A 144,179-nucleotide genomic window follows, 5' to 3' on the forward strand; every position below is an offset into this window, starting at 1 on the left:
TCCATTTGACACATAACATGCTATCTAACACCCTAATAGTCTGGGAATCATCTGCACTGTCTGCTGTTCCTCGTTGTTGAACCCAGGGTCATGCATCACTCAACACACAGGGAGATAGAGATAAATATTTCTTTCAGCTCTGTCACTAACTCAGCTTCCTGTTGTACCATAAAGGCTTCCTACACAGGGAAATTCTGAGTTTTAATATAACTCATGGGAATGTAAAAATGGACCCGCAAGGGACACGTATAAGGGTCCACCTTTACATGATTTTGCCCTGTACTGTACTGACAGGAGACTGTCCTTGGCTCATGGCACCGCATGCGCACACACAAATGCACGCACGCACGCACGCACGCACGCACGCAAGCACGCACGCACGCACGCACGCACGCACGCACACACACACACACACACACACACACACACACACACACACCACAGCCTGCCCCTGTGTCTGCCTCTGGGTTTAGCCAGGCAGGAGCATTGTCAGATCCATGCATCATTGGTAAGGAAATCTCTCTGCCACCCCTCACCCCCCTCTCCCTGCGGCAGACCTGAAAAGATCCTTTTGTCCCCCATCACCCGCCTGCTCCCTCTTTACCCCCCCCCCCCAACACACACACACACACACACACACACACACACACACACACACACACACAGCCTGTGGTTATGGATACCTGGGATTGTCTGACACAAGGCTCCCATGTGGGGTAAGGTACCTGCAGGCACCAGACCCAAGAAAAGCAGTCCGTGGCCGAGTCACTTTTCTTTTCGTACAATGGTTCTGGTTCTGAGTATAGCTATACCGAGAAGTGTTCAAAGAAAAACACTGTCCCGTCTCTGGGAGACTGTGCAGTAGTGTGATGCAGGCTGTACTCTCAGCGAGTTTATTTGCACATGTCAAGGGCCTTCCTGCTATTGATTTAAAGCCAGTGCCACTTACATCTATGACAAATGAAAAGCCCCCTTTTGATGACTCTGTTTGCCATCAGCAGCTGTTGTTCCAGGCAGCCGTGACCTCACGGCGAGGCTGACGTTATACCTCCAGCTTTTGTCAGGTAGCCTATATATAGGATGACGACTGCAGTATCTAGGCCTACTACTACTACTACGACCAGATTCACCAACTGCACAGGGAAACCCTCCGTGTTCATTTATATCTAAGTCCATTTGGTTTCATTTTCACACACACATGTTACAAAAAGTTACAAATGGATGAATTATTATCACATCCAAAAGGACTCTATGGGTCCATGTCCTGTGCTGGATTCGGATGTGTGGGATTCAAACACGATTAAAAGCCCTGTCTGAGTTTCCGCAGTGGATTGATTATTAGAGTCCCTTGCGCATCCTGAAGGTGACTTTGACATCCTCTCTTTCGTGTGGCACAGAGCCCATAATCCAGGCTGCATCCGTACTCTGCTGGACATGTTGTCCTTTGATTTAACAGGTATGAATATCAACTTCAGGGTGGCTTTGTGATCACCTGTTTGCTAATGTGTGACAATTTGAGTGCAATGTGTGCCAATAATATATGGGACATATGGTCCAGAAATAGGCCATAATATTCTGAGAATCACAATATGTGTTAATAGTGAATTTAGTTCTCCTCTGGCATGTAGAGAAATATATTTTAGTTGTTTGATGTTTAAATAAAATCACACCCGTGTGAACTGAGTGGTGCAACTACACATTTATTGTTATAGTAATGTATGTATGTATGTATGTATGTATGTATGTGATGTCAGTGACGTCACATACTAACCATAGCAACCATGCTCACCCGTACAGGCACAAACACACACGGGTACTAACAAAGCCAGTTGTTGGAGTGGTTTGCACCACTCAAAAACTATATACCTGCATGTATGTATACACACACACACACACACACACACACACACACACACACACACACATATATATAGTACAAATAGTCAAAGTGAAGACGTGTATATATATATATATATATATATATATTCTCAAGCATGATTTTTTTTAAAGAGTTGTTAATTGCTCAATATTTCATCAAATGTGTCTGATAATTTCACCTAAAATGTGATCATTTTAGAAGTCAAATGTCTTATTGTAAGTTATACATATAGCCCATGGTCCATTTTACATTCCTACCAGCAGTGGTTTTTACTTGGGCAGGTCTCACATTCTTCAAGTGGCGGATATTTCATTTTGGATTGAGACTCTCCAAGCTTCAAATTGAAATGCTGCCTTAGAATGAGTGTATGCGTCGGTAAAAACCCTGCTGTATGTCAAGAGCCTATGGTTACTTTGCTTTTAAGCCTGTTCATCAAAACAGAGAGATCATTTATAAGGAGTGTATGGAAAAGCTATGGAGGTGAAAGATGGGGAAACTTATCCCTGGAGTGTTTGGTGGACCTAATAGATTGAGAAAGGCCTCCGGGATTCAGACTGCCCTAGGGTCCCTCCTCTATACACCCAGGCAGAGCCCCTGCAGTCCTGCAATCTTCGCAATCAGCCAGTAATGCTAGCAGCGACTGTTTCACATTATGCTCAGGAAATCCTCAGTGCTCTCTGCTCAAAACAATTTACCCTGACATGAGCCGAAGGACCTGGAGGGTGGAGGGGATAGAAGACTTGTCTAATACCACATTCTTTTATGGAGACATGTCATTTTTGTCTTTCCCCACCGAAAATGTTCATTCTGTAGTTTGTTGTGTGTTTTATTTTTAACTTTAAAACTTTAAAACTGATATATAAATTATTAGTACTATATAATTATTAAGATTATGCTATTTTCTGCAGTTTGTCCCACAGTAGGCCTATTTTGTATTAAGTATTTTTTATGTCACAAACAGCTGCTGTTAGTTGTTGTTGTTTACGACAACAGGGGGTGAATGGTTGAATAGGGGGGGGGGGGTAAATGTGGACTCTGGGGATATTATTGTGACATAACAGTTTTATGATTAAACATTGCATTTTCCTTTGTCGTTAATAGCTTAAGATATGTTTTATGTCTAAGCCTATATTTTAACATTCGTCGTGTTGTAGCCTATTAAATCGACAACTAAAAGGATGTTGGATTGCCCGTTGAATCAATGTACTTAATTAAAAGTTAGTAGGCCCTGTATAACCTTTCGGTCAAATTAATGTGTGCCATATTTGTTATTAGCCGCCCCAAAGATGATGGCCGCAGCGGCAGCATCGAGGCATCGGTGCCGACGGTGCATGCATGCGCCATCCGCAGATGGTGACGCTTTTCCATGGCCCAGAACCGACAGAACAAACTCTGGGAGAGAGCAAAGTAAACACGGCAACACAGACCTAATGATCCACAGCGGTCGTGAAAGAGAGGCAAGAATGTCTCTCCTATACTCACATAACGTGTTTTCTTTCATAATAGGCCTACTCTGTGTATATAGGCTATACAGGCTACATCAGACGAAATGATGATTTATGTATATAGGCCTATGGCCGGGTAGCCTAACATCCCCCGTAGGCTATACCTCGTGTTATTAGGCCTATCAGGCATCCATAAATGTAGGCCTACTTTATTAAATTATTTATTTAAACTATTCTTCATTAGGCCTATATGTTTCTCAAGAATTAAAGAGCTCGCGGATAGCGTATAGGTCAGCATTGTATTTGATTTGTGTGTGTGTGTGTGTGTGTGTGTGTGTGTCAGTGTGTGATCTGTGATGGATTACGATATAGCCTGCCCTAAACCATAGGCCGCCCTATACCATAACCTGTCTAATTATTTTATATGCATTAAGTCTAAGCAATTAAACAGCAAATCAAAGAGAAGACCAATAAGTGAGCCTATACAATTCTGTCAATCGAAATATTTCCGTTTCTCCCAGAGTTGGGTTTATGAATAGGCCTAATTCATAATTAGCGATGGTGATTGTAATAAATATCCCGTGGACCCGACGCCGTGATATTTCCTTTTTCTTTTCTTTTTTCCGTTTAGTTTGTAGGTCTGGTGGGCAGGGCTTGAAGCCTACATTCATAAATCTGCTTTATTCTCTCCTCAGTAAATGGATAGCCTATACAAATAACACACGTAAGACAAATGTATAGCTTTTGTTTTATTGGAAACTGTTTATAATGACTCTAAAGTAAACCTTGCCTCTTAGTTTCCATAGCCGGAAGTTGCTATAAATTTTTTATCTTAACAAAATATCATAAATTAAGCAAATGGGCAGTCCAGTTAAGTGTTTCGTTGAGTTCAGAGTTTCATAAGGGAAGGGGGGCGGTTGTATTTTCACGGGAAGGAAGGTGGGTCAGAGTGAACCTCCTATAGACAGCTATAGGATAGGTTAAGCGCTTAAAAAGAAATTGTGTTATAATTTCTATCCAAATTTAACGACAGACAAGTCAGTCTATAATAAGGTACCATAGTGTTATTTCATATATGTAGTCAATCTGATACAGTTATCAGTCTCTGGGGGGGTGGTGGGGGGTATAACCGAGAAGCCTTTAAGAACCTAGATCCACAAGACTGGATGTTAGAGGTCCCAGCAACGAGTCCTGCAGTTGGTGCGGGTGTCCATGCATTCCGTGCACCGACTGTGGGGCGCCCAGGCCCGACATGGGGTAAGACGAGGCGCCGGGGTGACTCATGTTTCCCTGGAGCAAAAGCACAGAGTTCTGATCGGGACTTTGCGGAGGGGAGAACTCGTCCTCCGAGCTTGACATGAGCGACTTGCCTCCGTCGAGGGGAGACAACTGGTTCTGTTTGTTGTTGCCAGAGTTGTTGTTTTCGCTGTTCTCCCTGGCGATGGGAAACGATTATAGAAACAACAAACAATTAGATAAACGTTTAAACCTTTAAATGTCCCCCCCATACATCAGTGAATTCGAAATAGGCCTACATGAAACATTTTAAATGTAACAAAAAACAACATAAAGATAATCATATTGTATAATAACAAGCGAGCGTGCTCTTGTATAATAATAATAACAAATATAATGAGATATTATTCCTTAAAGATATTCCTACAATTCGTAAAATGTGTCATTTTATAAAGGAGTTGTGGATCACACAGCCTTTATTAAATCCGTTGCGTTCAGAGAATTAATTGTGACCCGGCCATGATGTTATTATTGCTTCCAATGTAACCTAATTTAACCTTTAATATTATAGGCCTATACGTAACATGTCAATCTATTCAGCCTGCAGTGTCATGAAATTGATATGGCCAATGGCCAAATTGTGGCTACATGGATTAGGCTAGAAATTAAACATTTTAAGTGATTGATTTACTTTTAAGATGCTATATATGCTTTTTGTCTGCATACATTTTGAATTAGCTTATAGCTAATTCAGCTTAGGTAAAGGCTGATCAGAAATCCTTTAGCAATTTGTCAACAGTATGATAGTGGTGTTTACGGTTTATTAGAAGACCTTTTTTAGGGATATAATTCCATCATTATTAAATAATATCGATTTCACAATTTACACGATAAGCCTGTCTGATTTGAGATCACTTAGAAACAATCATTTGACACACACATATAGCCTACCTCTCTTTAGCTTCTGCGGCTCTGTCTCTCTGGCGTCTGTTTTTGAACCAGTTGCTGACCTGCGTAGTGGTCAATCCCGTGGCCTCGGCTAGCTCTCTCTTTTCCCGTGGGGATGGATATGGATTGTGCGTGTACCATTCTCTCAGAACACCCCTGGACTTCTCCTTAAAGCAGTAGCTGGTCTCCTCGCCGTCCCATATCGTGCGAGGCAACGGGAATTTCCTCCGTACCCTGTATTTCCCCACGGCTCCAAGTGGCCGGCCGCGCAGTTTCTCGGCTTCCACGTAGTGCGCCTTCAGCCACAGCTGTTGGAGCTTCGGGTGGTTGTGCGGCGAAAACTGGTGACTCTCCAGTATCTTGTAGAGCTCTCTGAAGTTCCCCCGGTGGAAGGCCACCACCGCCTTGGCTTTGAGGACGCTTTCGTTCTTGTGAAGGTGGTCGCACGCCGGCAGTGACCACAGGAAGCGGCCGAGTCTCTCCAGGTTTCCTCCCTGTTGCAGCACCTCGCAAACGCAGGCCACTTGCTCCTGAGTAAACCCGAACGACGGCAGTATGGACATGATGTATGATCTCACTCCTCCGCCCCGGCGATGGTATCCCAAATGATGCCTGATGGACTTTCTCGAATCTTCACGGGGTTTGTTGTTGTGCTCCGGGACACGGCGCAATCCGTCCGTGCAATATCCACTCCACCCCTGATGCGCACGGGAGATTCGGATGTTGATTGTTGGGACAATTTGTTCCTGTTGGAGATATGTCAGGCTTAAAGGGAGCCTGTGCGATTCGTTGATTGGCTCTCCCTCTGCCCTATACCCTGGCAGCCGAGCACAACTGAGTTTGCAGCTCCGTTTCCTCCCTAGAGGGAGTACGTCAGGGGCTGAAATAGGAGCGCTCCCACCCCCAAACCCTCTCCACGTAGCCGGGGGTGCAGAGGAACACCTACATGCTAATCAATTATTACAGAACTCTTAAAGGCTTTTTTTTAATTGTTTTTAGCGTATGCCTATTCTGATATTTAAATAAATGTCCAATAGTAGACTACCATTCACGGCTGTCTGTATCTCCATACATTATCAATTATCATCGTCAACGCCCACAGTGTTAATCACATGCAGATTGCATGGCTATAGGTGTATCTCTCATTTCATAGACTATTAATTATGAAGTAGTTTACTTTATGAGGTGTTATAATTTAATTACTTCCTATAACGGTTAGGCCTACACGTGCCATTCAGGGTTCCATTAGGAAGGACTTATACCTGCCTGAAAAATGCTATGGGCCAAATCCAGTAGAACGTACCTAGAGAGAGAGAGAGAGAGAGAGAGAGAGAGAGAGAGAGAGAGAGAGAGAGAGAGAGAGAGAGAGAGAGAGAGAGAATATGTATTTGTACATACATGGTTTTATCTTGATTGTTTTGTTCCACTTTTGCTTTGGCAATGTAAACGTATAGGCCTATATATATGTTTTCTCATGCCAATAAAGATCCTTTGAATTGAATTGAGAGAGAGAGAGAGAGAGAGAGGGAGAGAGAGAGAGAGAGAGAGAGCGCGCGTGTGTGTGTGTGTGTGTGTGTGTGTGTGTGCGTGCGTGCGTGCGTGCGTGCGCGTGCCATGTCTTGATATCTGCTGGTTGGAAATGGCCTATTATTTCGGCTATATATTCGGAGCAGTCTATATAAGTATAATATAAATATTCCGCTATGTTCTTCCCATCATTTACACTGTGTCTATTGCACCATTTGTGTATTAGCAAAATAAGCATTATGTCCAAATGTATAAGCTCAGCTGTATAGGCGAATTATTTTTGCACATTTTGCACATCCACATCCATATTTTCCTCGTTCGAACCCGTTAGTCTATAAGGAAATTAATAATAAAAAATGTAGGAATAGCTCATTAATAACATAGAACACGGTGTGTGCCACTCCATGCACAGTAGCCTATACAATCCTCAAATGATTGAGCTCTGAGTGTAACCATGGTCCCAAAATGGGCATGTCCGTTTGGGTCCATTAGGCCTATATGCACTCGGAGACCTGTGCACTGTTTATTTTATATGTATACCTGCTGTTTTGTTTATTTTATATGTATACCTGCGGGTTTGTTTATTTTATATACCCATCACCAATTAGACATCAGAAGTTTAGAATTCACGTGGACGGTGGCCCTATAGCCTACATTTATATTTCAGGGCACTCGCGGCTTAGATGGGCACCGTACTGTCTCGAATGTTTTGTGTGGGTGAAACACAAAACCAATCCATTAGTAAATGAGTTGTGTGTGTCAGTGGTTCTTGGGCGTCGAGTTGTGTTTTGAGGCATAGATCACGTTTCCTTATCTTCACCAGGATTTGCAACTCGATTCCCATGCAATATGTAAAGGAACGGTTAAGCCCAGAAAATATTATTTACTGAAAATTCTCTGAAAGCGTTTTAATGGTTGACCTGCATGCAGCCTATATGCTATTTTGATTTTTTTTCACGGGTTATGATGTTCAATGGAGCACTGGTTATTTCTAACCGCCGTTTTGTGACTTCAGACACCTGTAAAAACAAAGAGTTGGCTATATTCAAGTTGAAATCAGAGTCACCTCTGGACAATTCTGATATGTGCGCGCGCGCGCGTGTGTGTGTGTGTGTGTGTGTGTGTGTGTGTGTGTGTGTGTGTGTGTGTGTGTGTAGGCCTATATTTGTTATTTAGTCTATACCAGGAAAAAGGAGGGAGGCCTAGCCCAAGTAAAAAGGAAATAGATAAAAATCTCGTAAAATATCAGTAAAGCAACAAAAAAAAAACTGGATGATGTTTTCAATTGAGTTTATAATAAGTCAGGGAAAATTAAATCATTTAAAGTGGCCATTCCTTAGCGTTTCACCATTATTTCATGTTTGGGAATCTATTTGGCAGCTAAGCTGTGTGACTTCATGGAGTCACATTTGCATAAGAATTTATGGAGCTGCTTTTTACATAAATATTACAGACTATAGTCTATAGCGGCTACCCTATAGGCCTATATACGCATTTCTGCTTAAATTGATTGACTGCGGTTCGCTATGCGTATAATGTGCATGCTCACATAAATGTTATAGTCAATATAAGCTGTATTTCGGCAGAAGTATGCCTCGGCTACATCGTTTATTTGAATGTATTGGTATTTGGTGGACACTATTCACACGAACTGCGCTTCTATGGCCAACATCTCTCTCTCTCTCTCTCTCTCTCTCTCTCTCTCTCTCTCTCTCTCTCTCCCTCCCTCTCTCGGTTCTCTAAACCTCAATGTTTCAGCAAATGAGCTGTCTGATGAGCGGGTCTCGGGTTTCTCTAATATCTCTACCACATTGCACTGCGCCTCCTCCTTTAACCCGAGAAGCCAGGGGACGTGGCTGGAGCTCAGGTCGTGATTATTTCAAGATGTTGGTCTCCCCTTCACTCTGCCCCCGGGCAACGATGACGAGTGGCGTGGCGACAACGTCTCTGCAACTGCACACAACTCGCAGAGAGGGGGGGGGGGGGGGGGGAGAGAAAGAGAAAAGATAGACTCAAAAACACCTGAAAACACTTCATAAAAATGTCACCATCGAAAAGACTATGTTTGCCATTGGTGGGTTAGGGTTTACTTAAAAAGAAGAAGGGAAGAAAAAAGAAAGAAGAAAAAAAAGAAATTAGAGAAAATATATGTGAAAGTCAACCAAGGGTGGGCCGGCTGGAACTTGGCTATAGCAGATGGTTTTCGCTATATCTAAATCAAAAGTGCTATTTCAGCTGTGCGCTGAAACAATGCCGATACTGTTTAAATTGACAAAAAAATGTCCCGCGGCTTTCCTTTGGATTTCTGGACTTTGGCGAAACTCATGCTAATAATGTTACCAAGGACAAAATAATAAAGAGGTAACTGAGAAACAATTTGAATAAATAAATTAGATAATTAATTTCTGTTAGTTAGGCTATATTAATTGATTTTTATTACTTGTTATATCAATGTCCAAAATGGTTGATAGCCTGCAGGCTATATAGCTTAATTACCTATACACATTACTTAACTGATATTAATAATTGTCAGTCACTCACATATATGATAGGGCCTACCCTTTTGCCTAATTTTAATTGCCTATCCGAAAGGTGCTTTTAATGTAGGCGGGAGTAAAAAGGGGTTTAGGTCTTGTCCTATAGCTACCGGCAAAAAGCCACTGAAAAACTCTTCTCCTTCTCTCAAAACAAAACACAACTGTTGACATGAGTGAGTTAAATGAAATTGGAGCTGCAATTATCAGCTTAACAGAGTTTCCTGTCATGTTGGAAAATTAGGCCTCGTACAAGTGCGCTGGGGTCACCCCCCATCAAAATCATTACGCATTTCCTCAGAGGACCACCTCTACACATATGCAATTATGGCCTCGGTTTTTACAGTTGTCTTTTTTTGTAAACATGCCTGAGGCGCATGGAACTATTTATAGTATAGGAAAATTATTTTTGCTTTGTGGCCGAAATAAGTAAACAACCCCAAGCCACCAAACAATTTAATAAACAAAAACAAATCCTATACAGCCTACAGGCTTCTCCTTGTGTGCCTGTCGGCAGGGAGGGGGCGCCAGGATATTAGTATTAGCATTAGCAACGTCATGATGTCATGAAAATATGATGAGCCGCAGCAAAACACAGCCTGCCTAACATGAAGTAAAACTCGTGAAATTATAGCCCACGTGTAGGTTTATTATACCATACTTTTAATCGAAGGGGAAGTTCGACATAATTAAATTAACCTTCGTGTTGATGGCAGTGGAACTATAAGCTTTTGTTTTCAATGGTCATCATATGTTATGAGCTGTAGGCCTATAGGCCGCATTGCTCCTGTTACAAAGTGGTGTGTTTCTCCCTGGGAAATACCATTTGACCAGTGCGGTGTGGACATGATGCAGCCTTCCAGCTGGTGCCTCTCTCTCTCCTATCCCATTTCATGTGTGTGTGTGTGTATGTGTGTGTGTGTGTGTGTGTGTGTGTGCGTGCGCATGCACACACGTGCACACAAACAGTAAAACATGCATAGAGGGTAGCTCCAGTCCAACATGGGCTTAGAACATTATCCCACATATGGTAAACGTTGTCCTTATTGTCCAGAACCAAGTAGTGAATCGCAGTGGGTCACACCTTATACCCTTCCCATCCTAGATGATGGACTGGACATGTGCAGCACAGTAGATTTTTCCTGCCCAACAACAACTCAATTATCTGAGGTGGAAAGGAAAAAAAAATGTATATTTCTGAAACCGCTATACAAATCACGTGAATTTCTATTTTTACTATTCAAAGTTAAATCCATTTGTAACTCTGCAGTGTACAAATATAACCAGTTGCATTTGTACTCTCAAAGTTAAAGGAACACTGAGGATTTTACTATTGACACTGAGAATGCCTCACCCTGCATGTGTATTATGGGGCGACTAGTGGTGGGTCTATGTGAGCCACTCGGTACCCGACGACCCCTGCCCTCTCATTAGTGGGACGTGGAGCAACGGAGTACCGTGCTCCCCAGGTCATGTTACATATGGCTTGCAGTCTGCTGCGCCACATTAAATGTCAGCTTTGAAACCATCCAAAAGATCAGAGGTCAGCGTTTTTAATAAGGCCCGGGTTCTGGGTGGGGGTTCCCTCATTTTTACTGCCTGCCCTGCACGTATGTTTTACGTTGCACGTTTGAAATTGTGGACGAAATGATACATCTACTTGTTCCACTGTTTGGATATGGAAAGACAGCCTTGTTATGTTTTCTTTTCTTTTTTTTCAACCCTTCCCCCCAATTTTGCGATTTGCACAATTTACTTTAAATTCAGATGAATGCAGCATACGGTACATAAACCCTAACAGATACATTTTAATTCATATACCATGAATAATATTTCTAATAAAACATATATATACCGCATAAAAGCAACTTCTGCTTCCTCCACTCCCCCCACACATCTAATTTATGGGCACAATACACAGGTGGAATTTGGGGGTTTCTGTGCATGGGCCCCTCCCCGTGAGACCAACAGTATATGGGCTCCTGTTGCGAAAGGGACATTGTTCTGGGTTCCAACAAAGCTGTTTTCACCCTCTTCAATATTACAGGAGAAGTTATCCGATACCTAACAATCAGCTAATCCAATGCCCATGGCGACGAGGTCACCTGTGCACAGGTAACTCTATCCTGGTTGCCTGCCTCTCCTGCTAGTCTCTCCCATTTTTTTCTTCTTTCTGTCCTGCACAGTGAGCACAGACAAACACTCTCTGTTTATTTAGGTCACCGTTGGATCACGTAAGGCCTCCGGCCAGGATTCACTTAGAGGGCAACTCTTATACCCCAGTGCAGAGATATTGTTGTGTATGAAATCCCCTGCTGTTCTGCCATTTGTCCAGCTCGCTTCTCCATCTTATATGTCCTTCCTGGTTTACTTGTTGGGGGGGCTTTAGAGGGAGCCAATATTGGATGGAAATTCATGGACAGTCATAAGTCATTGAGTCAGAAGACTCCGAAAAAGAGTGCACTTAGTAAAATACTGTGTTAATGTAAAAAGTGTAAGTGTAAGTGAGAATTTTGTGTTAAAAATGGACCCAAATGGAGGGGTCAATTTTTACACTCTCAGAGTTGAATTAACACAGACAATTTTACTGTGCAGGTTCTTTCCAGACAGAGACCTGGTGTCTGTGAGTGACAGTGCTTCAGATTCATTCTTCCACATGCTGGAACGGGGAGTCGAGGGAGGACTTGTTCAGCATTAGCCCAGGGAAAAGGCCCTTGGACTGGGGCTGTGGAGAGATGCAGACCCCCCACCCTTAAGAGCTCTACCTCTGGAAATCTCATTGCTGTTTATTTGAATTACAGGGGCTGAGATGAGAAAAGGAGGGCTAATGAACTCCAGGTTTCCAGGCATGTGCAAACGATCACTAGATTTCTGCAGAGAGCAGTTCTAGGCTTGCTGGATTACTGCATGCCGGGTTTTCCCCCATCCTTGCACAGTTTGGCTGCATAAGCCTCTTAAATGTTGGGAAGACGTACAGTATACTTTCATGAATTTAGATGCATTTAAGACATATTGTATGACTAGAGACTGAATGGATTAAGATGTCATTGTGCAGTTTTATCATAGCCAGGCACCATGTGTGGAGAGAAACTTGGGTTGGAGAAGGAATGAAATATGCCAGTTTTATGTTTTTATAAATATAAACTTTTATTGCATGTAGATTTAGAAAAATACATTCACATCATTTCAGATAACAAATGTTCAGTTCAAACTAAGATAAAAAACAAAAACAAAAAAACAAAAACATAAACCATCAACAACAATATGTTTTACTATTTGCCCATGGCTCATTTTTGGTATGATATCTGAGCTGAAGATATTTTCCAATGTTATGTTCATCCTATTCAATAACAAGGGAGGTCATGAAAACTGTTGAGGGAGAAAATAAATGCTACCATGTAGACCTGTGTTGCACTGAAAAACTTGTGTATGTGTATTTCTTGGACATGAGGTCAAAATGCACTATTATTGTCATGTCAGTGTAGTTTTCAAACTTCTATTGTAAGAAGCACCAAATGCATATAGACAAATAGGCTTGGTGTTCTCTTGTCTGTCTCTCATCCGACAACTAACAACTGTGCCATTGGTGCCTTTGAAATTGTTATGTGACTGCCAACACAAATCCAAGAGCAATGACAGAACTTACATTCAAGTTATAATTTAGAACTAAAGTACAAGGCACTAGGTTCCAGAACATTGTGATGTCATGCACAGGGACATTGCTGGAATCCCCTCTGTTTATAGGACCATGAAGTACACACACACACACACACACACACACACACGCACACACGTACACACACACAGTCACACACACAGTCACACACACACACACGCACATGTGTGCATGTGTGTGCGTGCGTGCGTGAGTGAGCACTTGTGTTTTCACTGTGAGCTCACTTCTATCCCTGTTACCCCATATGTTTGCATCTGACATTGTATAAAAATATCCTGTGTGTTCATGGGCGTTTCGACAAACACGTGAAAATGAAACATGATCTACTGTAGCATTGTCACATACTGTGATACTATGAGCTGCAGCAGGATTATAAGCAATGTAGGATGAATGTGTGAAAAGACTTTGTTCATTTCCCTCGGTCTCACTACTTCCTAGTTATATATCAGCTCAAATTTCATCAAGTGAAATAGTGTACATTTGTGGAGGTTTGCCCCCCTGCTAGCCCTGTCAAAATCAACGCTGTTTGAAACAATTTAATGTTGTAATATTGTTATTGGTAGTGCAAACACCAATTCAGAGAATTGCCATCTGACATTCTATAGTACATAGCAGAAAGGCACGTTCATTTAAACCCAAAGTCCCATTAACAGTACCCAATCTATAGCTCATTTGATAGTGTGGATAGAGGGTTTAGTAATGACTTGAGAAGCATTCAGAGAATTGTGCCTGCTGCTGACGGACAGCTTTTGCATAAATCAGCAACCTTCTATGTCTAATGAGAGAGCGATTGCTGTATGTGTGTGCAGTCCTGCAATAAAGCTATAGTGGTTTAAGTGGCCATTTTCACAGCCACACGTTCCATCTTCCCCCTGCTGAATGACCTTTTTGGTTCGACCCAGATGACGCATTTAGTTTGGAGGAACATCCTGGTCACATGACATGGGGCATTCCAACACCTGCCTCTGTGGATCAAATCCACTCAACAGGAAGTAGCAGGTGTTGTCTATAAAAATGCACATTTAAACATGGCTCAAATGCATACAGGGACCTCTTCTATTTGCACTTAACAGTTGTAAATGTTTTAAGTAGAATTTGGTTTATGACAAATTGATAGCGACAAGCAAAAAAATAAAGACTTGTATCTGGACAGAGTGCATTGTAAAGGTCAAATGAACACAACGTTTGCAAATAATTTAACATTTAGAAGAAATGAATGGTAAAAAAAACACAACAACACACACACGCACACACACACACACACACGCACACACACACACACACACAAGTAAAAATATTCACCATATCGCTGCTTAGGACATGAGTGCTTGTAAAAGTAGATTAGTCTCAGGTTAAAGATCAGCCATGTCCTCGTCCATCTGCACTGTCTGTAGTTTGGCCAGCTCCTTTCCTTCTACAACCTCCATCTCCCCACACATCGCCCGCACCATCTCATTCACCCCACCCGAGCTAGAGCCATCCACCTTGTCCACTGACATGCTCAGGTAGCTGCTGTTCATACTGGGACCCAGTAGGTGTGCGGAGGAGGCTGACTGGGCCTCGTGGCCACTGAGATACTCTGTGGACTGGATACGATGGCCGTTTGGGTCCGTGTGGGCCATCAGGGGCGTGCTGACAGTGAGGGTGGTGTAGACTTCCGGCTCGGGGCTAGACGAGCTGATGGTAGCCACGTCGGAACCAGAGGCGGGGCCATGGCTGGAGGGGACCTCTTCTGAGCTGGAGGTGTAGCTGATGTGGCTGCCGGGGTCCAGGTGGAGCCCGTGATGATATGAGTAGATGCCCCCATCCATGGGCTCCTTCTTGACACTCCCCATGCTGTAGAGGACTGTGCTGTGGTGCATCGCCATCTTGTCCTGCTGCTGGAACGAGCTGACGTTGTTTAATGGCATGGTACCTGAGAGAACAAAACAACAGGGTGAGTCAAAATGTACATCTCAAACTCAATTCACATCCCTGTAGTGTATACAATTTATTTTATTAACACATTGACTCCCATGGGAATCGATAAACATTGTTTCCCTGCCGCAGTTTTTCACTAACGGTCACGTGATCCAAACGCGTGACGTCACGGGGTTGTCCGACGGAAACCATGTATGTCTTAAAAGTGATAAAAAAACGCCGAATTAAACATAAAACAAAAGTCGGGTTTAGCATGTTCCGCATGGAGAGACAATGGGAAAAAAGTTGGGTTTAGCGTGTTCCGCAGAGAAAGTGTTAACTTCTAGCAGTGCTGCACAGCTACCTAGAATAGAAGGGTCCAATTTCTTACACCTTCAGAGTTAAATTAATGCTCAGGAGTTTACCCCACACGTGCTCCAAGTACAGCAGAATCTCTGCTATGTGTCTCATACACTTCATGCTTTTTTAGGCCTGGCCCTGAGACTGATGTAAAGGGGGAAAAAAGCAAGCTTATTTTCTTTTTTCTGTTTTCCCTTATTATTCATCCTGGTGTAGATTTTCTGCTTCATGTCAGAGTAAGTGGTGTAATGGCTCCTTTCTTGTTAGTGCATTTCTTGGCTCTCTGATTGCCTGAAACGTATTCCCTCTCTTCCCTGCTGTGGAGATCAAGAGTGTAATGATGATGAGTGATGCTGACTTCAGAACCTGTGCTCTATTCATCTCTTGAGTTTGCAGAGGACCACAAAATTGTATGTGTGTGTGTGCGTGTGTGTGTTCGTGTGTGTGTGTGTGTGTGTGTGTGTGTGTGTGTGTGTGTGTGTGTGTGTGAGAGAGACGTGTATGTGTGCGTGTGTGTGTGTTCGTGCATGCAGTGTGCACACTGTGCATGCATACATGCATGTGTATGCATGTCTGCGTATAGCCTTTTATTTCTCTGTGTTATGTGCAGTATCACTCCTCAAACACAGACATTTTACAGGGGTACAGGTCACTGGTATTCTAAATGTATCGTTAAAGTAGCCGCATAAACCATAATAAAAAATGTGGCGACAAACTGTTCAATCTTACAACATGCAGCAAAGAAAATGGGGCCAGGACAACACAGAGGAAGAAATCGATTAACTTCCGGGTTCCTGTTTAGCAAAACTAGCATCTTGGTGAACCTATACCGTACCTTGTGTTGACGAAGAGGAGGCAGAGAGCTGCAGGGAAGGCAGACCCACATTGTTGCCGAGTAGTGAGCTCCCATCACCATCGGAAACTCCACTGGGTACCTGGACCAGGCTATAGCCGCCCAGCTGCAGCGTCCCCGACGGCGAGCTGAACGTCAGCACAGAGGAGCCGCCATTTTGCCCAGCAATGCTGTGCACCCCCTCCAACTTCACCTCCGCCCCATTCACACAGCCAGAGTAGTACTGCAGGCCTGAGTCCTCAGCAGAACTGCCCAGTCCCTTCTCCTGTCCTTGATGCATCATGTCCACCCCAGAGCCCCCCAGCAGGATTCCCCCTGATGACCTCAGAGGGTTAAAGGACAGGGGCTGGATGCCCAAATTCAACCCGTTGAAGAGGATGTTGCTAGGGGCCTGAAGGTACGACGAGCCACCGTTGTGGAAGACAGTTGAGGAGGTGTTACTGGTCACTAGGCTTCCATTGTAGAGCCCACCGCCGTTGGATCCAGGAGGCATCTTGATGTCCCCGATCTGCTGGATGACCACCCCACTGTCCAGATGCCCCGTCTGATGAGGGAGGCTCCCATGGGTTATCGTCCCATCAGAGGAGTTGGAGAGGGGACGAGGAGACAACTCCTCCTGCCCTTTGCTAGACTCATCCTCTGTACTGTGGTTCCCATCTGATTCACTGTGAAAATCAATTTGACAGAATGTGAGATGCTGTGAAATAGAACAAGTAGCCCACACACTAGCCTTTGTGATTATGTCATATTCTGAAAGCAGAGGTCAAATATTGCGTGTAATTAGATAGGCTACCATAAATCACATTTCTTCCAAATCGTTCCTTTAATAATTAAATGTATTTTCAACAAATTAAAGATTGAATTATGTCCCCAAATTGTGAAAATAAACGCTGGTGAATCTGCTATAAAACTTTTTTTCCTCCTTTTTACATCAGGTGTGCGTTATTCCACAGCATGGCTAGCAGTAGTTTGTGTATGTGTTGACCTGTTACCCCATGCAGAGCCCTCCCTCTGTTCATGGGAGGCCGCACTGAAAACAACCGGCCAACAACAGCGGACGAGCGACCATTTGGCGCAATAAATTCCGGCTGGCGTGACAAATGCCAGCAGTGCTGGTGTGACAACTGACAACGCAAATGGCCAAAACACGTTTTCCTGTGCGAATTAATACAGTATAGTTTAAAACTATATTTGTCTTAGGCTATTATAGGCTACTATAAAAGCTGTAAATGCATTAAACTACGAGCGATGAACGTCGACAGCTAACCCTCGGTTTCGAGAGTGATTCAAACAGCTGCATTTGCCCCTTTCTTCAGCCCTCTCGTGTAGGAATAGAAAATAAACCCTGCATGGGTTGAAGCTACTAGACAAACATATTAGCCTACTCCAGTTGTCTTTTTTCTTCTCCTCTTTCTTTCTTTTTTCATTTCTTTTAAAGACAATCGTAGTTCATCATTCTTTAGTCAAAGCAATAGGCCTAAGCGTTTCGGACAAATAATGTGTTTTTGTTTGTGTGAGGAGAGAGAGAGAGAGAGAGAGAGGTCACCTCCACCAGGTGCACGTGAGCTTTGTTCACAAAGAAGGAAACATGAAAGGAGACAATGATTATCAAATGCACCTCTGAAAGGGGCTTTTGAAATCCTTCATTGGATCTAACACAAAAAAGGTCTGGACTATAGATGATTTATGTGCTGCGCACAACACACACACACACACACACACACACACACACACACACACACACACACACACACACACACACACACACACACACACACACACACACACACACACACACACACACACACACACACACACACACACACACACACACACACACACACTAGACGACGCACGCGCGCACATACTGTACAGCTAGGCCTAATCAAATAACAAGACTGGGATTGTTTAATGTTTAATAATACTATAATTGCTCAAATCAGTTTTCGTGAGAAATAAATCACAATAATGTGCATATTACACTGTAGGCATAGGTTATTTTGTTTGGTTTCCATGCCCTTAGGACTAACGCACTTGAAACCCGATCTGAATGGCAACCGCTTCATATTTCAAAACATTAAAAGCGTGCTCCTAAGCCTTTTTACGCACACCTTTAATTCAAATATTATCAACTGTTAATCATTAACGCTGTCAAGTCACATTTCAAGTAGGCTAACTCGACGGGATATTATGAAATAAGCATAGTGGCAGAGTAGAGCCATTTACTACCTAACCAAACCAGCTTAATGCAAAATCGTTCAAACGATTCCTGGCAAAAATGCAAATAAATAATAATAATAATAAGACGAACGCTGCATTTCAATGCGCCTTTTACGCACACAAATCCAAGGAGGAAAGTTTAAGTTGCGACCCTCTCGCCTCACCTTTTAGATTGAGCTTCGGACGGGTTTCTGTCCCTCTGTCTCCGGTTTTTAAACCAGTTGCTGACCTGGGTCAATGAGAGTCCTGTGATCTTAGCGAGGTTTCTTTTCTCAGCCGGCGAGGGGTATCTATTATTTTTGTACAGATCCTTCAGCGCGTTCCGGGACCTCTCTTTGAAACAATACACCGTCTCCTCGCCGTCCCAGATAGTCCGCGGGAGAGGGTACTTTCTCCGCAGTCGGTACTTGTCCACGGCGCCCAGGGGTCTCCCCCGCGCCTTTTCCGCCTCGGTGTAGCGCGCCTTGTACCACAGCTCCTGTAGCGACGGGTGGTTGGACGGACTGAAGCTGTGGTTCTCCAGAATACTGTACAGCTCCTGATATCGAGCCTGGTGGTAAGCCACCAGAGCCTGGGCTTTCAGGATGCTTTCGTTGCCTCGTAGAAGGTCACTTTGTGGCAAGGACCATAAAAACCTGGCCAACCGGTCCACATTGCCTCCCTGCTGCAGCGCCTCGCAGACGCACGCCACTTGCTCCGGGGAGAATGCCAGCGAGGAGGTCGCGCTCACCAGTAGCTCAGTGTGGACCGCGTCGGAAGTTGCGCGCTCCATAGACGACAACTCCGCGGTGTCCAGCGCCAGAAGCCTGCTGATGCACTCCCTCTTGTCCGTCTTCACATTTTCCTTCTTGATGCCTATTGCTGTTGTGACTTCTCCAGAACGAGCAGAAGACATTTTTTCAAGCCTTCCTGGTAAGTCACTCCTCCCTGGTTTCGGCAAGCCTTTTGGCCGATCAGGTTACCCCCTCGCCATGCGAACGCGATCGAATATCTGACAGCAGCTGTAAGTAGATAGCTCTCCCCTTTCGTTCCAACGTGACTTTTACTCTGCGGGAAGGGAACTGTGGCACGGAGACACTGGGGTCTGTCTGCAGGAGAGCTACGCCATTGGCCGCGGAGGCTCCACATGGGAGGAGCAAGCTCGATTCTGTTTGGCTTCCAGCTGTCAATCATATAACCTGCCGTATATTTTATTGGCTCACCTGTGCAAGGTGAGTGCTTTTAGGATCCTGGGAACGGGATATCCTTATTGTCCAGGAGCTCAGCCAAAAGTGACACATATATGTGTATGCAACAATGCATGAGTTTTTAGGGGGAAATCAGTCAATGTAAAAAAACAAATTCATTCGCCAGATTTAAAAAAAAAAAATCCTGACAACTTGTAATTTAACCATTGAATTCAATTCAGGAGGTCATAGTCATTCCTTTGATGTTGTCGGCGGCGGAACACAGAAGCCATGAAGGAGCCGTTTAATGTGAAACCCCTCCCCCTTAACACTCACTACTTTCCTATTATAGCTCATACTTGCTACAAACGTCAACCTCTACTCCTTTTCAGCTTCTTGATCTCTATACGGTTACAATGATATTAAAAATGACCCTGAGAAATGACCCTTTGCCTTTATTTTGACCACTCACAATCACAGCAAGTTTTAGAATAGTCCATTGAATCAAACAATTCCGATTAATTGAATACACAGGACAATGGACACAATTAAGCCCCTAGGGGCTATTTATGTTATCATTTTCGCATGCATCATTGTCGTACCACGTATAGCCTACTGTAGGACTACTATTAGCAAAATCACACCCGTGTGAAGTCAGGGGCGCTCTCATCATCGTACATCATCATACATTCTCATTTCGGCCAATCACAATTTGCGTCCTCACTTTCATCATCTATGTTTGTGTTACGCAATGTTTGTGTTTACACACAAACACTCAAAACTCGAGTGTTTGGCACTTGTCAATTGCATTTTAATGTTTGTGTAGGACAGAGTTTGTGCACACACACCAAAAGCTGGACATAGGAGGGCCTAGCTAACGCCCCTCAAAAAAGCAATCTGTTACAATTTCTCACAACCTAAATGTCAAATCAAATCACCTCCCTATAGATTCATAAACCAAACAAGATTGAATGCTTAAAAGTGTAAACAGCCCACCAAAATCTTCTTCAACAAAACGTAAATTGATCAAGCTTTCATTGAATTTTAATTATACAGCATATTTAGCCTACCCCCCCCCCCCCCCCCCCCCCCCCCCCACACACACACACACACACACACACACACACACACACACACACACACACACACACACACACACATTCGTGGATATAATTAATTACCGTAATTATGAATGTAGGCTATTCATAATTCATAATTATGCACAATCTTCGTTGAATTATATAAAACAAACATAGACACACACAAAGACAAAATAAGGGAGCCGGCCATAACTTCAGATGCTCAAGATCAACTCAGAATATTATTGGTTTGAACTGGAATTTAGGAATGGATACAAATGAGCCTAAACGCAACATGATGGAAAAAGTAATTGGAATAACAACGGAGAGAGTGGATACTAGTGTTAGAAAAACAAACAAACAAACAAACAAACAAACAAAAAACAACATCATTTAATTTACTGTGGACCTGCCACCGGGACCTCCACATTTTATCACATTTTGAGCGTTGCTGCATTAGCGGAACCAATTAACTAGGAACAATTCTCATCAGCAGCGTTTTCCTTCGGACCTTATTCAGTGTAACGCAGTAGCTTATCGCTTGCTTGGAAACTGTCAATAAGAACCTGACTGTTGATGTTTTTGTGCAGCTTTTTATTTATATTGTAGATGCAGAGATGGATGACCAAGGATGTCCAAGATGCAAAACAACCAAATACAGGAATCCGTCCCTGAAACTAATGGTGAACGTCTGCGGGCACACGCTGTAAGTACACAACACACATTTATGACAACTCAGGAAGTCTAAAGAAGTTATCTTCTTGCGTCTGCCGATTGCCGACTGGGTTGATATTCAGGTCATACGCCAACTAGTTATACATTATATTATATATATATATATATTCATATCTTTCCTACTACGACTAGAAAATGTACATTTGTTTCGGTGAACTGTTTGTGCGTCACACAGCACAGAAAACAACCTGTCCTCAACCCTGATGTTCGTTTGCATCACACTTTTTTTTGTGGGAAGAGCATGTGAAACTATGCTAAGCAGCACTGAGCAGCTAAAATGAGCATTTCAAGCCAAGGACCCCCAGGTTGATATGCATTAGACCAGTTGTTTTCAACCTCTTTCATTTCGAGGATCATTATTTAGTTGGCATTTGAGGCTTGAGCCACGGACCACACCATTTGATGAGATTTAGCCTCTCAGACCCAAAATCTAGAGAATATTTTGTTGTCGTTTCTGTATTGATGTTGTTACCATAGAAAGGTCCATTTGGTTTCATTTTTTGTTATTGTTGGATTAGATTTAGTCCACAATTCCATGCTGTGTTGTTATTGGTACCATAGGAGGGAGCATTGGTTTCATTTTGACAAACATCAGTTATCTATAAGGGTCCATTTGGTTCCCTAACTATCCATCTTTTAGCTGGGGACCACTTAGAACTCCCTCAAAGACCACTGGTTGAAAACCACTGCATTAGGACATGGACCCTTATTTGATACGATTAAAAAAAAAAAAAAAAAATCATTCAAATTCAATATAATCCCCATGTGTTACTTTAACCCTGAGGGTGTACAAAGGCTATACCGTCTATTTGTCATTTGTACAAATGGACCTTATTTGTAAAGAGTTACAGTTGTGTAATTTGGTTCCTAATTCTTAGTCATTGAACCGGGGACCCCTGGAACCTTATTTATAGGTAGCCCTGAAACATGACTGTCATGAGCGTCATTATGAACCATGGCTATTTTATAGGTAGTCATCAAATCATGGCCCACTAGCACTTTCATTTTAGACAGTTCTTATAAAATTCATTGATATACAGTGAATGAATACACTTTAAGTGTGTACCTTTTTATGTGCCACTTATCCTGTGGGCCTTACATCGACAGGATTTCATTTGTAGGCCCCTATTTATTGATTTAGGCTTAAGAAATTAAATCATATTATACATAGTTTCTATTTTCACCACCTTTACTAGATTAGCATGTTATCTATCCCAATAAAACAAGTTGTGTTTACGGCAGTGGTTCTCAAAGTGGTGTCTGGGGACCCCCAGGGTCCCTGAGGGGGTTCCAGCAAAATTTGTGAATATATTTTAACCCCTTTATCCATGTTTTATATGTTGGATATTCAAAATTGCATATTCAAGCTCACTTTGTTTTGTCTTTTCTTTTTTCTTTTTTGTAATTATTATTTACATAAATCTTCTCTTCTGAGGGTCCCTGGCAGTTGGCACAGAACATATTCAGAATGTAGGTCCGTGGCCAAATACACATTCATTTTCAGCGTCCTTGGCATGAAAACGTTTGGCATTTGCCACAGTTTAACATTGGAAACACGAAAATAGCCGATTGAACATGTAGATCTGTTATTTTTGACGCATGACAGCAGTGTACGATGAAGAATGAATCGGGCTATAGAGGGGGGGACGAGTCCGTGATGAGAGCATACGGAATGTTTGACCCTGTCCATTTATTGACTGTATCATCAGGAAGTGGCTGTGCTTTGTCATCAGGTCAGCATGCTCATAACTCACTGTCTCTGTCGTGATGTGGGGGCACATGCGGAGAAAATTAAAATGATTTTGCAATGAAGCAATTTAGAGAGATGCCCTACTAGAGGAGGTCACCTTGGTGTTGATTCTTCTCAGAGCCCGTCTGTGAATAAATCTGTGGATCTATTTTTTTGGCAACTGCTGCCCTCAGATTGTATATTGCAACCTTCTCACTGACATCTTTTTAGCTTTTAGCTCTTTGTATGCAGCAAGTGAGGCTGTTTACTTTGAACATTTTATGGATATGTTTATATTATGCTCTAAGTTCATTTCCCATTTGGTGCAATCAATAGCACTATGCAAGTAATTGTTTTCCGTGTGTCTCCCATCCTTCCCGTTTCTGAGCTTTGTTGCTGTTTGATGTTATTAGCCACTTTGTATTTGTTAAAACCACTATTAGGCCTTCTGTGCACTGACCCAGTGTCTTGCTGACAGCTGATGACACTTAACTGAGTAGCCATTCTAGTCTGGGGCTGAGTAGGCTCCCCTGCCCGGGCAATGCAATGCAATATGGGACAGCTCCACCTCCGGTCTGGAACTCTGGATCTAAATTTAAACCTCACCACAGCACATTTTGTCACCATCCCTGTCACCGGGGATGTTTGCTTTCCGTTATTTATTACACGCGCACAATGACGCAGGACTCCTGTCCTTTGGCATTTGACACAGGCCTCAGTGAGCACAATTCTGAATTGACAGTATGCTGCTGAGCACAGGCTTGCAAGGAGGAGTTTGATATATACGAGTTGATTGACTACGTATACATTATTAAGTTGAAGCAAATCTTCCAATTTGTCATAACAGCTGGGCCATGTTTTCCAGTGATAATACAGTTTCATTACTGCCAGACTTTTTTATTCAACAACATAGATGGTCATGGTGTAGCTTAACTCCACCTTGCATATACAGTAGCTTCCTCTGCATTACAATTAACAACATGTTATTGTAAAGTATGCATGTAACTGTAAGTATGAGATTCAAGGAATGAACTTGCATTGACAACCCACTATAATTAATTACCGTTAACCACTCAACTCCTATTTTATACTTTGTGGTACGGCTGAGCCATGTTGCACAGTGAAATAGTAAATTTACAACCTCACAATGCGTTGCGATGCACATGTAGATCTATCTTCACTATTTTTGAAGATGTTTTTTTTATTTTTTACCTATAGTGTGTTCACATGGGTGGCTGCAAAGACGAATGGGAGTATCATTTGGAGCAGCTACATGCGTCTTTGCATCGTCATGTCGCTGGCTTCCATTGACAATGAATGGTAGACTGCGTCGTTGCGTCTGCCCGCGTGAACGCAACATAATGAATTGCCCAAAATAGGAATTCCAGGTTGAAAGTGGTTAATTAATTAGTGCGTGGCGACACTTACTGCACAAAGTAAAAGGGAACTAAGGACTTGCAGAGTAGCCTACATTACTGTGCAGTTTGTAAAGTTTGTCAGTTTACCTGGCTGTGCTGTTGCTAAAGCTAAATGGGTCACATGACAGCAGGACACAGTCACTGCAGCAGGTTAGCAGTTGACACAAAGGCCGTTCCTGTCTCTCTGTGCTCAGGTGTGACTGTAGGAGAGCAGCGAAGAAGGCAAAGGGCTTTATGGGAGAAACAGGTGAATCCAGACCCAATATGCGCTATTGTTCCTGCTTTCTCTTGCATAGGGAGAAGGAGGCAAAGCTGAAGGCAATGTCATGGAAAGGGGAGGGGGTTGGAGGGCGGAGGGGTTCTTTGCTGAGCCAGGCCCCTGTTTACCCTTCCTCTGCTCTGCCACCCCCTTCCCTGACCTGCTGACAGCTGCAGATGGGAGAGATATGAGCTAGGAGCTCTGGGCAGGACAGGTGAGGGAGAGGGGGAGCGGGATAGCGAAGGAGGGGTCAGGAGGGCTCATTTCATTCACCACCCTACTGCAGAGACAGCAGCAGCCTTGGCAGAGATAGCAAGTTTAGAAGAGCTTAGTTAGGAAGACACTGTCACTGTTATATGTAAGACATTCACCTCCCCCATTCAGAGAGCTATATCGTGCAGAAGGCACACTCAAGAAGAAAGGTGGCAAGTTCACTCTCAGAGTCTCCTCCTTCCCAGTCCATTTTTGTAGTTCACCTCCATGCTCTAGAATTACACAGGATTTCCCCCCATGGAGTGTTCTGTTGTGTGGTCCATTTATGGGCCAGGGGGCAAGCTACGCCCCTATCCTAGCCCTGCGTTGATGAATGAGGAGCTTTGTGGGCCTGTGGAAACAAGCTGAATCCCCCCATACACCTCCATATGGTCAGGCCTATACATCTCCTGTAGCCTGGGGCCAGAGTGAACATCTGCCCCTTCTAGGGTGCACTTGAGCAGGCACTCGTCTCGCTCCCAGGAACCAACTGGACAGCGCAGATGTTTTGTCTCGGATTCAGATTTCATGTCGTCAAATCAAGGCGCAGTGTGTGTGTGTGTGTGTGTGTGTGTGTGTGTGTGTGTGTGTGTGTGTGTGTGTGTGTGTGTGTGTGTGTGTGTGTGTGTGTGTGTGTGTGTGTGTGTGTGTGTGTGTGTGTGTGTGTGTGTGTGTGTGTGTGTGTGTGTGTGTGTGTGTGTGTGTGTGTGTGTGTGTGTGTGTGTGTGTGTGTGTGTGTGTGTGTGTGTGTGTGTGTGTGTGTGTCGCTGTAGGTGTTTGTGTTCATAGTCTTTGGCAGGTTGTACTTGTTTGACCCATATCTGAGACCCTAAGCATAAACAGCCAAAGTCCACGACTCTGCAGTTTCTCTCAGATCTGCTTTTCTTCTTTTCTTGAAACCTGCTGATTCAGTGAAAGTCTTCCTTGATGTCCCTTTCATTATATAGTTCTAATAGGCTTCCATCTATCCCATGAGGGCAATTGACTTCATAACATTGTCTCAGGTCCAGGCCTTGACATTGGAAATAAAATGATTCAACCATTCCTGCCAAATGACACGGTACTGAGACGAAGAAGAAAAACAAAACCCTGCAACATTTTTATAATGTCATATAAAAAAAAGTATGCAAAACCAGATTGTGACATTTGGAAACCAGATGTTGTTCTGTCTTGCGAAGGTGGTCAAGGGCAGGAATCCCACTAAAGGTGAATTCCTGTGGAATAAAGCTCCACAGAGACTTAATTAAAAGAGTGGACTGTGTAAACGTTTATCCAGGCCCACCTCCCCTCCAGTGTGCCTACTTAGGGGGAGATTTAAGTCTGTTCCCATTGTCTTCAGCGCTCACTCCACATTCGAGTGTGACTGATGGGTAAACGCTTACACAGTAAAATCCTCAGTATTTACGGGTCTATTGGTTCCATTTGTACACTCTTCTGAGTTAAATGAACACCATACCTGCTTAAAGGTAATTGATAGGGGTGGGCTGACTGGGCTCTGCTTGATTCTATGCCAGATGTTGAGTGGAATATACCTCGTTATTTGAACCATCTCTGTCTTCCTGTTCTGAGCCTGTTGGTCACTGATGATGATGGAAGCTCCTTGCTCTCCTGTGATTCATATTTGCCTATTTTCAAGGTTCTCTGAAAAAGTCATCTTTGATTTCCAATTTTCCATGCAATGCTGCTGAGCATTTTTTATCATGGCATAGCCTATTTTTCCATTACGTACTGTACCTGAAGTACTTATTTTTGATTCATTGTCTCTGAAAATATACTTTAAATTAGTGGTTCTCAATGTGGGGTTTGGGGACCCACAGGGGTCTTTGTGGGGTTTCTAGGGGCCCCCCAGCAAGATTAGGAACTGTTCAACCACTTAAGCCCTATTTCAAAAAATGGCACACATAGCCGATCTACAAGCTCACGACACGTTGTGAGCTTGTGGGTCGGGTGCAGTACGTTGTTCAGACTAGTCATTGGTCCGACAAATGACAACCCACCTCATCTCCTAACCTAACCATAACCGCAAGCATGGTCGGACTAATGCCCTGTCTGAATTACATGCGGTCCCCTGTGGGTCTGCTATGTTTTGCCTATTACATGCCCCAAAATTGGGACGGCTCATTGAAACTAAAAGTGGTTTAATTCAATATCATTTTTCCAGAAGGTAGTCCCAATGAGAGAGGTTTCAATATGATCTGACTAAATGTGTGCAAGGACTTCCTTTGCCTAATGGCAGCGTGCAAAATAAATAAATGAAATAAAAATAAATGAAATAATGTTTTGTTTTGCGAGATTCAACCTGGACACACACCCCCTCCCCCCTCCCACCCACCCACACACACCACCCTCTTCTAGACAGCTAGCCTCCTACAGAGCCACGCTGTAGAAACGATACGTTGGCCTCATAGCACCGTTTTATGATGATAGATTACGTGAGGAATTATTGAAATAGATTTTAGTATGCGACGTGGCAGATTCACTGTATGAGTCCTTGTGAAATGAGAGGAAAAAGAGTTTTTCCAGTGCTGACAGACACTCCACGGCAGGGTTTGTCAGAGTAATTTCCTCTTGTCTCTGAGTGTGGGAGTTTGCCTAATCGTCATTCCATTCATAATTCAAACCCACTTTTGCCGTTTTGAGGAGATATTTATGGCCCATTATCACCTACTGGGCTCGATGATAACTCAGTCTCACAGACATGTAAAACACAGACTGTTCTCGCTGTGAGGGGAAAATGTTATTTCGGCATGTTCCTTCTTAACGGGGAAATTTGCTGGTTCTCAACATGGGGCCTGGGGACCCCCTGCGGTCCTTTGGGGAGTGGCAGGGGGTCCCCAGCTAAATTATGGATAGTTCGGAACCAAGGACCCTTACGGATCGATAACTCTGAGTCAAGTGTAGGTTACAGTGTAGATTAAAAAAAAATCACACCCGTGTGAAGTGAGGGGCGCTCTTATCGTCGTACATCATACATCATCTAATTCCGGCCAATTACAAATTGCGTCCTCACCTTCGTCATCAATGTTTGTTACGCAATGTTTGTTTACACAAACACTCAAAATTGTCCATTCATTGTCAATGGCATTTAATGTTTGTGTTGGGACAAAAATTGGGTTACATACACCAAAAGCTGGACATAGGTCGCCCCTCAGAAATCACACGTGTGAAGTGACGGGTGCTCTTATCATCATACATCACATTCCGTGCTCAGCCAATCAAATAATTTCCATGGTATACAGACACACAAAGCTGGGCATAGGAGGGGCTAGAACCCCTCAAAAATTGTATAAAATTGCCTAACTCATCTCAAACTCTTGGGGGTCCTTGCAATTTATTATTTATTTTAAGGTTGAGAATCACTTCAGGGCCCTGTAGAAAGAGAGGGCTTTTTATACTGTAAAGCAATGACTTACTAGTGGTGTGACTCAAGTTATTCTCATACCCCCCCCCCCCCCCCCCCCCAGATGTGAGAACTGCGTGGACATGCTGTTCGTTCGCGGCTCAGGCAACTGTGTGCAGTGTGACACGCCCCTGAGGAAGAGCAACTTCCGTGTGCAGCTCTTCGAAGATCCTGCCGTAGACAAGGAGGTCGAGATCCGCAAGAAGGTGCTCAGAGCGTGAGTATCAAAGTGTGTGTGTGTGTGTGTGTGTGTGTGGAGGGGGGGGTTAGGAGGGGTGTGACTCTGTGTGTTTATGTGTGCTCACACATGTCTCCTCCCACTTCTTAAGCAGTCTTTGTCTCTGTCATTACCGTGTTTGTTTTGTAGACAATGAATCTCCATGGGGAGGTGGGGGGTGAGGGGGTTGAAATGTGAACGCTCTTTATTTTTTTTGTATTTTTTCCTCAGCCCCTCCCCGCCAGCCAGCGCCCTCCAGCCCTCTCATTTGTTCCCTGAATAGGTTCATAACGGGCATCTAATATTATGTGTACTGTATCTCTTACAACATGTTAAGATGGTATAACTACAGTATAATGGAATATTTTAGGGTCCGATCCCGATTTAGTCCTAGCCCAACAATTACTGATGTTTTGTCCGATATTCTGTCAAATGGTGCAACATAGAGTGTGATGTGCTTCCTTTCACAGATATAACAAGAGAGAACGCGACTTCTCCACCTTGAAAGAATACAATGACTACCTGGAGAAAGTGGAGGATATAGGTGAGGCAGGCCTGACTCTGAGGCCAGGTCAGGAGAGGGGTGGATGCTTACTCCCAGTATATTGATTTCTTCCTTGGCCCTGGATGCACAGGCGGGAAGGTTTCTCCCAGTCATCGGTGCCAGCCAGGGTCACAGATCAAGAAGACCTGCCAACACTTGCACACACATCTTTCTTTTCAAAATCTTTGTATTCAGTTTTGTAACAAGCCCAGGGGAAAGTATTAAACAGACATATAAAATATGAAAATTGCACACACATCTATAAGGTGTACACACTGGGGGTGTTTTTTGTCTTTGCCAGGCCGAAGGCGTAGCCGAGAGCATGTTTTTCCTCCAGTCCGTCCGTCAGTCTGTCTGTGAACAGCTAATCTCTGGCACCATTGATCGACATGAAATTTCTACTTAAATGGTAAATGGTGCATTTATATAGCGCCTTTATCCAAGGCGCTTTACATAGATTGTGCATTACATTCACCCATTCATACACTGATGGCAGAGGAAACCATGCAAGGGACCAACTAGCACATCGGGAGCAATTAGGGGTTCAGTGTCTTGCTCAAGGACACTTCGACAGTAACTCTGGGGGAGCCCGGGTTCGAACTGGAAACCTTGCGGTTCCCATCCAGGCACTCTACCCCTGAGCCACCGCCGCCCTACTACTTCTTATGCCAGAGCCAAATGTTTTACATCGGCCTGTTATAGCGCCACCAGGAGGCCAACATTACGGCGGGGCTCCACTGGACGCGTGCGTGCGTCAAAAAACAAACCGGGGCAATTTTAAAGCAGTCACCGAACGCAGCGCAACGCAGGCAGTGGAGCCACCCTTCATTGATTAAAAAGGGAACATTCCCTGACGGTGACGGAGACACAACGCTGATGCGTCCAGTGGAGCCCCGGCGTTATGCAGACTACTGATTTTGTCCCGTCATCGAGGCAAATCGGTACACAGTAATATCGTCATGTAATCAAGACAGATCTGTCCGACCTTTCATATTCCATCCTGATTGGCAAAAAAGTTGGCCAAAGTTTGCAGCAGTAGTCCGTTTTGAACAAAATGCCTCAAATCATGAACGCAGCATGCGTTTGCCGTGAAAGTTTGCATGCATATTCTCACTAGGCCATGGAAGAAATGCCACCCCACATTTTCCAAATCAGCCTCATGGTGGCGCTTTAAAGCCCATGGTGGATGAGCATAGCCTGGCTCCAGCCCTGAATCACTAGCCACGCCCATTAAGAAAATATGTTCTGGCGATCCAGGTCTGGTGACTCTGCCTACGGCGGCGTTAGTGTCGTTCGAAAATCCGATCACAGCAGCTGATTGGCCATCAGCACCGTCACTCGACAGCGTCAGACAACAAACATGGCTGCCCCCACTGCGGTGACTCACGACCGGATCAATCTGGCTATTAAATCGGCGTATGATAAATAGTTTCTTTACAGAAACGACAGGTTTTATAAACATCCAACATATTTTACCGCTTTTGTTTACATGCTAGTAGCGCTCGTTGGCTGTGGTTTGTTTGGTTAGCAAACGTGTTAGCCATAGCCTCATGATTGACAACAACGTCATCTGCTTTCCTACTATTCTGATTGGTTGGTATGAACCAATCACCGAAGACTGCCGCTTTGACAACGCCCATCCCATAAACTGCTGCCGTGGGGAGGGCTTAATAATGAAGTGAAACTAAATGAAAATTCAGACTGTCAGGCTAGGATGAGCTCTCATGCTCGCCGCTTCTGTGAAACGCGTCTGGTGGAATCCGCAAAGCATTGTCTAGATTCCAGAGCGATTAGGTGCAGCTGCCTCGTCAAGGCCAAAATTCGACGCTACTGCGCCAGGTGGAATCTGAAGTTTTCACGAATCTCAGTGGGCCCAGATTCAATCTGGCTGGGCCTGAGCCCACCTGTAGATCCACCCCTGGTGTGATAGAGTATACATTTGGCATTTCTCTCACTCATTGCCGCAGGTTTGCATCTTCACAATGGGCTGGTGTAACATTCTCTGGCCGTGCATCTAGGGCTAGGCATACCTTGAATTTTCAGAAATCATATTCTGTGTAGTGTTCAAGGTTGAGATCCTGTGCCAAGCAGTATGTTTGTGTGTGTTTGTTTTGCAGTGTATAATTTGACCAACAATGTGGACGTGGAGAGCACCAAACAGCTAATGGAACAGTACCAGCGCGAGAATAAAGAGCTCATTCAGAAGAACAAGGCTAAGTTGGTACGTGTTCATTTACCCTTGTATGTATTTTTAAGATTATTTTCTTTAAGCGTTTATAAAATTGAGACTGGACAGTGTAGAACTGTAGATTTAGCAAGGGCAGAGAGGGAAAGAACATGGGTCTCCAGACAGAATCAAACTGGAGACGTCACGTTGCCGCATCAATGCATCAAGCCGAGCCACGCTCGGGAATCATTTGTAGTTGATCTAACCCCCCAAACCAACCAAAATCCCAAATTAAACCAATCAGAGTGCTGGCTCCCATTACATTTAAAAAGCAGGTGTGCCAGCTCCATGCCCGTTGCTATTTAAATGATGGATTCAGCATTGGGAGGAATAACAAACACATTTCTGCTGAGGGAAAGTGCAGTTGACCATTTGCATGAGCAGCATCAATAATGTGCTATAATGATGTCAGGAGAAATAATAGCTCCGTGTCCACCGAAACATCATATGGAGAATTACGCCTTCCTCCTGTAGGTCCCAAGTTCTCCCAACCTTAATGAACTGTGGGCTGTGTCCGGTGTCCTCAGAAAAACAGCATTTTAGCACTTACACTTATAATAAATAAATAATACCCAATTATCATTATTTAGGAGGAAATGGGACCGTGGCACTTTCTCTTTAACCATTTAGACTTGGAACCCCATTACGTAACTATACCTTTCAAGCCGGGAACTCCTTTTGGGGTTCTTGTTGCTATGTACTACTATGTACAGTAGTATAGTATAGCATTCACATAGCATATCATTTTGCTTCAGAAAACATTGGTCAGGAAGACTACAGTATATAGCTTATGAGAGCTTGGACCTCATTGTTACGCAATATTCCTGTGGTTTTCTCCATATGTTGATATACAAATATTCCTTCTTCTAAAACGCTAACTAACTAGTCAGTCAATGATACAACATTTTGATAGTCCTTCCCACAACGAGAACTGGACCTGTGAATGTGAAAGCCCAGTAAAGTGTCACAAGGTCCGGTAACTGTTGCAGACCCTGTGCAGGTTGTGAACGAAGCCGTGCAAATCACAACACGGTGTCCAGTGAGGACGTACTAAACAGGCTGATTTCCTTAGTGTGGTGAAGGTTTGCGCTGCCTCATTTGACCAAATTTAAGTACTAACAAAAGTGCTACCCTAGAACAATGTTTAATTAAGAGATTCAGCAAATGTATTTTTGTTTTGTTTTCATACATTTTCACCTACAAGCCAACTTTGAGGGGTTCACCTTTACTTCACCAGGCGTTTAAAGCTTTCATGGCCAAAGGTGATCCTGTTTCATGATGTTACTCACAAAGTTGCACATTGGTGTTATGTTTGAGGACAGACAGATTTATACTTAGTTGTGTGCTGTGCTGGTGTCACGCGTACTAGTAGGCCATAAGCCTACTAGTACGTGCAAATAGGCACTCGACAGAGTGCAGTTCTAGTTGGTACTGTAATGTATCCTCTTCTCTTCGCTTCCTCATCAGACGCGAGAGCAGGAGGAGTTGGAGGAGCTGCTGTTGCAGGAGCAGCAGGGCAATGAGCAGAGACGCCTGAATTTACTGCAGGAAGAACAGAGGCAGCTGCAGGCCAAGAGGAAGAATAAGCAGGCTCTACTGGACGATCTGGTGAGACAAACTAATCCGCTGTTCATTAACACATTTACTGTGTACCGGCAGCATCACAGATGACCATGTTCACACGGTGGCCATTTTGATCTAATTGACTGTACGTCACCAACAAAATCCTACTACATGCATAACTGATCACGACATCACTTTGGAGCAAGACCAAGTGATGATACAGAATTGTATGTGTGTTGCGCACACACACACACACACACACACAGCCACACACAGCTCCTGGGCCCACGACTGGGAGATCATTAAGAGCTTATTAGGAGTCATTGCACTTCAGGGTACATTGTTGTCACTCTGCGATTCCAAAAGCCTCCTGGCTCCATTGTGTTGAGCTGCGGGGCTTTGGAAGTGATTGTCCCTGCGGAGCGACCTGCTGTAGGACCATCACAGATAGCAGGCTAAGCTGTGTGTTTGTTTGTTTAAGGCACAGGGCCTGTTGACTGTAGGCAGATGAGATCCGCTCTTACCCCCTGGGGGCAGGTTGGGGGCGGGGGGGGGGGGGGGGGGGGGTTCTCTCCTGAGCTTTGACATCTGTAGAGATGTGTGGGTAGAGAGAGCTCACTGTTCTCACAGGCAGACACTTAAGCCTGATTTATACTTTGTTGTGCTTGTAGATCTGCTATTTTCACGGCGCGACACCGGCACGCAACAAAGCAGGTCATATTCATGCACACACAGGTGGCAGTGCTTTGTTGCCGTTTCCCAAAACGGTGATTAGCAATTGAATAAAAAAGACCTTCAGTTAATCCAGCACTGGAAACCCCTGAGGTCACTAAATACATTGAGTTGTTTACATTCAACAAATAAAAAAACTAACTCAGTTCAATGTATTTGAACTTCAAGGACTTGAACATATTACCATAATATTTTGTGTATTCTTCTGGAGTACACATTCTGTGTATTCTGTAGAACCACATAATACTGTAGGTCAAGGTTGAGTTGATTTATTTAAAAAAAAAAGAGTTTGACCAGATGAAGAGCCTTGGCTTGAAACGTCGTCAATAAAGTATAACTTTTGGAGCAGATGAGTGTGCGGGTTCTTTTCTTTTCTCTTTTTCTGGTGCTACTTTTGAACCAAGCACCTCTACCAAGTGATGTGTGTATTCTATTAGTTTTTGTATGAGTTGATTTATAAAACACATTTAAAAACAAGACGTAGTAAAAACAGTCATCCATTGACCACGTGTGAGCATATATCCTATATGTGTGCATGTCGTACAGGGAACGATGATCGTATGCCCTCCGAAAAAAAACTAGAACACACCACTGAGTTACTGGGGGGAAAAACCAAATAAAAAGTGATAAACCAAAGTCTTGGGGCAGTATTGAAGCACAATCTCCATAGATAAGTCATAGGATCTATGAAGCCTGGAGGTGGAACAGGGGCAGGGGATGTCAGAAACATATTGTGGTTCCAATCCACATTGCGCTTGAAAATCAAATAATAAAACCTTAAACTGGATTCTGCATTTGACAGACAGCCATTGACCAGAGTCAAGTATAGGAGAGATACAGTATGGTCCCTCTTAAAGGAGAATTCCATGCTAGAAGGCTTTCTTACCTTTCTTTGTAGTCGTTACGTCCCCACCAAAGAGGTCCAGGTGTTTTTTTGTGCAAAAACTCCTTATTGGCTATTTCCCCTACCATAAGCCCTCAATGAATTGCATTGAATTGAATGGGAATTGAATGGGGCTATGGGGTGTTGTGCTAATTCGCTTATTTCCATCAAAATAAGTAGTAAAGTGTGCCGCTTGGGATATTATTTACATTATGAAGAGAGGATATATACAAAAAAATAATAATTTTGAGCGATGGAAATAAGCGAATTAGCACAACACCCCATAGCCCCATTCAATTCCCATTCCATTCAATGCAATTCATTTAGGGCTTATGGTAGGGGAAATAGCCAATAAGGAGCTTTTGCACAAAATAACATCTGTACCTCTTTGGTGGGGACGTAACAACTACAAAGAAATGTAAGAAAGCCTTTTAGTATGGAATTCTCCTTTAATAATAATGCCAGTCAGGAGTCTAGCAGTCCCATGTAAAGGGACTTTAAAAATAATCAAGTACAGACTTTTAGGAGTGATCATCAAGTTTCAGTGGAAGTGTAACAGTGGTAGGAAATACAGTGCTTACTACAAAAGAATCACACCTGTGTGAAGTGAGGGGCGCTTATCATTATACATCATCTCATGAACAACTGAATTTATGTGATTGGTTAACCGATTTGCTCGTCTACATATGACGTAAATTTCCCCTTCATTGTCAATGGCATTTAATGTTTGTGTTCCCCCAATTTACGTCATATTTGGCGGACATTTGACCTAATTTCTCCTTTCAATGTCAATGGCAAATATTGAGACGTGTGGACAAAAGCTGTATATAGGAGGGGCTAGCGCCCCTCAAAAATAGATTATCCGCTTTAGACTATGCTTAATTAATGGGACCTACTTGATGTGCTCTTTTTCTGCCCTGATCTACAAGCTCACAACGGGGCGAAACACGGCAGCTTTTTTTTGTATTAACCTAATTGTTGATTTATTTGAGCCCCACTGAAACGGCAAGACCGCGTAACTGAACACAATCAAAGTTGAATCAGACTATATACAGTATAAGAAAATTTGGTATAGTTTGGTAACTCCAAAATCTTCATTTTTCAGGAAATGGAAAATGAAGAAAACCTTTTTTTAAACAAAGCAATACTGCCTCATCAAAGTTGGTATTGTGACTTTGTATTGTGACTTTGTATATTACCAGATACTTTCATGTGTCATTATATTATCTCCACTTTACCTGAATACAGCTCAAGTGGAGTTAGGTGGTTTTCTCCGTCATTGATAGTTCTTATCAATGACAGAGAACCTCCTAACTCCACTGGCAATGAGGTATAGCTCATAGTACATAAATATCACTTTTATTTTAACTTGAATTGTAAACATCCATGATCTAACCGTTACCACTGTTGTTCTACAGTTTACTGCTAGCATGCGTGCATGCGTGTCTTAGTGCTTTGTCATAAAAGCTGTGAATGTCTTTTGGAATGATCTCCTTGAGCTCTTGGAGATGTTTGTATTTCATCGGCTTGATCTTCTGCTTGATCTTCTGCGAGAGAGACTCAGAGTAGAACCGCTGCTCCTTCGCCTAGAAAGAAGCCAGTTTAGGTGGTTCGGGCATCTGGTTAGAATGCCTCTCGGGCGTCTCCCTAGGGAGGTCCTCAACGCACGTCCCACTGGGAGGAGACCCTGGGGCAGACCATGGCGTAGTTGGAGGAAATACATCGACTCACTGGCCGTGGAACATCTCGGATCCCCCAGGAGGAAGTCGCCAATGTTGCTCTGGAGAGGGAAGTCTGGAGCACTCTGGTGGAGCTGTTGCCCCCGTGACCCGACTACGGATAAGCGGTTGAAGATGGATGGATGGATGGATGATCTTCTGCCTGTCTGTACAGGGGTGTGACTGCGTGTCGTGTCTGAGGTGGGGTGTCGATGCTTTGAAAATGCAGTCCAGTTATCAGAGTGGTGGATCTTGAAGTCCATCGTCCCATCAATGTTGTACCTGATAACATACGTCATACAAAACGAAAACTATTCAGTTAGTTAGTTAGTCCGTCACCCATGGTCATTCCTCGTGACATCACGTGACATCATCAGGGATGGAGATCCCTGATGTCATTGATTGATTGATTGAAAATGTTATTAACAGTTTGCAGAATTACAGTACATTTCAAGCACAAACTCAATACAAAGGCTGTTAACTGTGAGTGGACGACCCAATTAAGCATTACACTTGTTTACAACAGGGTCCACCATGTTCAATTCATCAAAACATTTAGAGACGTACAAATAGACATTTCTATATAGACAAAGAACAGTACAGGAAATTCATCATAATGGAGGTAAAAAGGGAAAAGAAACATATACAGTGAGGGGAAAAGGGGGGGGGGGGGTTATCAATATTGGCCAGCAACTCTACATCTGACCTCAAACCCTTAGATCTCCATATATGGAGCTGACCTGTTCTGGGCATTCCATATGTTGATTCTTCTCCGGCATCCATCCTTCCTCTTCGATGGTTCCAAACGGTTCCAAACAGTCAAATCCTTCTCGGCTCCGTTTCGGACCGGATCCAAAACCTTTGCGGCCAATTAGAATGTTTCTTGGATCCGTAGCCGTTCGGTTCAGATATCACCGGTCCCGTTTCTAATCTCCATATGGGCATATATGTAGTCGTGATCCTCCACAGAGCCGACCAGTGCCTTGGAAAATGCATCACTGGACCTAGCGTTGTCGCGATTCTGCAACTTCTCCGTAACCTCCTTGAGTGTCTCAGAAGGGGGCTCGTGGTTGGTGCAGTACGTCAGGTACTGGATCATGGCATGGTGGCTCGTGACCGGCCTGATGTCCATGTTGGTGCGCCAGCACAGGAAGCATCTGTCTCGCATCGGGTAGTTGTTCATTTCACGCTGGGACATGGACTACATCGCCAGGGTCACTTCCCCATATACAGTATGGGAATGTCAATATATGGCCATATTGTGACAGTCTCGTAAAACCAGTGTGGTTGCCGCAACGTGAGTCAAGTTAACATTAATCAAGTTTGCACAACACATGGATCTCCATATGTGGAGCTGACTATCATCACCTGTATCTCCATATATGAAGATCACGACACTGACCTCATCAAACCCTGGATAGCCATACATACTAAATCGGCATACTGTATATGGAGCCGGCCAGCAACTCTACATCTGACCTCACTGACACCAGATTTATAGTTTAACTCCTGCTTCTCAACTGTGCACTATTAACACATTATGTGCCCTTTCATTCTTTCAAAAATAGCGACGTGGGGTGCCCACATTTAGACCCACATTTTGACATTTGAAGTCCTGGGCACTAGATGCGGTAGTTCCTAGGACGTCTGTAGACATCTTGGGCATATATTGTGTTAACACTTATTGTGCCCAGGAACGTGTCCACACATCTTCATAATTACACCCGTAGGAGGCCCAGGATGTCTTTAGGTCCTTTTTTTCCAACAATGTATTTATTGATTTTCCTTTTTCCACACAAATGACAATACAAATATACAAAAAACAACAATGAACATTACAAGACAATTACTCGTATAAAGAAAGCAAAACAACAATAACCAAAAAAAGCTGGGCATTCTAGTGGCTTTATTTTGAAACATTCCGGGGCATAAAATGTGCTAAAGCTTACCTTAGAGTTAGACGAATTCAGACGGGGCAAAAACTGTCGTCTTTTGTTTATAATATCTTCCGCTCAGTACTGGGTTTGGTGATGTTCTATATTGTCTGATTGAAATTTGTTTGTGTTCATTTATGTGCTAAAAGAGTAACTTTGAGAGCTGTTTCAGTGTACAATGTAAGTCAATAAGAACGAAGCATATTTTGAATTATCAATTTCGATAAAGCAATTGTTTTTCTTGTCCACCTTTTGGAGTTACATCATGGCATGGTAACTATACAACTCAAACCACAAAAACGTGGTCTTGCCCTTTAACCCACCCTCTCCCTCAAGAGGCCTTGCTGTCCTGCTTTGCCTGGTTAAATAAAAAAAATCTAATAAAGGGTTGTGAGCTTGTAGATCTGCTATTTTTGCCAAATGTTCCCCCAGAATAGGGATTATTGGTGGTGGGGGGGAGAGCATATACAGAGAAATTTAAATATAACCTGAAGTTACCCAGCTTAACAAACTATTTAATAATTGAATTAGGATTCAAAGAAAAATACTGTAGATTAATTTCCATTAGATGTTATTCAGTTTCTTTTGCTATGCTAAGTCATGGCTCCATGCTGTTCTACTATGGACGTGCATCCCATCAAAAACGTCCTGTTTCTAGTATGAATGTCAAGCCTGTGTTTGTGTTTCTTCACCTCTACACTTGGCAACTGTCCAGCAGAGAAATTGAAATGTCCAACCTTGTCTTTTAATGAAAGTGAAGACAATGCAATGACCTTGAAACACTATCCACCCCACACTGCCAGTCGGACACACCATGTTAACATGACTTGCATCATTAATATGGTGCCTCAGTGAATCCCATTCTGACAAGATATTGTTTTGGACAGAGTTCAATCAAGTGGCTTGTGTTCTCAAATCAAATTGGACTACAGTCATATATGCAAATGTAAAAATCTAAATAAATTGTGCAACTCCCGCATCAATGTACTCAAAAATAGAAGAAATTGAAAAACATATTCAGTGAAATAATTTAAACTTAATATTGCTTAATGTTAAAGCAAGATGGTACACAGAACAGATGTAGCAGCTTTAACTTCATCAACGTACGCAGTGCATTGTAGCCAAGGGGCCAGTGAGGCTATTCAACGTTGAAGCTCTGGGCCCTAGTGGTAGGAGGAGGGACTACAGGCGGACCCGTGGATTCATGACCGGGAAACCCCGTGTAGCTGGGCTTTAACATTGTGTCGTGACATAGGACCATCACTCCAACGTCACCCCGGACCTCAAATTTGAGGTCCGGAGGAGGGACTTCCGGCAGTCTTCCGGGTGCTTCAAAACGCCACTGAGCAACTTCCACTGACATGAATAGCTGGGGGGGCGGAGCTTTGCGCCAGTTCAGTCTCTATCCTTTTATATACTCTATGATTGTAACGTGTGATACAACTTATGTTTCCCCAGGAGCGCTCGCAGGTTCCTGCTGCCCTCTTATTGGCCCAACACAAGGACCGTGCTGCCCAGCTGGAATGTGAGATTGAGAAGCAGAAGCAGACAGTCAAGCCGGCCACTCTATTTTCTACTGGCATCCTTATGGTGAGTACAGCAGTACCAGGCATCTGGCCGAGGTAGCTGTTTGAATCAGCAATTCTCAGCACCTGAGCTGTATTGTTTTGGAGCTCTTTAAGAGCAAGTTCTGTGTCTGTGAAAATCATATAGCACTGACGAAGGTCCTAGGACCGAAACGTTTGCTTTTTAATTGCACTTTGAGCACGAGCACTTTATGAGCATGTTAAAATAAAGAAAAAATATTTTTCTAAGTCTCAGTTTAAGGAGTTTTACTTCTATTTTCTATACGGTGAGCGAGTCTTTTCCTGTCAAAGTTTCCCCGAGGTAGCTGTTTAAAAGCTTCTGTATAGTTGCCATTCAGTCTTCATTCATGAATATGAGCTCAAACTCAAAAGTTAGATTACCAGCATTTTTTCTGCCCAATCGTCAGACTGGACTTAAATCATGTGTAAGCATTGTGAATACTTAACACAAGCGCTTGCTTGCACCATTTGCAGCACATGGCTAGCATGCTTAGTTAACCTATGTAGGTTAGCAGGTTGGCTGACTTCTGGGCGGGCCTGTGCAATTTTTTAAAGTGAATTACACCTTTAAGGGACATACTGAATGCATTTTATTTTCACATGTGAAGAAAATGTTGAATAGAGGATTGCATGTGTCCCTCACACCGTAAAGCGGGAGGAGCTAAGACACGTGCCTCCTGCACCCTCACCTAAAGACCAAACCAGTAGGTGAGACACGTCTGACACGGACAATCTCCTCTCGTGTGCTACATGTGTGGAAGGGCAACGCCGGACAATGTTTCGACCTGGTTCTCTGGACACTATCCAGAGTTCATATATGAAAACCGCTTTAATGTTGGCTGCTTGTTGACGTTAGGCCGATGCTAATGCTTCTGAGCTTCAAAGGGAGGACGTTCCTTAGTGTCTATTTAGTGCTCCTTTTGTACAGGCCCTCATCCTTCTCAGTCATGTCATCACATTCCTCCAGGCAGCCATCGGGGCCCACAGAGGCTGTATGAGGGCTGAAGGTTCTGCCAGGTCCCTGTGTCGGCTTTGTGCTCATGGTGTCTGTTTTTCATTCGTTTATTTTCATTTTAGTGTGATGAGATAGTCTCGTGTCATCACCCCCTACCCCTGAAAACACACTCATTTTTGCACATACATGCATGCACACGCGCACACGCATATGCATGCATGCATGCACGCACGCACACACACACACACACACACACACACACACACACACACACACACACACACACACACACACACACACACACACACACACACACAAAACAACCCTCATGGGGCGTAGCTGCCTTCCCACGGTGAAGTGTTGCGTTGGAGAGATCTCTGCTATAGTGCTTACTTAGGTTTGACTTGGAGCCACAAACTCAAGGTTTTGACACACTTACTGTAAATTGGCCTACTGTACTTGAAGCTACTGAAGCTTTCACTCTCCCCATTGTCACTGAATCATCCAGGTAATTTGATTTCAGATACGAGATATTGAAGTGATATAAACACTTCTAACGAAGTTGTAAAATGAAAGTTCTCTTGATGTAATTTTTTATCGACGTTAACTATTTTTTATTACAAGATGTCTGCCTGACGGAAACAATTATTACATGACCGCACTCTACTGCAAAGCGCTACAGAGGTTGGTGCGGACGGCGCCATACAGCGGTGTCCAAGATGAACCCCAGACACACAGACAGACCCTCTCCTAAGACAGTCTTATTTTTTTACCATCTACTGCTACCAGGTAGCACGTAGCATATTTGACTATATATTGTGAAATGAAGGGGATTGGCCCATGCTTGCCGAAGTGAAATTTGCCCCAAAATTCAACTTCAAGGCAAGGCACAGGACACAAAGTTGCTTCGCAACCGAAAGATCCACCCCTTCACTTGCACAGAATGGCAGTGAAAGGGACACAAATATTGAATTAGAGCATGTGTGATGTATTCTTCTTACTCCTCCAAAAGTGGAAAAGAATCAAGTCCAGATACTCTCGATCCAATGGAGGATATTTTCTTCTCCTTCTCTGCCCTTGATATGCAGCGTGAAGTTAAACTTGCTGATGGAGAGAGAATCAGTATGATGGTGTTGCTCTTGGCTACAACTAGGCCTCATTTTTCCTCACCCCCACCACCCCCCGTCCTTTTTCTCTTCATCTTCCCAGCTCTAGCTGCTCATGGTGGGGTACAGCTCTCACCATGTGTGTGTCTGTCTGCCGGGCTTCGCAGCGAGACTTGGGTCGGTGGGGAACGTGCGGTTTTGGATTTCCCTCCACCTCTGTCGGTTCCATGAGACTAACTGTTGTTTGACTTGGTGGGGATTCAGCCCAGAGTGGTGGATTCCTGCAGAACCCTGGAATTCATTTATTTATCTGTTAGTTTGTGGTCTTCTGTTCCAAGTAGGGCTTCAGTTTTTCATCAGCAGAAATTAAAGGGAGAGAAGGGAAAAAACACATTCTTAAAAGTCTGGGCTGTGTTTCCATGAGATGTGTTTGTTCAGGGATTAAGCTGATTTTGTTCTTCAGTGGCCATCGTAGTGTCAATATACTGCTGTCTTCTGAAGGACAAGTGCAAAAGCGAAACGGAGGGAATATGATGAAGATTAATGTTTGGAAGTGTGACTGATTCATGACCTCTCTGCCTTTCATTTCGATGTGCTGCTGGTTATGTAAGCTCACCAGTTGCAGAAATCCCCCCCGCACACATACACACACACACACACACACACACACACACACACACACACACACACACACACGTCCCCTTTGACGGCTCCAAGGTGAGCCGTCACAGGGGAAAAGACAGATGTGTGTGTGTGTGTGTGTTGTTTTTTTAACCATCCACTCCGTGGAACGTGAGGATGCTGGCTGCCTATCGCACCTCCAGCTTGGGCCTTTAAGTAAAATAAGATCTAATGGACGGTGCACCTAGCTGTGCCATGGTGTTTACTGGCCCTGCAGCAGACATCGTAGCCTCAGCAGTGATTGGCTTTTACGGGGTGATCCCCTGACATCTCTGTGTTGTAGAAATGGTGGTATATGTAGTGACATGTATGTTGGACTTGTTAAGGTGACTCCACACCAAGCAAACTTGTTCAGACTAGTCAAAGACTGCTTAAAACTGTCAGATTGCAACAGACTAGCATTTCTTAATCGGCACAAAACCAGTCGCCCGACGAAACATTTTTCCCCATGCAAATTGCAAAATGAAGCCTGCAGCGCAGTTTGCAGTGTTGCCAGTTCTGCTTATTATAAGTGACTTTGGGCTAGTTTTTCTGTAACATAGCTTAATATTCATAGTTGCCCGTTGCTTTAGTTTGGGTTTATTTCTGAAGTGTAGTTGCTTATTGTCTCCACCAGGCCGAAGGCATGGGGAGAGAGTATGTTTTGCACTCCGTCCGTCCGTGTGTCCGTGTGTGTGTCCGTCCGTCCGTCCTTCCGTCTGTGAACAGCTAATCTCCGGCACCGTTAACCCGGTCGATGCCAAATTTTGCACACAATTTCCAGAACGGCCTGTTATAGCGCCACCAGGAGGCCGCTTTGTGCAAAACAAGTTTTTGGACAGTACACCTACAGATTTTGTCCAAACTTCACGCAAATTGGTACACAGTCTCTCTAGAGCCATTCAACGAAACGGGTCTTTCAGATTTCTCAGACTCCATCCTGATTGGCTAAGATTGGCTTCCAAAGTTTGCAGGAGTGCTCGGTTTCAAACAAAATGCTGCAAATCATGAACACATCGTGTGATTTCCGTGAAATTGTGCACGCACATTCCCACTAGGCCGAGGAAGAAATGCCACATGAACATTTTCAACTCAGCCTCATGGTGGCGCTATAACTGGCCGAAAAGTGTTTTTACCTCTAACTGCACGGATCTGTGGATAACTTTGTATGCCAACTCCCTACTCAACGCAGCGTCCGATTGTGGTGAAACTGTGCATGCATATAGGCTTTAAGGCTGTACCTTAGCCCTTTTTTTAGGACTCTAACTTCGGCAGGAATTTTCGAGCGAACATCCGGACCATTTGTTTCTAATTAATTAAAAAAAATAACCTTTGAGATATCCGTCTCGATCAGAGCGCAGCGCGTCTCCCCTGCTCTTTATTAATCTCTCTCGTCTCTCCCAACACACACACACACACACACACACACCGTCAAGTGGCTCCGCGAAAACAGCTGATCTGCAAGCTCATGTGAGCTAAAACAGCGTATATTGCTCGTTATTTGTCCCACCTGTGTATTCTCAGAAGCGCATTGAAGTGCTTAACAATGATCAGAGTTCCCTGCTTTTTGTGATGTGATGCTAGAGAGCATATGCTAATATATCATGGCTAAGAACGGTTCCCCCTGTCAGCGATCGTGTGTGTGTGTGTGTGTGTGTGTGTGTGTGTGTGTGTGTGTGTGTGTGTGTGTGTGTGTGTGTGTGTGTGTGTGTGTGTGTGTGTGTGTGTGTGTGTGTGTGTGTGTGTGTGTGTGTGTGTGTGTGTGTGTGTGTGTGTGTGTGTGTGTGTGTGTGTGTGTGTGTGTGTGTGTGTGTGTGTGTGTGTGTGTGTGTGTGTGTGTGTGTGTGTGTGTGTGTGAGAGAGTGAGAGACGTCAGACATTCCATTCAATGGAACTCTTTTGTTCTCACAGAACAAGGTGAGAAAGGTCAATCAACTCAGCTGCAGGCCAATCACCAAATTAAGAGATGCACGGGAGATGGGACAGCAGAACTACGAGATATTTCTTTAAAAAATCATAACTTCTGACAGGAATGCACTAGAAACTTACTTTTTTTTACATGCTCATATCGCATTCTCGCCGAGATATATTTTCGAGTTAATAAAAAAATAAAAAAATAAACGAATGGTTCAAGTTCATTAATTAAGATTCGAGTGCCAACCCTAACGAGCGAACATTCGAACCTTGAATGTTTGGGGACAGCCTTAATAGGCTTTGGAAGAAATGCTACTTGACAGTTTTCAAATCAGCCTCATGGTGGCGCTACAACAGGCCAAGCCGCGTCACACACACACACACACACACACACACACACACACACACACACACACACACACACACACATATTGCTAAACATTTTGCCAAACATCACACACACACTCCTATCCTCCTGGTGGAGACCTGTGCCCAGAAGGGCACTTTTTCTAGTTTGGGCTTGCTTTTGTGTGTTTTTTTTAAATTGTGGATGTAATAGGGCTCAAGTGGTGAAACTGGTTGCTTTTTTGGCTTGTTTTCATAGACCTGGTCACTTGATTCACTCACAGAATCTGGCAAGCTAGCTTGTCACCAAACTGGAGCCTCTGCAAAGCATCCCGCACCCGCAACAAAACAAAACACACAACATTTTTTTCGCTAGCTTTGCTTTGGAGTTTATCAATTGGTATATGAATTGGGAGTTGACATTGAGAATAATTATGGTATCTAGTTCACACTGCACAAGTAGTTGGCACTGAAACATGACGAGTCAGACGAGCAGACAGTAGAGAACCACTCTACAGTGTTTTTACCCCCTTATCACTACAACGTGGATAGCGTCGGCTACCAAGGGTCGCCAGCCGACCGAACATGTTCGGTTCTTCATCAACTGGTTCCGATGTGTCGGCAAGACGATATGGATGGCAAATGACGGGAGCTTGTCGTCGGGAGTCTCCTGCTGACAAGCTGCCGACGCAAAATCGTGAACGAATCTGTGCAATGTGGAGTTGGCTTTAGTCAGCAGCATGCAGAGGCCCTCAGATTTTGAGATACCCCTCCCCGAGTTAGAACAAAACACAACCATGTTTTTTCTTATCTTTAGGGTCTCCCATTAATTACATGGATTGTTGTGAACTTTTATTTTGGGGCAAAAGTTTTTAAATTGACAATCTCTGAACAAAGCCAAGCCAGTCTGAATAGGGCAAATGTGACTAAAAAGCCTATAACTTGACAATGCGATCTCTATCTCTATCTTAAATTGGCTGAGGTATGAACCAGGTGTTTACGCTACATCACCAAAGAGTTAGAATGTAATTTACCTAAATAAATACCAAATAATATTCCTTTAAACATATCTTTAGTTTAGGTGTAAATTGTACTGCGTTCACACCACCCTCTGCAGCCATAGGTTATATACTGTATAAACTAGAGAACAGCCGCCACTATTCATTTAAATGGAAGTTGCTCAGTGGCGTTTCAAGGACCCGAAAGAACGCTCTACTTCCGCATTTTTTCGATTTGGACACCATTTGGTGTTCTAACGAGTGCTCCGTGTTAAACCCCAGCTGCGTGGGGTTTACTCGTGCTAAATGCCCGGGCAAAAACCGCCCGCCTGCAGTTCCAGCTTTGGCCAGTAGAGTTTGGTGGCTTTAACGTTGGCCAGCCACTCTGGGGGCTTGTCTGTAGCCCATTGCAGTCGAGGGCGGTCATGTAATTGTTTCTGTAAGGGCAGAAACCTTGTATCTCCATCTTTAAACGTATTATGTTTTTTTTTCCTCCATACATTTCATACATTGATGCCCTACAGTGTAACACACAACAATTGTGAAAATAGATCAGCTTTAATAATAATAAAAAAGGAACATTCTTTGGGTTTCCATCTGACAGCAATGCAAAAACGGTTACTTTTAGGTCAGCTCCTTTTTCTACTTTTTTCCTACTTTTCCCCCCAAAAAGATTTGTTAAATATGTTTACAATTATATAAAATATGTTTTCAATAATATTTGTATAGATTTTGATATTTCATGACAAAGACAAAACAAACAGACAGCTCAGACACGTTGCAATACAAAGTATACAGATACTGTACATGCATACACATACTTACATCGAATAAAACAGTTTTTAAAATCTTTCAATCCCTTGAACTTCATAATACAACCTTGAACCTTCCCGTGGATGAGCTTTGTTTTCCCTAAACAGAGAAATAAAAAGATAATCTCTCTGTGTTGTCTGGGAGATTCTTCCGTGCATTTCCCCACTTCACTTGTTTTCCATCCTCAGACAGGATGAGACGGGGACCAGGGTTACATCCACTGCATACTGCGGATCTTCCTCACAGTGTGGCAGCGGTGGCCGAACGGATAGCGGCGCGGTCTAGATACCGGAAGGTTCCCAGTTCGAACCAGCCGTCCGACACGTTAAAATTACCACCGCTGAAATGCCCTTGAACAAGGCATCAACCACTACGATGAAATGTGTTCTATGAGCAGGGCCTGGCTGGAAACAAGTTCTTGAGCTTAGCCCAGATACCCTGGGTAAATATAGATTTCATTTCATTTCATTTCATTTCATCAGCATCACACATCTTCTCCATCTCCTGTCTGAGTGTCTTCTCCAGCTGAGCCCTAGTTTTTTAGTACTCTACTCTACTCTCTTACACTGACACCAAATGTAAAAATCACACCAGTGTGAAGCGAGGGGCGCTCTTATCATCATACAATTGCATACATCATCTCATTCCGGCCAATCACAATTTGGGTCCACACTTTTGTCTTCAATGTTTGTGTTTACACAAACCCTAAAAAGCTGGACATAGGAGGGGCTAGTGTCTCGGTTTTATAATAGAGAAGTCAATGGCTTGTCTGAATATGGAGTCATACGTCATAGACTGACCACATGTTATTAGACCCTTTAAAGCTGTGTTTCGGAGGGCACGGTGGCACAGTTGGTAGTGCTGTCTCCTCACAACTAGAAGGTCCTGGGTTCGATTCCCGCTCGGGACGCGGTGGGTGCTGGCGGCTTGTTTCCTCCTCCACGTCATCAGTGCCCATACCCGAGGCGGGGTTGGCAAAAGGGCCTTTCTGTGTGGAGTTTGCATGTTCTCCCCGTGTCCCCTAGGGTAGGTACCCTCACAAAAAACATGCAGTAATCCTGTTCTCTAAACTGCCTCCCCCTGGCCAGCCGGGGCGCCTGATGGAGGGGAAAGGAACTGGTTGGAATAACGTGTTCCTTCCACGTGCTACGTCCAACCAGGGAAACTCCCCCCTGTCAGGTGTAAAGGAGCAACTTGGACACTCAGGCATGAAGGAAGCATGAGTTCAAGTCCGTTGCTCTCCCCATGTCCCCATATATGGGGACTAGGTTGGCGGAGGGTGTGTAGAGCCCAGGATCACATTAGATAATTGACACAGGGGTTAAAAATGGGTTACAAAATCGTGGATAAAAATTATAGTAAAAATAAATAAATAAAAATCACACCGTGTGAACTGAGTGGTGTAAGGTTTTATATAGCATGATCAGCTGTGGTCTGACGTAATGTCTGACGTAATGAAATCACACCCGGATGTGATTTCACAACTGGCTTTTTTTGTGCAGAGAAAATGACCATGGTTGCTACGGTCATCCAGTTCACCCGGGTGTGATTTAATTACGTCAGAAATTATTTTGAACATAGCAACCATGCTCATTTTTTTTTCTGCACACAAAAGCCAGTTGTAGGAGTGGTTTACACCACTCAAAAATAAAGCTGTGTTTCTCAAGCTATGGGTTGGGACCCATATTTGGTTCATGGATGCATTTTTATGGGTCATGAGTAACATGGGCCTATTGTTTTCGCGTAGACGCTCGACAAAGCCGAATGCACCACGGCAGATTCAAACCCACAACCTCTGCGGTGTATGTTTATTTGTCATATCTGTTCGATTTAAATGTTCCAATGTTCAATCCCCAAAACACAATTAAATCGTTAAAAAGCAATTATTTGTATGACAGTTAATCATAACTGAAATGACATGATCGTGACTGCCCAAATGCGAATTAGCCTTCAGTTTGCTGATGATTGTAATATAGTAATATTGTCTGGTCTCCTGAAATGCTTGAGGCTTGGCTCTCTCCTGAGGGAAAGTAATCTAGGTCCAGGTGTGATGTGAAGAGAGGTGGGATGGGCCTGGTCTTGCCTCAGGAATGGTCTGGAATCACTCAGAATAATCCTTCACTTTGTAGGCACTCTGTGGAACAAAGGCACATGCACAAATGTGTGTGTGTGTACACACACACACACACACACACACACACACACACACACACACACACACACACACACACACTTTGCCCAGCCTGGTGCAAACACCTTTGAAGACCAAAGTGTCTTTTTGAAATAGACGTCCGCTGAAATCAAAAGATGGCGTGTCTATGTGGAGGGAGGCAGAGCATCACTACTGAAACAACAAGCTGCCTGTTGTTGTCTGAAACACACAGGATTGAACCCGAGTGCCAAAGCGTTGTGAAAAACGCACGTCTTCATTTACTTCCTCGTTGCGGCATGAAAAAAAATAAATGTTGACATGAGTCGGGTTGCCGCATGTATTAGCATGTAAACCACGCAGATTAGCATGAAAGCCACACGTTGGTCTAATGGTTATGTGAACGTTACATGAAGTGCACCGTACGCTGCCTTTGCTTCCGTCATCCTGTCTGTTTGCCAACCATGTTGTTTATTATAGTTCTCCGGTCTGTGGGTCTCTCTGTATGAGCTTGTGAATGACACACAGCTGCCACTGTGTCCCGTGCCTGAACAGCAGCTGACCGCTGGGGAATCTGTCCACCTTGGAACGGCTTTCAGCGCTACCTTTAAATAAAAGTACCCCCCCCCCCCCCCCCCCCAGCTGACAGACCTGACAAGACTGGCATCGGCAACTAATGAAAGAAAGATGCACACAAACACTCGCACATAAACAGAGGAAGAAATAACACACACACACGCGCGCGCACACGGACACAGTGGCGTGCGCACACACACACACACACTCACTGTATTCTGCCAGGTGCGGGTGAAAGTTTATCCCCAAACATAGATGCGTAGCTGGCTGAAATAAGCCCTGGGTTCTCTTTGGCTTGTTTCCCTTCTGCACTTAGGGAATGGAATTTAAGTACAATAGAAATATCAAATGCACGCACACACGCATACACGCACGGTGTGAGCGTGTTTGCTCAGGCCTGTTTTGCTTGGTTGAGCTGTCCTCTACGGTGACCTACGTTCGGTAGGCAGGCATTTCCGTCACTGCAGGCTAAAGCTTTGCTCAACTCTGGCAGACTGGCCCAACCTGTTCTGCATGGGAGGTTGTTCACTGCATACAGCCTACCCCCCCCCCCCCCCCCCCCCCTCCTCCTCCCATTCATTCTTTCTCTCCGTCTCTTGCTTCCCTGTCCGTCGTCTCCATACTTCTGTCTCCACTCTCTTGACTCAATTGCTGTCTCAAATTATGTCATACGTCATTACTGGTGCCAGAGATGAAGATTCGTAGTCTAGTGCTAAGATACATTCTTAGATGTGTGGTGTGGGTGTGTTTCCATTTACATCCAAAACATTGATTGACATTCATTCTGACTTAAATGTCATTCGTTGATGGTTCAAGGGGTTGTTTTATGTGGGAGAGAGCATGACCCTTGCCCTTTGGCCCTTGCTCTTTTATTGGCCTGTTGGCATGCAGGTCGACGGCTGCAGGGGCCTGGCGCTGGGGAGGGGGGGGGGGTCAACTGAACTCAGCGGGGTAAAGGAGAGCCCCCGGACCTGATTGGCACTAGCATGTGTGGGCATTCACACCTCTGCCCCTGGCCTGGCCCTGTTTATGTCGGCCACCCGGCTCCCTTTGCCCGCAACTAGTCTGGCCCGGCCCGGTTCAACGGAAAAAGGAGTTGTCAGCTTTAGGCGGCTTTGTGCCGGGGCAGCTGCCACCGGTCAGATGGTTATATTTAAACTTGTGAGGGAAGAGGAGGCACTGCGTGGGCAGAGGCGTTTACACTTGCTACTTGCTGATCAGTGGGCCAGTGGGGGCACAAAGCTCTTTATCCACACAGAAGCACGGGCAGTGCCAGGGCAGGGGTTGTGAGAGGGTGTGGTATGGGGGTTGAGGATGGGATGGCACTAGACTGGCTCCCTGACTGTGCTCATTAGATTTATCCCCGATACAATTAATGATCACTGTGCACCGCTGTAATTATCACTCACATAGTAATGGGAGCCCATCCACTCTACTTCCTCTATGGCTCTGACTGGAATAACTGTCGACCCAGCTACTGTACTCGGTGTGTGTCTGTGTGTGTGTGTGTGTATGTTTGTGCCCCCGTGACACTGTTGATATTTTACCAGAGGTGCTGATCGCAGGTTCGTCTCTCATGACCTTGAGATGTCCTACAGAGCTGCAGAGTCAGGAGTGCGACAGGGACGGCCTCTGGAATGTCAGAAAACAATCTGTCCTGTGTGTGTGTGTGTGTGTGTGTGTGTGGGTGTGCATACTGTGTAGCACGTGTACCTGCCGGTAGTAAATTCCCTTGGACACTGTGCCAGAGATCAAACCCCACAGCTGTTGATCCATGCTGGTCCTTTGAACAGTGGTTAAGACAACCCCTTGTTTGACTAATACACTCTTTAATGCGCACGCACGCACAAACACACACCCTCAGCGCCCCCCATGGTGTGCGGATGGATGCAATGTTTAGCATTGCATGCCCTTGGGAGTCACTGGTATCCCACACCGTAAAATTCAGAGTGTTAATTAACTCTGAAGGTGTACCAAATGCACTACGTAAATTTAACTAAGAGTTAAACTAACAGTCTGGATTTTGTTCTGCACAACTGTGATACTAAATATAAACATTTTCTCATTTGGGCCCAGAATCCCAGAATAGCCTTGTACAAACGACTGCCCAATACACAGCTGTTGGACGGCCTCAACCCCATCACTTATACTCAGACAATCCAGTGAAGACGAACAGGAGATTCGAGAGGATCTCCATGGCATCTCGTGAGACGAATGCGGACAAATGCGATCACAGAAAGCATTCAAACGAATTCCCTGGCGAGCGCCGCGGCAGCAGTCCTATTTGCCACCGTGGCACCCTGCCGCGCTGTGCTCGGAACTGGAAACACATGGAGCCGGTGTTAGACGGTGAGCGTTACGCTAACCTTATGAGGACCCGAGGTGCAGGAATACTCCCTCTGGTTCGTTGTGATTTCCTCAAGTTTTCCTCCCCCGCGGTTTTATGAAGATGGATAGTCCCCAGAGTTTGGTTTTAGTGTCACAGGGGGCATTATCAGGGTCTTAAAAACCAGCAACACACACTCAGAAGCATGAGTACACACACACACACACACACACACACACACACACACACACACACACACACACACACACACACACACACACACACACACACACACACACACACACACACACATTATATTCCATAGGTAGTGAGATGGGCCTCTGCGATGTTGAAAGCAGATGTTTATGTTGGCTCCTTTTTAGCAGTAGAGCACCAATGGCCCCCAAAGTCCCACATGCCTCTGCTCTGCTGGACTAAGCTGGGGTCCCCCTCCCCCCCCACTATTTCACTCTGTTTAACCGGAGCATTTGGACAACAACAACACCACCACATATCCAGTGATCCACGCTGGCTTTTAATAGAAGGCGATGAGTTCATGATTTAGAGTTTCAACACCTCCAGTGTGAGTTGGGGAGTGGGCCGCTGCTCCCTCTCATGTTGAACCGCAGCAGGCAGACCAACTGTTCCAATATGACAGACGGACGGGGCCATTTTCAGAGGTGTCTCTGGATGGCTGTAAAGATTACTTTTTACTGTTCATTAATTGTCAAACATGACACGAAGTTATTAAAAATGTCCTTTTTAATCATGAACAGAAGGTTGTCGCTTGAGTGTGTGTGTTTGCGTTGATATTTGTGCCAATTTTCAAGGTGACCTTAGAGTAGAATGCAACAGAATCGCCTCTAGGGTGGTGGCTGGCTCAACTGTGCTCTGTTGTTTTAACATTGATTTATTATTGTCTCTTAACTTCTTGCTTTGTCTTTCAACTCTCTAAACTCAAACCTTCTCTCCTCTCCTCTTTCCCAGTCTGCCTCTTGGACTGTCGTAGTGTTGGTGGTTATACAGTGCTGAAAGTTTGAAAGAAGACGGATGGAGGAGGGAGAGTGACTTGTCTGGGTTTCATTATGGCTGATTTATACTTGGTTGCACGCCGGTGTCTTGCACTGAGCATAGCCGATCTATAAGCTCACATCGCACCGCAGTGTGACACGTTGTGAGCTTGTAGATCAGCTATTTTTGTTATGTGTGACACGTGCAGAACTAAGTATAAATCAAGCTTGTGCATGTCAGCAGGGCTCAGCTGAGTCAGACGTACAGATCGGACGGGGCAGAGGGGCATCGGCAACAGAGGATTTTTTTTTTATTTATTTTTTACTCTTTTAAAAATATATATATATTTTCACACACAATAGTTAACGTGCATGTATCCGCTTGGGTGACGGCAGACTGCTGGGCGAGCACTGGCGCTCCACATATGGTAATCGATGTGTTGTACCAACTTGGTTCATTTGCAAGTGTGACTCGCGTCGCGGCAACCACACTAGTTATCTTGAGACTGTCACAGTATGACCATATAGACGGCCAATAACTGATTTAATACATTATTCCCACGGTGCTAAATACGTTTTAACGTGTTATTTAGCGTTTTTTTTTATGATAAAGCTATAATGTTGGCTTACCGCATGTAAAAGCTCTCGGTCGATCTGCAGCTCCGTGTTCTATTGGCTTTCCCTTCAGGCTCAATGCATGGAAAAACAGAAAGGTGGGGGCTGAGGCTTTTCTAGTCCTTTTTATTAGTATTCCAGCTCAGATCGCGGTGGATGAACAAAGCGACCGTGTTTAGTGGCTCAATAGCAACTCCCGGTGACCGTGCGTCTAAAATATGAATGCCTCTAGTCTAAAGACGCTTCTGTAGTTAATAGTTCCATCCATGCGAGCACCTCGAGAGGCGGGCTTCTTCTATGACGTAATGGAATGGAATTGAATGGTGGCGTGTGCTGAACTATCGCTAGATGGCGCTGGTGATCTATGAGTTAATATTGATGACAAACCAAGGATCTCCATATATGGGCATACCAGGGATTGTATTAGGGCATCGTCTATGAATGCCCATATATGGACCTTTTTATTTTTGTATTGACGTTTTCAGGCCTGAAACAACAATATGGTCATATATTGACATTCCCACATATGGGGTTAATATTGGTGACATCAGGGATCTCCATATATGGGCATAACAGGGATTGTATTAGGGCATCCCATATATGCCTATACAGTATATGGACCTATTTTCTTTTCTTTTGGCCATGGCCAGGGTTCATGGCCATATAGATCGTGTCTTGAGTGTAGAGGGTTTGATGATGTGAGAATAGCCTCAGCTGCTGCCACCCTGTCTCCGTAGCAGCTCAGTTCTCATCGTCGCTGTCGTCGGGGCTGATGAGGCTGTATGTGGGTGAAGTCGGGCTGTAGCCAGGGGGAGGTGGAGCAGGACTGGTGGGCGAGAATGTGGTGGAAGTGGGCGAGTACCTGGGCGAGGTGGGGGAGTAGGTGGGCGATGTGGGGGAGTATTTGGGGCTGGTCGGGGTGTAGGTAGTGGTCATGGGGGGGTAAGTGGGTGAACTGTACTTTGGAGTCGTGGGTGAGTAGGTTGGAGAGGTGGGCGAGTACTTGGGTGATGTCGGGGAATACTTGAGGGAAGTGGGGCAGTACTTGGGCGACGTTGGGGTATACTCCGGGGAGCTTGGGCTGTAGGAGATGGGGGTGTATTTGGGAGAGCTAGGGGAATAGGAGGGCGAGCTGGGGCTGTATGAGGCGGAGCGCGGCGTATAGGTGGGTGACTGGGGGGTGTAACATGGACTGGAGGGGGAGTAGGATGGAGAGGTGGGAGAGTAGCAGGGGGATGTAGGGGAGTATCTTGGGGAGGTGGGAGTGTAGTTGGGCGAAGTGGGACTGTAGCTCGGGCTAGTAGGAGAGTAGGAGGGGGATGTGGGAGAATAGGATGGTGACGTGGGGGAGTAGGAGGGGGATGTAGGAGAGTAGGAGGGGGATGTGGGAGAATAGGACGGTGACGTGGGGGAGTAGGAGGGGGATGTAGGAGAGTAGGAGGGGGATGTGGGAGAATAGGACGGTGACGTGGGGGAGTAAGAGGTGGATGTAGGAGAGTAGGAGGGAGATGTGGGAGAATAGGACGGTGACGTGGGGGAGTAAGAGGGGGATGTAGGAGAGTAGAAGGGAGATGTGCGCGAGTAGCTGGGCGACGTCGAGCTGTAGCTCGGCGACGTAGGACTGTAACGGGGAGAGGTGGAAGAGTACGACGGGGATGTAGGCGAGTAAGATGGCGACGTGGGCGAGGGGGAAGTGGCCGAGTAACTGGGAGAGGTGGGAGAGTAGGAGGGAGATGTGGGGCTGTAGTTGGGGCTGGTGGAGGAGTAAGAGGGGGAGGTCGGCAAGTAGGAAGGCGACGTCGGGGAGTAACCTGGGCTCTGCGGAGTGTAGCCGCCAGGAGAACGAGGCTCGTATGCCGGGGAGGTGGGCGAGTAGTTGGGGGACATGGCTCCACCTGGAGAGGGGATGTATGGGCTGGCTGAGCCAGGTGACCCAGGGGTAGGGGACCATGCTGGTGAGTAGCCTGGAAAGAAGCCAGTCACATCGGATGCTGCGCTGGGTGAAAAGCCTGCTGCTCCCGGAGTCATGCCGCTTGCAACGCTAGGGGACCATGGACCGTATGCTGGGGTCGCTCCCGTGTTCCATGGGGTCATGGCAGGTGACATGCCACTCATGGGGCTGGGTACCGAACCAAAGAACCCTCCGGTGGGTCCTGCCACACTGATGCTGGGGATGTTTGTAGGGATCTCCATGCCATATTTACACTTCTCGGCATCCAGCAACAGGTCGAAGCATCCTGTCCCAGCTGGAGCCAGCTGACCAAGCATGATGTTCTCGGACACACCCTTCATTGGGTCACTCTCTCCGTGGAATGACGCTTCCATCAGAACGTTCACCGTCTCCTCAAAGGAGCACTTCAAGAGAGGCCCTGTGCCTTGCCGGTTGATGCCGTGACGTGTGATGGCCATCAGATGTCCTCTGCATGTCATGGTGTCACAAAGTAGGGCCAAGTGACGATAGTTGACGTAGGAACCGTCAAATGAGATGACATGGTTCAACTCACGCTCCAGAGCCTTGCGCACAGCCTCGATACCCAGCACCGTGAAGATCTCCACAATGTCGTTGGAGGTGGTCCTGACGGGGTCCACGTCCTTCTCGCTGAGGACCCTCATGAGGCCCACTCCGTCCGTTTCAAGGATCCATTCCTGCAGGGCCTTGAACTCGCCTTCCTCCGTGATGATGATCTTTTTTTTCTTATCCGTCTGGGGCAAGTGCATGTACACCTTGCTGATCTGCTCGATGCCCTTCAGTGTCATGTGTGTCAGCATGTTGGATTCAATGTATCTCAGGAAAACATCATCATCCATCTTGTCCTTCACCACCTCCTCGTCCTCCTGGAACTTGTTCTTGTCACTGTTCATGATACGGATTCGCAGAACCAGCTTCTCTGCATTATCGTCATTGAAGATGCAATTGAGGTCCTCACCGAAACCGGCATTTATCTTCTCAGCGATCTGCTCCATGGTGAGCTTGCGGTCTGTCATGTGCTTGCGGTCCAGTTCGATACGCAGCAGCCAGGGAGAGATGCGCGTCACGTCGAAGTCAGGCATCTCATAGTAGACGTTCACCCATTCTTGGTCCTCATTCACGACTGTGTTCTGGGGGTTGGGGTCATAGTAGATGGCAGTATTGGCCGTCACCTTGCGCAAGGTGGCGTGCTCCAGATGACACAAGACGTCCTTGGCCCTCTCTGCATCACGTGCCGCCTGGCCCAAGAGGAAGACCGTCAGCGAGGGGGTCTTGGGCCTCTTGGAGATGTTAATCAGCTCCTTGAGACGCGGCACGCCCAGCGTGACGTTCTTGGCCGACACACCAGCGTAATGGAAGGTGTTGAGCGTCATCTGGGTGGCGGGCTCTCCCAGCGACTGGGCAGCCAAGACCCCCACCATCTCACCTGGGTGGGTAATGGACAGGTTAAACTTTGTTTCAATCTCTCCTAGGAGCCACTCAAAGGCTTCTGTGGAGAGGCGGAACTCCTCTGTCATGCGTCTGGAGCAGAGGGTGGAGCGCAGGTGGATGTTGAAGAGGAGTGTGGCGTTCTGCTGCGCCTGTTTGCTCAGTGGGTCTTCACCGTTCACAATCACCAGCTTCTTACTCAGCTCCTCAACACCTTTGACCACTCGAAAAGGATTGAGATCTGTGGGGGTGCGGATGTTAATTCTGAAGATCTTCTGGGCATTCCAGATCATTCTGGCCAGGTTGCATGGCAGCACCACCTTGCTATCACCAGTGGGGAAGATGTCCCTGAGGATCTTTCTGTCTACCATCATCTTATCAAATTCCTTCTCCAAGGAGCCCTGTACATGAGCATTTGTCATCACATCTTTCACCACATCCTCCTGCAGGGTGCGCCTCAGTGCCCGGATATTAGTGTAGTCAAACTTAAACTTCTTTTCGAAGGCCTTGTTTGAGGGTTTGAGCGTGGCCATGTTTTGGAACTCCACAGCTTCTCCGGCCAGGCCATCCTCACCGTAGCGCAGCTGGACCACCTGGTTTATGGAGTTACGCACCGTGGCGTCATACTTCACCATCACCGACTCCATGGATTTGACCAGGCGGCGCTGGATATAACCAGTCTCAGCAGTCTTAACAGCTGTGTCGATCAGACCCTCTCTGCCTGCCATGGCATGGAAATAGAACTCTGTGGGCGTTAAGCCGGCCAGGTAGGAGTTCTCTACGAAGCCTCTGCTCTCAGGGCCATAATCATCCTTAACGAAGTGGGGCAACGTGCGATGCTTGAAGCCAAAAGGGATTCGCTTACCCTCAACGTTCTGCTGCCCCACCACTGCAATAACCTGTGATATGTTGATCTTGGATCCCTTGGACCCGGCCACCACCATGGACTTAAAGTTGTTGTATTCAGACAGGGACGTCTGAGCAGAGGATCCTGTCTTGTCACGGGCGTCATTGAGGATACGGTTGACCCGGTTCTCAAAGGCCTGCCTCAGCGTGTTACCTGGGGTCAGCTCCAACTCGTCGTTGTGGGCTTTCTCGATAACTTCTATCACATCCTTTTTAGCTTTCTTGATGGTATTCTGGATGTCAAGGTAAGTCTTTGCATCAGCAATAGAGTCACCAATACCGATGGAGTGACCCTCAATGAGCAGCCAGTTGTTAACCACAGTCTGAATGTTGGAGTAGAAGAGTCTGGTGATGTCGTGGCCCATCTCCAAGTAGGAGATGTGGACCAGGGAGCCAGCTGATGTTCCAAGAGACTTCTTACACAAGATGCCCATGATCAGCTCACCATTCTCCACTATGACCTTGGTGTCTCCTGGGGAGATGTGTTTGTAAGGTCCACTGTCCTCCTCGTCGGGATGGGTGCTGTGCGTTCGTATGACATTGATTTTTCCGGGAATGATGAGGCTGAATATCTGCTTGCCTGTCCATAGGGGGCGGGGCTTGAGAATAGCTGGCTGCGGCACCTTCCCGTCCCACGTGGAGAGGAACATGAGCAGGTTCATCATCTCACCCCTGTCTAAGAAAACGTCCCTTTTGGTGAATTTGCGGACAGCTGTGAGCGTATCCTGCACAATTCCCATGACAGGCCTGTTGGACTGGGGTGTAACAATCATGCGTGGCACCATGGCCAACTCCTGGATTTCTGCCTTTGTCTCGAGGGACTGGGGCAGATGCAGGTTCATCTCGTCGCCATCGAAGTCTGCATTGTACGGGGTGGTCACACTGAGATTAAGTCGGAAGGTGGACCACGGAAGGATCCGAACTCTGTGCCCCATCATGGACATTTTGTGTAGTGTGGGCTGTCGGTTGAAGACGATAATGTCTCCGTCGTACATGTGTCTTTCCACCTTGTAGCCAATCTGTAGATTAAGATCACCTGGTTTGGGGTGGAATCGCAGATCAATTCTGTCCCCATTATCACAGATAATATATTTGGCTCCTGGGTACTGGCTGTTGCCTCGCCGTACCAACTCTTGTAACCTGTCAATATTAAATGGTGTGACTATTTCTGGGAAGGTCATGTTGGCTGCGATGGATCGTGGAACGCCCACTTCGTCAATTTGCAGATTGGGGTCGGGGGTGATGACAGTTCGAGCTGAGAAGTCCACACGCTTCCCCATCAGGTTACCACGGACACGCCCTTCCTTCCCCTTTAGACGCTGTTTGAGGGATTTGAGTTCGCGGCCAGACTTTTGCAATGCCCTGGGCAGGCCTGGCAGCTCATTGTCTATCAGTGTGGCTACATGGAACTGAAGGAGCTTGACGTCCTCGGCGATAACGTGAGCCGCAGCACCACTCTGCTCATTTCTTCTCAGTTGTTTGTTAATCTTGACTATATCAGCCAGTTTGTAGGTCAAGTCATCCTGGTTGCGGGAGCCCTGCATGACTACAGCTGGCCTGATGGCCAGTGGAGGCACTGGCAAAACAGTGACAATCATCCACTCTGGCCGGGCGAACTTGGGGTCCATGCCCAGAATATTGTCTTCCTCGTCCGAGATGCGTTTGAAGATTTCATGCACACGGCCAGGGCTCAACAGGATCTTCTTCTCCTGGGAGTCCTCATTGACGTGCTTCCACTCGGCATACAGCTCCAGGCCAGAGCGGTGGATATGTGGCTGGTAGCGTCCGCAGCCACCATGGCCCTCCTCCTTAGTTATGTCTTCCGAGTCTGCCTCCTGCTGCTCTACTCCAAATTTGTTGTCCATCTCCTCTCCTCCTTCACAGATATGTTTGCCTTTGCACAACTCGTATATATATGTCAAGCGCTTTCTGGGCTGCCCTTTAGATTTGCACAGGATGTCTTTGATCTTTGGATTATTCGAATCCACTAACAGCTTGGAGCAAAAGAAGCACACACATCGGAGAACCTTCATGATCTTTGGTATGAAGCCCACATGGAAGACTGGCATTGCCAGCTCTATATGTCCAAAATGTCCTGGACATTCTGCCATGTTACCTGCACATGTTTGACACCTTCCAGATCGTTCGATAACGCCTTGCCTTGGGTCCATAAGGCCACCAAGTTTCAGACGCCCTCCTGTGGTTTCGGGGTATTTGATTCCCCCTTCTGTGACAGACATCCGTTTAAGCTCATCTGGGCCGATTATTCCGAATTGTACTCCCTTGATGAGGCGCAGTGGGCATGCGTTGTCGTTGGAGAGCATCCTGTCTATTCAAAGAGACGCGTCCTCCCTCGGCACGCAGCTTTGTGAGAAAGGAACAACCTTGAAAACTGTCACCAGGGCTCTGGCCAGGCTGCCGACGGTGACCAGAATCTCTCCGAAGGCAGCGATATCCCAAGACCCTAGTTGTTTGTTGCCCCTAACGACCAAATTATTTACGTTTTATTTCCACCTGGCTAACGGCTGTTCCCCCTCCCTCTTTATGTTCTACACTGTAGCGCTCTCTAAGTGCTAATCACTTAATATAAAATAATGATTTTCTGTGTTCCAAGATCTTTCTTTTAAAAGTGCATCTGTTCTAAGATGTCTTTACTCCCATTTTCCGTAGGAAAGGAGCTGGCCAATTTTACTTTTCCTATCCTATATATTAAAATGTCCTTGTGGGTAGATGTTCGGTTAAATTACCGTATATGGTGAATATTATACGTGCCGGAAGTTATATAAACCATGCTGATGTCACTAATGATGACTCACACTGACATCACACGTTTTGGAAAGCATATATTAAAATTGTCTACTGGGAGGGACACCGCCACGTCACTCACTGACTCAGATATAACCATATAGGTTCCCAATGCAGCTATGCCCAAATATGGAGTGTGTTGTCTAACTTCAGTGTGTCGTCATGGCACCAGGCGCAATCAAATCAGTCAGTTCCACAAAAGGGGGCATGCCCATGTACAGTATGGGCATGTACTGATAACATCAGTGATCTGCATATATGGGCATATTGGTCGCTATATGGAGCTGTCCTGTTTTTACATCATTCTGACAAATGCATAGACTCCGTATTTGGGCATGCCTAACAAAGAACTCCATATATGGGCATAAAAGGGACACAGACATAATAACTGGATGGGGCATGCATTTCCAACTTGCATCGTTCCATGTAGGTCAGTGCCCAATGGGTACCGCTCTGGACAGGGCCCCTGCCCAGCCGATTGATCACACCTGATCACCCGTAGATCTCCATATATGGAGCTGGCCTGTTCTGACATCACAATGAGGTTCTGACATCTGCATAGACTCCGTATTTGGGCATGCCTGATAAAGAACTCCATATATGGGTATAAAAGGCACACAGACATAACTGTGGTGGGGCATGCATTTCCAAGTAGGCCAGTGCCCAACGGGCACCGCTCTATAGTGGATATAATAGTGACACATGATACAGAGATCTCCATATATACGAATGTCATACTACAGAATAACCGTGTGAGGAAAGAATTCCCTACTTGCATCGCTCCTGACTTGCGTGGTCCCAGAGTAGGCCGGTGACCACTTTTGTTGTTGATATAGGCCGTTATGAGGCCGTATTTTTGAGTGGTGTAAACCACTCCTACAACTGGCTTTTGTGTGCAGAAAAAATGAGCATGGTTGCTATGTTCAAAATAATTTCTGACGTAATTAAATCACACCCGGGTGAACTGGATGACCGTAGCAACCATGCTCATTTTTTCTGCACAAAAAAAGCCAGTTGTGAAATCACATCCGGGTGTGATTTCATTACGTCAGACATTACGTCAGACCACAGCTGATCATGCTATATAAAACCTTACACCACTCAGTTCACACGGGTGTGATTTTTTACTGTTCATTTCAAGTTTGTGTGCAGCATTGGCTGCTGGGTCCTATTTTTTGGTTGCCCAGCTTTAGTTGTTTTTTATTGTGCTTATGTATGCTTGTAAGGGCACAGAGCATGTGTGAGGGCAGGCAGTCGCTGCGGGGCACATGTTACTCGTTTAGTTGGTTTTCATCAGCTCCCCTCTGCGTTCTCTCTCTCTGTTGCTCGCTCTCTATCCCATTCCCTGCTGCTCTCTTTATCTCCTCTCTGTCTCTCAGTTCACTCTTCTGCTCTCTCAAATAGTCTGCATTTGTTTAGACCTCAGCCTCTTTAATTTCGGGTTCATTTCATTGTCATCGAGACTCCAGCAGGTCCGTCCGATTGCTTCAATGTGGGAGAGAACACAGTCGCCTGAACCGGTGTGTGGACCACCCCCCCAACCCCCACCCCCCAGCCTTTTTATCTGCACGGCCTCAAATTGAACAGTCCTACAGCGTCCAGAACAAGTATCGCGTTTCTCACTCAATAGCCACGGTCAAGGGCATGAGAAACTGGAGTCTGTATTTCCACCGAAAGGCAGACAGATTGAAATCTCAGCCTTTATTAATAACTATGGATTGGAGGAGAGTAAAAAAAAAAAAAGAAAAGTACAGTAGTAGCTTCTGTACTGGCAAGTCTGACAGTGTCATACCCTCGATGCATATAATGAACAGCCAGAGCAGAGCTGAGATGACATAGTTTTAGGTGTAATGTGTGTAGGCCTCAACACACCTGCTTACAGTCTTTAATAATTTCTTATTTTAATTTGTAATTTTTCCACATACATTCGTTTTTATTTTCTTTAAATGTTTTTTTTAATTATACCATACCTTGTTTCTTAAATCTCTTATTTGTAACGTGTGTTTGAGTTTACTCAAATGTACTTATTTGACGTAATATTGGGTTAGAGATCATTCAATTTAGGTATGGGATTAGTGTGGCTGTGGTTGGTGTAAGGATCTGGGGCCTGTTAGCCAGCATTTGGCCAATGAGATATTGTGACCTCAAACTCCCAGATGTGGAGGTTGTAGAAACTGGGAACTGATCCCAAATTTTATAAAATTACTTTTATAAAATTACTTTTATACAATTATTAACCTCAGTATAACCATGGATGAAAGTGAACCGTAACACTCATACATGCATGAAATGATGCTGTTATGCTTATCGCGACCAGTAGATGGGCTTTTTTCTGCGAGCATGGAAGCGTACATGAGGCAGGCTTTAGTTTCCCACTAAACCTGTGCACGGAACACAATCAAGAGACACCACACTCTGATTGGCCAATCTCTGGTGTTGTTAATCAACATGGGACTTATGATTACTCTGGCTATATTCTTCATTCACGCATCATTACACTACTTACCCAGTCTTTTTGAGTTTTCACAATGTGTGTTTGTAGCTATGTTTTGGTTTTCGAGCACCACAGGATTGTTCTTTTTCATATTTGTATTTCATCGTTTGCAGGGCCGGTGGGCTTTCCACACCGCAACCCAAATTTCAACAGCACGTTCTTCAAATAAAAAAACAAAAAAAGAGATTTCCATCTAAGAATCCTTGCAGCAGTTGATAAGTCAGCCAACACTGTGTATTGAACCACGACCAACATGCTCACTCACTGTTCTAGTCATGACTCTTCCCAAAACCGACTTCGCTGGAACTGAAAAATGTTGTCCGACTAAAGTCTCATTTCCAAACCAGTCAGTCAAGAACTGGTGGTTGTTACCTCTCTGTTATGATTGACACTAAGCCCTGTGTCTTCCAAATGGTTTTTCCGTTGCTTTGTCATGCTGATTGCGCATTAGGCCATAGTTTCCAATACTTAACAGCATGCTAAACAGAGACAATGAAGATTATTGTGTTAACGTTTTCTCTCTGCTGTGGTTTCTGCAGGGTCAGACGGTGTCTCTCCAGCCTGTGGCCAGGATAGCAGAGACTCTCTATCAATACCAGCCCCTTCACATCGAAACGTATGGGCCGCTGGTACCACAACTGGATCTACTCGATAGACATGGGTATGAAGTCCTGCACACACTTTATCTACACACTTGACTACACACTTCCGCTGCGGACATGGGGATGGGGTCATTTATCCGCTTCTTCAATACCACAAGAATATTATAGAGGTTTCAGTTCGCGTTCTGAGACAGAAGCACAGCGATCAGGTTCACTGCTCAAACAATAAACTGAAATCATGGGACTGATGGAATTTCAAATGGAGTTGGCTTCGAGCTCTTGTCTGTTGTTGAGCGCATTGCAGAAGCAGAGCAGACGCTCATCTGGGAAGCCTGGCTCCTCTCACTGAAGTCTCCCCTGATTAGCTGGGAGGGTGGAAGCAGGGTATGGGTGGTAGACAGAGAGAGAGAGAGAGAGAGGGAGAGGGAAACAACCGGTATTGCACTGCCAGAAGCCACTACAGTGCCTCTGCAGGAGTGTCCATTAACACACACAGGAAGTGCTTTCCCCCCCGACAGCCCCCATGGGCCAATCAATCCACGACGCCATTGGTCCAGTCCTCACCAAACACAGGCCATCCATCAGACGGTTCAGCACCCTGCCGTCTGCACTGCAACTGGCTGGCACTAAAGCCTGCCCACACGCTGGTAAAAGCCTGCTTTTATTGGGTGAGAGAGGCACATTTAGATTATTTTTTTCCTTTTCTTTCATTTTAGACATTGATTGGTGGAAACCTTCTGGGGTGTTTCAGCCTTACTGTAACTGCCATGTTGCTGAGATATGCACATTTGAACAAGTTTAATTTCATTTCTTCAAATTAATCTGATGCATTCCAAACTATTTAAAAGCATTTATTTTACATGGCGTAATATGCTAAAATATGCCCAGTATGGTTATGGAACCCTTTAAGAGCACCCAAATATATATTTATTGGACACAAGCTGTAATGCCTTCCAGACTATACATGTTTCCTATATTTTAAGCTCTGTTGAGACTTTGCTAATTTTGTGGCACTTTTTTGTGTCACATAGTATTAATTCTGCACAAAGAATGCCACTATTGAATTTTGTTTCATTTTGTTTGCATTTACCTAATTACTATGAAGAGGCACCTAATTATGGTGGCTGTTTTCCACATAACGGATTGGAGGACTTTAGGTAGAATAACTGGCACTTCTTTACATTATGTAAAGAAGTATCTCCACCAGAACAACCTCCTGGACTCCAACCAGTCTGGTTTCAAAGTGGGTCACTCGACAGAGACTGCCCTGCTGGCAGTGACGGAGTCGCTCCATGCCGCTAGAGCGAACTCTCTCTCCTCCGTCCTGATACTCCTGGACCTGTCTGCAGCGTTCGACACGGTGAACCATCAGATCCTCCTCTCCACCCTCGAGGGGATGGGTGTCTCAGGCTCTGCACTCTCCCTGTTTGCATCCTACCTGACGGGTCGCTCCTACCAGGTGATGCTGAGAGGGTCTGTGTCAGAACCACACAGGCTCACAACTGGGGTTCCCCAAGGCTCGGTTCTGGGTCCTCTTCTTTTCTCTCTCTACACTACATCTCTGGGTGCTGTCATCCACTCCCATGGCTTTTCCTACCACTGCTATGCCGATGACACCCAGCTGATCCTCTCATTCCCCCCCTCTGATACCCAAGTGGAGGCACGCATTGCTGCTTGTCTGGCTGACATCTCGGCGTGGATGTCGACAAACCACCTGAAGCTCAACCTGGACAAGACCGAGCTGATGTTCCTCCCGGGGAAGGGCTGTCCGCACCGAGACATGGCCATCACCATTGATAATGCTGTGGTGACCTCAACTCGGACTGCGAAAAATCTGGGTGTGACCCTGGACGATCAACTGACGTTCTCGGCAAACATCGCATCAGTGACAAGGTCCTGCAGATTCCTCCTCTACAACATCAGGAGGATTCGCCCCTTCCTCACGGAGAAGGCAGCCCAGGTGCTCATCCAGGCTCTCGTCATCTCCCGCCTGGACTACTGCAACTCCCTCCTTGCTGGTGCTCCGGCATCTGCCATCAGACCTCTGGAGCTTGTTCAGAAAGCTGCGGCTCGTCTGGTGTTCAACCGCCCCAAGTTCTCCCACACAACCATCCTTCTCCGTTCTCTACACTGGCTCCCCGTAGCGGCCCGCATCCAGTTCAAAACCCTGGTGTTAGCCTATAGGGCAGTGAAAGGAACAGCTCCTTCCTATCTCCGGGCTATGGTCGATGCCTACACCCCTGCCCGACCACTTCGGTCTGCCACCTCGGGGCGACTGATTGCCTCGTCACTCAAGGGTCCTTCTGGCCGATCCACACGGTCACGACTCTTTTCTGTTCTGGCCCCACAGTGGTGGAATGAACTCCCCACTGATGTTAGGACAGCAGAGTCACTGCCCATATTTCGCCGCAGGTTGAAAACCCACCTCTTCAGGAAACACTACCCTTCCTCTCTGCCTGACCTACTTGTTGTTAACTAGTTGTACGAACGCTTGTTTTCTATTGTTGTATTGTTTATTGGATCTTGTTTAGTCGATACACTTAATTGTTTTAGCTCATGCTCATTTGATTTAGCTATCTTGTCTCATCTGGTTAAGGAAATAGGTAGCTGATATATTGCACTTTTACCTTAGCGCTAGGTATACTCTTGGTTGCTTGTTTTTGCAGAAAATGCACTAAAAACTTCTGGTGATTAGTAGTTTTTGTTCCCTACCTATGTTGAATACACTTATTGTAAGTCGCTTTGGATAAAAGCGTCTGCTAAATGACTGTAATGTAATGTAATGTAATGTAATGTATGCAACGGGAGTGCTGAGTTTCAAATTCTTTTGGCCAGGCTAATCAATATGCAGATGAAACACATCACACAATGTTTGCTGCATGCTGGAGCTGAGTGGGGGCAAAGGGGGGGGTCTTGGCAGTCGGGCTGGGGGGGGGGGGGGGTGTCAGCATTTCAGTGGTCCTGGTGGACTTGCACTGGAGAGGAAGGTCTATGCCACTGAGATAAATGAGGCCCGGCTCAATGAGGAATGCCAGTCCCTCCGGCACACAGGCCACAAGCAACGACACAGACCGGCGCAGTCTGACAAACCACAACTCCCAGGATGCAGTGTGTGTCTGTTAAGTACAACCCAGAAATACTGCTGACACTTCTGCGCAGTTGGCGATTTGCGATTCAGCTGCTGGGTTTGGGGTTTTGTGCATGCACACTCGAATGTAGAGAGTATATAAACGCACACATACTTAAGCATGCGTGCACATCGTTCCACAGTCACTCAAAGCCAGTAGGACGTTCAGTGGTGCCATACGCACTCCCACTCACCCCCATTGTTCCAACCCCAGCTTTTTTGGCAACAATAGGTCTCTGTGTGATGTGGTGAGATTGAACAGTGTGCGCGGAGGAGAGCGAGAACACAGACCAACGAGTGAAAGTGAATCCCCTGTGTGAAGCGTCGAGGCTCCTATGACCTGTGAAGGGAATCTGGGTGAATGTGTGAGGCGATTGGGATGTGTCTACGTGTGGATGAGGTGAGGGGGCCATGAGGGGCCAGGCGCTTATTTTTAAAACGGGGCTGTTTGTCTTGGTCAGGGCCCACAGTGACAGCAGCACCAATGGTGATTTGTCTTGGACACGGGTGTCAGAATGGGACTGGAGAGTTGAGCTCCACACACTGGCTCCCCGGTAGCCCCCGGGGCTCTCTGGGCCCTGGGGCCCCTCGGTCTCCGCACAGGATGTCCAGTCAACACAGGCCTGACCGGAGGCTCGCGTTTTTGTTTCAACTCCCTCTTTCGTCCACCGCACTCTTTCTCTCTCTCTCTCCCACTCCGTCTCACTGTCTGTCTTTTTCGCCTTGTCCCTTTGCCCCCCAAAAAACCGCAGGAGCGCTGCACGCCTGCCAGGAAAAAGATCGGCCACGCCCCCCATCCCCCCCCCCCCCCCCCTCACTCTCTCTCTCACTGTCTCTAACTCTGCCGGCTGTACCTGAATAAATATGGGCTGAGCGGAGCTCTTATTAAAGACAGCTGCCTCAATACTGGAATAAAGAAAAAGGTCTGCGTTTTCAAGCAACAGGGGCCTCTGAAAGTGTCCATTCAGCTTCCAGCGCCTCTAAGTTACACACACACGCACACACGCACGCGCACACGCGCGCAATCTCATATGTGTTTCCCCTGATGTGTATAGGTGTGTATGATTTGCCACAGGCACAGACTATGGAACCCCAACAGTGTGAGGCTCCTATGATGGCAGTATGATACTGTCCTCTTCATTGACTAGCACATACCTGTGTGTGTGTGTGTGTGTGTGTGTGTGTGTGTGTGTGTGTGTGTGTGTGTGTGTGTGTGTGTGTGTGTGTGTGTGTGTGTGTGTGTGTGTGTGTGTGTGTGTGTGTGTGTGTGTGTGTGTGTGTGTGTGTGTGTGTGTGTGTGTGTGTGTGTGCGAGACAGCTCTTGATGAAATGACATGCCGCGGCTTCTTGCTCTTATGTTGAGCGTTTCAAAGCCTTTAAACTAAAAGTTAAATTAGAAGCAAGTACTCTCCACATGTAAGTGTTCCAGTTATCCGTATTTATGTCGTCAAAGCACTGCCTAGGAGTCACAAAATAAAGGAGCTTGGGAGATGTTTACTCTGACATGGCTGTGATGTGAATCCCAGCACATATTGTAGCCCCCCCCCCCACACACACACACACCCCCAGGCACCTCCTTACGGATGCAACCTGAACAAGAGCACTTGTATACATCTTCTTAACACATGTTACTGTTCAAGTCACGTTCGCAATGTTTGTTAGGAGGGATGTTATTGTTTGTTTGGGCCCGAATGTATAGATTCCGGAAAACCTGACAGAAGAATTAACTATCTTCCTTCTTTGTTTGTGTGCACGGATGAGCATGTGGTGTCTGAGTTTGTTTTCTACAAGACTAGCTTCTTAAGATCTGGCTGCGTAGGCGATGAAAGACTAACTGGGATCTTGGACAAGGACAAATCCTAGGGGGAGGTGGGTGTGAGGGGTTGGGGGTGGAAGAGGAATTGGCAGCGGCACATTGAAGAATTCAACTCAAACCTCAAGTGCTGACAATGAAAGCTAGAAGAACAGTTGTTTGTGTTGGCACAGGGCGCCCTGAAATTAGTCCATCTTCCTGACAGGGGTTGCTCAACACGCTTCGCCAAATGCCAGTGCGGATAATATTTTGAAGTTTTCGCCTCCTTCCCCCTCCCTCCCCTTCCCGCCACGGCTCTCTATAATTGGTGGAAAAAGTGAGGTTTTTCTGCTGGGAGTGCTTGTCAAGCATCCGTCTCTCGTCGGCTCGGGTGAAGGGGAGCAGCTGAAGGAGTCGGGGTGTTTAGTCTGGTGCTCCTCGCCTCCTGGGGACGTGCTGCTCCGCACCGGAAAGTAGTGCTTCTTTTCTAGACTGAAGCAGAACACTGGATACTTGGCTGAAGGCTCGCGAGGTGCAGATAACGGGGCCAGTGTGCTACATTGCTACTTTCATGAGAGCATCACCGACGACATCCACTCTCCCCAATCCAACCCACTCCACCCCAATGTCACTGTCTAAATCTTCATCTTTTTGAGGGGCGCTAGTCCCTCCAACATCTGGCTTTTGAAATTACGTCATATGGACTTTTATTTTTTGTTTAGAGCACTTTTAACAAACGGAGTGGCCACCAAGTCGTACATTTCATGTTTGTTTACAGCAGTAAATGTCATGTGACGTCATGTGGGTCAATATAAGCGAGGCGCCCCTCACTTCACGCGAGTGTGATTTTTATTTGGCATAGCCTTTCCGCACATCACTTTTCATGTGCATTACAAAGTAATTGTATGCCCACACAGATACATACATGCACACACACGTACGCACGCACACGCGCGTGCTTGCTTACACTGACACTCACACAGACACAGACGGACAGTGTCTAAGGTGCACTGATTTGAGGCTTGCTTTGCTTCCTGGTCTGGATGGGAGCCAGAGGTTAATGGGTCTCTGAGTGATGTTGTCCTCCTGCCTGTGTTCTTTAGCTCCGCACCCAGCCCTTGGACTGGTGCATGCTGGTGTGTGTTGTGTGTGGTTGCGGGTATGCTTGTGTGCCTATGTACAGTATTATGTGTGTTATGACTGTGTCGGTATTCCAGGCAGTCTGCACTTCTAGCCTCACTTTCTGACTGGCCTGATTCCAGGTTTGTGTCTTCATTTTCCCACCACTGACTGACCAGGTCTGTCTCTGTGAGTTGGCGAGCACAGCAGCTGAACATGAACCTCACTTGACGACCTCTGAACCTTGTGTCTGCTATTACCAAGCCACAGTACATTATATAAAGTCTAAGCTAAAGCTGCATACAATCAATTCAATTTACAATTTTGCCATTTATCTTATCCAGAGTGACTTATAAAGTGCAAGATTGAAGTTAGTGGCATGAACCCTAGTCAACAAATGACAGTGGTAAATGGTCAAGTCAAAGAAAACAATGAAGTGCTACAAAGTAACCATGATACCATGTAAATATCAAACCTAGCATCTGTCTAAATAACATTCTTAACATTTGTGGTCAAGCGATTAAGCCCTGACGCCTGGCGCAGTGAGGCACAGCATGTCGTGGGTCTGTTCTCAGTCTCTATTGAGAGAAGCATTTAGAGACTGACTTGTGAGTCTCAGGAGCTGATCTATTATTGCAGATGGGGCTGGGTTTGCGTAAGGACGCACTGTGATTGGCCAGTGTACTTGTGCAAGGACGCGCTGTGATTGGCCAGTAGCCACTTTGAGTGGCAGTCAGGGGGAAATGCTCTCGCCAAAACATGATTTACTATCCTGTCCATATCGGGTCACAACTCAAAATGGGGCCGAGTCGGCTAAGCGAACTTCGCAACGCTCGACATGGAAACTTGCACGCTTTATCGTGCTCGTGGTGGCTCAAGTTCGCTTGAGACGGCGCCCCTCCGTCGCACTCTAAAACACTGTACTTTCTACCCTACTACTAGTAGAAGGGGGGGGGCGGGACCATTTACTCAAACCCGCAACCTTTTCTATGCTCGCGGCTGTACTCCATGTGCATGGGGTCTTAAGTGTGCAGGAAGGGGTGTAGGTACAGTAGGTGTCATGCCCTCGATTGCTGTCTATAGGTGATCACCATGTGTTTGAATTGGATGGGGGCAGAAACTGGAAACTGGTGGATGGAACGCAGAACGGGAAGACGTGAAAATGTACTCGTGTATCCTTCTCATTCTCTCTTCCTCGTTTGCTTCTCTGTTGAGAGAATGCAAGTCAGCCGTGATACGGTTTTCCTTTTGCCCAAAATGTATAGAGAGCAGTAGTGTAGCGCGTGCTGGTCGCTCCAGAGGGATAGTTGGAAATATTGTTTTTTTTCTTTTCTTTTTTTGAGAAATGCTCCTCAATGGCTTTTCCATGTGTCCCGAGTTCTCTGATCCCTACAGGGATCACGTCCCATTTGATGGTCCCGGGGCTCGCTGAGGCCCGTGGGGGAGGGGTCAAGAGGTCATTGACCGTGGAGGACCCAGCAAGCAGTGCTGGGATGGCAGTGCTGAGTCTTGACGGCAGCAGAGCGATGGCACCTCAGAGAGAGGGGCGCTCATACTCTGGGCCTCAAGCAGTCACTCACTCTCTCTTTCTCTCTCTCTCACTCACACACACACACAGCTTTGATGCCTAAGTTATGGGCTGGATGAAGGCGAGTGAGGCGCCGTCTGGTATGACCTCAGATGAACTCCCTCAAGAACAGAGGCCTTTGATGTAGTTTTACTACTATTAGATAATGTCTCGAGACACTTGTTTTGCTTTCATTCAGGCAATTAGAATATTCAATCTTGTTCCAATAAAATTCCATTCATGGGAAAATGGTTCATGATTAACTGTGTGTGGCTTTCACACAACAATAGCCAATCCCCCCCCCCCCCGCCCCCCCCCCCCCCCCCCCCCCCCACACACACACACACACACACACTTATTGTTGCCACCATAACGGAGACCTCAAGCTAGTTTTGGGTTCTTGGATATCCAATACATCGCATTCTTCGACACCTTGCTCTCGTTGCACGTGCCACTTTCGTACGCTATACTAGATCAAGCCTGGACGGTAACCAAAGACTTCAAGGCATCTCTCCCCCTTTGGCCATTTATACGCCTCTACGGTTAACACCAGAAAGCTCGATGGCGGCGGCCGCGGAGGTGCACAGATTTGTACATTTGCATAGCCAAAAGAGGGCTACAGCTCCTGTAAAGGTGAGGCGAGTCTTGAGCCTTCATGCTCAGCTATTTGACTTGCAAACCGGTCTGTGTCGACGCCGTGTGCTTCATTCTGAGTCCACCGAGACACTTCCCAGCTTCGCTACTCGGCTTATTATAGCTGATACTCTCCTCATTACTAGCCAGGGCAGAAACAGAGTGGTGTGTAGTCGCTGCACTGTACTGTACCAACCCCCCACGTCCAAGCCATTATCCTTGTCTGTCTCGGTAAACAGACCATTAACAGACACAGTCAGCGGAGGCCAGATCCCCATTGTTTTTTCCCTCCCATAGATCTGTGCAAATATTGATCTTGAGGCCTTCGAGGATGAGTCATAATAATAAGCGCATACTGTATTCGAGCACAGTACTCTGACTCTGTCGGGGAGGCTTTCTACTTGTGGATGAGTCATTTTGTTGAGTGACCCAGTGAAGGGCTAAAAGGAAATGGAGGGAGCAATAAATGGGGGCGGGGGTGTATTCTGGTCATCCCAAAAAGAGGTCTGGTGTCTAGCAGGGTTTTTTTTCCCTCTCTGCAATGCCGTGTGCCACGGGTCAATCCAAATCCCCAGACAGACAGACAGACAGACAGACAGACGGACAGACGGACGGACGGACCCCGGCCAGGCTCAAACCAGCCCCCCCCAGTGAAGGGGGACTCCGTTGGGGCAGGGATCTCCTGGGGTAGCGACCTCTTCCTGCCCCCAGGTTTATTTTTTGTCACTGAATGCAGGCGGCCGGGTCAACACCTTGTAGAGGGTGAGGTGATGTCTCCTGACTATTTATACCGCACGCACGCACGTACGGACACACACACACACACACACACACACACACACACACACACACACACACACGCACACGTGTTTTTAGAGATTTGTAAAGCATACACTGTCAAAATTCTACAACATGCTATTCTACGTTGTGAGATTCTATATCGCCTATTTTTTTAAAATGACACGTGTACAACAAATAGTAAATCAGACTTTAGGGTTGCGAGGACTCTTCTACTTTTTCACACACACACACACACACACACACACACACACACACACACACACTCTGAAGCCCTGCCTGCACCTCTCCCCTTGCCCCAGGGGCAGAGGGCTCATTGATGTACAGAGGGATTATCAGGCTCATTTTCCCCTCTTAAGAGCCGGGAGAAAGAAAACAAACTCCCGTCATGTGGGGCTAGGCTGTGGGGACTTGCCTCGCACACAACTAATTGTAGGAGTTACCTCTTTACTATGATGTATGAATCCCCCGGCCCCCTCTCCCCACTCTACCTTTCCCTGCCTTTGTGTTTGTGTTTTTCTCTGTCGCCCCCCTGTTCTCTCTGTTCTCTTCCCAGCTCCTCTTGTTAATTGAAATCCTCGCTGCCTCTCCCTGATGCTCGAGGTGCTCCCGTAACCGATACCTGTGGAGGAGAATCCCCCTGGGAGAGCTCTATTCTTCTTATGGTGCACCCGTCTTCTATTCCCAACATGTTACTATCTATCTATGTATCCAGGCACTCTTGGTGTGTGTGTGTGTGTGTGTGTGTGTGTGGGGGGGGGGTGTGTGGGTGGGTGTGCGTGCACTTGCATGCTATATGGGTGTGCCTCGTGCTAGCAGCCATTCACTGAACAGCATATGCCCTCTTCTATTGTTTACGGCCCCATTTGGTTAACGATGACACCGATGTCATATCATTTTTCCTCACCCTCCTGTCCAGTTTGTTCACTCTGCTCTCTTTGGGGGGTGGGGGGAAGTAATCAGGAAGGGACAAGAGAGAGAGAGACAGGGAGCAAGATGCTCCCTGTCTTAACTGGCTAGCAGGGTGTGTGTGATGGCTCTACCAAGTCCATATCTGTGGGAGTTACTGTATGTCAATACTGGTGGCGCTGTCAGTCTGTCAGCCAGCCTTTACTGCCCCCACCAGGCCAGATAGAGGAGGTGCAACTTAGGGGAGCTGCAGGGCAAAGTAGAGCTGTGTGGATTAGATGGGCAGTGACAGGTGATGCTAGCACAAGGAAGTGAAGTTGTATTTGGGCTGGCTGTAGGCTGCCACACAAAAGGCCTTTATCGCAGCAGGCCCTCAATAATGCAGTCATTCACAGATGCGAAAACAAAGAGTAGCTCTTGGCCACTGATACTGGCCAGAGGTTTCCATGAGGACAGCTTGCAGATTGTCAATCACTCTAAATGAGCATGTATTGCTATATGCGTTAATGTCAAGTGTCACCCAATGCTTGTGTTAACACTCCAAACGTGTTCTCCCTTTAACTAAGTGTTACTGATACCCCCGCTCTCTCCCTCTCGATCCCTCTATCTCTCTCTCACTTTGGGATGCGGAGAAACAGACATAGGCTGTCAGTGGTGATGATAAGACACATGATAATGGATAAGCGGGCTGTGGGCTCACAGGAGTATGATGTCACCATGTGCCCTACACACACACACACACACACACACACACACATATACACACGCGCGCACAGGCACATGCGTGTGCAGAAATAACGTGACGGACAGCACGTAATCCAGCGGTTGAGGATCTATCTCACACTCTGGTGTCCCAGAGGAAACCGCATTCGATGGAAAAGAGTGTGACCTGTGACCCCGTGGTGATGAAAGGCCTCTGTTGACAGATATAGTATACCTGTGAGAGTCCTCTGTGTTTGGCTTGACTGCAGGGGCTTCGGTTTCTGCACCATAGGCCACAGTCCAGCTCACACATTCTCCAATGGTGAAATAGCCCGCTGGCACATTGGTTTTGCTTGTTGGCGAGATGGCAAACCACACCGCCCGCCCCTAGGTAAACAATGTACTGAAATGCACGTGGATTGGGTAGACAAACACGAATGTGGGCATTCATGCGCGCACACACTCACATAAACACAATTCGCTCAGTGCTGTGCGTTATAGCCCTGCACAGGGGTGCTTTTACACTCATGCTGTGTGTGTGTGCGTGTGCGTGTGTGTGAAGGAGGGGCAGATGGGGTAGCAGCCCTGTGAGTGTAACTGGAGCTGCCTTAGGAATGTGGGGTGGGGGGGGTGGGGGGGTAAAGGAGGGGTGTTTTGGAGGAGCAGAGTGGGGGGGCAGTGGGTTGGGGGGCAGCTTGAGGGGGCGGGATGGGTGATTAGGGGGTGACAGCTGAGTGCTGACCCCTCTATAATGACAAATCATCTGGCAGGTGTGTGGCTCGGCAGCCCCCCCCCCCCCCCCCTCTCATTCCCAGGCCAGGATTCCCAACCACTGCTAGAGCGGAGCGCTAAAGGAAGGCTTCCGGACATCCACACTGGACTGCTGTCCAGTGCACTCATGACGCCTGGCCTTCCTGGCCTTTCAGACTTATGAGGGGGATAGAGCCTGTCCGGTATTTTATCCTCTGCCCCCTACTTTTAGATGACTTGATCTAAGCTCCTACATTTTAATAAACATGGTTAATGAGGGGCCTCTGTCCTCCGAGGTGAGACTATTGATTTGACTTTGTAGACGATGTGTTCTTTTTCCATGCTGTCCGTGGATTCGACAGAGTACCGTGCGCGTCACCCCGACGTGGCCAAAGGTTGACAGACAGACAGGTTGAACCGGAAAGCCTCTGATCCTTGGGTGCCGCGGCAACAACTGCTGTGCCCGGATCAGAAAGGGTGCTGCGGGAGTGGACAGGTGGCAATCTGAGGCCTGGTCTGGGGTCAGCACTGAGACCTTTGAGAAGGTTGTGGAACAGGAAGGGACATTTTTAGAGCAGATGGCCATTCAATAGACTAATACTTTCATGTACATTATTCTCACTCACAGAGAAACTCATTCATAACCAACAGGCCCATACAGTGTACTGTTCATCTCATAGTCTGTGGGAGACTTTTTTTTCCTCCCCTTCCCAAACTCATCTCGCAGACTGAATTGGACACTTTTACGGGCCACATTTGGCCCGTGGACCGAAGGTTTGACACCCTGTGAGAGAGGGCAACCTGCCTGTGTGTAATACACACAGGCATGTAAAGACGTCAACTTGTCATGCATGTGGAGCCAGAATGCCTCATTCCACAATGGGCATTGTTTAGATCCCTGCTTTGTCTCATGCGTCTACTTTGTGGTTTGGGTGTTCATTAAGTGTCTGACTGCTAACTGAAGTAGCCATTGTTGCATTATAGGACTCTAAACCCCCCCCCCCATCTCCATCAGGACTGGGCTTCCCCAGATCTCTTACTCAGCCAGCACATGGAGTCTAGACAGGGGGCCCAGACTCGGCCTGCGACTCCCCTTCTGATATCTACTACTACAAACTCGGGCTGTTTTCCCTCCGGAGTCCTGACTCCCGGACCTTGCATGCAATTTCCCCGGCGAAGAAGCCAAACACCCACCTACCCCCCCCCCCCCCCCCCCCCACCCCACCCCCCTTGGCTTCATCGCCCATCCAGACAACACAAAGAGGAGCCACACATTCTCAGCTGGAACTCACGCGGAACCCAGCGGAACATTTCGCCACTTATCTTTTCATTTTGAATTAGAGACTGGGCGGTGTGGTGTTTTCCAGGCGACGGGAGCAAGGAATACGTTCAGGATACCGCCGGGGAAATCCAGGAAGATTATTAGCAGGAGACGTTGCCCAGGTATTGAGAGTTTTAGTGGAAAAATGTTTGGCCTTTTGAGCGAGGAGGATGGTAGCATAGACGCTGATGGTGGGTCATTCGCAATTTAATTTAGTCGGTCACTTTCAACATTGACATTGTTTGTTGCTATTTAACCACGCAAGCCTTATTTAATACTTTGACATACAATGGTGTCACATGGAGAAAATTGCAGATTTAATAGCTAACAACGTGTCTGGTGCCATTGTAAGCTTATAGATCTATGTTTTTGAACATTTTTGCCTATAATGACAAGCCAACAATAGGAATGCCGAGCTGAAAGTGGCTAATGATTATTACAAAGAAAAAAGAAGGCACAAACTTCCCACCAGTCCATGAGCCATAGGGCATATACTCTATTACACAACATGAATAGAAACTCTATGTGCCATGCTGACAAATTCAGTCTGGCATACACGCTGTCATCCTGTCACCTGCACTAGTCAATTTCTGCTCCCCCATCCCACCCCCACCCAAAGCGACATAATGGACCAGTCCAAAGTGACCCATATTTACCCAATAATACGAGGCTTTGAAAAGGCCCATATCGAGTTGCAGCTAATGCTCCACTGGGGCCCGCAGAGTGAAAGATGTTACCGGCCGAAACGACTTGGGTTTCAGGGCCCTGCGAACAAAAGGCAGGCCAGTCCTCAGAGAGAGAAAGAGAGGAAGGAGGGGGAGGTGGTGTGTGTGTGTGTGTGTGTGGGGAGGTGGAGGAGAGGTTTAAGTTTGAACTTATTCTTCGTACAAAACTTACAGGATGAGCTGAAACCGTAGCAGCAATGCCAGATCTGTGCACCATGAAGAGTTAAAGCTGCGATCCATAAGATTTATGTCCTACCTGGCGTTCGAACCCGGGTCACCATCATGAGAGACCAAATTCCGCCAGCTCAGACAAGAGGCAATCCCCGCTTGGCCAGGGAGATATTGCACTTATGAGCTCAGGCAGTACTAGTTGTAGACCAGGAGGTGTCCTACCCGACACCAAGGTCTATATTTTTCAAAGGAAGAGTAGGCCACGTTCAACTGTGCTTATTATGTGTGGTTATGATTGCAACTTTAAAGCCAAATTCATAGTACTAGTATTAAGCTGTTTCAGACTTGTGTCGTGCGTGCGTTGTGGTTTTTGTCTGTATGTGTCCTTTTCTCTCAGATGGAAGTTTAAAAGAAACACAAAAAAGCCACATCTGCCAGTTTTTACAATTAAGGATACAGTTCACACATTAATGCATTTCAAGTCTTTGCATGTGTTGGGTTGTCAGCAGTATTATTTTTTCTTTTTATTTTTTCTGGTGGTCGTGTGAGACATATCAAGTTTATCTTCCTTCATTTACAGCCGGTGTGTACCCGTGTCATGTATACGCATGCATCTCACCGTTTGGGAGGAGATGCACTTACAGCGGCAGAATTAATGGGGCAGAACTGAACTAAGCTTCCATGTTAGGGGTGAGCGGAGGGCAGACGAAGTGGGCTTAAGAAGAGAAGACGGTTGGTGGTTGTGATACCCAAAGGTGATTTCACTTCATATCCTCTCCCTGTCTCTCTCCATCTACTTTCCACCCCCCACTTACACTATTCAACCCCCCCCCCCCCCCTTTCTCTCTCCTTAGGGGCAGGCAGGTATAAAGTTACACAGAGCTCTCAGCTTTCTTGGAAGGCATGACCACATGAGTAGCTTGGGGATTAGATTAGCAGGAAGAGCAGACTTAGCTAGGCCGTAAATAGCCCACTTTTTCACCGTTAAAAAGGCCCAGTACAATATAATCAATAGACAGCACTCATCTCGTGCAGGAAGCCATCTGAGAAGGCCTCCCTCAAGTGCTCTGTGAAGGACACGCTAGAGCAGCTTGGGCCTAATGAAGTTATTATTAATCACTGGACCCTGCTGTTTTGAACTTGTGCATTGTCGCTCTAGTGGTTGTGGATGAGTGGTATTTGTGCATGCGTCCTGATCGCCGTCTCCTCGTTGCTCTACTCACCTTTCCGACGTCTATTCTAAGGCTCTGCGTTGTTAACTTGTGTACAATTAATGATCATTTTTGATGACGTCATAAATGCTCCAGAGATTACAATGGAAAAACATAACATTTCAGTTTACACTTACAGTACCGCATAGAATCACTAAGAATTCCAAAAGGAAAAGAAATGTTAGATATACTAGTATGTGCACTCCGATCAACATCTTTCTCTTTCACATACAGTACACATCTCTCTCTCTCCCATTCACACACACACACTCTTTGAGCCTCCCCACAGGTGTTGAGTTACTCTGTATGTAAAGCATCTCGAGTCGGTCATAGAAATCAGAAGGCTGTCTGTGCCCTTGATTCCCTCTTTCACTTTGAAGTCCCCCCCAGCTCTCTGGAACAGGGAGCCACAAAGCCTGACTCGTGTGAGGGCTTTATACCTCTCTGCTGGGGCTATGAGTTCTGATGGTACTGAGGAGGGGAGGGGAGGGGGGGGTGGGGGGGGCTCAGTTGCTTGAGGACTGTGTTAGCTGTGAGAAACCAGTGAGGCCCCATTCGTGTGCGGGGTGCTGCTCTCCCAGCCAGCACACACACTCTCGATGGTTCAAGATTGTATGAGCATGTTTGTGTGTGAAAGAGAGGAGGAAGGATTAGGATAGGTGGGGTCCACAGGTCAACCTCCGCCCCACCCACTTCTAAGCGGAGAGCAGCCGTCACCGTGAGGACAAGAGGTTGGAGGCTTTAATTGACAGCTCGACTGTTTTTCCATCTTCGGCTCAGAGTGAAAATAAACAGTGACTCTTGCCATTGCTTGAGAACCTAAAAAGGGGGGGCCTTCTTGGCAGGCTACAGCTGTAAGCACTTAAAAAATAAAAGACACCTATAATACTTTAATAGAGGCATGTTGGAGAGGTTTTTAGGCCGTAGGTGTTTGAGTGTACGGGTAGTCCTGTCTTCATCTGTCCCGACAAGGGGACAAAGGGTTTTGGAGAGCCAGGAATAATAACTTGAGTGTGGATTTGATGAAAACTAAACTTACTCAAGCTTTTCTGACAACTACAATTCTGGCGGCATGGAAAGAGTACTAGAACACTGTATAATGAAGTAGAACTGCTGCTTGACTAGTGCTGCACCATTCTTGCACAAAATGTGAATCCCGATTCTCATTTTTTCCCATGAAAATATTTATTGAAATAATCGAACCTGTGACAAAGAGTAACTAAAATAATGCACGATTCTTCACAAAATGAGATTGCATAGGTGTCTGAATCTAGATCTTGATTAATTGTACAGCAATATACTTGGCATATTACTCAAAGTACATATTTTATTTTGAAGACTACTCAACAATAGCTTATGGTCACAAGGACAGGGCCAATTGACCTATCTTCATATAATAGGTCCTCACTAATAATCATGATAAAATGGCACGATTTTTTTCTACTCAGTCTGTGTCTCATAGGAGGGCTGTTGGCAGTTTAGAAACCGTCCTCCAGTGACGACATTAGGCAGATTTTCTTTTTTAAACAAGATTTTTTTTTTTACAAAAATGTTTAGATTTTCATTATCGTGAGAACGGTGGCTTCCATTTTCGCATTGCAATTTTTTCATGATTATTAGTGAGGACCGGTTGAGAAGTGGTCCTTTAATAATTTCAATACGAATAGGCCTTGCTCCCTCCAATTCAGTGATGCTCTCTAAAGTCATTTTAGAAGAAAGCTTTATCAATGATTGCATTATGTGAACCTCATATTACTATCGTTGATAAAGATGTCTTAAATAGATTATCATCCTGATTGTGTCAGCTATAACAGTATTCTGTAATTCCTTTCCAAAACTAGTGTATAATACCTTATCTATATATTATATTTAAGTAGAATGACTGATTGTAGAATGTACTCAAAACACATTAAAGTTACTGTTACACTAAGAGCTACTTGTAATTAGATACTTTTCACCTTTGCTCTTTGATTGCCGTAGGTATCCAATACTGTAGGTAAGAGGACACTACAGTCGATGACAGAGTGCCACCATTACATGACACAGGCGGCAGGCCACAAAGTAATTTACAAAATGTATCTGTGCTGTAACGGAGTCCTGATGCAGCATTTCTCTTCTTGTTCTCAGGTATTTGAAACATGTGCGTGCTGCCATGCCCCAGGACACGGCTGGAGGATACACCTCAGCGTTGGCATGTCATCGAGCCATCCAGGACGCCTTCAGTGGGATGTTCTCTTCCCTGGGCTGACCCCGTCTGGACAGCACAGACACCATGGCGGTATTTGTAGTCCAGTGACTTACATGTCAAGACAAAAACTTGTTGGACTACAAATAACCCAATCTTATTTTATAAGGTTGTTGTTCTGACTCATATTGGGCCAGGATGTAAATTGCCGTTTTCATTTTATGTTAATGTTCTTATTTTTTATTTAAATAAATGGTGTTAAAACGGTCTGTGCCTGCTATTTTATAGCCTACAAAAAGTTACATCTCACTTTGTTGTGACTTTAAACACTGGATAATGACATCTGTGGTGCAATTTGTCAAATTGGATACAGTTTCTTGAGGGTTGTCATGATTTATTATGTCATGATTTATGTCACAGTAAAATCAAACAAGAATGCATACTTAAAAAAAAACTGTTTTCTAGTTTGACATCTTACTGTCATTTACAGTCAAATCAAACAGAATGCATAGTTTGTAAAAAGGGAGTTCCAGGGTGACCCCAGCTAAAGGATTGATAGATGGGAAGCAAATTATGTATTACGTACAAATGGAAGCAAAGGGTCCCTTAACTTAACCCATTTAGGCCTGACATCGAAATAAAAAAAACGTTCGCTCTGAAAGAAGATATATTCAAAGATTTGTGCCGCATTTATGATTTTTAAAAAATAGCAGATCTATGAGCTTGTAGATCTGCTATTTTTCAATAACTAAAGTATAACAATGCTTAGTTAAAAACACAGGGGTTCCCGCCCAAAATGGGTTAACCCATTTAGGACAGGAACCCCTTTAGGGTTTTTTACCTTTGAATCCGGGAACCCCCTTTGTGGTAGTTGTTGCTATGTACAGTATATAGCAACATACATGATTCTTTTTGTTAAACTTGGGTTAGGATTTAGATGCCATTTTTGTGAGTGGGGTCCTTGAAATTACAAAGGTTGCAATTGAACTGAAGTGATGCCATTTAGTTTGTCGTCTCTTCACACTTCTGTCTCTTTGGGGCTGGTTCCGCTGTAAAGTCTGTGGAGAAATAAGCACCTTGTTTAATATGTGATATTCACTTTCGGTGAGAATAAATGCATCCAATGTAAATGGATTCTTACCTGTCTGTTCACTGTCCCTGCTGAAGAGCACCTCTTTGGGAAGTGTGAAGCTCACACACATCATATCCTTGTTTGGAGCTACATTTCGCACCAAATGCACAGAGCATCGATCCTCCAGGGAGAACCCAAGGCTAGAGGAAGCCCTTTCCACCATGTCCTTCTTAGGGTTTTCGTCTTTAGAGAACCCGTAACAATGCACTATGGGCAGGTTGTTCTCACAGGAAAGCTCCCGGCTCAGGAGGCCTCTGAACGCATCCAGAAACTCCAGAGCCATGGCGGGCAGGTTCATAACCACGTGAATGCTGGCTGTTCCCTTCAGCAGGGCGGGAAGCTCCTGCTTCATAGGTCCCTGAATGAATGCCCTGCCATCCAGGTTGAAGGTTCTGACCTTGCCGTCCACTTTGTTCAGCTTGCTGTTGTGTTGTAGCCAGCGATAGGACTCTGGGTTGAGGTCATTGGCAAGTACGATGGCACCACGGCGGGCAGCAGGGATGGCAAAGGGTCCCACACCTGCAAACACATCCAGTACGATGTCTCCACGTTTGAGGAGGTCCACCACACGCTGGTGCTCTGTGCTTAGCCTGGGGTTCCAGTACACACGAGAAAAATCAAACTCGTAGGTCACCCCATTTTCTTTCACCTACAACAGGAATCAATAATTTAAGTGATTAGAAGAGACCCATAAGATTAAGATCAGTGCATACTCATTTTGAGTGAATATTAAAAAAAATAAAGAGATTCTATGTAATGTATCACAATAACTAAAAATCAATGCATTTAACCTACTTTAGCCATCATATTCTCCTCTCCAGCTAGCACCTCCATCTTGAAGTTGCGGTAAGTCGAGTCGATGATGTCCGTCTTATTGACCACACAGGTCACCCCTGGGTTTTTGTCCATTATGACTTGGCCTGGCATGGGAGCAGCAGAGATGTAATGTTATGCAATGAGGAAAGCCAAATTGAATAAGCTCACTATGTATCCTATCCACTTACACATAATGTAATTTATCTGTGATTGAACATCCAGACATTCCATTCGTAAAGAGTGTTGTCATATAAACGTAGACTTCCCATTCAAAATGAAGGTTTGTGCCAAAACCATATATACTTTCAAGTATATTCTAACAAAATGATTGTGTCATGACATGTACAGCGTAAAAAAATCATCTTACAATAAATGAGCCACAACTCGAGAACCAATTTATTGCCATGGCAACCCCACACCTGCCATTTTTCACAGTCAGTTTGCACTCTTCAATCATTCTCCACACATTATCCACAGCCAACCCACCCCACACGCTGGGCAAGACCTACTACACTGTAGTGTATCGGCAGAAGTAGCTGGATTTTGGCGGAAGTACCACTCAAGGAAATGACGTTGACACTTTACAAATCTGTTTACATTCTCCGTGAATGAAACAAGTGTTGTGATTAGTCAAAAAAATATGGCATCTGGGGGAAATACATCTGACGGTTGTTCCGGCCCGACACTTCCGCCGACTCTACAGTGTAGGTGCCTGGTCTTGCCCAGCGTGGGGGGTGGGCTGTGGATATGTCTGAAGAGTGCAAACTAACTGAAAATGGCATCCTCACAGATGAGTAAGACTGGGACCGAGGCTACCCACCCCTCCACCCCATATGGCCAGGCCCATATACTGAGAACATATGGGATCTCCATATATGGGCATAAAAGGGACAAGAACAGGCAGATATAGAGAGCTCCATATATGGGCACAAAGGGGACAGACAGACGGTTAAAACAGGTGCTATGACAAACAATATAAGGGGTATTTTATACTTTCATCGTTCCCAAGTAGGCCGGTGCGGTGCCCGGCAGGGGACAGGTCTAGTTACTACAATTTTCCAAAATGTAGTCACCAATATTTTTGAAATGTTTACTATTAAGTATCGGGTATTGATTGCATAAATAAATACCAAAATGTACATGAATTAAAACATTTCAATGTGATGCGTTGTTGTGAGCTTGTAGATCCGCCATTTGACATGCAAGTTAACCCATTCTGGGCGGGAACCCCTTTTGGTGTTAGCATTATGTTATGCTTTAGCTATTGAAAAATAGCAGATCTACAAGCTCATAGCTTGTAGGTCTGCTATTTTTGAAAAATCGAAGAACGACTGACATAAACATAGCTTTTTCAGAAAACTGTCAGGATGTAGAAGACATTTTTAGAATCTGATCTCAGGTCAAAATGGGTTAATGCAACCAAGTATAAATCAAGCCTGATCCTCACCTATGAGGTTCCTGTAAGGCAGCTGATGGTCTCTCAGGTTCATGTGTACGATGTGTCCGACTCGACTGAACGCTGCGGAGACGTCTTGGCCCTCAGGAAGCACGGCTCGCAACACATCCTCACTCTTCAGGTTATCGTAGGTCAGAGGCAGCACATAGTACTGGAGCTCCTGAGGGACATCAAATGAGCGCATGGCCTCGGCTTCAGCCTCGGTGAAGGAACTCGCTGAAGTCACACAGCCGGGATCCAACAGCAGCAAGCGGAAGTTATCCGTCTCACTGCTTTCCTCCTTAACAACTCTGGTGAGTCCTGAGCGCGGGATTCCGCATCTTTTCAGACTTTTCACAACTTTGTTTATCACTCCTTTGGGCACACGCACGGCTGGGACTATAACCGTCTGGGCGAAAGCCTCTCTGTCTAACGTGGTCATCCCGCGGACCTCTGGAGGGGCCCTGTAGAACTTTCTGTCTGGCTTCATCTGGCTCTGCTCGGAATCGGTCATGGTCATGGCCTTTAGAACAAACGCAGGATGGGCTGAGACTTGGTGAGAGACTGCAGAACAGAAGCTGCGCTGCAGGGTGGGGATGTTCACCTTTCTTAGAGTGCACTTAAGTCTGAAGAGCCTTGTGGAAATCCTGCAATACATTTAACAAATCACTGTTATCATTGCTGTAGCCTAGCCCTTGTCAGAGTACTTGGTGTTCGTCAGTATTCTAAGTACTATGACGTCAGTCAGTACCCGTTGTCAGGGTACTTGGAGGCTAGTGTATGACGTCATGCCACGTCGGTCATCTATCACGTGTCGTGCACCCGTCAAGGTAAGAGTACCGATACACATGGCCAGTCATTCTCCATTCGTTTGTTACCATATCGAGAGACAGACTAGGCTATGTAGATTCCTGAAAGTGTATAGATTGACTTGTGCGTGCTTTGACTTTGCATGCAATCCTGCAAAAAACAAAACAAAACGCTGATTTGACCGAGTTATTGACGCTTATAATCAAACTCAAAGCATTGTTGTCACGTACGTATTTGTATTGTTGTCACCCACGGTCATACGCCAAATGTGAAGGCGTCAGGTTGGAGACATGCACTCACATCAAACTATAATGGTCCAAGACGGTCACCGGTCATGATGTCAGGCTTGTGTATCAATGCTAACATTAGCTCTGGTCCATAGCTCTAATGCCTTCTTTAGAATGAATGGACCAGAGCTAGCTAACACACTGACGTTTCAAATGTATAAACGTATTTGTCCATCAAGAGATTACGGGCGTTAATATTATTATTAAACTCCCCAAATGTTCTCACAACTCACCTTAACATTGCCTCTGTGTGCACATCATACATGCGTCTGCATAGCACGTCATCACTGGTAGACTTGGACTCGTGTGGGATTGATGCGATTGGTCGACTGGGCCGCGAGCCGATCGCTGGTTGGCTGCTGACATCGGTGACGGTGAAAATGCGACGGAGTCTGGCTTGTCATGTGATCTGATCACTGGACATGATGATAAATATCAACAGTCAGCAACTATAAAGTTTAGTTGGAACTTGGTAGAGTTGTAGTAGGATTACGAAGATGACATCTTGAAAGAATTGCTTTATGTCGGCACATTATCGCCATCATTACATTTTGTCTGTCATAGTTTGTGCGGTTGACGCGTGAGAGTGAAGTAAAGATGAGTTTCAGTGTTAACAGACCTGATGTTGAAGGCGATGGAACCATCGGCGACATGGAAGGCAATGAAACGACTCCTTTAATAGGAACTGTAAGTATGCTACTCCAAAAAAGTATCATGATATGTATGTTGTGCTTTATAACCTTAGTAAACATGCAGTGCACGATCACCAGTCATACAGCACATTAAAGCAGCAGTAGGAAACCTTGTCAATATTGTCAGACAGTCAAAAATCAACAAAATGTAGATGGATCACATGCTTGCCCTTACATTTTTGTGTGGGTAATTTGTAAGTCAGTCTGGTGTAAATTGTTGCATCGTTTCCACGTTCTTGCATGTTAAATGTTATACTAATTTGTATGCAGGGGGTTCCCTTCTATTGGGAAGAATTCTAACAATAAGCTCCATTGTAGCAGTATTTCTTTTAAACACCAGGAACTGCACAACTGTTATTATTAAATATTAAATAATAATACATGTGATGGAATCTACAAGGGTTGTTCAATATTCTATGACCCATTTTTAAGCTTGACTTATTTTGTCATGGTCATTCTCATTCTACATTTTTCTTTGGTAATATAATTATAAAATGTTACAAAAGTGTAATCCAAGGGATGAGTCAAAGTATTTGGCCATCAATTCAATCCAAGAGGGATGTGGCAAACAGGCCTAGTCCTTCCCTGCTTCCCTAGGATGTACATGATATAGGTCAAACGGGAGCGTACCTATGTTCCCCAGGTTCTATGTTCCCCACCATGGAAAAAAGGTTATTTGTTCCCCACTTAGAATAAACCAGAAACCTAACCTAGTAATTCTAGTAAGACTTTATTTATGTATTTTAGCAACTTAGTGTTACTAGTAGCAAGTTCTCCATAAAAGTCAGAGGTTCTTTACTCTGGAATTCACACATACTTATTGCCAACTCCTCATCTTCACTCTGTAACTTTAAACATAGATTGAGGGCCAGCCTCTTGAAGCAACCCTCTCCACTTGATTCTAACGTAATGTAGCTTTATTGTGCATACTCGGACACAGATAGACATGCATGTACCCTAGGCACACTAAGGCTTGCGTGTGCGTGCATGCGTGCACGCACGCACACACTTGTGTGCGCGCCTGCCTAGGCTACTTAAACCATCTAGTCTTAGCCAACTAAAAATGTACACTGGCATAAAATAAACGAAAATATAATTGCTCAGACTCTTCAACAAAGATGGCAAAAACTAACATTCTTTGTACTTATACATACAATTGTATAGTACAAAACACTGAAGTCCTTAAACCAGAAACCTAACGCTAAACCTAAACCCTAAGGTAAGTGGGGAACATAGAACCTGGGGAACATAGGGATGACCCCGGTCAAACCATTCCAACCAAACCCATATTCCGAAAATATGTATGCTTTTATTTATTTATTTTATCTTTCATTGCTGTTGACCAGTGGTTCATAACACTATTATAAACATATACACCAAAGAATCAGATATGGTAAAAAGTATAAATGTTAGCTTGTCCTTGGTGTAATGATTTGAATCTAGAGACGGCATAGTAAGACGTTTGTCATAAAGCTCAGCTTCTGGTGATTCAATACAAGGTTTAAATTAGAGCCTGAAATTAAGTCCTAGACCACCGATTAGGCGATTACAGATCATTTTACATATATTCTGTCAAAAGGTGCTTTTTTCATTATTTTCTAAAGTTTCTATTTGAAAACATTTAGCACACAAACATATCAAAACTATGATGACAGCTATGCATCCTAGGTCTGTTTCCTAAGGAGCTAATTATTTAAATGGTCTTCTCCAAGCTAAACACGCAAATGCACTCTTTTGAGAAAACCCAGACAAACCAGATATCAAAGAAAAGCAAATAATTGGTTCTCCAGCACTTGCGTATTGTTAGGACAAAATCACTCTGTCTTTAAAGTAGCCTAATGTAAATGTTTTATGGGGTTTTTTTGGTCCAGGTTTATCATCTTTTTTATTTATTTGTTATTATTGTGGGGAATTTAAAATACAGATGTGTTACATCATGTATAATTTTTTTATTTTTTTACCAGTCTGGACTTCTCCCTTCCAATCTGATTTGTTCTGTTTTCTGTGCAGCCACCAAGAGAACCCAGGACCAAAGGAGCCTCTTTTGCCTTTTCTGTTTTTAACCTGATGAATGCCATCATGGGCAGTGGCATACTGGGGTTAGCATATGCTATGGCCAGCACTGGCATAGTCAGCTTCGTGTGAGTATGGCACCCTCAATCACAGTGCTCGTAAAACAGCTGCTATTCTTTCGTGAAGAGTAGATACAATAGTGATCTTGTTTTACTGTTCAGTTGAACTTTGGTGTGATATCGTATTGTCCATCCATTGCTCTCTAGTATTCTCTTGCTGCTGGTGTCCGGTCTGGCTGGCTACTCCATTCATCTCCTCCTGAAACTGTGTGACCAAACAGGTGAGAGGCATTGCTTGGTTGATTGCATTTACTCTAAATTTCATCTTCAATCTGTCAATCAATACAAAAGTCTCATTGTGTCTTATCTCAATCTGCTTTGTTGATTGGTGAAGCTATGTGTGATGTTTATGGCGCTGACCAGTACTGATGTCAAAGATCATTTGGTGTGTGCCTGGGACCCAACGTACTATATGAATTAACCACTTATTTCCAAAATAGTGAAAATAGCTGATCTACCTAAATGTGAGAGCCGGTCTACTTTCAATCTCAACCCTGAACTGTCCTTATTGCTGAAATCACTGTAGCTGAAAGGCAGCTGATATTTTTGAGTGGTGCAACCACTCCCTTAAGGAGCTATGTGTGTGGCTGGCTGGGTGGGTGGGTGGGTGATTGCGCCTGAGCACGAAAACAGCATGGTTGTTTTTCACCACCTGTGCGCAACCTAACACACACACGCACATATTAACTTTATATATGGTGATTTCGGGAGTGACAGTACAGTAGAGGGTACAGTAGAGGGACCCCCACACGGTAACTCTGTCATTCTCAACCGTTTCGGACGCGGGGCGGCTCGCCTGAATCGGGCCGGCACCCTGGGTGCGTTCCTGTGGGTGTGGAACATTTGTACATAATTATTTTCGGGTTATTCGATACGGTACAATAAGGCAATAGATCATCCGAAGTTAATTGAACCCCAAAAATGTAAGAATATTTTAATTGACGATCTTGACAAAAAAAACCCAAACATTCATACCGTATTTATATTGTTCCTGATGCTCTAGCTGCCCTGTTCGGTTGCTCCGACGCCTCCCTCGCACTGCCATATACTATACAGCAGACGCTCATGCTCGGTACATTAGTAGCCAAAATAATTATTTTAACTGAGTGGAAGACACCCACTGTACCTTGTTTCACTAAATGGTTTAACGGATTTGTATCGTTGATACACCTTGAGTTGAGAGGCTGCGTTGCAACGGCCAGGACAGTATAGCAACATTTGAATATACTGTATATGGGGCCCTATTACAGCTCACCTTGACTCCACTGTATAACTGCTGTTCTGTTTGCCCTGTTACTGTGCTCTTGTTAATGTTTCAAAGTTGTTGTATTCATTCATATACCTTCAGTCAGACCTATCAGTTATCACGATAGGTCTGTCACTCGTTTTGTATACATGATATAGTCTGGTGTACGTGTCATTGTTATGTATGTCTTGTTTGTCATGTCTATAATAAACATAATTAAAACGAATGTTAAAAAAAAACATTTATATTGTAAATAGCACATCGACAAATGATAGATTATTAGGTTGCTAAAACATTATTAGATACATTTTCTGTTGATTGATTAATCAATTATTCTATTAATCCTTTCACCCGTTAAGCTAATACATTCTGATTACATGCAGCTGTAACACTGGAATCGCCCTCTAGGGAACAGTAAAGGTGTTATCTCATCATTAATTAGTTGGATATGATCAAAGTTGGTTTGTTATATTTTATTAGGCATCAATTCATATGAAGAACTTGGAAATCGAGCTCTGCAAAAGCCAGGGAAAGTGAGTATCCTGTCTTGGATTGCATGGGTTTACATTGTCTAAATACTCTAGAAAGCATATCCCAACATAACTAATTAAGTCATGTGATTATTTCCTTCCACAATACCAGGAAAACATATTGACATTAACATTTATTTTTCAGATTCTGGTTGGAAGCACTATTCTCATCCAAAATATTGGCGGTAAGCTGACATTATTTCACTAAAGCAACACCCATCCATTATATTTGACAATGTATTGAACATCCACACCCATTTAGGTGTTGTTTTCAGGGTTACACTACTATGCCCAGTTAATTTAAGAGTGAGATAGTGCCTCCTACTGGAGGACAGCGGACTCTGTGCCATATTAGTGCCTCTGCTAGATTCCCTGATAACCTTTGACCCCTAGCCCCCCTAGCCGTTGTGCTCCGAGCCGCCCTCCCACGGGCCTGAAACCTGACTTCGCCCTCTAATTGATCACTGATGGTAAACCCACTCCCACCCTCCGTGTGATGAGTGACCTAATGGGATGCCTCCCCCCCCCCCCCCCCACCACACCACACCACACCACACCTCCCCTCTCTTCCTCCTCTCCCATCTCCATCCATCCCTCAGCCTCAGTTCCCCTCACGCAGTTGAGAGCTGAGGTGATGGCTCCTCTGCAGTCATTAGTGGCGAGGCTGAGTGGATTACTGCAGTGCCCTCTGGTATGGTTGTGGTTTTGCACCAGCATGGGACAGTATGTGTGAGCGTGTGAGCAAGCGAGCATACCCGGAGCATCCGTCGACACCCTGGGCCCCTTTTTTATAGGCGTGCAATTAGTCCCACTCTGGGTAAACACTCATCTATGTTGCCAAAGGCTGGCGGGCCAATTGACCTTAATTGCTGGCCCGCCTAGGGCTGTCACAGCCCTGTGCTCTTAATGAAATGAAAGTGACTTAACTTGAATACACTCTCCCACTGTGCAGACTTTGTTGGCCACACACAGATAGTTTACTCAAGATCTTCTAGAATTGTATGTTTATTATTAGACTGTGTTATCATTCCAGTGTTGACTGTGCCAATATTCTTTGTTTACTCAAGGGCCCTTTGTTTAGAAATGTAAGTATCATTACACCAGGAATTTCCATTGCTTTTAATGGCTGTGGAAATATTGCTGTACTCATCATAACCAACTGCATGAAACTAAACTATTACATCATGCTTTGCAGTGTGATGCCTGTCATTGTGTATCCACTTGCGTGGTCTAAAAGTAGGTCCTTGTTTCATTGACATTGATGGATGAAATGTCACACTGTAACTTAGCTGCGGATAGACTACTGTAGTTACTGCAGACATCCCCCCCAGCAATGTCTGGTAGTCTATTAGCTCCATCAAATATTCTCGTATAAGCGCTAAGCAGACACACTAGTACTTAGTAATGGCATTTGACTAGTGACAGTGAGTCAGTGTCTCTGTGTGTGTGCATCTGTGTGTGGGCAGTAATGTTGCTGAAGGAATTTTCTAATGAAAACAATTACGGGATCTTGGGGATTAGGGTCTATGCTGGTTTAAGGCAGACTCAAAGATCTGCCCCAGGGCAGTAAGGTCCCATCTCTAACCCAGGATCTGCCTGGCTTCCCAAATCTAAATCCCCTAACATTACCTCCCTTTACCACTGGCTATAATCTGCTTCAGAGTCTCCATTCCACTCTGGCCTTGCCCAGGTCCAAACATTACACACCTCTCCTCCCATGCCTCCTCCACCCTGGGTTTCTCCACATGTCCTCCCATGCCTCCTCCACCTCCTCCCATGCCTCCTCCACCCTGGGTTTCTCCACATCTCCTCCCATGCCTCCTCCACCCTGGGTTTCTCCACATCTCCTCCCATGCCTCCTCCACCCTGGGTTTCTCCACATGTCCTCCCATGCCTCCTCCACCCTGGGTTTCTCCTCATCTCCTCCCATGCCTCCTCCACCCTGGGTTTCTCCACCTCTCCTCCCATGCCTCCTCCACTCTGGGTTTCTCCACATGTCCTCCCATGCCTCCTCCACCCTGGGTTTCTCCACATCCCTCTCCTCCCATGCCTCCTCCACCCTGGGTTTCTCCACATGTCCTCCCATGCCTCCTCCACCCTGGGTTTCTCCACATGTCCTCCCATGCCTCCTCCCATGCCTCCTCCACCTGGGTTTCTCCTCATCTCCTCCCATGCCTCCTCCACCCTGGTTTTCTCCCTCTTTCTGATGCTTTTGGGGGGCCACATTGACCCGCAGGAAGTGGCCATAATCCCCTCTCTGATTGGTTGTCTAAGAAGCCGGGGGGGGGGGGGGGGGGGGGGGGGGGGGAGGAGCCCCGCAGGAGACGTGTGCGATTTCCTGTTTCCCTATGAAGTCAGAGGGGAGGGAAAATACCTGGATTAGCGTCAGGGATCATTATTGTTAACATTCCTGTCCGTACCGTTCCTCTATCCTGGCCTCTACCACTGCTTCTACTCCTGTCCGTACCGTTCCTCTATCCTGGCCTCTACCACTGCTTCTACTCCTGTCCGTACCATTCCTCTATCCTGGCCTCTACCACTGCTTCTACTCCGTAGTTGGAACATCTGCATAATGTCTGCTCCTCAGCACAGCGGTTTTTGATGGGTGATCCGGCCGTGTTCGCACGTGTGGGAGGCTGGCGGTGGAGGGCGTTAAAGTGGAGATTGGAAGTGGGAGGAGGAGCGTATTCCGCTGCATGTATTACGACGTTATACCATCCGTCCCGGTGAAACGCCTCACCGTCAGATGGAGAAAACAAAGGGGCTGATGACTTAATGTGTAGGAGGCATGCAGTTGTCTACGTCTCTACGCCACTGCACAGCACACAGGGACTGCACAGCTACAGGGGAGAATGGGCAGTGACTAAATTGGGGAGATAAAGAAAAATAATTACCAAACAAGGCGCGCTAGTCTGGGTCTGTTGTCACCTAGTTATTTATAGAACAATCACAAGATGGAACATTTTATCTTCTTTAATTACATTCACACAAAACAAAAAAGGTGTCTTCTCATGTAGTTGACTCAATGACATATGACTTCCTTAGTCCAAAGTCTTTCAACAAGTAATTATTAACATTACTAGACCGGTGTGCATCGTCCTACTCGGGATTGTTTGTCCCATTGTAATGTCGTGTATTGGTGTTTGATTGTTTGCACACTTGTGCAAGTCTACAGCTCTTTTTAAAAACGAATGTATGTATATTTTCTGACCAACCCTCTACTTGTGTGTCTCTTCAGCGATGGCGTCCTATTTGTTCATCTTGAAGGAAGAGCTTCCTGCTGCCATCAGCAGCCTCCTCAGCCCTGATGCCCCTGGGTAGGTATACTGTGTAGAAGAAAAATAAAGTAACACAATTATTAACCAACCATTCTGGGCCTGTCGTTATAGGCGGGAATATGCAAACCTTCTACAAAAAAATAGTTGCCTGGGTCCAGAGACCATATACTCAGTTCGCCCACTTGACTGAGTGGACTGCTTCGTAAAGTTAAATTAGTTAATAATTTGTCGGGGTAATTCCTACTGGCATTGTGCAGAAGACATATGTTGCTCGTCGGTCCAGCAGTATGCAAGACGGAGACACACACAGACCGACCCTCCACTAGACTTCCAGCCACGCTGAAAAAACAAACAAACATGATTCTACAGCCAAGCAACATCATGATGGGTCCTAAATTTTACACTACGACAAATAAGTGGCACTTATGCCCATCCCCCCCAACACATTTGACAATGCTAATCCATGAGGCTACACTGATACAAACTGATCTGAGGCCAGCCAATGGGAACCGTATGAGAAATGTGATGGAGGATGTCTCGCCAAACCACAGTACACTAATACACTGTCTGTGAGCGATTGGAGGGAAGCCTGCGCTGGGTGTTGTGTAACGCAGAGCAGACCTAGAGGAAGTGTGTGTTTTGAGAGGGAGCCATTCGTCACCCATCAGCAGCAGCCAGCGTCCTTCACTGGTCCTGCACACAGCACAGAGTGTTATTTTAACCACATTAAACCCTGGCGTCCCTGTTTTGAGGGACATTGCATTTGTTTATTTATTTTTCAACAATTGTAGTGAAGATAGCAGACCAACAAGCTCACAGCACGTCGCATCGCAACAGGTTGTGAACTTGTACATCAGCTAGTTTCACTATTCGTCGTACGGTGAAGTATATACTGTGTACTTGTGTAGGGCTTAAGTGGTTAAAGTTTAAAAATGTACCCTTACTGTATGTGGTTGTGTTGGTGGATGCCCCCCCCCCCCCCAAACCTCTGACAATGCCTCACACAGAGCAAGTCCTACGCCAAGAATGTAACTATCACTTTATTATCAGGCACACTGATTTAAGCGAGAGTTGTAGCTGCTCTCCGTCCGATCTGTCAACATCTGAATCTTCCTTCACACACAGCTGCTTTGTATTAGCTCCCCCTCCTCCTCCCGGTCCCTTCACCCTCAAATCTCTCACACATGTTCTCCCGGAATCAGAGTGATACAAGGGGATATCAGTTTTGCCATTCTAATTGCGGCCCGACTGCTGAGGGAAACAAAACAAGCGCTGTTAATGAGTGGCTTTGGGTTGTTAACAGACTTCATATTCAAACCCCCATCAAAGCCTGAATAAATGAGTTGCTTCATATTAAGAAGCTTTTCTACTTTGCTGGCTCATTTGTCTTAATGTGGTAGAGGGGAAACGTGGTTGTGCTTCGTCTTTCAATGTTGCTCTGTGATGTTGATGATGATGATGATGATGATGATGAGGAGGATAATGCAATGGTTGTATGTCCTGGTTAAGTTTGTCTTGTTTAAGCTGCAGGGATGGGGGCCAAGGTCATGGACAGCTGTGATGGCTTTGTGCTGCATTGGCCAAGATTTATGCTGATCTCCAACACTTGGTGGAGATTGACTCATTGGCAGTGTTCCTCCAGCCTTGAGGGAGCACTGTCCTGCAGCTTGTTAAAGCGTGAAATGCACCACATTTCATGGGTATTCTAGGTATCCTCTTCTCCTCCCCCCATACATACAGTAAACTCCATTCAAGCTCATCGGGGTGGATCCCAGTTGTAGTTGGAGATTATATGAATCTAGCAACCCCTGTACCGGCAGGACAATGTGTAGCAGACAGCAGTGGGCTGGCAAGCTCCAGCTAGGATTTGCGGAGTGGGCGGCTGGTTTTTGGGGGCTACTCCAACGTTGGAGTGTAGGAGCTGCAGAAGTGAGACTCGGTTGTAGTCAGAGGAGTGGCGGCCTCTGTGACATGCAGTTTAAGGACCAGAATCTGTGTAGACAGCGAGACGAGGCCTTCAGCGCCTATGGTAACCTCGCAGCTGTGAGGCTGCCAAACGGGGGTCAGTGGGTGTTGATGCGGTTGGAGCAGGTGCTGCCGACTATGGGAGCCCCATAAAGAGCGCTGGAGCCAGTCCCTCGTGACCCCACGCTGCGGGCCGACACACAGCAGCGCCAAGCCGAGCCAGCGCCCCTCCCCTCCCCCGCCCGCCCCGACCCCAGCGAAGCCAGCATGCCTTCCACATGTGTCACCACTAGCCCCCCCCCCCCCCCCCCCCCGCTATACTCCTCCTCCCCCCAAGATTCCCTAGCCTCTTTCCCGAATAAACCACCAAGGCTATCCCTCAGCGAAGGAAAATATTATTCCCCCTCTACCAAAAACCCCAGCAAGTGAAATCTGGCCTCATCTGACGGAGCGACAGAACGTTTGCATGTGAATTACATAATTGTTATGGTTTGCGAGAGCTAAAGCCCTTAATTCATACCACATGATGGGTCTGTCTCTCTGTATTTGAGCACGAAATGGAGACAAATTTCCAGGGCCAGCCTGTTTCCAGGCACTAGAGATCCATCTCCGCTGTCCCCGCCATGTCAGAGCTCCGGGATGCTGTGGTGGGAAACATGGTTTGATTCAGCATCAACATTTGCCTTTGTTATTTCATGTCCCTTCCCTCGTGTGCTGCTGTGTCTTATTCTTCCCCTGTCTCCCCTGTGGTGCTTTTCCAGAGATGCCTGGTACGAAAATGGCAGGATACTTCTGATCCTGGCGACGCTGTGTGTGGTTCTACCTCTGGCCTTATTGCCCAAGATTGGTATGTGGAGCTAATCCTAATTTATACTTCTACTATAGGGTTGTAACATGCTCTGACCCAGATGTGTACACAACCTAGGTGTTGTAACATGCTCTGACCCAGATGTGTACACAACCTAGGTCTAATACTGTACATTTATACTTCTACTATAGGGTTGTAACATGCTCTGACCCAGATGTGTACACAACCTAGGTGTTGTAACATGCTCTGACCCAGATGTCTATACAACCTAGGTGTTGTAACATGCTCTGACCCAGATGTGTACACAACCTAGGTGTTGTAACATGCTCTGACCCAGATGTGTACACAACCTAGGTTTTGTAACATGCTCTGACCCAGATGTGTACACAACCTAGGGTTGTAACATGCTCTGACCCAGATGTGTACACAACCTAGGGTTGTAACATGCTCTGACCCAGATGTGTACACAACCTAGGGTTGTAACATGCTCTGACCCAGATGTGTACACAACCTAGGGTTGTAACATGCTCTGACCCAGATGTGTACACAACCTAGGGTTGTAACATGCTCTGACCCAGATGTGTACACAACCTAGGGTTGTAACATGCTCTGACCCAGATGTGTACACAACCTAGGTGTAATACTGTACATTTATATCTAGGGTTGTAACATGCTCTGACCCAGATGTGTACACAACCTAGGTGTAATACTGTACATTTATATCTAGGGTTGTAACATGCTCTGACCCAGATGTGTACACAACCTAGGGTTGTAACATGCTCTGACCCAGATGTATACACAACCTAGGTGTAATACTGTACATTTATATCTAGGGTTGTAACATGCTCTGACCCAGATGTGTACACAACCTAGGTCTAATACTGTACATTTATATCTAGGGTTGTAACATGCTCTGACCCAGATGTGTACACAACCTAGGTGTAATACTGTACATTTATATTTATATCGTCTCTCCCTCTCTCAGGGTTCTTGGGCTGCACCAGTAGCATTGCGTTTGTCTTCATGCTATACTTTGCCGTCGTGGTGAGTTCTGCAACACGTCATCCTTATGTCCTTCCTCTCATCTCTTCTGTCTTTTGCACATTTGTAGCGAGTTAGTTATTTAGTTGTTTTTTATTTATTAACAGCTACAATCCAGGACTTATTTCTATAATGATAATTGTTTTAACCAAACTGTGTGGTAGAGTATGTTAATGCAATTAACTAGTCGGCATCTTTGTTGTAGTTCGGACATCATTGCAATTGCCTCTCTCCATCAGGACATAAAACGTACAAACTGTAGCTTTAAAGTGTATTACACCTCATAGAGTGCCACTGCCCAGCCCACATGAGATTTTTACCGTTGAGCGAGAGCACATTTGGGAAAGCGAGCTGTTTTAGAATGAGTTTTATGCAATATCTCTTGTCAACCAGTAGTGGCTCTAACGGCTACAGGGATCTAAATGTCTCAATGGAAAAGCAGGGAGACCACCTGTTAGTTATATTGTTTTAGAATGATACTCATATCATACAGAGTGCATTCAATCACTGGTTCTCAACCTGTATGTACCCACAAAGATAAAATGTAAAAAAGGTCACTTGTGGCCGTTGTTGTGGCAGGCCGCAAGGGATTGCAATTGGGCCCCTAAATAATTGACAAATGACAAAGATTTGAATTATGATATAACATTACTATTAAAAAGTGACAACAATCAAATAAGAACTTAAAGTATACTACTGTAGTTCCCTCGATCCATGGTGAAACACAATCGATCGGTTGATCGATTGAACATCCTCTGAAAATGCACGCAGGCCACCCATCTGTTCACTAAAGAGGTCAGAGGTCAGAGGGCCGGCTGCGAATGCTCTCAAGATTTCCAAGTAGGCCCTGATCCAGAAAAGGTTGAGAACCACTGGATTAAATAACATTTTATTCACAGAAAACGGTTTTGGATTGCATCTTTTAAAGCCTGTACACATGATCATACACCAACACAATCTTACAGTAACTTGTGTTTTCCTCCCTTGTAGGTTATTGTTAAGAAATGGTCCATTCCCTGCCCTCTTCCTCACAATGTGACGATGCTACCAAGCACCTACGGGGTAACAACAAACATACTTAGCACGTGACACACACACGTAGCACACAGACATACAGACAGACAGCACCATGGAAAGGGTCACCGCAACCTGAGGGAGGTATGCCAGACCAGAAAGTCAGGGATCAATCCAGGAGATTGAGTTTACTGATTGAGTCTGATGAGGACCAGAGAGAACCCTGCTCTGTGAATCCTGAGGGGAAGGAAGTTCAGATCACCTCGCCAGAGCCGGGAAATGAACTTTAACCTTTTTGGATATACAGGCAGTAGGATGACTTCCCTGCATGCAGCCTTAGCGTGACTTAACACTTAAGCCCTGTTCCTAAGAGTGTCAAAAAATAGCTGGTCCACAAGCTTGTGGCCTTGTAGATGGGCAATTACTTTAATATTCTAGAAGGTTGTTTAAAATAAATGTCACTATAGTGACATGCCCAAAATAGCAAAATGGGGGTGGATGGTTTGCTTTTCAGACCGTAACCAGGACAATGGAATTTAATTTAACCGTGCCCACCTTTGCAGCATTCCTGCAGAACATCATCTCTGAAATAATGCTCTCTCTCTCTCTCTTTCTCTCTCTCTCTCTTTGTTTTCCCAGGTATCAAATTCCAATGACTCAGACTGCACGCCCAAACTCTTTGTCATCTCCAGTAAGGTGTGTATACGTTTTTTAGGATGGATCTTTTCAGCCCCCTGCAACAACACACGCAGAGCATGTGAGGCAGCATGTCATTGTCAAGACTAAGAGCGCTACACGCTTGTTTGACACCAGTTGACATTTCCCAATCATTAAATATGAGGGATTGGACTGTGTATAAGGACCACCACATGCTCCAGTGGAACATGCAGCTGCCAGTCACATGTGCTTAAATGTCTGCAAAGAGCACATGTGTGCATGTGTGGTGTGTGCAGAATTACACCAAGCACATGGCGGTTTCACAGTATGGTACAAACAAGTTAGAGCATTAGCACATGCACATTTCTAGGTCTTTTCTGAACACGTTTAATCAGATGAGGTTGGATCTGTAACTTTGCTTCATCACACGTCACACTCTGCAGCTCAGCTAGTAATAATAACTATTAATAAAACCCTCACCTAGGGCTGGGCAATGCCTTGATATTAAATTAATATTGTGATGATAATAAGGATATTGTGATATATATACTGTAAGTGTTCCTGGTTTAAAAGGCTGCCTTACAGTAATGTGATATCATTTCATGAACTTAACTGGCTGTGCTATAATTTGCCTTTTATATAGGCATTGCTGGTGATTATTATTATTAAGATGTATTTATTGACAATGCGCAATGTACTATCTATCATTATCTTTTCTCTCTTTCTTTTAAACAAGACATAACAAACGGGAAAAGGGGGGAGGACACACACACACACACACACACACACACACACACACAATATGAAAACAATATTATATATCAATATTAACCACAACACCTTTAGACAGTATCAGTTCAAATTAAATCAAATCGACTATGAGGTGATATTGAATGGTAGAACATCGTAGAAATTGCACCAGTTGTTTGTACAGTATATTGCAGTTTTTCTCCTAACATTGCTATTTATCAAAAGCCTCATTGTGTAAATATTTATCCCCACAATATCATAACAATATTGATATCAAGGTATTTGGTCAAAAAATATTGTTATATTTGATTCTGTCCATATCACCCAGCAGCACTACCCCACCAGATATCACAGTATTACCAGCTAAGTTGTTAATGTTGCATTGATGTATATGTTGCAGAGTGCCTACGCCATCCCCACTATGGCCTTCTCCTTCCTGTGCCACACAACCGTCCTGCCCATCTACTGCGAACTGGACCGGTCAGCATTAAAGACTTTTCAGCCACATCCTAATTTATCTGCAATCATCAAACATATTATGTGCTAGTAGATGGACGAAATAAATATGAAGTGCTTGTTGTTGTCTCCCGATGTGTCCTTACAGACCTACAAAGAAGAGGATGCAGAACGTCACCAATGTCAGCATCTGTCTGAGCTTCATTCTTTACCTGCTCTCTGCCCTGTTTGGCTACCTCACCTTCTATGGTAAGAGAGCAGGGACAAACGTGGACGTAATGGTGTGTCTTCACCAAATGCTCTTGCGATAACCGCCATGCCAACTAATGTTGTCCATCTTTAACAGATCACGTGAATTCTGAGCTGTTGCTCAGTTATGATTCCTTCATGCCACGGGACGTCATGGTGATGATTGTTCGTCTCACCATCCTCCTGGCTGTGTTGCTGACTGTGCCCGTCATCCATTTCCCTGTGAGTAGACAACCCCTCACTACCCCCCAACAGCTATGTAGAGTGTGTGCAGGCTGCCTATTGAAAAAGAGGCTGAAAGACACGCACGTCCAAAACCTACTAGGCTAGGCTGGGTGCTGAGCAAAAAATAGCAACAGTATCCGATTGGTGTGCGTCTACCTGGGTTGGAGGCCGGCTGCTTTGGTGACGGGTGTAAAAAAAATACATTGTTCTGTTGTGAAGCCACGCAAATCTGATTCCCAATATGAAAACTGTAGATTGGCCTCAAACTTCATAATACATGTAGATGACGTTGGCAACTTGGCATGTATGTTGGCACAGAGTCTGTTGGAGTCCTCTCAGCACAATGGAACCATAGTCACCCTTTAACCACTTTAACCCCTGGCTATTTCGGGCTTGTCATTATAGCTGGACATTTTCAAAAATAACGCCAACATGTTTTAAGTGGTTAAGCTGAAATGTATCCTCTAAAAGCAGACACCATCGGCTTCCACCTAGCCGCCGACAGCCCCAGTAGCTCTACTACTACTAACTAACTAACGTAATTGTGTCTGATCTGACCACGTTCCAGGCCCGTAAATCTCTGACTGTGATGCTGTGTGGAGGAAGGCCCTTCTCCTGGCTCACCCACGTCTTGGCAACTGTAACCATCCTGGGCGTGGTGCTGCTGCTCGCCATCTTCGTTCCGGACATCAGAAACGTGTTCGGCGTTGTCGGTACGTGCACTGCTATTTTTGTAAATCACTTTGTGCACGGGGAGTGGAGTTACATCGCATGTAAAGTGTATGGTATCCGGGTTCAGTCCCGAGGTCAGGCCTATAAAGCCCCACTTTCCTGTTTGTCCCCCCCCCCCCCAGGGTCAACCACATCCACCTGCCTCCTGTTTGTTTATCCTGCTATATTCTACCTCAAGATCAGCAGCGGACCTCTCAGATCACTGGAGTCTGTTGGGGTAAGCACACGCTTCTCCCAATATAGGATTTCTAACGAGTCTTTTAACTTTCTTTGTTTCATGAGTTATTTTACTCATTGTTGTGCTTACTTTCTCTCCATGTGGGCGGTATTGTGATGACAGATATATCAATATTATATTATTATAATAAATATATTGTGTTTATTAAACTAGGTATCCTCTGCAGTTAAAGCGTGTATATTATTTAGGGGTAGGAATCTTTGTATGCTAAAAACAGGAAACGTGCATACTTTGTCAGATTTATAAATGCCACATAATAGTGTTTTTTCTCAATGGTTAAATATGTTTGGGAAGCACTATTAATCACCCTGAAAATATCATTACATGATCAATGTTGAGCTATTCCGTCCATATCACCCCAGCCCTATAGGCTAGCCCCATAACTCCCCATGTGGTTCTTCTGATTAAAGTCCTCTGTGTTTTCTAGGCTGTCGCTCTGCTGGTGTTCGGACTGTTGGTGGGAGTGCTCAGCTTCTCTGTCATTGTGGTCACTTGGGCACAGAATTCCTGAAAACCAGTAAGCCCAGCACCAGTAAGCCCAGCACCAGTAAGCCCAGCACCAGTAAGCCCAGCACCAACATCATGTAAACCCAAGACTGAACAAAGGGAAAGACGTGCCAAATAAAAGGGATAGAAACATTGAACACTAATGGATGAAAGGAAACGAACAGAGGGGTTGATCATTAATTGTTGATCATTAATTTTCATTACAATAAAGATTGTATAAACTGTTATATATAAGGCTGTAGAGATTTTTTATATGTTTTAAGAAGATCATTTTATATTCCTTTTTGTTGTGTTTCTGATTCACAAGCTTAATTAATTTTAAAAGCCTCATTTACACTTGTAGAGTCACAGTCTACAACAAATCAATCTGTTTTAATGTCCCCATTTTTATTTATTAATCCGTGCACACTATATAATAGTGTGTACAGATCTACTGTAGATCAAATGTGGTTTTTTTATGCATTGGTTTTACCCATTGCCAGATGATATTCAGGTAGTGTCAAGCAGGTCATTATAAACTGCCAACAAACCTCCAGTGATTGTCTAAACTTTCTGGTGCTAATTACAATATTTTTATTTGTGGCAAACTCTCATTTATCTGGTTATTTAGGGGTTCAAACGGCAAAGGTCCAGGAACCCTATTGTTTTTGTTGTTATTTTTCTAAAAGTGCGAGAAAAAAAAGCCATTCCACCCTCTACTCAAGGAGATAAATAGGACACGCTTCATTAATCTCTCAAGTAATCTTCTGCTCTAAAAATGATACATTTGTGTATTTTGCGCATTTTCCTCAAACTTCTATTTTTGACATCTCGTTAGAAACCGCACTGGGTCAATGTACAGACTTCACTGATCTAGAAATGGCAATCCGTTTTGATCAAAATAGCAACAAATGTAGTAATGTGAAACACATACCGTATTTACTACGGTAATTTACCATATTGCAATGACCACGTGAATTATTTGAAAGAAAATCAAGAGTTTTTCTTCTTGTCCATTAAAATTCATTGCCACTTAGGCTATATTTTTATATTTTATTTATTTAACCTTTAATTTAACCAGGACTCATTGAGCGCTCTTTTGCAAGAAGTGAACTGGCCAAGATAGGCAGCAGTGCAAGTCAGTGCATGAAGATTTACAATGACTTCCAGTAGTAGCCTTGCCGAGCCATGAGGCCCATAGTGCAGGAGCCTTGCCGAGCCATGAGGCCCATAGTGCAGGAGCCTATCTCCTGTTTCTGTAGCATGAGGCGGCTTGATGTACAAGTACACCCCCTGGACATGACGCTAGTATGTCGCAGGGACAATTACTTGGTACATGGCATCAAATAAAAGCAGGGTCAGAAAGTTAAAACATAGGCAGGACAAAGAGTTTACCTTTAAATGATTCATCAAAGATGTAAAAGCTGGAAGTGTTCTGCACATTTTGTAGGAATTCCATGTAGAATGAGCAGAGTGCATGAATGTCCTTTCACTCATCTCAGTACAATAGGAAGAATCAATCCTTAGAGTGACAGACATAGCGGTAACATGAAACTATCCCTGAAAGGTATTTACAAAGACTATTTTAAACCACTTCTGGACCATAACATTATAAATGGTGTGTAAGGCCTGGCTTTTCACTGTCTGTCAAACCTTGTTAACAGCACACCAAACGGTTTACATGTCACTCTAACCTTGATATGTTTCGTATTGTTATTTTTCCCATTGTCATTCTGCTGGATTTTATTTTCCTTGCTCCCGGTTGTATTCTTGAAAGAAATCCACTTCTTGAAGGACTGTTTAAATATCACACATCGGGTTCATATAATAATGTAAATGGTAAAAATGCTGCTGCTCTTGTTATTTATATCTGCTCCAAGACCAAAGACTATGAACTCTAATTGCAGGCATGCAATGTATTTGTTTACAATGTTAAGATTATGTTCAAAATGGCTGATCAATAAAAGGGATTTTCTTTTCATACAGTAGGCTTTTGAACTGTTGACTTGTTTTCTGACCACCACAGCGTCTAGATCGGCTAATCAGTATAGCATGTCATACAGCCATGTGTTTGATTGGCAGGCGTAGTACTGACATAAGGACAAGCTCCTCAGTGTCGGGCTGGGGGTTCTGTCTGCAGCTAATGAAAGCCAAATGCTTGGTACGTTTCTAATCACTATGCTGTTTAGATTCTCTTCATGCTGGCTCTGGAACCTATGGCCACCCCACTGCTGCTTTTAATCTAAGGAATTAAGGCAAATGTATACTTTGTCACACGACTGCATTGCTCGGCGAGAGTAACAGGTTTTTAAGATTACAACACCACATCATCTTGAAAACACGTTATTTTTGGCCAGTGACAAAGTATAATGATTTATGCTCCGTCTTACGACCGTGTAGTGCTAGGTAACATAGCTCATATATACAAGCTCGCAGATGCAATGCTTTGTGTGCTTTTAGATTGGCTTTTTCGAGGGGTGACACCTTCGTACGATGACATTTAAACCAGGCTTAATTTAGGCTTTTAACTGACCCGCCTCCCCATCCTCCTGTAAAGCAGTGCTTCCCCACCACGCCTCACATGAGGTTCCTCAATCCACAAGATACCCTCTGACCACCGTTCCTAGGAATACCCTCTGACCACCGTTCCTAGGTTAAGATACCCTCTGACCACCGTTCCTAGGAATACCCTCTGACCACCGTTCCTAGGTTATTCCTATGTTAGACAGCAGCCCTCTGTGATTGAGTTGAGCTTAGCCTCTATCAACACTGGTACATTTTGCCTGCTTTGGCTTAAGCTTATGCATGTTTGATAGGGCAGGGAGGATTTTCCTCAGAGCATGGCTCTAGTGTGCTGTAGACACATACATCGATGTTAAATGGTTACAGACGCCAACAGTTTGGAGGTTGGCCCCCTGTCACCATTGTTGTCTTTTGGTCGGATCACAAAGTCTTCTGAAGTGGTGATAATCAGGAACACAACAGCACCCTCCTCTTCCAGACCATAGGATGCTTCTTCCACACGAGCAAAACCCAAATACTACACAAGATTACCACCTAGTGTTGGACCCTGTACATAGCAGCCCATAACTCTGTTCCTCCCCACTTTGTTGACATTCCTTTCTTGGCTTATCCAAGCAAGAGATATATAACCAGATGCAGAAAACTTCTCCCGGCGTTATCACGTGTTGGAGATGTGCATGTTTAACGCAGACCAGAATTGTTTTTATGGAGGCCGGGACTGGGGCAGGCCTCCACATTGACTGGGAGAGTGTTTTTGTTTAGTTAAACTCACTCACACTCTGGGCCTTTGTCCAGTCGTATGACAGCACCATCTCCCAGGGCTAAGAGACGGAATGGAGCTGAGGAACGATGGTGGGCTGAAATCAAACCCCCGTTGGCAGCCTCCACTCTGGTATTATTTTAAGAGGTGTCGCTTGTGTTCTTTGAAAAGTGTTTTCTGTTGTTGTAAATCAGGACTCGGGGCCTGGCTGGTTGGTATCCCATGAACCTACTTTGACCCTTGTCTATGTTAGTGTTGACGCATGCACACCACTTGAACATGTATACTTTCCTGTAAGTGAAAATCATATTTTAATATCAGTCCTGTCCAAAGTAGCCTTGGAAAACCATACGTTTTTATTTCCAAGTCCAAAGTGACTTAAAGGGGCATTCCACTAATTTTCAACATTTTACTATGTCATTAATATACCTTAGAGCTGTTGTGTGTTTCCTAAAACTGGAGATCTGAAAAAAATCATTAACATGGTGAAACACATCTTGATGATGTCATCAAGATGTGTTTCACCATGTTAATGATTTTTTTCATACTTACAGTTCTAGGAAACACAGAATGGGGGAACTTTTTAATTATTTCCACACAACAGCTCTAAGGTATATTAATGACATAGTAAAATGTTGAAAATGAGTGGAATGCCCCTTTAAGTCTAATTTATAATTTGTCATACAAAGTATAAATTCAAGAATGTTGCTTTAACTGTCCTTTTCACATGAGCTCTCAAACAGTTATGCATTTTGATTGAATATTTTTTCCTTCTTAGTTATTGTTGTATGATGCAGTTACACATTGTCACGGATGGGTCATGCAAGAATCCTGTCTTCTCTGCCTCCATTTTCATCCACCACGCTGCTTTTCTGCTCTTAAATCGATTTCCATGCTCTATCAGTAAACATGCTTTTCATGTCACACTAAGAGCATTCCTCACTCTTGAGGACTCTTTTTAAGACCACAGATGCCCTTTCATTCAACGTGCTCCAGTCATGGTACCATCTACTCTGGTGTGAAGCACAAGTACTCAAATAAATGCTGTTTACAAGACTGTATTGATAGAAGGTCCACGGTCAGGGCGTTTCAGAGAAGACTACTTGGTGGGACAAAAGAATCGACCTCTCTTTCACACCGGGGTTCTGGATATCTGAGTGAGATGTCCTCCACGGCGCTCCTGCCACCTTCACCTTACCACATTGACGAGTCAAGTGCTTAACCGTTCTAGGCAACAGAGAAAATGGTGAATGCGGAGAAATAGCCTGACACAGCCTACTCATCACTTGTCAGTCCACAATCTGCATGGGACACAATAGCAGCATCACAATAACAGATTGACTTCAGCGCTGCGGTTACCATAGTGATGGAAACATAATAAGAACGGAAAAGAGAATTACTTTTTTATTTTGTCAACGGATCGAAAACCAAGGCCAATGTTGGCGCAAAACAAAACAGACAAAAACAAAACACTCTGTTCAATTGTCTTGAAGTGTTTCAATCCACTGGATAGAAATTGACTTCAAAAGTGTAAAAAATCATCTGTACGCACCCAAAATGAACACTGAGGATTTTACTGTGCAGAAGAAGGTAGCATCTTGCTCAGTGGGCATCACCAACATGGTTTGGGATTTTCTGCAGCCTCTACTTTGGAGGTAGGGGGGGCGGGGTTGAGTTCGTCTCTCTGCAATCCCATCAGCCCTAGACTGAGCCCTTAATGCGGCCCTGACGCCTCACTGGCGTAGGGGCCATGCTGCCTCACATCTGGAGCCAATTACCCAGGAGGGGCTGTGACAGACGACCCCCACCACCCCGCTCTCTCCCCTCTCCTCTCCTCGCTCTGCACTACTGTCCAGCACAGGACCCACCATTCTCACACTTACATTCCTCCACTTTTCACAGTACCCACTCTTTCATTATTTCGGCATAGCCGCACTCTTTCTGCTTCTGCTTCTCTTCCTGAAAAGTGTCCTCTGAAGTGACAAGGTAACTTCTCTTGTGTGTCTCTCTCTCCCTTGTTGTAGAAATATAAAAATATATCGTAAATAAACTAAATTCAACCTCCCTTCTCCTCCAGTCTCCATACAGTGCAGTAAACCTACATATTTTCCTGCGGCAGAGCACTAGCAGTAAACACCACTTGTGAATAAAGGGACATTTAGTACCGAATCAGCTTTTATAGGTGTGATTTATGGACTGCTTGTCCACTAAGGACCCTAGGGATGTGTGTGTGTGTGCGTGTGCGTGTGCGTGTGTGTGTGTATTTGTGTACTAAATGTGTGAGTGTGCTGAATGTGTGTGCGTGCACGCAAAGCCTCATTTGGCTCTGTTCAGTTTGTAGACATGCTTCCAGGGTTCTACCTGTGGAAGGGTCAGTGCCAGTGGACTCAGTGTTAATAGGCCTAGGTGACTATAGTGGGGATAGTTCTGCCGCTATAATGGTTCATTTATACTTTGTCACATGCTGGTGTCGCTCATGAAAATGTGTTATTACTTATTTTTGGCGAGCATCACAGTTGTGCAATGAAGTATAAATGAAGCTTAACCCAGTGACCGGAGTAATTGGGTTTGGGATGGTGTAGAAGTATGTATGGCGTGGATATATATACTAGTCCCTTGGGCTGTTACTCACCAGGGTTAGCTCTCACTTAAAGAGGGGGTGAGAGGGTAGTGAATGGGCTTTGCCGTAATCTAGCCAATATTCTTCATATTCCCTACTGTCTTGTTTGGCACTGATGCTATGGTTCATTAGATTCAGCTATAGGGTGTAGTAGCCTACCTGGGCAGGGAGCCAGACAATAGAGCTGTCTGGCTTACAGAGACATAAATTGGAGTGTAGACCATGGAGGAAATGTGGAAACGCTACAGGTGGCAGATATTCAATCATTTACAGAGGATTACTAGAACCTTGTGTGTGTGCGTGCGTGTGCGTGTGTCTGTCTGTCTGTCTGTCTGTCTGTCTGTCTGTCTGTCTGTCTGTCTGTCTGTCTGTCTGTCTGTCTGTCTGTCTGTCTGTCCATCTGTAGTTGCAGACTTCTCCCATAGGAGCATAATTCAAGATATTGTCCATGACAACCAGCAAGCTGACAAGGCTGTGGAGAGAAGCATGAGAGGGAGCTAGTTAATAGGGACACAAAGCAGGGGCAGATGGGAAAACAGAGGGACTTGAACAAATCATCCAGGATTGTAAAAATGTCAGCTCTGGCACCGGAGGAATGACAGGAAAGAGCAGGCAGACAGAAAGCAAAAAATGAAAATAAAAAAGAACTTGATCATGATTGAGAGATCGACCAGAGAGAGGTGTGAACCAAGAGAATGACATGGATGCCGCGGTCTCAATCTGCCCTCTGCTGGACAGAATGTCCAGAAAACTTTGTTTTTAGTAGTTTCATAGAAATAGCTTGTCCTTGGTGACTAAGTTACCACCTTTGCAACCTTTTATCATTGCCATTTTCAGACATGTACACATGTTATTACTGCACACATACATATTGGCTGCATGTGGAGTTAGTTATTTTAACGTTAGAGTGAAACATACCTGTATAATGATTTATATCACACTGAGAGCATGCGGATAGAGACAGCGGATGAAAGCAAAATGTAGAAATGTTCCAATTTTTTGTAATGATTTTGTGCAGCATGTTTAAAACATTTTACTACCCAACAGACAAAAAAAACGTTAATATAATGACACAAAATAGGAACTTCAGGTTGAAAGTGGTAAACAAACCATAATAAATCAATGAATGAATACAGAGCCTAGTCTTATCTTGATGCAGACAATAGTGAGCACCCTTGCTTTCCTCAAACACGCACCAAATTATTCTCCTATCTACAAGCGTTATCATGACGCCCCTCTCTTCTCACTAAGGTCATGTCTAAGAGGTTGTTTACAAGACAGTCTCTATCCCAGGGATGTGTAAGATCTGCAGCCCGGCCTCTTTATTTGAAACAGCTGGAGGAGGAATATGTGGTGTGCTGACATTTGGCTGAAGGGGGTGAGAGGTCAAGTCTAACACCAATAAAGTCAAGACTTTGATCGTGGCATTTATGGATGGACTACCCTCCTCCAAGTGCATAGTACCCAGAGAGAGAGAGAGAGAGAGAGAGAGAGAGAGAGAGAGAGAGAGAGAGAGAGAGAGAGAGAGAATGATGGAACAAGGAAGAATGAATGAATATGTCTTTAATCATTCATTCCTCATCCATCCACTCGTCCACTCACAGTTAACAGTCTTTGTATTGAGTTGTGCTTGAAATGTACTGTATTTCTGCAAACTGTTAATAATTATTTCAATCAATCAATCTAGCTATGTATTTGTGAACGGTGCTTTTCAGAACCTTCAATAAGAACCTGTAACTGAAATTAGATCTATTTGGGAGGACTTTTTCCTTTAATTAAACTATTTAGGCCTAATTATTTGAGGAGGGTATTGCTGCAGCCTGCAGCTTCTTCTTATTCCCTTCTTTATCCAGTCACTAAATATGTTTGCCACAAGGAGGCGCTGTATCCTCATACATAACCTGGAACAGGTGAATCAGGACAACAGCCTGTAGGCCTACCGGGGTGCACTGTGGTATTTGTAGTACTAGTCCTTCATCTAGACTACAATTTAATCCACGTGATTGTGTCGAACCATTATTGACAGACGGCACTGAAAGCGGACAGGTTACTGACTGCTTGTTATGCGGAACTTTCGCCTCGGTTACTTCAAGGCAAGCGTGCTTCTCCTTTTGTTTCTCATGTTTTTAAGAACTCGCAGGCTTGTCCAAGAAACAAAGCTGAGTGAGACAGACGCGCACAGACAACTTTACCTGAGGCTGTGTAATGCAACATGCTCCAGTCTCGCATGCAACAAGGCACTGAGAGGAAACCGAATAAGAATTGACCATATTATTATTCCATAATTATGAGTCTAATAATATGTAGTGCGTGAGTTAGGCTTGTTTTTTGTATTTATTATGTTCTTAATGTGTACATATCTTTTAATTGTAGTTTACTAACTTTAAACAAAAATGAAGTTCAACGGATACTTGAAACTGACGATCCGCGAGGCCGTGGATCTCAAACCAACAACCTTCTCCCTCCGTCATGCTGTCATTTTCAACAAGGCTATTACCTCTCTGGACCCATACGTTGTGATAAAGGTGGACGACAGCAAAATCGGACAGACGCACACGAAGCAGAAGACGAACAATCCGACGTTCAACGAGGAATACTGCCTCCAGGTCAGCGACGGGAAACTGATTGAGCTGGCCGTTTTCCACGACACCCCAATTGGGTATGACGACTTTGTGGCTAATTGCTCAATTAAATTCGAGGACCTCATCAAAACATCCAACTCAGAAGAAACCTTCGAGGGATGGGTGAGTTCAAAATGATTTGATTGGCTCCCTGTATCCGCGGGATAATTCATTCAGACCTTTGGCTTTAATGATTAATATCCACCCAGGCAGGGCACTGAGGGCAGGGTAGACAGAGGGACACAATTAACATCTGGAAAAGCCCAGTACAACACCCCTTTTGATTCCAAGGACCCACCTAGTAATTTGATGAGCCAATCTAAGAAAACAAATTATTGATGATGAGATGAGACATGATTTGGTCTGATTATGTACCATTATATCGTCGACTCGCCTGTGATTTGGTCCAGGATTCATTTTTTTACTGTCTATGTAGGTTACTGTGTAATTCTATAGTACTATAGATGACAGTAAAACTCTGCTCAAAATATTAATTCTGGTACGTAATCTAGTTGTGTACTAATGGTGAATACTGAATAGTATCTATCAATCATTTCCCACTACTACTACTACTACTGCATTAAAGCAATTGGTTCCAATAGTTTTGTTTAAAACATGTATCTCTTTTACTTGGCATGTCCAGATTTTCTCAACCAATTGGTGACAAACTCAATTTGTTACCATAATTACATTAGAACTACATGTGATTACACACACACACACACACACACACACACACACACACACACACACACACACACACACACACACACACACACACACATCTCAAATGCAGTTTGAGACGTGAAGAAGGCCTGCATTGGTTGAGTCAAGTGGTAGGCCTACCATTATGAACATGATCCCTAATGTCTTACTTATAGCTCAATGCCCTAGCTGTGTTTCAGTTCTAAAACCCTGCAACAGTATTTCTAGGAAGATTGCAGAAAGTTTTCGAACACCAAACTGACACCGCACAAGATCAGTGCCCGTTTTCATATGAGAAGGACTTCAACATATGCACTATAGCAGGGGTGCCCAAAAGGTAGATCGCGATCTACCAGTAGATCACAAAGGCTGTGCAGGTAGATCGCATGACATGCCCCTAAAGAATATTTAAAAAACAAAAATGTTTGCATCTGCCACTTGAATTAAAATTATTTTTAACCCATGTCTAACCAATGACTAGTCTAAACTAAGTATGCACCCACAATGCACAATCTTATAGTTTCAAGCGTGTTGCTGTGCACAAACGTCGGTATGATTACAAATTAAATACAAAAAACGCTACCTATTCCATGACTATTTTCAGCAATGGTATTCGGTGGGTAGATCTTGTTGAGCTGGTCATTTTTAAAGTAGCTCTCAAGTCAAAAAAGCGTGGGCACCCCTGGCCTAGAGCCACACAGGCTACACACCCTGCCAGGTGCCCCTGCCTGGGGCAGTGGTTTTCAACCCTTTTCACATCAAGGCCCATTATTTATTCGCCATGTGAACCTTCAACCACCATTTGAGACCCAAAACTTTGAATATTATGTTGGATAAGATTTTGTCCACAATTCCATGCTGGCTGTATTGATTGTATTAGAACTGTGACAGGCACTGTAGTATAATAAAATGCATAGATAAATATCTGAGCCTCCTGTCATAAAGATGGCTCTGATCAACCAGGATAGCCCCAGTGCAGGTGGTCTTCCTGAGTGATAAACCCTCACAATGTGTTTATACAGCTGCCTATAATTAGCAACTTATAGAGATAACCTGCAGATAGCCTTTAGACCAGGGGGGCCCAAAAGGTATAGCCAGTAGATCTATATCTATATCTACCAGTAGATCACAAAGGCTGTGCAGGTAGATCACATCACATGTGCCTAAGGAATATTTAATTTAAATAGTGGCATCTGCCACTTGAATTAAGGTGACTTGATTGACATCAAAAGGGTCAGCTCAAACCCACAATGCAATAGGCCTATTTTGTTTTCAAGAGTGTTGTTGTGTACAAAAACATTGGTATAGCATTACAAATTAATACAACAAACCCCTACCTATTCCATTTCTCCCGCTCTATTTCGCATTCCAAGTGCATTTGTCTTATATGTAATGCCAGCTCCGGTATTCCAAAGCCTCCTCTGCCTCAGATACATATTTAAACTATTTTCAGCAATGGTTTAATAGTTTTTTTTGGTGGGTAGATCTTGTTGAGCTGGTCATTTTCAAAGTAGCTCTCAAGTCCAAAAAGTGTGGGCACCCTTGCACTATAGGTACTGGTAGGCCTACTACCTGCACTTTGGCTATGTGAAAACAGGGTAAGTAGCAGGATGACATTTGGCCTTATTTAAGCTTTTTCTTTTTACCTGGCATAGGAGGTATATTGTGCATTTTGATGTACTGTCTATAAGTATAAACTTGATTGATCACTGTGGATAAAATGCATTCTCATGACTGCATGAGCATGCATTGGATATCCAGTGACCCACATAGTAGCCCCGTGGACCAGCCTTGGAACGTGTCCTCATTATGCATGTCTTCACTTGCACTCAGGACCTTCTTGCTGTGAGGCTACAGTGTTAAGTACTGTTCCACCTTTAGGGCTACACAGGGAAGTCATATCTATCACACATTCTATAGTTTTAAGTAAGGGCAATTTCATGCAGAAGGGACCCCACTATTTTTTGCACCCACTGGTTCAGCTTTGTTCTCAGTAGACTATATAAAAGGTATACTGTTTATTTTTAAGGTATACTGCACTAGCAAACAACTGCAGTATTGATACAGCAAGCCTTTCCGTGCTCATCAACGTATTGTTGCATTGCATTGTGCTTAATATGTGCAGCTCCAGTTCACACCACAGCCAGCACTACGCTCATGATGGCTGGGGGAAAAATGAAATTAGAATATAATAATTATCTCAAATTAACATTACACATGCAGCAGTCGATAGGAAAGTAGTCTTTTCTCCACGTTTAGTTACACAAAAAAAAGGAATTTCAATCAGGGGCGTCGAACTGGGGGGAAAAGTGGGACTCACTTACTAGGGCCTCATGGTGTGGGGGGCCTCATGGTGTGGGGGGCCTCAAAAGCCTGGATTACACATAAAAATCACACCTGTGTGAACTGAGTCGTGCAAGGTCTTATATAGCCTGACCAGCTGTGGTCTGACGTAATGTCAGTGACCATAGTAACCATGCTCATTCTTTTGGGCCCCACGTACAGGTACACACAAACACGGATACAAACAAAGCTGGTTGTTGGAGTGGTTTGCACCACTCAAAAAAACACTACAAAAATGTGTGTGGGGGGCCCACAGTGATTGCTTTTCCGAGGGCCCAGAATTTGGTGCTATGCCCCTGATTTCAATGAGTGTTATGATTATATACAATTTTACAAACTAAATAACAAGCTCTTGGTAGGTTTAACCTTTTGATTATACAAAGTCCCTAATACCAGACGACAAGTTTCAGTTCAATAAAACAATATTTATCTTCAAAGCAAAATACGTATTCCCCCCTTTGATAGGCCCTAGTACAAAGGTCGAAAATATGTAATACCGTTCCATACTGTATAATATACCACTGTATTTTGGTACGGTACTGTATAGTCTGTATTGTGAAATTTCATACCATTACATCCCTAGTTCAAACAGACCTTTGCTGTGTTGTGCCCTTAAGTAACATCTTAAATAGATCACACCTCTGCTGTACTGAGGTGTTAATTCTGCTTTCTGTGAGCTAAGCGGTGTTGATGTGAAGCATTGTGCACTTGAAACCACATCTAACAGAACCTCGCCTGGCCTGCCCTACTCACCATGTGACCTAGCAAGTACAAACAAGAGATAGGCGATAATATATAATATCTTAATCCAACACAGCCCTCTTACTACAGTTGTCTGGAGTGAGATGTTTAACCCCTCATAGCCTCTAGACTTAGGGGACCTGAGTTGGCTTTGAACTTGGGCTGCTTTTTTCTGTCTACACCAAATCTCTTTGGTAAAAGAATAGCCTTTGTGACACATTGCAGAATTGTAGAATTTATCCAGATTCATACAACCATGTTGCTTACTGAAAATAACTGATTTCCAAGAGTAAATCATAACATAGCCTTGGGCAGTAAATCCTGATGGAATGATTTTCAACAATGCCAAAAATATAGACATGGAATCAATTTGAGGTAAATAGGTATGCTGCATCTTTGGAAGAAGGGCGCTTATTTCTATCTGCTCGTTATTCGATGTGCCATAACTATTTAAACTCAGCGACGTAGGCAACGTAGGCTAATTGCATATTAGACACAGCATTGTAGACCATACAAATCCCATAACATTGCTACAATGACTGTCACTAGCAGCCCCTATATAACAAATGGTGAAAAAGGATGGTAGGAACATTTGTAGGCCTAATCATTTTAATCATGTGGATCTGGAGAAATGCATTTGAACGACAAGGTGTCATGTGGATCCCAGACTTCATGTGGCCAGCCTGTGATGTTAAGACTGAAAATTCGGTCAAGGTTTCATCTACCTGGTCCAAGTCCCATTGACCTTCATTATAAAATTCAATGATTCAAATATCATTCAATATTTAAAATAATATAAGAGTGGTTGGTGCTTGGTCCAGTGATTCATGAGATTAGCTCTAGAGTCTGGATACACAGACAGAGGCTTGCCTCCTACACAACCATGCCGTAAAAAAGATACCGGCACCCAACCCTATGTGACGTGACCGTTTTACACTTGGTAATAGTTATTTTTGGCATGATGAGATTCTGGTGTACGATGAAGAATGAGTTAGGCTTCCATGTTGTACCAATCCTGAGTGCATTCAGTAAATGTTATCCATCTGATATTTTCGTGAACACTCTGGTCAACATGACACTTCTTACTGCAAGCTGCCCTTCATAACGAAGTTTCATTACACTGGTTAACTTTCGTCCCCGTGGGAGAAGGCAATTGCAGGTGTCAAAGCAATGAAACCTGAACCTTTACAGACCTGGAGCAGACAGCCGGTATCGACTGTGTGCCATGGGACTGTTTTATGGACAATTATCCTGTGTCTTTCCTTGAGTGGGAGGTACTGTAGACATTTTAGGCTACAGCTTAGCACCATCATGTGTGCATGCGTTAGTATCCATTCGTATGGATATCTTCAGATTCATAATTGTCATTTCATGAAAATAATAAGTCTCGCCTCTCGCCTGATTTTTGCAAGATGTCCTCAAAACACTAAGCTTGGGGTAGAATCAGATTGATATATTTATAGTTGTATTGATCCTGTTAGTTGTCAAGACGGTACATACAGTAATACAACACAGGACATAAAGATAGGGATAGAGATATACAGCTTCAGCTTCAAGAGTAAAAAATTAGAATACGAAGAAAGGAGTAAACTGGTAACGTACAGCGATGAACAAAGTAGAACATACGGAATTTCTAACAGGTGTAATTCATTAGTGAAGCAGTCGCTCTCACTTCAGGATGCAAGCCTGAAGTTGCTGTGAGCTAGGTCTCCACTGTGGGCTTGTTTTACGCTTGGTTAGCCCCTCCGAATTAAGTGTTGTCCTCAGTGAAGCAACAGAGTGTAGGGCACACAGGCCCCTGCACGCCCGTGTTGCTAAATTTATTGCAGCTTTTACCACTGTCTGTGCAACGCTCAGGGGCTTAATGTCACAATGCTCGGTCTGGCACATAGCCAAAAACTTCACTCTATCTTGTCTATATCATTTGAAGGTGAGACGCACTTGCATATGGGTCTACCTCCGATCATTATGCGTTTTTATTTTAAACCAAATGACTGCAGCATAGTGCTCTACACATGTGAGCCTTAAAGAATCTGAGTGAACTGACAAACCTGTTCATAAATAATGATATATGCATTATAAATGCATAGGCTAGTTTAGTTGCTAGATCCAAAATCCCATTCAGCATTGGAGCACCAAACAGCACCAGTGTTTAACTAACTATATGCTCCATCTATGGTCTTAGATCATCAGAATGTGAAGCCATCAAAAACGGCAGCCTCTTTAGGTTGTTGACCACATGATAGCTGCTCACAAATGGAATGAGACGGTAATTTATTTTACAGTATGCCTCTCATGTTCTGCTTCCTCATGTGCCTGCCTCTCTCCCTTGTGCTCACATCCTCAATGCAGAGGTCATTTTCCATCACCACCAGTACCACCCACACCCTGACCCTGCTACTCCCACGGCTTAGTTTATACTTCACATAGTCACACTATTTTCAACAGAAAATAGTGACTTGCATTAATCCTTTTTTCAGTTGAAACATTTATTCATGTTTTTATATTGGCTACGGTATTGACTGAATTATTCTTACCACTACATGTACAACAAGCTTTCTCACTAGATGGTTACAGTATTGCATTTTATTTCATTCATTTGTCAAATCCCAACTTACTTTACTTCTCTTATTTATTAGGCTTGTAACCTATAATTCAATATTTCCATATTAATGTATCTGACTTCAAATGTTGAGAAATCACCAAGAATATAATTAATTGAAGCAATTTACCCCTCATTGTTTCTGACATGCTTTTTGAAAACAAACAGCCCTCAACATTTTCCACAATGTAATTATTTTTCCCCACACGATAAAGACTCAAAACTTCCTTTTCTGTGATATAGCAGAGTTTCTGCTTCTCTAAAAGCAACACACACATCTGTAGAATAGAACTGTATTGTCTTCTTTTGAGTACAAAGTATTGATATAGTAAATTAAACCATATTATTTAGTGTAGTTATATTGCAATAATAATGTGTGGTCACAAAATCTTTAAGATGCACCTGGACTTGTCTCACAACACGCCAGTGTGCCTCGGCACACAGCTAGGGAACCGACAACCTGACATAACCTGCATTATGCGGTTATGCCGTGTTGTCGTCATTGTGGTTCTTCTGGAATTTTCTGGAGTTTGAGTAAAGTAAGCCATAGAATGACGAGTGTCAAAGATTGCACACACACATTAATTTCTATGTTGGCAGCAGAGCAGTCACACAGTCTGCATAGACAGATATATAGATGGAAATCAATTCGTTATTAAAAATATGGTGTAACAACAACAAGATTATTATGAACAAGATGTTCCAGTGGTGGGGGTGCATACACATTTGACACCAACAGTTTGATATCGTCATCTTGAATGGCCTGCCTACAATAAGTCATTTTTTGAGGATTTTTTTTTTAAAAGTCGTAATTGAAAAGGATCATGCTGATCCCGCCCCTTTTAGTAAAATGGCCCATCTCAAGAGTGTGACTTAGGCCAAAATAGGCCATTTGTGTTTCCTAAGTCACATGTTTTTTTGACTTGGGCCTTTCTTTTTGCCTAATGTTTTAATTACTGTATGCTACTTTCAGACAGTGGAAGAATCACTGCTGTTTTCGGCAAGCGACACCATCATGTGATGTAGCATAAATTAAGCTCTTTGTCAGTGCCTGCCTTCTGTATGTCCTCTTTTTGATTACTTGGACATTTGCAAATATCATAATGACAGAACTGTCATCACTAGTTGGAAGTGCAGTTGTGACATGGGTTTCATTAACTAGGCTTGGGTTAGTAGGTCAAGAAAGATTAGGCATGTGTTTAGTGTGGTGCGGAGGTTAGCGGTGCATTCTGATGGGACACCAAGCAAGCATAATATATTGTTCACCACTGTCGTCATCCCACACCTGGTCCTTGGTCTGCCCTGTGGTCTCTTCCCAGCTGGGTGTGCCTGGAAGGAGGCATCCTTATTCCTTACTCAGTTTCAGTTTCAGTTCAGTTTATTTTATTTATAGTACAAAATCACCCCAGGGGGTCTCTGTGCACTTTACAGCATTTATACAAAACAAATCAAACACAAATAGCAATAAAAACATAGTAAAACATGGTAAAATGTGCATAAAAACTAAGCGGAACTGTAATGTATAGAAAAAAGGTGTGTTTTTAGCTTTGACTTAAAAATTTCCAGGGAGTGTGAATTTCTGACATCCTGAGGGAGAGCGTTCCAGAGACAGGGGGCACGGTGTGTGAAAGCTCTGCCCCCAACCGTTATTTTATTATGTGTTGTGACTGTGAGTTTTCCAGCATCCTGAGAGCGTAGTGGTCTTGGGGGGATGTATATATTTATTAAACTGGACATGTAAGGTGGTGCGAGTCCATTTAAGGTTTTATAGGTCAGGAGGAGTATCTTGAAGTCGGCTCTGGCCTGTATGGGTAGCCAGTGAAGTTCTATTAGTGTTGGTGTGATGTGGTCAAATTTCTTTTTTCTGGTGAGTACTCTAGCTGCTGCGTTTTGTACTAATCTGAGGCCATTTGTTGCTGTTGATGGTAAACCGGAGAAGAGGGCATTGCAGTAGTCTATTCTTGAGGTGATGAAGGCGTGGACCAGGGTTTCGGCGTCGGGAAGTGAGAGTATTGGACGGATTCTAGCAACGTTGCGCAGATGGAAGAAGGCAGATTTTGTAATGCTTTTTATGTGGTGTGTGAAAGATAAAGATGTGTCAAAAATGACTCCTAGATTTCGGACTGTTGGTTTGTGGGTTATTGGGCAGCCATCGAGGTTAAGGGTTATGTTATTGAACAGATGAGTATGCTTGACTGGACCGACTAGTAGCATCTCTGATTTGGCAGAGTTCAGGAGTAGGAAGGAGCTGTTCATCCATTTCTTTACCTCGGCTAGACAGATTTCAAGTTTGTGAATGTTGGATGGGTCAGTTGCTGTGATGGGGATGTAAATTTGGGTGTCGTCTGCATAGCAGTGGTATTCTATGCCAGACTTTCTAAAAATGTCGCCTAATGGTGTCATGTATAAACAAAAGAGGATTGGACCAAGAACTGAGCCTTGTGGGACACCGTAGTTAACACTGGAAAAATCGGACATTGAGTTATTGAAGAGCACACGCTGAGATCTATGTGAGAGGTAGGAGCGGAACCAATCGAGTGCAGGACCTTTGATACCAATTAGATGTTCTAAACGATCGAGGAGAATTGAGTGATCGACCGTATCAAATGCGGCACTAAGGTCGAGGAGCAGCAGGAGAGAGGTCCTGTCCGCATCCATTGCCATTAGCAGATCATTTGACACTTTAACCAGAGCGGTTTCTGTGGAGTGGTGGGATCTGAAACCGGACTGAAAATTGTCAAAGAGATTGTTATTGCTGAGATAGGCTGTAAGCTGACTGGCAACAACTTTTTCTAGCAGTTTTGACATAAATGGGAGATTGGATATTGGTCTATAGTTCGCTAATGTGTGTGGATCTAGACTAGGTTTTTTTAGTAGGGGTTTGATTATTGCGGTTTTGAAAACTGTTGGAACGGTGCCACTGATTAGGGACTCATTTATGATATGAAGAAGCGGGGGGCCCAGTGTAGAAAGCAGCTCTTTAAATAATTTGGTGGGGATTGGATCCAGTAGGCAGGTGGTGGATTTTGATGTGGAGACCAGTTTAATGAGATTATCATAGGAGATTATATCAAAATGTGATAGGGTGATGCTGGAATGAGTGGCTGTGAAAGATGGAGGTTGGGAGGCGGTTGTGGGTGAAGCGGTAGCAGTGCTCTTAGTCTGCTCTCTAATTGACTCCACTTTGTTGTTGAAAAATGTAAGGAAATCTAGTGGATTGATGGAAGGGGGGGGAGCTGGGGGAGTGGTTTTGGTGAGGTTGGCGATTGTGTCAAAAAGGAATCTGGGGTTGTTTTTGTTGTTGGCTATTAATGTGGAGTAGTATGTGTTTTTAGCTTCTTGTAGAGCACGTTTATATGTGTGTACTGACTCATCCCATGCCAAATGAAATACCTCAAGCTTAGTTTTACGCCACTTTTGTTCAAGGTTTCGACATGTTCGTTTGAGTGATCTTGTATTATTGTTGAACCATGGTGAAATATTTTGTGATGTGCGTTTTATAGTTTTGAAGGGGGCGATGGAATCTATAGTATTGAGGAGGACATTATTGAACCCATTTGTGAAATTGTCGAGAGATCCAGAATAGTTATTGAAAGGAGTGATGACAGTTGGCAGTGCAGATTCTAGTGCTGTTTTGACTTACTAGATAGTAGATACCCAAACCTCCTCAAAGCAGCAGCGGTCTCATAGATGAATCACTGTCGTCATTAATGTTGTGGTGTTGACTCTGCTATCCACTATAGTTAGAATAATTTTAAAATAAATATATTTGTAGCTATCATTATATTGCTTGGTGTGGACGGCCCTTGGTGGGGACAAGACTTTACTCTGTGTTCCAATGATTGCACCCTGACCTGACCCAGCACAACCTGCCAGACCTGCTCTCTTGTCTCTCTGTCTCATTACACACACACTACTGCATGTACAGAATGCTGACAATTCAGGGCAGACGTACAAATGTCAAACAGGTAATCATAGTATGATCACAATGTTTTGTAAAGGTAGGACCAAAGCTGTCAGTGTTCCCACAACACGTCTCGACAACTGCTTTAGCTAAATAATGTCTGGTTTGTGTATCAAGCGACACATCTCATCTACAATGCTGCCTTTACACACTGCAGACATTTAAAGAACAAATTGCTCTTGTGACAAAATAAATACCATTGTCGTTCTGCTAGATGCCAGAATAGAGAGAATATGATCAAAATATGAATCGACTTTGACTCTGAACGTAGACATCTGCTCTTGGTCTGACTGAGTTAACGTTTGTTCTATCAATAATCATAATCTATCGCCTGTACACGATACAGTGTCAGCTAGCATACTCCAGTACATTTGGCTCATGCTAAATGCAAATGCAATACAATGTATTTACTCTCTTTTTCTCTCTCCCTTCCTCCCTCCCTCCCTCCCTCCCCCACCTATGTGCATGTGCAGATGGACCTAGAGCCAGAGGGAAAGGTCTATGCCATTATTTCTCTGAATGGATCCTTCACTGATGGTAAGGCTCGTTAATTGGGAAATAATAATACAAGCCATGCACCTGGGATGGGCGTCCGGGTGGCGCAAGCAGGCTAAAGTTCCTGCCCAGCACTGTGGAGGTGTTTGGGTCCTCTGCTGTGCTTCCAGCTTGTCCAACCGGTTGGCAGGCGCTCCAACAAACACAATTGGCTGTATTTGCGGGTGCAAAGCGGGAAGGGGTGCACACTTTGTCACTGTATTACCGTAAGCAACTCCTACAGGTTGGTTGGGGCATGGAATTTGGAGGATGGCGTGTTTCTCTCCTGGTGAAACTCCTCACTGTCGGGTGGAAAAAAAGCAGCAGTAGTCGACAATGACATCATGTGTGTCGGAAGAGGCATGACCTCTCCATGACCAACAGTAGGGGTTAGCACTGGACAGGGGGGTGAGGGGAGGCTGGCTATGACTATAGTGAATGTAGAAAATGGAAAAACAAGAAACGACTCAACAGTTAATTACCTAAAATAATTATTGTATTGATTGTTACATCTCATATAAGAGTACACAAGAGTACAATTATTTGGTTTCGATTCCAGTAGTAAGTAGAAGTAAAGTAGCAAAGTATGTATATTAATATAGCATACTTTGAGGTGGTTGAAGGTGCTTTGTGTGTCGGTCCTTCACAAAATACGATATCCATATACTGTACGTGTGTGCATATGTATATATTTACAAATGAGGTGTGTGTGTGTGTGTGTGTGTGTGTGTGTGTGTGTGTGTGTGTGTGTGTGTGTGTGTGTGTGTGTGTGTGTGTGTGTGTGTGTGTGTGTGTGTGTGTGTGTGTGTGTGTGTGTGTGTGTGTGTGTGTGTGTGTGTGTGTGTGTGTGTGTGTGTGTGTGTGTGTGTGTGTGTGTGTGTGTGTGTGTGATCTTTCTCAGTCTGAATATGAGTGAGACGGTATGAGTCATATTTTGGTAGGTTAGGTATTCACTACAGTAGATATGCTTTGTCTGGTAATTGGTGGTCATGGCTGAAGAATGCTTGTTATCGTCACACATAAGTGTCATGCACCTACTGTCCTATGTGTGTGTAGTGTGGCGTTATTGTCTCCTGTGTGCGGCACAGAGCTCAGCTACTGTCCTATGTGTGTGTAGCGTGGCGTTATTGTCTCCTGTGTGCGGCACAGAGCTCAGCTATACGGCACTGTGTCATGCACCTACTGTCCTATGTGTGTGTGTAGTGTGGCGTTATTGTCTCCTGTGTGCGGCACAGAGCTACTGTCCTATGTGTGTGTGTAGTGTGGCGTTATTGTCTCCTGTGTGCGGCACAGAGCTCAGCTACTGTCCTATGTGTGTGTAGTGTGGCGTTATTGTCTCCTGTGTGCGGCACAGAGCTCAGCTACTGTCCTATGTGTGTGTAGTGTGGCGTTATTGTCTCCTGTGTGCGGAACAGAGCTCAGCTACTGTCCTATGTGTGTGTAGTGTGGCGTTATTGTCTCCTGTGTGCGGCACAGAGCTCAGCTATACGGCACTGTGTCTGTCTGATCCATTATTATGCAAAGACAATAATCCTTTAAGTCACTGTGCAGCGCCTTTTAGAGTCTGTGAGATTTGTCAGTCGCAATGTCTGCAGATGTACTGTAGCATGCGAAGAGGTTTTACATGTTGAGGTTTCAACAGGCCAACATGCATTTCCTGCTTGTTTTTCTGTTTGAGGTTAGAGGTTGACATAGTTTGTTTCATTTGTCACCCCACCCCCACACTCTCCCTTAAGTTCCCCTTTTCATCTGCTGTCACGGCTGACTGCAGGCCGAATTTCAACAAAATAATGCTTGCGTACTCGAAACAATGCTGAATCTGCAGTCTTAAGTTTATGTATAAAAATACAGTACTGTGGTGTCATCAAGTACTATTTTATTTATTTTTTCATAATCTTTTGCATTGTTGGTAATTTGATTACCAACATTGGATGTGGTCCAGTTTTACAGACTGCTTTGATAAAGAATAGTAATGGAAGGGTAATGCTAGATGTAGTGCTAAATATTAGCCTTTGTTTATTACTGGATTAAATGAACCTCCTAAAAGTACGCATCCAGCAAGTCCAGCTCAGATAATGTTTCGTTGGATTTACTTTCAATGGCTTCATATGACATAAACCAATGCCAGCAGGGGGCTCCATAACTGCAACAATATTTGATTTCATGAACGAAAGAAAATCTTTCATTTGGAATAAAAGAGGACCCTATGGACTAATCACTCTGACTCTGTATATATAGATATAGACATTGTCAACACAGCTATACAATAATCACAGAGACGGCAATGGAATTGTAATCACATACTGTAACTAAGCAATCTTAAAAAAACAACATTTGAACCCATACACTACAAACTTTAGGACAGCACTTGTACTATGCATGGTTTTGTTTGTCTTCTTGCAATTGTGTGATCGTAAAGAAAGCCAGATGGCCAAAACGTAATCAAATATACACGCATGCATATGGAGCTGTTAGTGTGTAAATCTTTTGTCTTCTTGCTTAACCAGTCACTTGTTATACAGCTAATAGCAAAGACTTTAATCTGTTCACATGGATAAACACACTGCAACACACTTTTGTTTAATAGAGCTCATCTTTGCAAAATGTTTACATTATCAAGTGGATGGAAACATGAATGTTTTTGCGCAAAATCTCTCTAAAATATTCCCTTTTTTAGAAATGAATAGGCGATGCACACCTCTTAATTTATCTCTTCTGTGGTGCAGGAAATGAACACCTCAGGCTCTGTATTGCATGTGCCTGTTTTAGGCATCACCAATGAAGTCTCCATCAGTTGTTATGAAATCACAAATGACAAAGCTGTCTTCGTTTGCAGAAGAGGGCTTGCACAATTATCTTATCTCTGAGGGTTTCTTGTTTCGCAGCATCACAGTTGGCGGTGTGGGGGTTGGGGGACATTACTGACAGCTCTCTGTTGTGCATGTGTGGTTTACGGTTTCAGTCCCATCAAAATAGCCTTTCTTTCTGTACACTGTCACCATACTATAATGTATGATTAGCCCTCGCGTTTAAAACCATAATAATGGCTCGTCTGATTGAAGTATGATTCAGTTCACCCATGTTTTAACCCAGTTTATCTTCCTTGCACCTCACTCTGACCAGTTAAAAACAGGCACGTTTGTTTTGGTTCATACTTTTTAAGGAAAGCCAATGGGTGAGTCCCTGTGGTACAACCCTGCTGCATTTCAGAACAATTCTCCCTCTGATCTTGCCTTTCAGATGATGCCATCGTTGTGAAAGACAAACCTTACAAGCAGTTCACAAGAAAACGCCAGGGGGCTGTGAGGAGGAGGATCCACCAGGTCAATGGTCACAAGTTCATGTCCACCTTCCTCCGTCAGCCCACCTTCTGCTTTCACTGCAAAGAGTTCATATGGTAAGACAGTCGGCCTCATTCACTTAAGCTGCTTGTACATTTCTGATCATATTTGAGTGTAAAGCGTGAATATTGCAATGCATACTGTAAGTCAATTCGGACATGTGATTCATGAAAGGGGGTTCAGAGCCTTTATTTGCGCGGATCACAGGTGTTAGGTGTATCTCATTTTTGTTTGTAAGTCAAGCTTGCATTGTTCCACGTGCCATATAAGACCATGAAAGGCAACCCGGAAACCATTCCTTTTTCCCTAGTATAAATAAACCTTACAATTCTGTTTGGTTTTAGGCTTTGTAAACAAACAACAAAACAACAATATAGAAAGAAATGACAGTGGAGAAAATAGTGGAATTAGCTGATCTGCTATTCTTGGAAAATGTTGAACACGTGGAAACGATTATGATGATTATGCAACATCTCAAATAATTGTGATCAGTGTGATTTATATAATAATTGTGACAGGCCAAAAAGATAGGCCCTCCCTGCTGTCCGTATTGCTTATGCACACTCTCCATGTGGGGATGCTCTGATTGTGTCTTCTCTGTTTTGTAGGGGTGTGTTTGGAAAGCAGGGCTACCAGTGCCAAGGTGAGCAGCTTCCCTCGTCACATTTATTTACTCTTGAAGCACCATTAATTAAGCCCCATACGACAAATGGCAAAAATACAGTTTATTTTTGCCCAAAATTGGGACACCAGGTTGAAATCTCCCAGCTTTCCTCTCTCAGGTATTAATCTTGAATCTGAGATTCAACTTGAAATCCCTATTTTGGGCATGTCATTATATTCTAAAAGATTATTCTAATACATTTCAAAAATCACACCCGTGTGAAGTGAGGGGCGCTAATAAATTAAAGTCTAACTCATGTTGATTGGTGATGTAATGGTGATGTAAAACAAACATTAAACGCCATTAATAACAATAAAGAGACAATATGACGTAAATGACACATTATTACGTAGATTTTCCCTTCATTGTCAATGGCGTACAAAACAAACATTGAACTAAAGACAAACATTAAACCTGTGTATAGGAAAAAATAGAGAAAATAGCAGACCTACAAACTCAAAATGTGTCGCACAAGCTATCTTGACACTATTATATATTAGTATATTGGACTTAAGTGATTAACTCTGTAGCACATCCTGTCTTTTTTCTGTCTTTGTTTTTCGTCTCGATTTGCAAAGCTCCGACCACCAGAGCCCCCCTCCCACGCCTACCCGCCCACCTGGCCCCACGGCCCCCACCTCCCATCCCCCAAACAGGAAGTCGGCAAGCCTCAGAAGCTTCATAAACTTCCTGGTTGCTCATGGAGCCCTTCTGGCCTCTATGACTCTGCCCAGAGATGCTGTCTCACACAGTCTCTCTGCGTTTTCTGGCGCTTCATGATGCCACAAAAGACCCACTAGTGGGCTGTGGTGGTATTGCAAGTGGGCCCCCAATTATTTGGCAAAAGACAAAGATTCTAATGAGTATACTGTGATACAAATGAAGAACTTGAAGAAGAACTGCTCAAAAGTGGAACACAATCGCTTGATTGATCAATCAAATAAACATTCTCAAGTGGTCAGATGGGTGGGCCGCGAACGCCGTCAATAATTTCAAGTGGTCCTGGTCCAGAAAAGGTGTGGAACCACTGGGCTACAGTATGTGGACCTGATGTGAAGTGTTTGTTGTTCTTTTGGTTACAGTGTGAAGTGTTTGTTGTTCTTTTGGTTACAGTGTACACCTGCGTTGTTGTTCTTTTGGTTACAGTGTGCACCTGCGTTGTCCATAAGCGATGCCACGCGCACGTTGTCACCACACTGATGTGTTTGTTGATCTTTTGGTTACAGTGTGCACCTGCGTTGTCCATAAGCGATGCCACACGCATGTTGTCACAGTGTGTCCACGCATGAAGAAGCCTGCAAGAGAACCGGTGAGAGCAACTAGTGACACTCAAAACACTTGTACACAGTCATGTACACAAGAACCTGCTAATGTCACTACTAAAATAGCTGTCAGGAATGGCACGCAAACATCACATGCATCAGCTGCACTCAGATTCTCTTGCTGCTGTTAACACATTGTATACACACGCTGTATGAATTGATAAAGTTTGTTCCTGAATGTATTCAGACACACAATGTATTATGAGTAGAACCCATCAAATAACCAACCAGCCTGTCCAGAGGCCCTACAAGTTCCTGTTTTTGTGTTGAGATGCTCACTGAGTTGGAACATTGTGTAACCTCTACTTTGATTAGCTGAATAATTACTTGTTGCAGTGTTTTTGCTACATTTCAAGTTCCCCTTCTATGGGGGAATTCTGAATAATTTACAGACTTACTTAGGTATTATTTTTTCCCTCTGACAAATGGATCACGCTGTGTGAGGGAAAAGTGGGATCTAAACATTTTCACACATTTTTTTATGTGCCACGTTATGATCATTGAGATGTTATACTATACAACAATGTGTGCTGCCTTCTGCATTGCTGTGGATTTGATTGATAAGTGCTGCATAAGTAAATGCATTTCTTCTCTCTCAGTCCATAAACCAGGGTTTCAGCATCAACATCCCTCACAAGTTCAGCATCCACAACTATAAGTCGCCCACCTTCTGTGACCACTGTGGCTCGTTGCTATGGGGAATAGTGAGACAGGGTCTGCAGTGCAAAAGTAAGAACTGCCTTTTCAGTGTACAGTATGAGTGAAAAAAACATTTACCCAGTCATGATATATTCTAGATAAAATTGTATATATAAGCATAGTGATATTACAGTAAGAAATCTGTACACTTATGGAATAGGAAGGTATTACTGATGCATTTCAAATGAGCAATGACAGTGTTGCATTCATCTCAATGAATTGAATACACAGGACCACAATGGAAACAAGCCCCTAGCCTATAGGGCTTTTTGTTGTATCCTTTTTTAGCAATCTTTGTAAAATTGTACCACTGTACTATTTGCAAACTGTAAAGTAATCAATCAATCAAGTCTTTAGAGTAGACACATTTGTTGTACAATTCATCAAATTGGAAAGGTATTCTAGAAATCCTTACTGCACTAAGCCTACAAAATCATTCATTTTTTGGCTATGAGAGATTACCAAACACAAATAGGGGTATTCCACATAATCATATCAGTTATCAGTATATCATATTATATTATAGGGGTGACATTGGCTCAGGGGTAGAGTGGCCGGATGGGAACCACAAGGTTCCCAGTTCGATCCCGGGCTCCCCCAGAGTTGGTGTTGAAGTGTCCTTGAGCAAGACACTGAACCCCAATTGCTCCTGATGAGCAGGTTGGTGCCTTGCATGGTTTCTGCTGCCATCGGTGTGTGAATGGGTGAATGTAATGGACAATCTATGTAAAGCTCCTTGCTATATAAATGCACCATTTACCATTTTTATATTCTAGTATAGTATTGTCTACATTGTTCGTCATACGTGCCTGGCACCCATTGAAGATTAATTTATACAGTCACACATCCTTCCCCAAATTAGTCAAATTATCAGTGTTGTTCTTACCACTTGAGCCCAATCTCACAATGCATCGCAATGTGAGCTTGAAGATTAGCTATTTTTAGGTATTGAAGATATTTGAAAATCTTTGAAAACCTTCGCCTATTACGACATACCCGAAATATTAAAAGTGGTGCTCCTGTCTCTCTCCCCTTCAGTCTGTAAGATGAACACACACATCCGCTGTAAGGGCAACGTGGCGCCCAGCTGCGGTGTCAACAGTGTGGATCTGGCCAACAAGCTGGCAGAGATGGGTCTGGAGCCTGGGGGACTCTCCAAACGCAAATCAGTTGTACGTCCACCGAACAAAACAGTACAGTACTCGAAGAATAAATAAATAAAAACATCTGCAGAAAGTAGAGTGAATCTTAACGCTTCATGTCATGTCGCTCCGCTCCCAGAGTAACGGTGGAGGCCAGAGTCCTTCGAGGGCTTCTACTGTCAAGAGAGGGAAGGTGGAAAGTCCGAAGCCACACAGACGCCTGGGAATCTCCAACTTCACTTTCCTCCAAGTGCTGGGAAAAGGCAGCTTCGGCAAGGTGGGGAGACTAAAGCGATGATTCTCAACCTGTGGTCCGGGGCCCACTGGTGGTAAAAAAATGACAGTATTTTCTTTAAAACCTTGAAAACAAAATCTGTTTTCATAGTGATGCCAATACAAAGAACATTTACTACATTGGTTCCACTGATCCAAGCCCGGGGGCCCCCGACTGATTTTTTTTTGAAAATGATGAACTTGTAAAGTATTGCAATCCAATTCAAGTGTGATTTGTCTTTAGTTATTGTATATTTAGTTGTATTATGGTTTAAAACATTGAGAGCTTCTGCTCTGCTGTCTGCACTGCAGACAGTGCCTTCTGTGTTGTGGGGTAGCTGTGGAAAGGTGGCCTGGTCCAGTCTAAAGCCCACAATGGACAGCGACTTGTCTGTCTGCCTGCCTCTCTCTCTCTCTTGGGGGGGCTGGGAGGTACCCCACAATTACACCAACATTAAACCGGCTTTGCCGTACGGCCAAATTGCACTTCTTTCCATCTGTTGTTGTTGCGGGGAATAACTCCACGGAGTGTTGTGGCTCTATCGCTTCCTGCTTACGCTCCACGTCGGTTGACCGGTTTGAGACCTGTGTGTATATATATATATTTTTTTTTTGCCACTAACGGTTCATACATATATTATCAACAGAATTCAGGGAAAAAACATTCATACAGGTTGATGAGGTTTTATTCACAGTGAAAATTCATCCTCTCTCCATCTATCTATCTCTCGCACCAATAACACACTCCCGGTGTGTAAGTACAATTAACATTCAAGATATTACTTGTGATCTATAAAACATTTGTGTGTGTGTGTGTGTGTGTGTGTCGTGTGTGACGTGTGTGTGCCTGTCTCTGTCTCTGCACATTGGTACTTGTCAGGTGATGCTGGCGAAGTTGAACGGCAGTGAGCAGGTGTTTGCGGTGAAGGTGTTGAAGAAGGACATCATTCTGCAGGACGACGACGTGGAGTGCACCATGACGGAGAAGCGGGTTCTGTCACTAGCCCGATGCCATCCCTATCTCACACAACTCTACTGCTGCTTCCAGACACCGGTCAGTGCTCACACACGCACACTAGTGATGCTAATCTTGGGGGAAAAACCAATCTGTGGATTCCCGCATTCATGATAATTTGACCCGCCCCACCAAAACAGTAAACACACACCCTGTGTGTGCATCAGGGTCGTTACAGGTGCATCAGGGCCGTTACAGGTCGACCCTGTGCGCGCATCACTAACGCGCACACACTTTACTTTCACGGGCTTTTTTGGCATGAGAAAACATAAGTTAACATTGCCAAAGCAAAAGTGGAACATTACAATGAAAACAAAAATAATGTATGTACAATTGAAAGGCAATGGAAATGATATATGTACACAGAGCTATTACATTGCAACTGAGGGACATCTAACTTACAAAACCATAACAATTGTGCATTTGCTGTCAGAAATAGTTGGCATATACAGTACATCCACACATACGAAAGGTTAGCTTGGGATACGCTTTTGCAAGGTTGTGCACAAATAGCAGTTGTTTTTTAAAAGTGTTATTTATTTATTTTCCAAAAGTCTTTAAAGGTAATTGCTCTGGTTAACGGAGGAAACACAGTGAAAAGAGGGTCTTTCCACAGCACAGATTCAGTACAGACAGAACACCTGTTTATACACAAAATGTCCTGCTGGTGGCAGCATTTCCCCAGTCTTGTGTAGTATGTAACTATGAATAGCAACTTGCTATACTAGTCATTAAACCCATTTAGACCTGACCTCAAAATTAAAAAGAAATATTCTAAATCCTCCAGTTTTCGGAAATAAATATTTTCACGATTTTTCAAAAATAGCAGACAGTGGCGCGCTACGAGCTTGTAGATCTGCTATTTTTCAATAGCTAAATTATAACAATGTTTAAAACACCAAAAGGGGTTCCCGCGCAAAATGGGTTAAAGAAATACCAGAGCTATTCTTCCAACTGTAGAATCAGATTTATTCATTTCAACCCCAAGTTTCATTCTTCATAGTGAATCAGACCAGAGAAGTAATTCTCAACTTTTTTGACCCAGCTTTGAGGGTTTGTGTGAAGACAAACATTGGTCAGCCAATCACATCATCACTATGGGGTGATCAGCCAATCATCAGCCAAAGTACATATTGAGGATAAAAGTGAGGGCAGAAAAGTGAAGACGCCAAAATTGATTGGTCGGAATGACATTTGTGACGATTTGATTGGCTGAGCACGGAATGTGATGTATGATGATAAGAGCGCCCCTCACTTCAAAGGATCCCATTTACATTATGCATTAGCCCGCACTTTAACAATTGTTTTATCTCTAGCACCCCAATCTTTTTTTTATGCTTTAAATTAGTATCTCAATTACTTTTCATAATCATGTACCATTAGTAAACGATTCATATACTGTATATATTTACCTTTAACAAGGCACATGGAATATAGTTCATATGGACTTTACAAAGAGATGCATTGAGCTTGTATGTTCAGTTAAGATATAGACATTTCCGATCGATTCAAGATGCATCCTTAGGCTACCACAGTATGATTGCACAACATAAATGTCATTTCAAAAGGTAAATAATGGATCACTTTTAACCATGGGGGCAATGAGGTGATTACTGCTAGCTTTCTGCTTGTCCGGCACTGATTGCTTCAAGGAGATTTATGACTACATCTGTCTGCACGTGATGTCCCACTGCAGTGTTTTTCACCATTTGCTGGGTGGCCATGTTCTGTCTATATAACGTTCGACCATACAGTTGGGTCAGGGTGCCACCGATATTGTCCCTTATCATTTGACCCATTTAGGCCTGACCTCAAAATTTAAAAAAAATCCTTCTAAATCCTCCAGTTTTCTGAAATAAATATTTTCACGATTTTTCAAAAATAGCAGATCTACAAGCTCATAGCGCGCCACCGAGTGGCGCGCTACGAGCTTGTAGATCTGCTATTTTTCAATAGCTAAATTATAACAATGTTTAAAACACCAAAAGGGGTTCCCGCCCAAAATGGGTTAACTGTCCTTTTGCGCAGATCATGCAAACCTCAGCAAAAAGAAAAGGACAATATCGATGGCCTCCAACTGTATATAACGTTCGACCATAGGCTTTAATAAGAAGGAAGATGTATGGGTTTTTAATCGACATGTTTTACCCACATGCTTTTCTATCCTACTGCTAACTGCACAGAGTCACACATGCAACTACAATGCCTTATAAAGCTGGACAATATGACTTCAATATGACGATTATTTCAAACCTTTGTCTCTAATACGATTATTTAATGATTAAAAGGTGAAAAGCATATCTTTGTAGATCGCCATTTTCACTATTGTGTACGTCACCATTGCACAACGGAATAGTATTAATTGGTTAACCGATTTAGTCGATTGTAAAACATTTATTCGAACTTCTTCCTGACGATTTGTGTTGATATTACTTCCTACTGTATTTTGCAGGACCGTCTTTTCTTTGTGATGGAGTTTGTGAACGGTGGAGATCTCATGTTCCACATCCAGAAGTCCAGGAAGTTTGAGGAGCCCAGAGCACGTTTTTACACGGCAGAGATCACCTCGGCACTCATGTTCCTGCACGCCAAAGGCATCATCTATAGGTCTGACACACACACACACACACACACACACACACACACACACACACACACACACACACACACACACACACACACACACACACACACACACACACACACACACGTGTGTGTGTGTGTGTATGTTCAGAGCCCTGAATAAAATGTGTCATTTGGGCTTCTTTTATTATTATTTATGTAAAATCCAATTCTGACAATTTGCACAAGAAAACTACATAGAACTTACTAAAATAGATGGCACCAAAATAACCGTGTTGAGAGTTACACATGAAACCGTGTTGAGAGTTACACATGAAAATAAAAGCATTATTTTCTTGAAACTAAATAAATCCAAAACCAACTAAAGGTTCTGGATTTGGCAGCCACCGCATGTACAGTATATTTGTAGTGGTTGTAAACCTGCTAATCACTACATACCTCGCAGATGCGGGGACGGGGAAAATCTTCTGGTGATTTTCCAGTAGATGTTCGTGTGGGGATTACATGTTGTGCATCCCCCGCAGTGACAGTAATAATGTATTAATTTATTTGACTACAAGGGGATTGCCTATATTGCAGAGTGTAGCATCTCTTTATTTTGGCGTATATCCTTTGAACTCCAAGCAAAATGTCAGAGGGAAGCATGAAAGGTTTATGCTTTCAATTCCAACATCAGTTTGTGTGTGTGTTTGTGATCAGGCTATTATCCTATTTAAAGATGCTGCTGCTGTGCACTTAAATTGTGTGGTAACACAAAAGCTTACTCTGCCACCCAGCACTCATGATGATAAGGGACCATCATGTGAACTCTGAGTTATATTTAGGTGGCTACTTACAGCAGCATAACTACCCTAGCTGCTAGCCTGGCGTGTCGGCATGGCTTGCATGTTAGAGCTGAAATAGTCTGCTTAATGGCAGCTAGCACGGCCATGTCAGCTACCCTTGTGCCCTCTTTTGGACATAATGGTTATAGCATTGATCTCTGTATTATGTAACATGATTGCTTTCTTGTGACTAGCTATCTCTCCAGTGCTCTTTGACGTTCGGGTAAAGGGTTGCTTCAAATTGGAGGTATATTATGCCTGTAGTCTTGATACTGTATCTGTAATGGTGCACACTTTCATCAGTAGTGTTACATTGTGTCAGTGTTTGTTTACTATATTTGGATAGTGTAACTGTGGTATTGATTTTCTTTTCGTGCCTTGTCGCTGATAGATAAAATGTGGTGCATTTGCAAACAAATTCCAAAGAAACCGAGGTCTGCCTAGATTCGTTTTAACCTCTAATCGCAGTCACCGTCTTTGTCATTTTCTTTGCTTCTTCTGCCTTTATTCTTGAGAAGGCATGTGTGCAGTGTGGGGCTCTTGAGGCGGATCAGTAATGGAATATTTATAATAGAAAAATAAATGCATACATCTCTACTCTATCCCCTATCCAGAGAAAAATGTCAAGGTCTTTAGTTTCTACTTGCTTGTTGTGAAGAGGACCACGGGGGTCTAATACTACTAATTGTATACTAATACTAATACAATGCATCAATTGGAACACAGGTTCTGTTTTCCATTTCCTGAAAGACATACATTTCCGCCTGACAGCGATGATATGACTGATAAGAAGATGGAATTCAGAGTAGACTGATGTGTGTCAACGTGCGCAAACCCCACCACGGCCTCTCGCTTTCTTTGAACTCGACATTACCGATGTTTCGCTCTGACTCGTGTGTGTCACGGCCGACTGGCCCTGACATGTAGTACAACGTTGCCCTCATGTGGACTGTTTGTTGGGCTTTAGGCGCAGTTGCCATAAGCATCTGAGTCAGTGTTATACAATCAGATTATAGTAGGGAAGAGCAAACCGGCTTAATCCAACCACACCATGTTTGTTTGCTTGTCTGTCTGACTGACTGTCCAACCATCCCCTTCACTTTCAGTATTAACCCATTAAGGCAGATTCTACAAATGTCTTCTAAACGATATCGGTGGCGCTCAAACCTTTTCATATCAAGGCCCCAAAATTATATATATTTGGCCAAAGATGCCCCCGTCTCAAAATATTTTATTCCAGGGACCTCCAGAAGTAAAGACCACTCAGATGTCAAACACACACCTTTCAATGACCTTGTTACAGTGCTTGGTCAGCTGATCAAAGCAGTGGGCAGATTCAGCTGTTAGTCAGATGACATCGGCTCCACAGGCCTGCATGTTGATGCAGGGTGTTTTCTTCTTAGTATCAGGGAAGCTACTTTAACAGAGTTATATAGAGTGCATGTATTACATTAACTTTCAATTCAAGTAAGTTAAAAGAAAATTATGACTTTTGGTGGACAGTAGTGGGTCATTACGTTACTATTGAGTTACATGGAAGGTCGGATGATTCTTGAAAAGTCCATTTATTTAATGAATTACAGACATTGACTAAATGGTAACACTAATGGAAACATAGTGACTGGAGTTGTATCCTTGCTACCACTTATCTTTATATGGGGGGTTCTACATAACATGAGCATGAATTGTCTTGGCAGCTTGGCATTAAAATATTAGTGATCATACTAGTTGTAGTATGATCCAAAATGTTGATTCACGATTGATTTGAATTTGTCTTGGTGAGCTCACAAAAAGTGAAACCACTCACTGATAAAGAGCATAATACAAAACAGATGGGTAATAGCCAAACCATACAAAAAGCAAATGGTTCTCAAAGGTACACTTTGAGAACCAATGCTCTGAATTGCTTTAATAGTTTAACCTGTTGTGGCCTACATTGTGTTAAGGAGTATTACGGAGGCAGACAGCTTTAGGATATGTACAGTACTATTCTGGAACCTGGATTGTCTGGTCTTAAATTCTTAATGCTCCTAAGTCTTTTGTGAGACGTAAGGAAATTAAAAGGTCAGAATGGCACCATTGTCTATCCTAATAATGGCAGATGAACTGAGACAGCACAGTTATAGCTAATGTCCATACTCCATACAGTAAAACCTGTCCACATGGACCACATGGCTATGTTTGCATAAGAGATCAAGTAACACTCTGGAATCTACAGTGTGACTGGAAGTCCTATTAAGGTTTTGACAGGTAAACATTTATATTAGAAAAGTGGTTCCCTCTTGCCAAACCAACCATCCATCCAGTGGTGTTTTAGAACCACTGCACTAGATTACATGTCAAGGACCCCCAAATGAATGTGTATTTGGCCACAGAGTTTGTGCCATGGACCTGCTCATCGGAAGCACTTTCTTGCTCAAGGACACACTTCCAACACTAACCCAAATCGGGAACCTTTCCTTTCCATGCGGCCGCTCTACTTCCACACAAAATTGAATCCATTCTGAAAGACTTATTTTTTTGATTGAAGTATTTATTAACAGTTTGCAGAATTACAGTACATTTCAAGCACAACTCAATATCAACAATTTAAACTTGTAGTTAAGAGCTAATTTTAGATGTTTTATGAATACAACCCCTGGAGTACACATTCATCAACTGCCAATTTCCAATGCAAAACATGGATTACCGGGCCTGGGCCGTGGCTCAGCGGTCCAGGCACCTTGGCTGGTAATCCAGTCTGGCAGCGTGCCGCGGGTTCGACTCCCGATCCCGACGGCCTTTACTGCATGTCACCCCCCCCATCTCTCTCCCCATTTCCTGTCAGCCTACTGTCTGTCCCTCCATAAAAAAGATATAAAATAAAGGCGAAAGCCACAAAAAACATTTAAACATGGATTACCGGTACATGCATTTTATTAGACCTGAATAGGCTTATCCAGTAATGGAAATAGGCTTTCAATGTAATGCGTCCCACCGTCCCTGGACCCAGGGGTGGTCTTTTTGATGGGTCCCAGGGACATTTTATGAGTCCTACTTCAACGACGTTAGAGTACAGTACCGAGTATCCCGGGACCCCCGGAAGGTGACATGATTGCATCCTCTCTCAATTTAGTGAGAGAGGTTTTAATGTTTTAATAGCAGTATTAACAGTGAACATTTCTGCACGTCTGTCACATGCTGTATCTCTGTCAAACTGTCATTCATAACAGAATGATATACACTTGGCAAGTTGGTAGGTCCATGTCTTCACAAGCACAATTACACACTTTAAAACGGTATGTTCGCTTATCTTCTATTTAATCCAAACCATTATCAAACTTGGCCTGTGTATCAGATTAAGCACAGGGGAAAGCATCCAACAACTGCTGCTCATACCCTTTACTGGTTGGTCTTCCTGTAAAGTCGGGAGGTGTGGTTGCCGTCTATTATAAAAGTGTGAACAACAATTTGCAGGAGTTAACACATGAAGTGGCTCAGCTGTGTGAATAGAGAAGAGATGCATTCCCCTCCTCCTACAAAACCTATTTTATGGCAGTTATACAGTGTAGAATGTACAATGTAGATATATGTAGGTAACAAATGTGGGGGAAAAAATCCTTAGCCAAGACATACAAATATGTTTGTAAAGGTGTCAAGTAACATGTTTTATTTTAATTTCATCTCCCCTAGGGGGACCTGTGACAGTTGCTGAAAGTTGGGGCCTTAAAAAGCTTTTGAGAGGTCAAACTAGGACTGTGTCATGATTCTGAATCACTTGCAAGCATTTGTTTTGCACCAAAACCACTACTTTGTGGGAAAACACCACACCCACTTTCCACAAAGGAGCAGATCAAATCCCTAGTTTGGCACTTATAAGGTGCAATTAAACATGCAATTCTCCCAGATAAGGTTGAGGATACCCCGCATTTCAGCAGCTGTCATGGGTTCCTGTAGGGGAGTTGAATTTCAACATTTTGAAATGTGTTACGTTATGTGTTATGTTCCGTTATGTGTTAATGCCTTTTACGACATTTCTGGGTGAGGAATTTGTCCCCAGGTTTGCCAATATTCTATTACTATTGAGATGGTACCTTAAAATGCTATTTTTGGGGCTGTTGTGGGTACAAACATTGATGAGTTTACATTGGCACTATCTCACACTGCATGTTTTTGTTTATTTTTTTCACTCCTAGGGATCTAAAGCTTGACAATGTTCTTCTGGATAAAGATGGCCATTGCAAGTTGGCAGACTTCGGCATGTGCAAGGAGGGCATATTTGAAGGTGTAGCCACGGGAACCTTCTGTGGTACTCCTGATTACATTGCTCCAGAGGTCAGTTAACCTGTTAAGCCCTATATACTTTGGTGAACGGGATCCCACTGGGTCTGTACTTGGTCTCCTTTTTTATCTCTACACTATTCTTTGCTGAAAATACAAGCTCACAACACGCCACACTGTGACTCGATTTGAAAATCATTGCAGTGGCCATTTTCATGTAAACGAAGTGCATTGGGCATCCATTTTGTGTGTTTCACATTTGAATCAAGACAAGGGATACATACATATTTTTTCCTTTCTTTATTTAGCTCTCTGTGATTCAGGTCGAATGAGTTCACATAACTCACTTTCCAGGCCCATCCTCTCGCCATTACTCCACCTCTTTCAACAAACACAACATTCTCAACAACGTAGAGCACATTTCTCCAGATTCTTTGCAGACCTATTCAAAGGTAGCACACCTGTGTGGAATTGACCATTAGTCACCTTGCAGCCCAGGGAGTCTGCTGTATTTCTGACAGGCTCTGTCTTTGTACCGGCCAGTATGAGTAAATACATTTACGTTAAAGTACAAATTAAATGTTCTCTTTAATATCAATTCATTGCTGTATTGACATAAAAAATAATGTGCAAAAATAGTGAAAATAGCACATCTACAAGCTCACAAGTTCACACAGTGAAGTCAAAAGTGCAATATTTCTAGTTGAGATGTAGTGGAGTGAAAGTCATCTACCTGGGGGACCAAAAAAAGAAAGAAAAAAGAATCACACCCGTGTGAACTGAGTGGTGCAACTCCGTGTGGGGGTCCCGGTGGGTCCCTGGAACTTCCAGACCCACAGGAATGCGCCCAGGGTGCCAGCCCAGTTCCGGCGAGCCGCCCCGCGTCCGAAACGGTCGAGAAATGACAGAGTTACTGTGTGGGGGAATTAGCTTTTAGCAGACACCTCTCCCTCTCCCGCTCTCTCTCTCTCTCTGTAATTAGCAAGCAACAGTGCAACACTATCTATCTCTGTTTCTAGAACAACAGCTCCACTTTTGCCCCTACTGGTACTCTAAACATAGGGACATAGGTTGTGACATAAGCCAAATTCCAATACCCAAAATCTCGGCCACTCGCTCACTCCCACTCGATCACTCGGGGTCATTCCAGCTTGACCCGGAAATGGTTAACGTTCCGATTGTTAAAGTGCTCCATCGAGGAGGAGAGTGGAGTCGAGTGGAGGAGCCGAGTGGGCTCTCCGAGACCGCATAGAGCGAGTGTACATCAGGTGCAGGCTCGGTGGGGTATGTTGTCTCCTCGCTGCGGATTTCCGCATCACGTGTACATGTTTTTTTCCTTCTCCAGTGACATAAGTCCGCCTCCTCCACATGTGGCACAGAAAACACTGCTTGAAACCCGATACTATGCACCCCCCCCCCCCCCCCATCCACGACCACTAGCTGCCGGCCGCTGCGGCTGATGAGACGCTGTCGCTGACCCAACACACACATGCACGCACACACATTAAACTAAAAAGCTTTGCTGTTTGTTGAAGAGACACATTTTCGCTGAATTAATAGAGCAGAGCTTCAGAATGATACAGTAGCCTATGTATAGCCTATGTGAAAGTGAAAGGACCACAACAAGCCACTGGCTTTATTGCGTTGTGTGATATAAGCATAATAAAAGTAGGCTATATTGTGCGCACCTCAAAAGCTATAGTTAATTTCTCTCTGTGCATGCCTGAATGCACAGACTGCTATGAATGACGGTGACAAATATGTATTTATTTATATGTGGACTGAACTGAATATGTAAGTCAGAGAGACTACCTATAATAATTCCTGTTATAGTGTCCGTTATTTGCAAAGACTGTCGGAGGAGGGACTGTCCGAGGAGGGGAGGGGGGGGGGGGGGGGGGGGGGTATTTATACGAGCAAAAAGGAACGCGGGCTGCGGGCAGGTCAGGAATTCCCTTCACATTCACAATCATATAATATAAAAGTGTGCGCATCCTGGCTTATTCACTATTTCAGGAATAAATAGCCTTGTTGCACATGTTACCAATACATACACATTGGCCTCGGTTACATGCACAAAAATGAATTGTCTATTCTGTAGACTGTATGGCTCTGGGTTCAGAGTTCCAGTGATCCAGCTGTGTGACACTGTATTGTTCCACCACTTTTGCTTTGGCAATGTAAACGTATGTTTTCCCATGCCAATAAAGCCCTTTGAATTGAATTGAATTGATTCACGTCATAAGTGATCGCGGAATGTGCCGTCGCTTTGAAATGACAGCGGAGTACATTCCGATTCTAGAGGCAAATCCACTCCACCACTCTGTCCTCTCATTGAATCCTCGCCTCCTCCACTCCTCCTCGCTGGGGGCGGAGCCGAGGAGCGAGTGGAGGACGCGAGGGGAGTGAGCGAGTGTGAAAGTTGCGGTATTGGAATTTGGCTATAGGGACATTGGTCTGATTTAACCACTCCAAGAAACAGCAGTCTGAAGTGAGTGATGCAACAGCGCCCCCTGTTGGTACTCTAAACATAGGGACATACATAGGGATGGACATGGGGACATTGCTGTTCCTTGAAGTGGTTGCACCACTCAAAAACAATGATACAGCTACTTAGTGTTAATGTCCACCACCTTGATGACCTCATCATAATGCACCATGAAAGACGTGCTTTGTTTCCCACACAAAGTACTTATGTGATCTGTGTAGGTCTTTATATTCAGGGTGGAAGTGTGCATGTCAGGATTTATGAATGGTCCCTTTTCCTCAACACTCATTCCTCACTGTGCTCCACATACTGTACACGTTGTGTTTTAGCTTGATGTTATGACATGTACGACGGTTAAGCCTAATTTATAAATTTAGAAGTATAAATTAACCCTTAAGCTCTCTTGTGCTCTCTTGTGCCATGACACATACATACAGAGTACAGTATATTAACCGTAAGACCTCCTGTGTGCGACGTCTGGTGATATCCCTGTGAATGTGATAATGGAATGACACAAGCGTTATATTACGCGTGTCCCGCTGCTGAGAGCTCCCGCACACTAAAAAGATTGTAAAGACGCACACGTAGCCGACGTAAACAGAATGTGGGAGATACCATGTGGAGTCACCATACAGGGTAAACTTAATATAGACACTAATTAACAAAAATGATAACATTTTAAAATAGCAAATTCAACAAATTAAAGTTGTATGAAGCCCAAATTGTATAAAGCCCCCACCCCCCCCAAAAAAGAACATGCCCCAGCGCTCAAAAAATATTTGATGCCCCCCCCCACCTGTTCTGCAGCATACCAACCTCTGACAAATAACGATCAGTCCCTTAGAACTAAACTCTCTTGTGCTCTCTGCGCTGTGATACATACAGTACAGTATATTAACATGTCAGTTTGATGTGATTTTTCGAACCCACAGATCCTACAGGAGATGCTGTATGGACCCTCGGTGGATTGGTGGGCTCTGGGGGTACTGCTGTATGAGATGCTTTCAGGACACGCCCCCTTTGAGGCGGAGAATGAAGATGACCTGTTTGAATCTATCCTCAGTGAGGAGATCGTCTACGCGTCCTGGCTGAGTGCAGACGCGGTGGAAATACTCAAAGCTGTGAGTAGAGTATAGCAGAGTATTGGCTTCATGGCTCTTATCATTTGTGTTCAATTCATAATTAGTTGAATGGACCGTGACCACTCTGAATTACGGCATAATAAATCAAGATATTCTTGTCTCAGTGGCAGGACTTTGGCCTCCTCCTCAGTTTGCTCAATCCAAGAGGTCTTGACATCATTGTCCTTATACAATTCCCGGAAATGTCTGAGAATGCTTTTTTTTTTTTTAAGTGCAAACTATTGTAAAAACAAAGGGAAATCAATTGCTCATTGCAGGGATCATAATAGACGTGGATAATGAAAGCCCACGGAGAAAGGCTCCAACCTTTTCAGGCCACGGCCCATGACCGCCCCAAAATGATCATATTTGAACTGGGGACCCCCCCACCCTGACAAGTAGGAGTTGAGGCATTTGTTTCACTCGGTTCCACAGATGAATATTGTGAAAATAAAAGAATAAAAGTCCTTAATTGGGGTCCTTACCCACAGGGTGAGAACCACTGCTATACTAGTGTATTATGCTGTTGTTCTGTCTGCAGAATGACTGGCAGAGCTCTGACAGCCAGCTGTTGGCCTTGACTCTTACTAACTATATTAAAGTACGCTCCAAAGTACGCTCCACTTCCCACACACACGGCATGTATGCTATAGTATAAATATACCCCCCCTACTGTACTTCCATGCCTCTCTCCCTCCCGCCTCTCAGCTTATCCAACATGCTGTTATGCAAAACATGCTTTAGAGATGGCACTGGTCCAAGTTCCACCACTTGTTTGCTCCTCGCCACAAACCTTATGTAATGTTTGAGTGGATTTGAACTGCCCTGCGCTATTTATACTGAAAGCTTTATACTGAAAGTTCAAGCAAGCATGTCTCTGATGTTTGGTGTCCAATGCCTCATTCATTACCCATATTTGCTGTCTTTCTCTACTAAGGGAAACAAAATATGTGTTTATTATTTTTGTTTTCATGATCCCTCAAATGTGGCACTCGTGACAAAGATACCGTCCATATGTAATGGACGCAGGATATTTTACAGTTTAACAAAAAAAACGTTATTGTCCACTGAAACAGAAACTTGCAATATGTGCTGATACGGATATGTCAATGATAGCCATTATTTACGTCAATATCGGCTGATATCGGTTGGGCTCTAATGCATTTGATATGAGCAGGCTGGTTCTAACATTTTCTGTGGAAGTGCTGACATGGCATGCTTAGTGGATGGCACAGCTGAGGTGTAGTCATGGAAAGATGGCATGAACTTGAGCAAAATAGTCTTATTTCCTTTTGTGGTCAAAAGTGGTAGGGAATTGCGTACAGCTCACAAACTCATTGGCCCCACAATTAGACCTCTAATAACATGTCTGTGCCTTTCCCTGCTCTGGTATCTTCATGGTTCATCCTCTGTTCTCCATGTTTTTATTTCTTCTTAAGTGCCATTCTCCCATTTCTGTATTCATTTACTACATTTGACTCCTTTTGTCCTGATAATTTGAGATGTCTGGTCAGGTTTTAGTTAACTGCGGTTGTGTGATGTAGTATCTACAGCTGGACTGGGGCTGGTTACCCTCCCGCTGAGAAGGGATGATGTGGTATTTTGTTTTGACTGCCTCTACATGCCACTAGCAGCCCCATGGTGTGACCGACACTCCTTAATGGTGCTGTCCGCAACGGCACGTTTATTTGTTTCTGCAGATTCTCCCCGAAGTCTGGTTGAAACGCGGTTTTACATTTGAATGAGTTTGCTTTTTGGCCTCTCCCAGCAGACACACAAATCAGCCTTTGGTTGTCCATAAATTGTTCTCAGTTACAATTAAAGTAGTGACTCACTGTTCCTTTGTTTCTCAGTAAGCATTCTACAGTATGTTAACAAGAACAGGAAATTCATGCAACGCAGCTGCACTTCCCTGGACCTACTTGGTCTCTTTCTAGTGCCAAAACAACTCCTGGGAGTGTAGGGGCGGGATGTCCATGATTAGTTATTTTATATATATATATATATATATATATATATATATATATATATATATATATATACATACACGGCTATATATCATGTATTTGTAAGTTGTAGATTCATAAAACCTGTGTATTTCTACAGTTCCTGACCAAGAATCCAGCTAGGCGTCTGGGCTGCGTTGCATCGGAGGGCGGTGACAAAGCTGTGACCAGCCATACCTTCTTTACTGGCATTGATTGGGAGAAACTGAACCGTAGAGAGCTGGAACCGCCCTTCAAACCCCGCATTGTAAGTACTATGACTAATACAATTTACGACATGGCACTGTGTAAATGAGACTGTGGAGTAATTTACTACACACCACATAATGTTTACTTTTAAGTATTCTCTTGGACAACCATTTGAATTATTTGTAAATGCTGAAATACAACATTCCTGGTCATATTCTTACCAATTATGTGTAAGTGTGCAACAAATCTTAAATGCCTTTTAGATATGGCTCTATGGTGCCACTACTGGTAGAAATCCTCTGCCAAGTATGTATGATCTCCACTGCTGCAGGTTTTATCATCCTTTAAAGCTACAATGCATAGGTTTTTTGTCAGAGGGATTATTTCAACGATATTCAGACTACAGTAAAGATGATGGCACAACAATTAATTTTGTCTGCTTCAAATTACAGTTAAGTTAAATTAAGTCTACATTTTTCAAAGGAAAAGTAGGGAAAGCACCTGCACCTCCAACCACTCACTGCAGATGTGCTAGTTGTATTGTTTAACATACTTTACTTTACCATACAGTTTGGTTAGAATACTGTTTTATTCATTAAACTAAGTGTTATTTCAGTGTGTTATTTCAGTGTTAAGACCAAGCCTTTTGCTGGCTAATAAGACCAAGCCTTTATTTGCTTGCTCCAGAAAACAGCAGAGGATGTCAACAACTTTGACCCAGACTTTACCCAGGAAGAACCCACCCTCACGCCCATCGATGGTCCTCTCATCCCTACCGTCAGCCAGGACGAGTTCCATAACTTCTCTTTCACCTCACCTGAACTGCTGGAAAGCTAGAACTGCTGGACCTGAACTGCTGGAAAGCTAGACTGAGGGAGAAAACTCCCTCAGTGAAACTCAAGCGTGTCCCGGGTCATCCTGCACTTCTTTTCCTAGGCACCAATAACTGTTTGCTCTTCTTCTGCTCTTCTTATTGTCATTACTTTCATCTCTTAACTCAGAATGACGTCTTGACCTAACATGGGGACAGAAGGATTGGCCATCCCACTGAACAAGCCTTCCCTTAATGAGAACTGATTGGAGCACTTGTTGAACTCTTCATTGTGCTACAGCATATCGTCCCCGTCTGGTGGAAACCTTGTGGGCTCTATCTTGCGTCA

The 144,179-nt window shown here is 44.3% G+C and overlaps 7 protein-coding genes across 13 annotated transcripts in view; 3 read left to right on the top strand and 4 right to left on the bottom strand.

Annotated features, from left to right (window-relative positions):
- Positions 1 to 4,060: 4,060 nt before the first annotated feature.
- LOC306941746 (homeobox protein six1b) lies at positions 4,061 to 6,299 on the bottom strand. The gene is made up of 2 exons (XM_079527386.1): positions 5,512 to 6,299; positions 4,061 to 4,759 (listed from the first exon to the last, which is right to left on the bottom strand). Exons 1-2 carry the CDS (start codon positions 6,069 to 6,071, stop codon positions 4,465 to 4,467), a joined length of 855 nt encoding a protein of 284 aa, XP_079383512.1. The 5' UTR covers positions 6,072 to 6,299; the 3' UTR covers positions 4,061 to 4,464.
- Positions 6,300 to 12,701: 6,402 nt separating this feature from the next.
- On the bottom strand, positions 12,702 to 19,483 carry six4a (SIX homeobox 4a). The gene is made up of 3 exons (XM_079528788.1): positions 18,742 to 19,483; positions 16,340 to 17,022; positions 12,702 to 15,160 (listed from the first exon to the last, which is right to left on the bottom strand). The coding sequence occupies exons 1-3, from the start codon at positions 19,470 to 19,472 to the stop codon at positions 14,598 to 14,600; spliced, it is 1,977 nt and encodes a 658-aa protein (XP_079384914.1). The 5' UTR covers positions 19,473 to 19,483; the 3' UTR covers positions 12,702 to 14,597.
- Positions 19,484 to 21,316: 1,833 nt separating this feature from the next.
- Positions 21,317 to 80,967, top strand: mnat1 (MNAT1 component of CDK activating kinase). The gene is made up of 8 exons (XM_079528810.1): positions 21,317 to 21,528; positions 28,680 to 28,832; positions 29,303 to 29,376; positions 31,494 to 31,597; positions 33,071 to 33,211; positions 39,892 to 40,023; positions 63,628 to 63,749; positions 80,643 to 80,967. Exons 1-8 carry the CDS (start codon positions 21,440 to 21,442, stop codon positions 80,761 to 80,763), a joined length of 936 nt encoding a protein of 311 aa, XP_079384936.1. The 5' UTR covers positions 21,317 to 21,439; the 3' UTR covers positions 80,764 to 80,967.
- On the bottom strand, positions 54,228 to 60,113 carry LOC306942633 (DNA-directed RNA polymerase II subunit RPB1-like; the record flags this gene model as incomplete). Its single annotated transcript, XM_079528641.1, has 1 exon — positions 54,228 to 60,113. The coding sequence occupies one exon, from the start codon at positions 60,111 to 60,113 to the stop codon at positions 54,228 to 54,230; it is 5,886 nt and encodes a 1,961-aa protein (XP_079384767.1).
- A 138-nt stretch (positions 80,968 to 81,105) lies between the features above and the next one.
- trmt5 (tRNA methyltransferase 5) lies at positions 81,106 to 85,515 on the bottom strand. 4 transcript variants are annotated; one of them, XR_013792332.1, is made up of 6 exons: positions 85,414 to 85,515; positions 84,096 to 84,730; positions 82,628 to 82,752; positions 81,842 to 82,481; positions 81,461 to 81,758; positions 81,106 to 81,422 (listed from the first exon to the last, which is right to left on the bottom strand). XR_013792332.1 is itself a non-coding variant. In XM_079528803.1 (5 exons), exons 1-5 carry the CDS (start codon positions 85,443 to 85,445, stop codon positions 81,703 to 81,705), a joined length of 1,488 nt encoding a protein of 495 aa, XP_079384929.1. In that variant the 5' UTR covers positions 85,446 to 85,515; the 3' UTR covers positions 81,106 to 81,702. The 4 variants fall into 4 exon arrangements, 3 of the variants coding, with proteins under 3 accessions (XP_079384929.1, XP_079384931.1, XP_079384930.1); XM_079528803.1 differs by having other exon boundaries at positions 81,106 to 81,758; XM_079528805.1 differs by lacking the exon at positions 85,414 to 85,515 and adding an exon at positions 85,194 to 85,346 and having other exon boundaries at positions 81,106 to 81,758.
- slc38a6 (solute carrier family 38 member 6) lies at positions 84,756 to 103,667 on the top strand. Of its 3 annotated transcripts, none has more exons than XM_079528801.1 (18): positions 84,756 to 84,913; positions 85,745 to 85,867; positions 87,883 to 88,013; positions 88,152 to 88,225; positions 89,731 to 89,783; positions 89,926 to 89,965; positions 93,019 to 93,097; positions 95,785 to 95,870; positions 96,817 to 96,875; positions 97,863 to 97,934; positions 98,526 to 98,582; positions 99,694 to 99,773; positions 99,898 to 99,998; positions 100,096 to 100,220; positions 100,792 to 100,936; positions 101,078 to 101,172; positions 101,621 to 101,706; positions 101,737 to 103,667. In XM_079528801.1, exons 1-17 carry the CDS (start codon positions 84,818 to 84,820, stop codon positions 101,702 to 101,704), a joined length of 1,500 nt encoding a protein of 499 aa, XP_079384927.1. In that variant the 5' UTR covers positions 84,756 to 84,817; the 3' UTR covers positions 101,705 to 101,706; positions 101,737 to 103,667. The 3 variants fall into 3 exon arrangements, with proteins under 3 accessions (XP_079384927.1, XP_079384926.1, XP_079384925.1); XM_079528800.1 differs by having other exon boundaries at positions 101,752 to 103,667; XM_079528799.1 differs by having other exon boundaries at positions 101,621 to 103,667.
- Positions 103,668 to 109,572: 5,905 nt separating this feature from the next.
- Positions 109,573 to 144,179, top strand: part of prkcha (protein kinase C, eta, a) — a 38,831-nt gene continuing 4,224 nt past the window's right edge. For both annotated transcript variants that reach the window (XR_013792343.1, XM_079529019.1), the window contains exons 1-14: positions 109,573 to 110,326; positions 121,032 to 121,095; positions 124,333 to 124,489; positions 125,042 to 125,076; positions 126,324 to 126,406; positions 127,019 to 127,148; positions 128,157 to 128,290; positions 128,400 to 128,537; positions 129,414 to 129,587; positions 132,001 to 132,155; positions 137,131 to 137,269; positions 140,636 to 140,824; positions 142,931 to 143,077; positions 143,707 to 144,179. The exon at positions 143,707 to 144,179 is cut by the window's right edge. Coding sequence is in view for 1 of the 2 variants with exons in the window: in XM_079529019.1 (XP_079385145.1) it covers positions 109,976 to 110,326; positions 121,032 to 121,095; positions 124,333 to 124,489; positions 125,042 to 125,076; positions 126,324 to 126,406; positions 127,019 to 127,148; positions 128,157 to 128,290; positions 128,400 to 128,537; positions 129,414 to 129,587; positions 132,001 to 132,155; positions 137,131 to 137,269; positions 140,636 to 140,824; positions 142,931 to 143,077; positions 143,707 to 143,856 (2,046 nt within the window). In the remaining variant the exon portion in view is untranslated. The remainder of the gene's footprint in view (positions 110,327 to 121,031; positions 121,096 to 124,332; positions 124,490 to 125,041; positions 125,077 to 126,323; positions 126,407 to 127,018; positions 127,149 to 128,156; positions 128,291 to 128,399; positions 128,538 to 129,413; positions 129,588 to 132,000; positions 132,156 to 137,130; positions 137,270 to 140,635; positions 140,825 to 142,930; positions 143,078 to 143,706) is intronic.

Source organism: Electrona antarctica, assembly GCF_951216825.1.
Source record: "Electrona antarctica genome assembly, chromosome: 18".
Taxonomy (NCBI): Eukaryota; Metazoa; Chordata; class Actinopteri; order Myctophiformes; family Myctophidae; genus Electrona; species Electrona antarctica.

Excerpts from the sequence above, each read along its gene's own strand:
- LOC306941746 (XM_079527386.1), bottom strand. The coding sequence starts at position 6,071 with ATGTCCATACTGCCGTCGTTCGGGTTTACTCAGGAGCAAGTGGCCTGC. Across the intron at positions 4,760-5,511 it reads GCCGCAGAAGCTAAAGAGAG|GGAGAACAGCGAAAACAACA; the intron begins GTAGGCTATATG and ends TCCCATCGCCAG.
- six4a (XM_079528788.1), bottom strand. The coding sequence starts at position 19,472 with ATGTCTTCTGCTCGTTCTGGAGAAGTCACAACAGCAATAGGCATCAAG. Across the intron at positions 17,023-18,741 it reads TCCGAAGCTCAATCTAAAAG|TGAATCAGATGGGAACCACA; the intron begins GTGAGGCGAGAG and ends TGATTTTCACAG. Across the intron at positions 15,161-16,339 it reads CTCCTCTTCGTCAACACAAG|GTACCATGCCATTAAACAAC; the intron begins GTACGGTATAGG and ends TTGTTCTCTCAG.
- mnat1 (XM_079528810.1), top strand. The coding sequence starts at position 21,440 with ATGGATGACCAAGGATGTCCAAGATGCAAAACAACCAAATACAGGAAT. Across the intron at positions 21,529-28,679 it reads AACGTCTGCGGGCACACGCT|ATGTGAGAACTGCGTGGACA; the intron begins GTAAGTACACAA and ends CCCCCCCCCCAG. Across the intron at positions 31,598-33,070 it reads AGAAGAACAAGGCTAAGTTG|ACGCGAGAGCAGGAGGAGTT; the intron begins GTACGTGTTCAT and ends CTTCCTCATCAG.
- slc38a6 (XM_079528799.1), top strand. The coding sequence starts at position 84,818 with ATGACGTCAGTCAGTACCCGTTGTCAGGGTACTTGGAGGCTAGTGTAT. Across the intron at positions 88,014-88,151 it reads ACTGGCATAGTCAGCTTCGT|TATTCTCTTGCTGCTGGTGT; the intron begins GTGAGTATGGCA and ends ATTGCTCTCTAG. Across the intron at positions 95,871-96,816 it reads GGCCTTATTGCCCAAGATTG|GGTTCTTGGGCTGCACCAGT; the intron begins GTATGTGGAGCT and ends TCCCTCTCTCAG.
- trmt5 (XM_079528803.1), bottom strand. The coding sequence starts at position 85,445 with ATGTATGATGTGCACACAGAGGCAATGTTAAG. Across the intron at positions 84,731-85,413 it reads CACACAGAGGCAATGTTAAG|GATTTCCACAAGGCTCTTCA; the intron begins GTGAGTTGTGAG and ends AATGTATTGCAG. Across the intron at positions 82,482-82,627 it reads AGGAGAATATGATGGCTAAA|GTGAAAGAAAATGGGGTGAC; the intron begins GTAGGTTAAATG and ends TTCCTGTTGTAG.